This window comes from Pseudonaja textilis, chromosome 4 (genome assembly GCF_049901715.1).
Source record: "Pseudonaja textilis isolate UNSWEBS1 chromosome 4, rPseTex1.2, whole genome shotgun sequence".
Classification (NCBI taxonomy): Eukaryota; Metazoa; Chordata; class Lepidosauria; order Squamata; family Elapidae; genus Pseudonaja; species Pseudonaja textilis.
The window spans coordinates 7,110,460-7,226,015 of record NC_141993.1 but is presented as its reverse complement, the minus strand read 5'-3'; the positions used below and the strand labels follow the sequence as shown (position 1 = coordinate 7,226,015).

The following is a 115,556-nucleotide window of genomic DNA, read 5'->3' as shown; positions in this document are numbered from 1 at the left end:
AATGTACGTGGTGACCCAGAGCAGCTGGTTGCTAACAGCAATTTTTGTCCAGCCTTGGTACCGCTAAAGCAAGCGGAGGAACAATTTCCTTCTGCTGATTTACAAGACAAATACTAGCAAATACTATGTTCAGGAATCAAGGTGGTGCAGAAACTCAGCAAATCTGAGTTTTCAGGATCTTCACACCTTCAAAAAAAATAAAATAATCACACGTCACTTGAATCCGCAGGAAAATTAAACTTGAATTATTTTTTTTCCTCGCATTTCCTTAAGTGCTCATTCAGAAGCAAAATTCTGCAGTGATCAAATCTTCCTGGCTGAAGATTTTTTGAAGTCTTTCACAGATCTACAAAACTGCAGTTTTGTCCCTGAATGGAGCCAGGGTCTGCTTGGGCAGGGGGTTGGACTAGATGACCACCTACAAGGTCCCTTCCAACTCTGTTAACCTGTATCAACCAACTTCTCTTCAGTACCTTTCATCCAGCAGGTGAGGACAGCGAGTGATGTCATTGCTTATTTCAAATTCCAAGGTAAGTAACATAAAAGGAGAGATCTATCCGAGGACGGCAAATTTCCAACTCGTACAATTTGTTTAATTTAAAACATTGTAATCTCTCTGGTTAAATTTTGCACCTAATTGTTCAGGAATAAATATGAATTAGGAAACAAAACCTCTAGAAAAGAGCAATGATTATTTACATACGCATGGAAGTCTATCACTGAAAATGAACAAAAATGAGACAAAATTCACTTAGCAACTGCCTCCCTTAGCAACAGAAATTTGGGGCTCATTTGTGGTCATATGTTGAGAACTACCTGTGTATGTTCTTCTTGAAAGCCAAATAGCTTCCCATCGAATGAGACATTACTGATTTATAGTGAAACATTTTAATAAGTAGATACTGGAATACTTTAGGCCAATAGTGATTTAAAATTTAAGCAATATCTGTACTCATATTTTAGCCATTTTTATGTGTACTTTTATATGCTGATTTAGTCATTTCTTTCTTTTTCTTAAACTGCATTTTATCTTTTGTATGGAGCTGCACATCACGCTGAACAGCGGCTACAATAAAGGATTTGTTTATAATATTCTTATGCCTATATCCCCAACATTTGGAATCTACCAAGATATTGTGTGTTGTTGCTTTTTTCCCAGGTATAAGAATTGGTTAATAATGTTTATACAATACTGAAAGGAAATGAATACAGGATTTACAGCAATGAAATCATGGCATATTATTTGTAGAAAATGAATGAATTCGAATGCTGACCGAAGGAAGGAAGGAAGAAAGCAGCAGAAATTTGTTGCAGCAGATGTTGCTCTGTGTATAATTTTCCCAAATCTTTCTTAGTTTCTATTGATCAGTTATTAATTTTTAGGTTACTTTTACCTTGTCATTGCCGCTGTATGCGTATCTGTGTCGGCGTACAATCTTCTAGTATGTCACTTCACGATAATTAATTTTAGAAAAGAATATTAAACGTTCACCCAGTAAAATGCGCCTTTCCCTCCATTTCGTTGTGGGGGGAAAATGTCTTTTTATTCACATATACAGCATCAGAATCCATGGTCCGTAAAACTTTTTACATTTTTGGGAGGGGGAAAAAAGAAAGCATACATATATTTGCTTCTGGATTCAGGCTTATGAAGGTTACCTCCTTACTTTTGACTCTTAAATAGACATTTGATTATAGCCTATTTACAGCATAAGCCTTACAAGTCCAACTTTCAGTGGCTGATCAAGTTGCATGTTCCATCCATCCATCCACCCACCTAACACCCTGTTTGAGAAGCACACACCAGTTTTTGCACACACACACACACACACACACACCATCCATAGCTGCTGCTACGATGGAAGGGAGATGTGGAAATCATGGTTATCAAAAATTAAAGGCCGCCTTGGAGGAACAGCTTCCTTATTAGCTTTGTGCAACAGTTTGAACAGTCCCGTTCCGATGTTCATTGGGATACCCATAATAATGCATTCAGAAACACCTGTAAGAGCATCAAGGAAAGGAAAGAAGAAAACGTGTCACATTTTCCCCAGCTTTTCTGCGTTACTTGTTTATCTATTGACCCGGCCGCCCAATTCACACAGGGTGACGTTAAAAAAAGAAATGGGATGAAACCCCGGCTGCTTTTTTCACTCTACCCGAGGACTTCAATTGATGATAAAGGACACAGCCGACTTGTAGGAATGCACCTCTAATGGCTGGGAGGCATCCTGACTGAACCGTAAATCATACTTACCGCACACCGAATCCTTCTGCCCAAAGTAGGCGGCGTCAAAGAGATGGTCTGCCGTCTTTTCGAAGGAAGCAAGCATCAAGACGCTCTCTTTCATTTTTGCAAGCCCAAATCGAGTGATTCCCAGAACTTCACCCTAATCCCATAAGGAGGGAGGGGGGAGAGAGAAAGCCATTGACATCCCTGGAGAGTTGCCGAAAGGGTAGACCAATGAAAATGGCAAGGCTTGCAATGCTCCACTCCGAATTTCATACCACAAGCGTGATAGAGAGAGACCGTGTGTGTGTGTGTGTGTGTGTATCTCTTTCTCTCTCTCTCTTTATCCATCCATATCTATCTATCTATCTATCCATCCATCCATATCCATCCATCCATATCCATCTCTATCTGCCTATCTATCTCTACATATTCATCCATCCATATCATATCTACCTATCTATATATCAATATTGATATCTATATCCATCCATCCATCTCTATCTATCCATCCATCCATCTCTATCTATCTCTACATATCTCTATATATCCATCCATCCATATCATATCTACCTACCTATCTATATATCAATATCTATATCCATCCATATCTATCTATCTATCTATCTATCTATCTATCTATCTATCCATCCATCCATCCATATCCATCCATCCATCTCTATCCATCCATCCATCTCTATCTGCCTATCTATCTCTACATATTCATCCATCCATATCATATCTACGTATCTATATCCATCCATCCATCCATCCATCCATCCATCTCTATCTATCCATCCATCTCTATCTATCTATCTCTACATATCTCTATATATCCATCCATCCATATCATATCTATCTACCTATCTATATATCGATATTTATATCCATCCATATCTATCTATCTATCTATCTATCTATCTATCTATCTATCTATCTATCTATCTATCTATCCATCCATCCATCCATCCATCCATCCATCCATCCATCCATCTATCCATCCATCCATAAAAATTGGGATGAAAACCAGGTAGAACCAACAGGGATTATTTGATTTCTCACTGGTTGAAAGAAGGATTATAAATACAATCGCATTCTCTGAAAAAAAAAAACTAAAAAAGCACCCCCCTACCACCAATTACAGGACGTGACTTGCTGTGAAATTAGCTACCAAAGTCTTCAGTAAAGCACATACAGAATACAACAAACAACGCAAGAGATGGGAGGATAAATATAAATAGAATAGCACATAATTCTTTATGGGTCGAGTGCGATTGGAATTTGCCTCTGGTGCATAAGCTCTCGGTGTACGTGCAAACAACTAAGTGACAGATCATAGATCATAGTTACCATCATTAATCATCAGATAGAACAAGGGACAAACCATAGATACCAATAGGCAAAGGTATTAGGAACAATGAGAAGATGAGAAAGATTATTATCAGTGCAGCTTATTACATGGGTAAATACCTTTAGGCCCAAGACAATGCTGTGGGGAGCAGAGTGATGGCAGAGCAGAAAACTGTCCTTGTATCTAGTGGTTTTGGTTGCCAATGCCCTATAGTGCCATCCCAGGGGGAAGGAGTTGAATTGGTTTATGTGCAGGATGTGAGGGGTCTGTAGATACTTTCTCAGCCCTCTTTCTGGCTCATGCAGTACACCAGTTGTCAATGGAAAGAAAGCCTTCTCCGATCTAAAGGAGAAGGGCCCCTGCCCAAATCTCACGCTGGTATTATTGCCAAGCCTTTCTTAGCATTTTTTCTTCCTTTATATATTTTTTCAGGATGAGAGCAGGGAAAGAATGAGTAATTGTATAAATAATGGAAAGAAAAAACCACCCCAAACCTTGTAGGTCATTAGGTCTGACAACAGCATGACATGCCTCCGATCAATGCTCATTCCGTGGTTTACCATAGTATATTGGATTTCACTGATAATAGTGGTTCGTGCAGCTTCAATGCCCAAGGTTTTCTCAACCTGGAAGATTAATTTATGTTGCCTTAATGAAATGGAAAAATCCTTATTCAATTTTCTCTGTTCTCCAACCCAATTATATTCACTTCTTTACACATTTCTATGGCATACCTGATAGATAGATTTGCTAGAGAAATATATAAATAATTCCCCCCCCTCTCTCTTTCTCCCCCTCACTATTTATATTCATCTACCTACCTACCTTCATCATTTATTCATTATCTATCTTCATCATCTATCTATCATCATCCATCATCTATCTATCTATCTATCTATCTATCTATCTATCTATCTATCTATCTATCTATCTATCTATCTATCTACCTATCTATCTATCTATCTATCTATCTATCTATCTATCTATCTATCTATCTATCTATCTATCTATCTATCCATTTCAATATCTGTCTGTCTGTCTGCCTGCATGCCTGCCTGCCTGCCTGCATGCCTGCCTGCCTGCCTGCCTGCCTATCTATCTATCTATCTATCTATCTATCTATCTATCTATCTATCTATCTATCTATCTATCTATCTATCTATCTATCTATCTATCTACCTACCTACCTACCTATCTATCTATCTCCATCCATGCATCCATCCATCCACCTAATAAGAGTGAAGTCTTTTTTCCCCATCACTATGTCCAGAATCATTCACAGTATGGACTTACTATCATCCTTACACTGACCCCACAAAACACATATTAGGCCTATATTGTGGACAAGGCCCCAAGCTTAAATAAAGGCCTCACTTTAGTACACCTGAGCCAGTTCATGGAAGAAGCAAGATCTAAACCAAGCAATACTGTTGCATGCTTAGGGTCTCTTTCTTAGCTGCTATGTTCCACCAATTTATCCCCTCTTTGTTTTGTGTTACCTCATAAGTGTTGTTCGATGTCGTTCTGGTTCCTTTTACCCCATGGGTGGCCATGACAGCTCTCAAGTTGTCACCTTCCACCAATAATTTGTACTTTTCCTTTCCGCTCTGTTCGTCAATATGAATGACAGCACGAGACACCTCCGGTATACCTTGTACCACAACCTAAGAGGTGAAAGGGAAACAACCAAAAGTAGAAACATTTGATTTTTTTCCTCATGTTGTGGCCCGCCAGAAGCCAGCGGAGCTGATGGCAGACTCGGACAGTGAGGAGGTTGAGGAGGAACCTGGGCCAGTCCTTGAGTCTGTGGAAGGCTCTGTCGAGGGCTCTGCCTCGGAGGCAGAGATGGGGCCAGGGCTGTCTCACAGTTATCAGCTGCCTTCAGAGTTGGACATCAGTGAGGCAGAAGAACCGCTGGAGCCTGTTCCCAGCGTGCACATGCACAGAGCTGCCAGAAGAAGGGGACAGCTAAGAAAGGGTTGACTCGGGAGGGCACAGGTGGATGGTGAATGGCCCCTCCCATAGGGAATAAAGAGGAGTGGGGTTTGCAAGAGACAATTTGTTCGTTTAATTAGTGTGAAGATTTGTTTGTGACTCTTGGGAGACTCCTTGCCAAGTACTTTCTGGTACAGCCTTGCGCTTGGAAGCTATCGGCCTGGCAACTCTCCAAGCCTGATAAGGTCAGTGGTTGCAATTCACTCTTGAAAGACTGTTTGCCGGGACTTTGCTGGATGTGAATGAAAGGAATTCAAATTAGTCTAATAAAAAAGGGTTTTGTCAGGACAAGGAGTCTGCTTTGTGATTTGATGAAGCCTGGGTCAGGACACCTCAGGAAAAACAGGATTAGTAGTATAAAAATATAACTACAAGCTTCCTTCACAGTTTTTACTAAGACTTGGGAGTTAAGATGTTCTCCCAGAAGAAAAATGGGTAAATATGAACAAACAAGAATCTCAGAGAATTCCTCAACTCTTTGGCGGATTAAGCAGCTAGAAGAAAATCATTTCATTACCATTTATTATTGCTTATGATTATTTAAATATGATAATTCTGGATTCTGTACATCATCGGCAGTCCCTGGGGTAAAATGCTTCATAAATTTTGCAAATAAATGCTTTCTGCCTGATCAAAATTTGCTTTTTCATCAGGTCAGAGTGTATGAGATCCCACTGAGGCTTGAATAATCCATGATTTGATAAACCCCAGTCTGGATGACTATCAAGTTGGAGATGTCTTGGAGAAAGATCAAGGAGATGGTATCAATAGTCATAGGCACTTTGGGTGCAATTCCCCAAACAACTGGAGCACCACTTGAACAGCACCATTGGAATTGACAAAATCACCTTCAGTCAATTCCAAAAGGCAGCTTTGGTTGGAATGGCCGAAATCCTATGAAGATACCATCAAACATAGAACAATTAACCAGTGGAACAACTTGCCTCCAGAAGTTGTAAATGCTCCAATACGGGAAGTTTTTAAGAAGATACTGGACAGCCATTTGTCTGAAATGGTGTAGGGTTTCCTACCTCTATTCTATTTTATTCATTGCTATTCTATTCTATTCTATTCTATTCTATTCTATTCTATTCTATTCTATTCTATTCTATTCTATTCTATTCTATTCTATTCTATTCTATCCTATCCTATCCTATCTTATCCACACCTGCCTCTTCCAGATCTTTTGGGCAGGACTCCATGCAAATCCAACTTAAAACATCTGGCTGAACGTCCAAAAAGCCGTAAGAAAAGTTGCAGCAATATTATGAATTATTTTTTTCTGTTTGGAAGACTCCGAAGGCAATCCTTTTCTAGAAAAAAACCAACAAAAAACTTGGAACAATTTCACTTGCTCATCAACGACAATAAAATGAAGAATACTCACTTTTGGCAGCTCCTCTTTCAGAGCCTGCAAGACGTAATACATGGAGCTCTTGCTATTCTCACGCGGAGTAACGCAGACTACCGCTTCCCCGTGGACCACCACATCCCCGGGCTTCACTCTGAGCTTCGAGACGCAAATGGAATATCTCACAGTCTCCGCATTAACCTGTGCGGGGGCCATGGAAAATGTCATTTCATTACCTGCATCGGTTTTTGGCTTCTGGTCTGCTCCCACAAGCATAGAATCACTACCGGACAAGACCTTCAAAAGATTACCGTATTTTTCGCTCCATAAGACGCACTCGGCACCCACCCCACCCCCAAAAAGGTGGGTGAAAATGTCTGTGCGTCTTATAGAGCGGATATTGCCAAATATTGTGTCCCGTTTTCTGCTTCTTGCAGGCCCCATTTTCAGCCTCCTTGGCCCCATTTCTGGCCACTGTCCGCCCCATTTTTTGCCTCTGTGCGTCTCGTTTTCAGCTTCCCTGCACCGTTTTCGGCCTCCGCAGGCCTCATTTTCAGCCTCCCTGTGACCCATTTTCGGCTTCTGTGTGTCCTGATTTCGGCCTCTTTGTGTCCCATTTTCTACCTTCCTGCACATCCTGTTTTCGGCCTCCCCAAGTCCCGTTTTCGGCCAAAAACGTGCGTGCGTCTTATGGAGCTAAAAATATGGTACTTTAAACCAAACACTTATGATGGGAACTTATCCTGAGTTCTAAGTTTTAACCTTTACCTCCTTCCTGAAATACAACCACCTCCGAAACTTACACCTGTATTAAGTTACTCCCGTTGTTTGTACTTACTTCCAGCCTCAGCAGCCTAATCCGCTCCAGAGAAAGCTTGACAAGAATGAAACAGTCGTCAGGAAGGAAGACTTCTTCGATGTACTCCGATATCTGCAGGTCCAAAGAAAAACTTCTCAAGAGCCAGATTTGTTTCCGGCTACTCGCTGGATTAACAACACAGCAGAGCCCAACAACATTTGTGTGGTTGAGCGAGACAGGCGTGAAGTGAGTTTGGCCCCGTTTCAAAACCTTTCTCGCTACCATCGTTAAAGTGAATCACTGCAGTTGTTGAGTTAGTCAGACGGTTGTTAAGTGAATCCGGTTTCCTCATTGACTTTCTTCGTCAGAAGGTCATCAAAGGGGACCCTGGGACACTGCGACCGTCATAAATACGAGTCAGTTGGCAATTTTGATCACATGACCACGGGGATGGTGCAATGGTCGTAGGTGTGAAAAACGGCCGTAAGTCACCTTTTTCAGGGCCGTTGTAACTTGGAACGGTCACTAAGCAAGCAGCCATACATCAAGGACTACCCGTACATACAACTAGCTATTTAGTCAGTAAGAAGCACACCATACCTCTCCCAGAAGTGTTTTTTCTATTCTTCCTTTGACCAAACGGGCAAAATCAGGATCATCATCTATGTCGAGATGGGCAGTGATAATTGGCGTGCTACATATAAGCAAGGAAAGCATAAATGTGAAAAGGGTTTTAAAATATATGTATGTATGTATGTCTATGTAGGTAGGTGGGTGGGTAAATAGATAGATAGGTAGATAGAAAGAAAGATAGGTAGATAGAAAGGTAGATAGGTAGATAGATAGGTAGGTAGAAAGATAGGTAGATAGATCGAAATATAGATAGATAGATAGATAGATAGATAGATAGATAGATAGATAGATAGATAGATAGATAGAAAGAAAGAAAAATAGATAGATAGATAGATAGATAGATAGATAGATAGAGAGACAAGTAGATAGATGGAGATAGGTAGATAGGTAGGTAGAAAGAAAGATAGGTAGATTGAAAGATAGGTAGATAGATAGATAGAAAGAAAGAAAGAAAGAAAGAAAGAAAGAAAGAAAGAAAGAAAGAAAGAAAGAAAGAAAGAAAGACAAGTAGATAGATGGAGATAGGTAGATAGGTAGGTAGATAGAAAGATAGGTAGATAGATAGGTAGATACAAAGAATAGAATAGAATAGAATAGAATAGAATAGAACAGAATAGTATAAGTGGATGTTTTATAATTCACACAACAAAAAGTGCAAAACCAGCGCATAGCAATATATGCTCTCCCCATTCTTAATGTTCTTTATGTTTTATACTGTACATAAATTACATCCACGTTACTGTAAATAGATGCTTTGCTATCTCCTAGCGTGGTACATAGAGCAAGCATCCTCGAAGACCGGCCCATCGCTGAATTTTAAAAATTAGTGATTCTTTTCGCCCTCATTGGAAATTGAAAAGAACTAGCATGAAAAAAATGGATTAGGGAAGGACTAGAACTCACAGTCCCCTCGTGTTTGACCCAAAGTCACCCAATCGGCTTTTGTGCTGAAATTAGAACTCACAGCCTCCAGGTGACTGGCCCCATATCATCCAGCTGGCTTTCATGGCTAAGGTGGGACTTGAACTCAAAGTTTCTGCTTTCTAACCCAGTGCCCTAACCACTAGACCAAACTGGCTCCCTAACTTTTTCTTACTAACTTCCCATGATACAAAAGACCTCTTTTAAAAAATATTTGAAGCTCAGGAGTTTTTTAAATACCGAACCGAATTCACAGTTCTTGCACCCCATTTTTACCCAGAAATTTGAAACGTGTGTGTATATCCCTTCTTACTTAAAAAAAAACCAAAAAACCCAATGTGCTCTCCATGATGTTCTGCTCCAATAACTGTAAATGTTGCTCTTTTTTTTTTTTAAAGAAAAGGCAAAGATTTTTAACCGAGACACCTTATTACAATCCTTCGGACCACTTCTGTACAGCAGTGGAGCTCAGCTGGTTTGGACCAGTTTGGCTGAATCGGATGTTAAATTTGCATCTGGTTCGCTGAACTGGAAGTTGAATCGACCGTCTGGTCCCGCCCGCCCCTCCCCTCCCCTGAATCTCCATGCAGCCCATTTTGGATGCAGGTAAGTGCAGGGTCCATGCAGAGACTCTGGGAGGGCGAAAAACAGGCCTCCCGGAAGTCCAGGAACGGGTCTTTTCCTGGTTTCCGGAGCCCGGGGAGACCTCTTTCACCCTCCCAGAGGCCCGAGGGAAGACTCCAGACTCTGGGGAAGGCCAAAAATGGCCCTTCCAGAAGTTCCGGTAGGCCACACCCACCACGTCCACGTCCACCCAGCAACTGGGCAAGGAACCGGTTGTTGGGATTTTGGAATTGTTAGGAATATAAGTCACCTAACAGCTATTTGGGTTGGAAATATATAAGCCAGGATAGACATTTTAATACTGTCTCTTTAAGAGAATCCTAAAAGTATAATTGGGTGTGGTTTCTCAAACGGCCATAAGATGGAGCCAGAAACCTGGGTTGTTTTAGTCTTAGTCTCAGAAGAGAGTGTGAGTGTATCTCTGTTTCTTTCTGTTGGAGAGTACTGCCGTTCTTCCTAAATTGACTGATATTCTTGGATTTGATGTAAGTCTGATACTGAACTATTTTTGACACTGGACTTTGTTATTGGATTATCCCTGGATGAAAACTGACTGATCTTACCTGTGAATGACTTAGGACTGTGTTTGAACTTTGCTTAAAACCTTTATTGGAAGTAAAAACCAACATTTACTGTAGAGTGTATCTATGTGCTGTGTGTGTATTATTCAAACACTTCTCTCAAATACATCTCCCTGTATGCGTTCATTCTCCTAATGAGGAATTACCTCAACAGGAATCCCACCCCTGCTTCTGTAGCCCACGTACCTGATGGCTTTGGAGGCGTTGATGATCTCTTTGATCCTGGGCACCCCTAAGGTGATGTTCATGGAGGCCACACCAGCAAAATGGAAAGTCTTGAGGGTCATCTGCGTGCCGGGCTCCCCGATGCTTTGTGCACAGAGCGCTCCCACTGCAGAGCCTGGCTCCATCTGTGCCCTAAGAGACCGGATTCAAAGAGACATGGATTTTCGTTCATTCCATAGCTACCCATTCCCTTGATGCTTTGTGGCCGCGTTGAAAATACCGATCAACTCAAGGGGGGAAGGGGGGGAACAGGGTCATAGGTGAACAGTAAATTATGTAGAGCAGAGCTGACTGCACTTGGGAAAAGGGCTGGCATGTTGCTCCTAATAAATAATTGGATTTCTTTTGAAACTTGGCTCGAGGCTCATGAATTAATTAGGGCATCCGTCGGAACCCTGACAATACCACTTTATAATAGCAATAGCACTTAAGACTTATATACCACTTTACACTGCTTTACAGCCCTCTCTAAGCAGTTTACAGAGTCAGCATATTACCCCCAACAATTTGGGTCCTCATTTTACCCACCTCGGAAGGATGGAAGGCTGAGTCAACCTTGAGCCTGGTGAGATTGGAACTGCCAAATTGTAGGCAGCTGGCTGCAGAAGTAGCTTGCGGTACTGCACTCTAACCACTGTGTCACAGAGGCTCCTCATAATGCCTTAGTAAGGCCACACTTGAAATATTGCATCCAGCTTTGGTCACAACAATGTAAAAAAGGTGTTGAGAGTCTAGAGTAGAAACAGTGCGGAGAAGAGCAACCAAGATGATTGGGGGGCTGGAGGCTAAAACGTATAAAGGATGGTTGCTGGAATTGGATATGTCTACTTTAATGAAATGAAGGACCAGGGAAGACATGAGAGCAGTCTTCCAATATCTCAGGGGCTGCCCCAAAGGAGGAGGAGTCAAGCTATTCTCCAAAGCACCTGAAGGCAGGACAAGAAGCAACGGATGGAAACTAATCAAAGAGAGAAACAACCTAGAACTAAGGAGGAATTTCCTGACAGTCAGAACAATTAGCCAGTGGAACACCTTGCCTCCAGAAGTTGTGAATGCTCCAATACTTTTTAAAGAAGAGATTGTCTGAAACAATCTGAACCATTTGTCTGAAATGGTATAAGATGCAGGGGGTTGGACTAGAAGACCTCCAAGGGTCCTTCCAATTCTGCGATTCTCTTCTGTTCAAACGCAGCCAAGTTCTCGAAAGATCAAGAGTTACGTTCTCCAGATTTAAAATGGATTTACATTAAACCGAGTGACTCCACCATTCAGTCAGAATTGAAGACGCTTCTTGGGTGAGAAGCGAAACCTCTTCAAGGGAAAACAAAGTCCAGTTGCCTTTTGAAAAAAAAGCACCTTTGGGACAAGTAAAATATTTTTAAAAATGACTGAGAATCTCCAAAGTCATTTTTAAAAATATTTTACTTCCTTGTTTAAATAAGTCAACAGCACACACCCTTGTTGATGTGTATAACAAGGAGAAAAAGGCTCAAAGCTTCTATCTACCAAGGAGCCCGGGTCGGGTTTAAGGCAAATTTCTCAAACATATACAATACCCATCACCAAGACAGGCTAACTGGCTATTTATCGATTACTTTTAGCAAAATCAGAGAAGCAACTTAGAACTTGGGAGAAATTTCCTGAGTACAATCAACCAGCGCATCGAAAAGAAAGCCAATCCGTGGACACGAATCTGCTGAATTGCAGCTGGCAATTGTGCAAATCTCCTTCCGCCTAGACTGGCCATAGATACCCACTTCCTGCAACGGTTCCTTGTGTGTTTTGACCTGGAGACCAAAACATGTCAGAAAGATTGCAGGACCAGGGGAGACATCATAGCATCATCCAATATTTGAGGGGCTGCCACAGAGAGGAGGAGGAGGAGGAGGGGGTCAAGCTATTTTCTAAAGCACCTGAAGGCCAGACAAGGCCCAGAAACTGACCAAGGAGAGATTCAACCAAGAGATCTTACCTCATATACTTCTCTCTGCAGATCTCCAGAAACTTTTCCAGCTGGGTTGGAGTGATTCGGTCCAACTGGTATAAAACGTAGGGCTAAAGGGACGAAGACCCAGAATGATTACCAACATATTCAATATGTGTAGTCAATCCTATATTCAATATATTGTCATTACGAGTATATTAACAAGTACGATTGCAAGTCTATTCAATATATTAGTCAGTAGCTCCAAGGGTCACCGAATGTCTTGCACTTCCCCAACTCTTTGAATTCCCTCAAGGTGCTTTGAACAGGGAGCCAACCTATTTTCCAAAACATCTGAAGTCCGGGCAAGAAGTAACAGGTCAAAACTAACCAAAGAGGGAACCAACCTCCTCTAAGGAGAAATTTCCTGACAGCTAGAACAATTAACCGGTGGAAGGGCTTGCATCGAGAAGTGGTGGGTGCTTCATCACTGGAGGTTTTTAAGAAAAGTCTGGACAGCCATTTGCCTGAAATGGTATAGGGCTTGGACTAGACTTCCAATGTCCTTCCAACCATTCTCTATTCTGTAAACATTTATCTCCTTGCTTGGCTTCTACTAATCTTAAATATGATGGTGTCTAACAAGGACTTGGGAAAAACTAACGTTTCCTGCTATGGGAACGAACTACAGTGAATTTTAATCACAGTCTTTCCCACTCCTGGGATTTTATAGCTGAAGAAACAGCTTTAAACATGAAGGCAAGTAGGTTTTGTTGTAAAAGAAGTACAGGCTTTCTCGCCTCTGAAGTTGGATATACTATAGATCCAGACGAGCCTTTCTGAATCCCGATGTGCTGAATAAGGACTATAGCAGGGGTCTTCAAACTTGGCTAGTTTAAGACTTGTGGACTTCAACTCCCAGAATTCCTCCTCCAGTCATGATAGCTCAGGAATTCTGGGAGTTGAAGACCACAAGTCTTAAACTGGCCAAGTTTGAAGATCCTTGGAATAGATAGATATAGATGGATGGATGGATGGATAGATAGATAGATAGATATAGATTAGATAGATAGATAGATAGATAGATAGATAGATAGATAGATAGATAGACAGACAGACAGACAGACAGATAGATAGATAGATAGATAGATAGATAGATAGATAGATAGATGGTAGAGATGGAGATAAAAGATAGATACTGTAGATCAGGGGTCTTCAACCTTGACAGCTTTAAGACTTGTGTACTTCAACTCCCAGAATTCCTCCTCCAGTCATGTTAGCTCAGGAATTCTGGGAGTTGAAGTCCACAAAGTCTTAAACCTGCCAAGTTTGAAGACCCTTGGATTATAGGAATAGACGTTCCACATAGGCAGAGGTCAGAAAATTGGGGAAGTCCGTTCTGAAAATATTCTGACCAAGTTATCTATCTTTATTAGATAGCATTCTGAGTAACGCATCTGCCCAAAGCAGAACTCTGAGGCAGGCAGATTCCTCAAAGAACATGTTTATGGGGTACACCATATCGGCACAGCCAGTGAAAACCAACTCTAAAAGTTCCCATGGTTTTAGCCTAATTAAAAGAGCAAATATTTCCCACCCCAGATGTCACCAGTCGCGTTATTTGGCAGGCTGCTCGGTCACTCCTCTACCTTTTTCAACTGCCACCTGTTGGGATGACCTTGGTTCCTCCCCAAAAAACTTTTTGTTTTGACTGTTAGCCTGTCTATCTACTTTCCACCACCCCGTTTCAGAGTTTGTGGCAACTATGAGGCAGTAAAAGATGGCTTCAGCCAGGTTCGCTTCAGAGTTGATAGTATTGCTATTAACATTACATTTCCCTTAATTTTCAAGACACAATTCCCTATTTTACGGCACTCGCAATTCTTGGAAATAAACGATTCGACCTAATTTTCTTCTGCAAAAAATCACCATTTAGCTTTGACCTTTTAGGAAAGTGTTTAGGAATGGCCTCTGGAAAATATCTGAATTGTTATACATGCACCAGAAGTGTTTCATTTCCTCTAGTTCTCTTCATGTTGAACCACATACATTGGGCACATTCAGAGAATTCAAAACGAGGAGAGAAACTCAGGATCACAGCACCTGAATTTATTCAAGCCATAAGATCCTCCTTCCCATCGCCCAAACTATATATATCCCAAATCCACAGAAAGCGCCCGTTATGCAGGTTACCTCTGTTGTGCCATTGTCATTAATCCCATACTTGTCCCTGGTTTTCTTGATCTTTTCAGACATGCTTTTGATGAATTTTTTAATTTCCTGCAATAAAGAATAGCGTGTATTTAGCTTTGTGTCACGTTTCTGCCGATTAATGACAAAAAGTCACCAGGAGCCTCCATATTTAACAGTACTTTATATACTAGGAGAGAGAGGGGAAAGTGGTTAGTAGGAGAAAAAATAAAAAAAAGTAAAGGTTCCTTCAAGTCAAACTCAACCCCTGCTGACTTTCTAGGCACTGCAAGTTTTCTTGCCAACAATACAGAAGCGGCTTGCTATTGCTTCCGACTCTGTATATAGCATTTCTTTTCTGCTTCCCAATTATGTCTCCATCCTGGTGAGATGGTAGTCTCCCATCCAAGTACGACCAAGCCTGACCCTGCTTAGCTTCTTAGTCCTGAGTGAAGTCAGTGAAGTGCTGCCATCTACTGAGCCCTACATTAAAAAAAAAAAGAATTAGAAAGTTGACGGGGAAGAAGACTGAATTTCCGGCCACCACAGCCATTTTTTTTCCATTGGTTTTGGGAAGCCTCTAAAACGTCACAATCAAAAAAACTACTTCTCTCTGAATCTAGAGCAACACGACAAACACAGAAGGGAACAAACAGAACGCCGTTGTCAGCTTCAGTGGATTTTTAACAGGATTTTCATTTGAAAAAGCATGCACAGGGTAAGATTTCCACGGCAAAACCATCGGACACATTTTAAAGGTTTAACAAAAAGGAAACACACGTTCCAAGCGGTTAAGGCTTGAAATTTTTAGCTGGAAAAACAATATTTAAGAGAGGTATATTGTTGGGAGCATCCAGCTCTTGCAAAACGTCAGAGGAGCCCAGCTGCATTTCTATCTCTGCTAGCAAGCTAAGCTCCGGAATGAATACACTGGGGAGGTTCCAATCCATTGATTGATTTGATTAGGTTTCTGTGCTGCTCCAATAGTCCACTGACTTTAACGCACCTCGGCATAATGTGTGCAGACCCCACCAGACTGCCCCACACTGCACGCACACACACACACCCATGCGTCAATTACCTTATAATAGGTCACATAGCCGCTTTCAGTTAACACCTTCAAGAATGAATAGGAAAAACAAAGTGTGTTCTGCTGTTGTTAAAGTAACCCTTCTCTTCTTTTACAGCAAGCAAACATGTTTTGGGAACTTAGTTTAGCTTTCTTTCTTTCTTTTTCTCTTTCTCTTTTCCTTCCTTCCTTCTTTCTCTTTTTCTTTCTTTTCCTTTCCCTCCCTTTCTTTCCTCTTTCCTTCCTTCACTCCCTGCCTCGTTCTTTCTTTCCTCTTTCCTTTCTTCCTTCCTTCCTTCTTTTTTCCTTTCTTTCCTTCCCTCCCTCTCTGCCTTTCTTTTCTTTCTTGCTCTTTCTTTCTCACTTTCTTTTTTCCTTCCTTCCTTTTCTTTCTTTCCTTCCTTCCCTCCCTTCCTCTCTCCTTCCTTCCTTCCTTCCTTCCTTCCTTCCTTCCTTCCTTCCTTCCTTCCTTCCTTCCTTCCTTCCTCCCTCCCTCCCTCCCTCCCTCCCTCCCTCCCTTCTTTTTGGAAAGAAACCTTTGGTTTTAGATATCAAGACCGCATCCAGGCGAAGAGCTCTGAAATAAAACCCTCTCGTCTTAAAAAGATAACACGCGGACAAGGAAGAGGCTAACGCAGATTAAATGGAAGTCCGTTTATTGAATGATCAAGAGAGGAATAGAAGGGCATTCGTTCCGAGTTTGAAAGAAGGAAAAATGACCCTGGCATGGAAAAGGGAGGTAGAAACAAAACAATACCTGCAGGAAGCTGTCCTGGCAACAAAGGAATTCGTTTTTCTTCATGATGGACTCGGCGGTTAGCACCAGTTCGTTTTTACTAAGCGCAGGCTCGCTTCGGCTGGGATACACGGCCTAAAGGCACAGAACAGCAGGGAGATCAATTGTAGGGCTGTTTTATGCTTGGGCGCCTTGGAAAATCCGACAGGCATTCGGAAGGAAAGGCCGCTCGGCGCTCTCGTACAAATACAACCCTCCGACCCAGGTCCTTCCAAAACTCCGACCCAGGTCCTTCCAAAACTCCGACCCAGGTCCTTCCAAAACCTTTACTGCACTCTAAGTAGCTTCTCAAAATAACATGGAGAAAACCTTGCAAGATGGAAGAAGTCTCGCAGGGCATTTCCGCTGCAGAAATTGAAACTATGATGGGACCAAGCGGTATTTTATTTTACGTCCAAGGCCTTCGTGGTTTGGTGGATAGAAACCGTGGTGGCACGGTGGTTAGAATGCAATGCTGCAGGCTACTTCTGTTGACTGCCAGCCGCCAGAAGTTCGAATCTCACCAGGCTCAAGGTTGGCTTAGCCTTCCATCCTTGTGAGGTGGGTAAAATGAGGACACAGATTGTTGGGGAGGTAGTGGCTGACTCTGTACGCCACTTAGAGAGGGCTGTGAAGCGGTATATAAGTCTAAGGGCTATTGCTGTCTAGGAGGTTCTTCTACTTCTTTTAAAAAAGGATGCCCTGTGCTAATACTTACTCTGACGTTGTTCAGAACGCGCTGGAACTCCAAAGGTTCGTCTTTTCCTTCCATGGCCGCAGGATCTAAGCCATCCCCACCATAAATGAACTGTATAATGTCCCCCGTAGAACTCCTGACGGTCAAGTCATACTGAGAACAAAGATCTTCGAGGGATTTCACCAACCGTCTCTGGGGGGGAAGATGGAGAAATAGCTTCTTCAGTAAACAAGTCACAGGCACGAAATGTCATTCAAGATGGAGACCGTAGCCGGATCCTACTAACTACCATAAATAGGAATTGAGGTCTTTTTGAATATCCAGAATGTTTATACAGCTGAATAGCAAATATAATTATCAATCAATCCATCCATCCATCCCTCAACCCTACCTCCACCCTTGCCTCTATCTATCTATCTATCTATCTATCTATCTATCTATCTATCTATCTATATCTGTCTGTCTGTCTGTCTGTCTATCTATCTATCTATCTATCTATCTATCTATCTATCTATCTATCTATCTATATCTGTCTCTGTCCGTCTATCTATCTATCTATCTATCTATCTATCTATCTATCTATCTATCTATCTATCTATCTATCTATCTATCTATCTATCTATCTATCTATCTATCTATCTATCTATTTCTCCCTCATCCCTACTTCCATCCTTGTCTGTCTGTCATCTAATTATCTACCCATCCATCCATCTAATCTATCCATCCATCTTCTATCTCTCCTTCCCTCATCCCTACATTCATCCATCCATTATGCATTTGTGATTTATAACAAGAGGTCTCTGTAATTCTAAAGTTAACCTTCTATCCAAGTTCCTTAAAGGACCAAAGATATTAAATAACGCCCAGGGTTTTGTTAATTGGCTTGGCTATATCCACAATCAACTGTTGTTGTTTTTTTAAAATCAAGGTCTCAGAAAACTTTAATTAGCACCCCATCTCCTACGTAAAAGCATTTACTGAGCCCTAGGAACTTCCAGGAGAAATTAACTTGAGCGTCGCCATTAAATAAAATAAAATTGAAAGCTAACTAAGTACAGGTAGTACTTAGACATAATCATCCCTGAACAAGTTATGGTGGTTGTTTCTTAGATGAAAACCAGGTGAGATGGGACGACACATACAACTTATACAATACTTTCAATCATGTCGTCAGAATCCTTCCACTGACAATATCAAGGAAGGATGAAAGGAGAAACCAAAGCAAACTTTACATTTAATTTGGCCCCATTTTACGACCTTTCTTGCCACAGTCATTAAGTGAATCATCAGAGTTGTTAGGTTAATAACCCGGTTGTTAAGTGAATCTGGCTTCCCCATTGACTTTCCTGGTCAGAAGGTCGCAAAAGGGGATCGCGTGACTCCGGGACGCTGCAATTGTCATAAATGTGAGCCGGTTGCCATGTGGAGGATGCTGCAATGGTCGTAAATGTGGAAAAACTCCCCATCATAAGTCACTTTTTCAGTGACAGTCACTCAACGAACTTAAGTTGAGAACTACCTGTAATCTCAAGCAATGAGCCGTGGTGGCATAGTGGTCAGAGTGCAGTACTGCAGGCTACTTCTGCTGACTGCCGGCTACCTGCAATTCAGAAGTTTGACTCTCACCAGGCTCAAAGTTGACTCAGCCTTTTGTCCTTCTGAAGTGGGTAAAAGGAGGACCCAGATTGTTGGGAGGCAAGAGGCTGACTTTGTAAACTGCTTAGAGGGCTGCAAAGCACTGTGAAGTAGCATATAAGTCTAAGTGCTATTGCTAACTAGGAAGGAAGGAAGGAAGGAAGGAAGGACAGACTATAGTAGTGTAGTGGTGAGACTGTGGTATCCAAGGCCAGTTCTGCCGGCTGTCAGGAGTTCGATCCTAACCGGATCGAGGCTGACTCAGCCTTCCATCCTTCTGAGGTGGGTAAAATGAGGACCCAGATTGTTGGGGGCAAGAGGCTGACTCTGCAAACTCCTTAGAGATGGCTGGAAAAGCACTTGTGAAGTGGTATATAAGTCTAAGTGCTATGGCTAATTTGTATATTGGATTTTTTTCTCAAGTGAGATTCTTTCTATATGAAGTCAAGATCGAAGCCTATGGCCGCTACTTAAAAAATCAACTTGGTCTAAATAACTAGACAAGGTGTTTGTTTGTTTTTTAAACTTTTAAAACAGAATTTATTCTCCTCCTGGCTGTCTCCCTATCCATATAAATTTGTGTTTGTGTGTGTACCTTTTATACTTGTCTGTCTGTCTATTAAATTTATATTGTCGCCTATTCACCCATGGTGACTTGAGGCGGCTTACAGAATGTCAAACTATATTTAAAACAAAAAAAAATAAAAATTAACAAAAAGAATCAAATAAATAAATAAAATAGAACAAAATCTGAAAATAAATAAATAAAAAATCACCTCCCAACTCCCACTCCTATCTCTGCTCATCCTAGCAGAGTTTTAGTTTTAGTTTAATTTAATTTAGTTTATTGTCACTGCACCTTGTACAACGAAATTAAATGCCATCTTCAGTGTACATTGTAACTATAAAAATAAAAACACAAAAAGACAACTGAGTTGAGAATCGCTGATATTGCATTAATATTGCACTATATGGTAGAATTCAACAGAGTTCCTGCCCTGGGATAGAAGCTGTTTTTCAGCCTATTTGTCCTTGTTTTTATTATTATCCTGTACCGTCTGCCAGATGGTAATAGTTTAAACAAAAAAAAAAAGGGTGCCCAGGATGAGATGGTTCTTTGAGAATGTTTTCAACTTTCTTAAGGCAGCGGGAGCTATAAAGCTCTTCCAAAGAGAGGAGAGGGCAACCCATGATCCTCTGGGCAATGACGTTAACCCTCCTATTTTGGTAGTTCTTTTATTTTCTTTATTCTCAGAACTAAAAGCAGATGGAAGAAGAGACTAGCTGGCAGGGAAATCACTCTTGACCTAAAGGAGAATAAATACTTATAGATGGCTATACGGAGGGTCCACATTTTCCTGTAGAAAATGTGCAATTACCTGCATGTATCCTGTTTCAGCTGTTTTTACAGCTGTATCGACAAGACCTTCCCGACCAGCCATGGTGTGGAAGAAAAATTCGGTGGGTGTCAACCCAGAATAGAAGCTGTTGGCCACAAAACCTTTAGCGGCTGGAAGCTGGAAAAAAAAAGGGCAGGGGGAGAATTCTTTAGAAATAATATCACTGTAGAATTTACTTCCAACAGTCAGCACCGTTAACACGTTAGAATAGCACCAGCGGGCACAGATTCAAATTGCCACTGGGTAATTAATTAAAGCACATCAATCTAATTGGCTCCCTGGGAAGGTCAAATCGGAAGATATCTGGTCGCGAATTCCTTGGAGGAAGGTAAAATATCATTCAAAGGACACGCAGGCTTGTGATCAGAATCGGTAAGTTAATCTAACATCTTTGTGCATCTTTTATTCCACTCCAAGAGCATCTCCTATTTCCTGGTGGGACCTGCAGGATTCCACTTCCTCGGCAGAACCCCAAATCCCAAAATTCTCTCCGTTTCCCAAATGAAGAGAACTGGAGAAGTTGCCCGACAGAATTGCCTTGTATTTATAGAATTAAGATCCACATTCTGTCCTGTGTCTAAAACATAGCGTTCTGGTTCTTGATCCAAAACAGCAGCAATCGGCATTTTCTGATCATGGCTTTTAACTGTTCAAAATGATTTACGTCCTATTATTCTTGTAGGAACTTCATAGCATCGGTCAGGGCTCTTCAAACTTGGCAGCTTTAAGTCTGGTGGACTTCAACTCCCAGAATTCCTCCTCCTCCAGTCATGTGAGCTCAGGAATTCTGGGAGTTGACGTCCATAAGCCTTAAACTTGCCAAGTTTGAAGACCCCTTGACATAGGTCAACAGTGCTTAAATAAGCTGAACACTTCCATCGACAGGCAGAGCGGAAAGATTTGAATGACTCTTAGCTATCATTTTGGGAGACCGGACTGGCATAGTAGCCAAAGATGCTTGGCAAGGAACGAGCAAAGTTCTAGGTCTCCCTTGGCATGGTTCTAGGCATGGAAGGCAACTGGATGTCTTTGGGTCCACTACTTTCTCTCAGCCTTAGTCTGGGAAGATGAAAGATGTCCCAGAAGAAGACACTGGTGAACCATTTCTGAAAATCCAGGGACAACCATGACCTGGAGGACTTGAGAATCTCTACAGACTTTTAGCTATGCAATTTAGGATGAACACCCTTGGAATGGCATGGGAGTAGAAACGGATTTCCAGAGGAAAAAATTGCAGACTGCAGGAACCAGGAGACCCTGAGAGCACAGATAAACCTTCAAGTGGCCTCAACGACACTCTAAAATAGGGGCGTCAAACTTGCCGCGTGACATTTCTCCCTTTCGCAGAGCTGGGTGGGCGTGGCCTGCGTGTGACTCATCTGGCCTGCCAGTTTGACACCCCTGCTCCAGGTAAAGGTTCCCCTTGCACATACGTGCTAGTCATTTCCGGCTCTAAGGGGCGGTGCTCATCTCCATTACAAAGCCAAAGAAGAGCCAGCACTGAGTGAAGACGTCTCCGTGGTCATGTGGCTGGCATGACTTAACGCCAAAGGCTCACAGAACGCTGTTACCTTTCCACCAAAAGGGTCCCTATTTTTCTACCTCCATTTTGACGTGCTTTCGAACTGCTAGGTTGGCAGAAGGTGGGACAAGTAACGGGACCTTACTCCGTTACGCGGCGCTAGGGATTTGAACCGCTGAAGTGCCGATCTTCCTGATCGGCAAGCTCAGCGTCTTAGCCCTGAGCCACCCCTGCTCTCAAAGGATGCAGATGTCCAGCTGTCTTCAAGAAGTGCAAATCCTTCCATTCATCACTATCCTGCCAGAGCTGAAGAAGCTTCTTGGAGGAGAAGCGAAACGTCTTCAAGAAGAAAAAAAAAAAAAGCAAGAAAGTCGGGTTGCCTCCTGAAAAAAACACTTTGGGGACCATTTCTGAAAATGTTGCCAAGAAAAATTGGAAAGGAATTGTGGTCTCCAGGTATGAAGAGAAGGATCATAACAATTATCACCTGGATCGAAAGTTCACCTTCATCTTATCTTCTATTTTCACCAGGCTGCTTCGTTTGATAATATTGCCGAGGTCCTATCTAACTTCCGGGCTTCTTACCTTGGAATGCTTCTCAAAATGAGGCAAGGATCGGTTTTCAAAGCCGTCAGGAACACGGGACCCACTGATGGCTTGCTGGCCTACACAAGCAATCATCTGGGATATATTAATAAAGGATCCTATTAGGAGGGGAAAAAATGACAACAACCAAGGTCAGCAACACCTTGGTCTCAGGACTGAAAGCAACATGTTATCATGCTGTTTCCCAACTCCACCCCCATTCTGCTACGATCGGTAAAATATCAAAAGTCAATATATTAAGCTTGTTCCGCTACCCTATAACATTGCATTTATGGTGAATAAGTTCTTCTTGTGATGGCTTTACTCTTTGACTGATTGTGAATCAATCTCTACCCCAGCAGCTGAGCTTAAACAGAGACACACAGAGAGAGACAGAGACACACAGAGAGAGAGAGAGGCAGAGAGAGACAGAGACAGAGAGAGAGAGAGAGGGAGAGAGAGAGAGAGAGAGAGAGAGAGGCAGAGAGACAGACAGACTCACACACACACACACACACACACACAGAGGCAGAGAGAGAGAGAGAGAGAGACAGACAGACAGACACACACACAGACACACAGAGAGAGAGGCAGAGAGGCAGAGAGAGAGAGAGAGACAGAGTGAGAGAGAGACACACAGAGAAAGGCAGAGAGAGAGAAACAGACACACAGGGAGAGACAGAGAGAGAGACACAGAGAGAGAGAGAGAGAGAGAGAGACAGAGAGAGGCAGAGAGAGAGAGACAGTGAGAGAGACACACACACACACACACAGACACACACATAGAGAAAGGCAGAGAGAGAGATACAGAGATACACAGACACACAGAGAGAAACCGAGAGAGAGGCAGAGAGAGAGAGACAGAGAAAGGCAGAGAGACAGAGACAGAGAGAGAAAGGCAGAGAGAGAGAAAGAGACACACACAGAGGGAGAGAGAGAGACAGAGAGGCAGAGAGAGAGATACAGAGTGAGAGAGAGACACACACAGAGAGAGAGACAGAGACACACAGAGAGAGAAAGGCAGAGAGAGAGAGAGAGACAGACAGACAGACACACACACACAGAGGGGGAGGGACACACAGATAGACAGAGAATGACAGAGACAGACAGACAGACAGACAGACAGAGACGGAGGGAGATTGAACCGTCTGTCAGCCCTCAGATGGAGACTTCTTAGCCTGCGAGATAACTTTTTTGTCGGGGCTGCCTAATAAAAGGAATCTTCTGAGTTCACATCAGAGGGTTTGTCGTGTTTGGGAAGCTGGGTCAGAACACTGAGGCAGAGGAATAGCATCCATATGATAATGCTCCGATAAAGCTGATATCTTAGCAGAAATCTATCTATGGATCCCAGAGGTGGGTGCTAATTTGGAGGGTCAATCCTACCTTTGGAACCACAAACGGCCATCGTGAGGGGGCTGTTACTTTTGTCTAGCTCTCTAAGGCAGGCACTGCCAGCGTGGTCTCGGATAACGGACAGTTCCTTCAGAATCAGAGCCTAGGAAAAAAAGAATCAATTAAGCAAGCGATGCTTGCAAGAATTTGCCTGTTTTCATCTCATTATAACCGAGTGTAATTAGAAGTTGACATCATTCTTAAGGTAGCAATCCAACACATATTGTTTGGAATAGAATAAAGTACCCCAAAATAACAAACAAAAGATTAATTGCTCCGAATTTTGCCAGTGGGTAAGCTACAATTAAAGGTAAAGGTTCCCCTCGGACATAGGTGTTAGTCATTCCCGACTCTAGGGGGCAGTGCTCATCTCCGTTACAAAGCCAAAGAGCCCAAACTGTCTGAAGACGTCTCCGTGGTCATGTAGCCAGCAGGACTAAACACCGAAGGCGCCTTGGAACGCTGTTCCCTTCCCAGCAAAGGGGTCCCTATTTTTCTATTTGCATTTTTTACATGCTTTCGAACTGCCAGGTTGGCAGAAGCTGGGACAAGTGACAGGAGCTCACTCCGTTACGTGGCGCTAGGGATTTGAACCGCTGAACCGCTGAACTTTCTGACTGACAAGCTCAGCGTCTTAGCCACTGAGCCACTGTGTCCCTTAGACTACAATTAGTGGTTACTAATTGTAAGAATTTGTCCCGCCGTGTTCCTTTCAGAACTAAAGAGAAAGTAGCTTCTTTGGCAAGAGAAATCAAGAGGAAGCGTCTCCGTCTTCAATTTCAAATCATAATATACCAGGAGTTTGAATTTTAACAGCTATGCCGCCGCCACTGCACACTTTACAATACTGTTAAAGATAAAACAGTAAGAGAAATTACAGGGTACGAAACTGAATTTAAGCCAGAAGCCTTTTTACTGGGGATGATTAAAAGAAACCTGAAGAAACATGTCAAATACATCGTACAACCTATATTAACAGGGGCAAGAATTGCTTATGCCGAAAGCTGGAAAATAGATGATGTACCTTCAGAAAACATGGTACTAAATAAAATACTTGATTGTGACGATGGACAGACTGATGAGAAAACTAAAAGGTAAAGAGGAGTCTGAGTATTATGAGGTTTGGGAAATGTTTTATATATATGGTTAGATAAGAGAAATATGGTTTGATATGGAGATGAATTGTAAATATTGTACCTAAGTATACAAGTAACGCTTCACACAGAACTGTTAAAATGTAAATTTTATATGCATTTTGAAAATAAATAAAATTTAAAAAAAAGATAAAACAGTCATGTGCTGGATCCAATTTCTGAACTTGACCTGCACATAGAACAGAATAACAGAGTTGGAAGGGACTTTGGAGGTCTTCTAGTCCAACCCCGTTTAGGCAGGAAACCCTATCCCATTCCGGACAAATGGCTGACCAATCTCTTCTTAAAAACTTCCAGGGTTGGAGCATTCACAACTTCTGAAGAGAAGTCACTCCACTGATTAATTGTTCTATCAGGAAAACTGTCATATTATTCATTCGTTTATACACTGCTTCTTTCCTTAGCAGTCTTTGTTAACTGCAATGTTAACATTCATCGTTTTAATATTTTAATGTTTGGGACTGTTGGTTTCATCTTTGCTGGAAGCCACTTACGAGTTGCCGTCAAGGCTAAATCACATTTTCGCCTACATTCCACTTTACCTGCAGCTTGACCATGAAAGGGAAGCGGGGTTAGAATGGAATTTATGGGTGGGAGGAACGGCATGCAAGCATCCATCAGTTCCTGTGAGACATTGCCTCCACTTCAAGGACACACTGATGTTCCAGCATGGCTGGTAGGTTCCCAAAACAATATCAGCAGAAGTGATTGGTGGACGTAATGGACCGTGGGTGGCCCGTAGGGAAAAGGGGAGAATTAAGTATGCTTGCTTTTGCGTGAGAAACCCAGAACTGGTTTTGTTTCTTCTGTTCCAATGTGGTGGTTTTTTTTCCAGTCAAGTTTTTACTCTTGGTAAAATAATGTCTTTTTCTGGATTTGCCAACTGGACAGCTGACAAGTCACTTGAGGGCGAGATAGGCGGCATATAAATTTAGTACACAAATTAAAACTTGAAAACGGGGTATAACTAACCTCTAGGGTTTCCTCCGCTGTGCAGCCAGGTTGCTGCTGTAGCTTTCCAGTCTTCAAGGCTTCAATATATTCGTCACATTTCTTGTAGCCGGCATTCAGAAGTTCGTATTTTGCCTTCAGCAAGCCTTGGCCAGGGGTGACATCGCCAATTCCAATGGAAAAGCCACGGTTAGCTATGCAAGGGCCAAGAAAGACTACATCAGCACACTTGCAGAAAAGGTGTTTCGACCCAGCTTCCCAAATACGACAAACCCTCTGAAGTTAACTCAAAAGATTCCTTTATTAGAAGCGCCAAACAGCCCCCGCAAACAGTTTCTCTCACAGGCTAACAAATTTGTCCGGCAGGGAGACAAATAATTGTCTGCCACCTCTATTCATCTCCGCCCCGCTGCCTTTTATCCCCAGAGCTAGGGTGTGGCTTTGCTAGCAGCGGTGGCTCTTTTGTCCCGAGAACCAGCCCATAGACCTCCACTGCTCTCCTCTCCTCTGCCTTCTGCACATCCATGCGCCAGGCACCGGACCCAGCTGTTCCTCTTCTGCCTCATCAGCCAACTCCAGTCCTTTACACACACACACACACACACACACACACACACACACACCAAAGCACCGGAGGGCAGGACAAGAAAAAAATGGTTGGAAACTAATCAAAGAGAGAAGCAACCTAGAATTAAGGAGAAACTTCCTCACAGTGAGGACAATTAACCAGTGGAACAGTTTGCCACCAGTCATTGTGGGTGCTCCATCACTGGAGATTTTTTTGAGAAGGCTGGACAGTCACTTGTCTGAAAGGGTATAGGTTCTCCTGCTTGAGTAGGGGGCTCGACTAGAAGACCTCCAAGGTCCCTTCCAGCTGTATTCTACTCCAATTCACGGTTCAAGATACTTACAGAGGTAGACAGGAGCCAGTCTGGCTAACCTTGACATGGCATCAGCGGCCTCCACTTGGCCCCAATCTCTCAGTAAAATGTAGAATATATTATTCTTCGATCCGGATCCCAACGTCCCTTTGTCCATGCTGCCAGACATCAACTCGCTGTTGTGGATTGCAACATCTGAAACACAAATGCAATGTAGCCGGCCAAAGGAACATTCTGGAAGAGGCAGCTTTGATCCTTCCTTGCTCGGCTGTGCAAAATGCTTGATGTTAATTCCAAAACACCAACAAAAGACTTAAGAATCTGCAACTCTTTAAATGCAGCTGCATTTTTATGGTATTCTGCGGCAGCTGCCATGAGCCTGGGAGAAGACACGGCTACTTTAAAAGGTTCCTTGTTTTCATATAGCATAGTGTGCCTGAAATTTCTCACCTGATGTGCTCCAAAGTACCTTCGGTTATAGATTCCATAGCTGTTCTGATCTAGGCTTCCCAAAATCACAAAGCAGACTTGTCATCCCGACAAAACACTTTTTTTTATTAGGTTAATGTGAATTCCTATCATTCACATCCAGCAAAGTCCTGGCAAACAAGAGTGAATTACTACCACAGACTTTATCGGGCCTGGAGAGTTGCCAGGCCGATAGCTTCCAAGCGCAACACTGTCCAAGGAAATACTTGGCAAGGAGTCTCGATGAGTCACGAACAAATCTTCACACTAATTAAATGAACCAATTGTCTCCTGCAAACCCCTCTCCCCTTTCGCTCTTTATTCCCAATGGGAGGGGCCATTCACCGTCTACCTATGCCTTTACTCCCAAATTGACCCTTGTTCCTTAACTGTTCCCTTCTCCTGGCAGCTCTGTGCATGTGCACACACTGGGAACAGGCTCCAGCTGTTCTTCTGCCCCACTGATCTCCGACTCTGAAGGCAGCTGATAACTGTCGGGCGGTCCTGGCCCGTCTCTGCCTCCGATGCAGAGCCCTCATCAGAGCCTTCCCTAGATTCCAGGACTGGCCCAGGTTCCTCCCCAACCTCCTCACTGTCCAAGTCTGCCGCCAGCTCCGCCGGCGACTGAGGGGCCACAACAGTAGCACACACACTTGGAATCAAATAAAAAAGGGCTGTTCTTCTTTCGTATGCTTATTTTATGCAACGGTGACTTAAGCGTGTTGATCTACCTGGACCTCCACTTATCACATGAGGTCTTACAGAATGGGTCACTCTCCCTGAAAAACCATCACTTTGGAAAAGAGCTCAGTACAGAACAAGAGCAGGTTAATTTTTATGCAAGTTCTTTCCGAAGGGAGGAAGTTCTGAACCACCAATAGTCTGATATGATACATTGTGGATACAGTTCAACACTAAAAACTAGGTGCAAGTAACTACAAGAACATAGTTTTAAGAACTTTGAAAATAATAGCAATAGCACTTAGACTTATATACTGCTTTACGGCACTCACTAAGCAGTTTACAGAGTCACCATATTGCCCCAACCAATTAGAATAGAATAGGGAATAGAATAGGGAATAGAATAGAATAGAATAGAATAGAGTAGAATAGAATAAGTGTAGTGTAGAATAGAGTAGAGTAGGATAGGATGGGATAGAATAGGAAAGAATATGGAATAGGAATACAATAGAATGGGGAATAGAATAGGAAACAGAGTAGAATAGAATAGGAATACCATGTTTCTCATATAATAAGACCGGGTCTTATTTTTTTTTTGAGCCCCGAAAAAATGGCTAGGCCGTTTTTTCGGGGGTAACTTAATTCCCCCCCCCCTTGCATCTTTGGGCGGGTGGGCAGTGACGGCTTGGATGTTGACCTCGGCGTTGGTGGGGCACTTCGTATCGGGGTCAATGCAGGCAGCACCATATCAGGGTGGGCAACAAAAGTACTTCCTAACAGCAAGCCCCCCCACCCCCATTTCGCATGTTTTAATATAGTCCTTAATTTGGGGGGGAGGGGCTTAATTTCATTTCATGCCTATAAAACATGCTGGGACTTCCTATTGGGGGAGGCCGTATTGTTGGAGAAACAGGGTAGAATAGAATAGAATAGAATAGGGAATAGAAGAGAAGAGAAGAGAAGAGAATAAGAGTAATAGAGTAGAATAGAATAAGAGTAGCATAGAGTAGCATAGAGTAGAGTAGAGTAGAGTAGAGTAGAGTAGAATTCTTTATTGGCCAAGTGTGATTGGAAATACAAGGACTTTGTCTTTGGTTCATATGCTCTTGATGCACATAAAAGAAAAGATACATTCGTCAAGAGTCAAGAATCATAAGGTACAACACTTAATAATAATAGTCCTAGGGTAGAATAAGCAATCAAATCATACTAGGAAACAGTCAATATAAATTGTAAGGATACAAGCGACAAAATTACAGTCATACAGTCATGAGTGGGAGGAGATGGGGGATAGGAAAGATGAGAAGATTAATAGTAATAGTAACGCAGACTTAATAAGTTTGGGTCCTCACTTTGAAAATAATATTAAATAAAAGGTAGCTACCTAGCAAAAATTGGAGAAGCCGCACTACTTACAGGAGTCATTACTGCACAAATCTTCTCCTTTGCCGCAGTATTGCTTGCCTTTGGTTCTGAGATTGGCCTTGACGGGACAACTGTCTCCAGGCTTCAGAATGACACTGAAGACCTGCTTTCCTGTCCACAGGGTGACTGGCTAAGAAAAAAAAGAGGCCAAGAAGAAAGGATTATAGATACAGATGGGGAAGAATGTTCTCCAGATGGTAGTTTGGAGGGGGATGTGCTGGCAACTGAGGGTTACGAGCCAGGAATGGAGGTGTTGAGCGCAGGGGAGCAACCAGACGAGCAGACTAAACTCAAGAATATTCATTCTCATTCTCTGTCTTGCTCTGTCCCTCCATCTTCCTCTTTTTCCCTCTGTACTTCTTTCTCTCCCTCTTTCTCTCCCTCTCACACCTTCCCACCCTCCATGTCTCTTTCTCCCTCTGTCCTTCCCTCCATGTCTCTCTCCCTCCCTCCTCCCTTTCTCTTCCCCACATTCTCTCATCCCTCTTTCTCCCTCCGTCCCTTCCTCTCTCTCCCCCTCCCTCCCTCTCTCTCCCTCCCTTTCTCTCCCCCCATCCTCTCTCTCTCTCTCCCTCCCTCCAGTCGCTCTCACACTTTCTTTCTGCCACACCTTAAGAATTGCTGGAGGTGGGAGGCGAACTTTCACTTTTTCATCCTTGCCCACCAGAATAGAGGCGATCAACTGACACGCTTTCGCTCGATCAAAGAAAGTGTCCTTTAGCGTGAGGAGATAAGCACCTAAAATTAAAAAAAAAATCCAGAAAGAAACAAAAAGCATTCAGCTAGATGCATTTTATCGGTTCTCAGGGTTTTTATAGCATGACATCGTGATGCAAAACAACTCCAAAATAATGTATTTATTTAAAGATCATTTACACGGTATGAAGATAAAAGAGCAAAAAAAAAGTGATTAAAAAGAAGAAAAATATTTTATCTCCTGGCACTTTCCTTCTTGATATAGATAGGCATATTTTCTTTCACCTTTATAAAGCTGTAAATACTATGTCAAAAAAACCCAGAAACTTTTAGGGGAAAACTTTCAGAAAAAGTGGTCCAAGGTTCATACATTTGCAGTTTATACATAACTATTTCAGACGTATTTCAAAAGATACCAACAGAAAAAAAATCTGTGACATTGTATTAATTTCTTAATTTAGGAGGAAACATTATTTCAATCAGGATCAAAAGACTCCCAATATTCTTCCAACAATAAGTTCCCTAAAGGCTCAGGTGAAAAAAAAAAGAAAAGAAAAAAGCATATTAGTTTCTATTTTTCACCTCCCGTCATTTTTTGGGGGGGTTTTGTTTTGTTTTCCAAAACACTGGGAAAATGAAGCATTTGGAAAGACTAAAATAAAACATCCTTGTTATGCCCTGTTATTTTACAAAGACGTACCTAGAGACCGATGTCAAATACACACCTGTTATTTTACAAAGACGTATCTAGAGACCGATGTCAAATACACACCTGTCAGAAAATCCTGAATTGCAGCGATCAGCGGTTCTCCATTCCTTGGGGTTACCAAGTTGGCTTTGGTCTGAGAAAAAGAAAGTATTTTATTTTTTAGTTTCCCTCCGAGAAAAGAAATGGATTAGATCAGGTCATGTTGCATATACTTCACACTTGAAGCCAATTACTTCACTTTCCTGGTTCAAGTGTAGACTGTTAAGGTACATTTGAGATACAGAGAGAAGTATAAAATACATGGTTGGCAGAGAAATGGCTAGGTAAGTGTATATTTGGGTTTCAAAGAACAAAACAAAGCAGAAAGGAGGAAAAATAATGACAAAAACCATCACCTGAAGGAATAACAGACAGGGGGGAAAAAGAAGAGGTGCTTTTTTGGGTCAGAACCTGATTAATAGCAAATAGACACCAATAAATAGTTTTTTTTTTCCCCAATGGGCTAGCAAAATAGCTTCACCCAGAACTGGCGTTAGAACTTGGTGAACTTCAATTGCTTCAAATTTAGTTGGAGTTGATCCGATCTGTTTCAGGGCACGTAATAAAAAGCATTATTAATAAAGGAGAATATTTGTGGCTCAGGGTTGAAATGAGGGCTCCTTCTCACAGAGCTACCCAAAGATACGGCAAACAGTATCTCTAAGCAAGGAAAAAACACAATTAAAATCATGGCGTAAAATGAAATAGCAGAGCTGAACTGTGACGTACTCAGGACAGAATTGGGGAATTAGTTCATTTCATATAAATTTTATTGAATTTACAATTAAAAAAATAACATAACAACATTACATAAGAAACAGAGAGAGAAAAAGAAGAAAGAAAGAAGAGAAAGAGAGAGGAAAAAGAAAAAAAACGCTCGGTCTTGCGACCGAAAAAGGAGAAGAAGAAGTATAAAAGAGAGAAAAAAAAAACAAAAAAACAAAGAGACGGAAGAAAAAAGAAAATACGTTAAAACCAGACAAATATTCTTTTTGACAGTCTACAAGATCCAATTCTCCTACCTTACTTTAAATATACACATCTTATCGCTATTTATGGATATTTATGCTTATTTATGCTCATTGAACAGTTTATCTCTGATATAACCAATTATACCATGCATTCCAATTATTATCAAATGCTGAAGACTCTTTATTTTTAAGAGCTATGGTTAAATTGTCCATTTCTGCGCAGTCACATATTTTCTGAATGACCAATTGATCTGTAGGTAAACGGGATGATTTCCAGCACTGGGCAAATGCTAATCTGGCCGCAGTTAGAATATGAATTATTATGTATTTCGTCTTTTTAGGAAAATGTTTATCAGAGATCCCTAGTAGGAAGAACTCTGGTTTGTATTCAATTTGATCTTTGGTTATCTCCTCCAGCCATTTTCTAATTTTTTGCCAGTATTTCTGGGCTTCTTTACAGGTCCACCACATATGAAAGTAGGTTCCCTCTATGTTTTTACATTTCCAACATTTTGGACTAGAGTTTGGGTTCATTTTCGCTAACCTCGAAGGGGGTAAGTGCCATCTATATAACATTTTATACATATTTTCTTTGTACGCCGCAGATTTCGTAATCTTGCTTCTCTCCTTGACGAGTTTCCATCCGTTGTTTCTCACCTGCCCACAGGTGCTTTGGAAAATAGGTTGACTCCCTCTTCTCTGTGGCAGCCCTTCAAATATTGCAAGTCTGCTATCCTTCCCTCCTAGTCCTTCTCTTCACTAGACTAGACATTCCCAATTCCTGTAACCATTCTTAGAATAGAATATGGAATAAGGATAGAATAGGGAATAAGAATAGAATAGAATAGGGAATGGAAAATAGAAATAGAATAGGGAATGGAATGGAATTGAAAATAGAATAGAATAGAATAGCAGAGTTGGAAGGGAGCTTAGAGGTCTTCTAGTCCAACCCCCTGCTCAGACAAGAAACCCTACCCCATTTCAGACAAATGCCTGTCTAATCTCTTAAAAACTTCCAGTGTTGGAGAATTCACAACTTCTGAAGGCAAGTTAATTGTTTTAACTGCCAGGAATTTTCTTCTTAGTTCTAAGTTGCTTCTCTCCTTGACTAGTTTCCACCCATTGCTTCTTGTCCTGCCTTCAGGTGCTTTGGAGAATAGCTTGACTCCCTCTTCTTTGGGGCAGCCCCTGAGATATCGGAACACTGCTATCCTGTCTCCCCTGGTCCGTCTCTTCACTAGACTAGCCATGCCCAGTCCCTGCAACTGTTCGTCATACTTTTAGCTTCAAGTCCCCTAATCATCTTTGTTGCTCTTCTCTGCACTCTTTCTAGAATCTCAACTCCTTTTTTGTATTGTGTGATCAAACTTTGATGCCATACTCCAAGCGTGGCCCTACCAAGGCCTTATAAAGTACTATCAATACTTCACGTGATCTTGATTTCTATCCTTCTGTTTATGCAGCCTAGGACTGTGTTGGCTTTTTTGGCAGCTGCTGGCTCATATTTAAGTGATTGTCCACTAGGACTCCAAGATCCCTCTCACTATTGAGCAATAAACTTTGAGCGATCGTCATACATTCCAACTTCTAGTCCCCTAATCATCTTGGTTGCTCTTCTCTGCATTTTTCTCCCTCACATAAGGTCTCAACATCTTTTCTTTTCTTTTTGGATCACAGTGACCAAAACTGAATCGACCGGCTTCATTTGAACAGGAGGAGGATGCAATGGTGCAGATCGATCAGCACCACTGAAAACTCTTCGACTCTTGAAAGCTGTCACTAACCAGGAGAATTCAACAGCGGCCTCTCTCAACAAGAGGTCTGCTTACCCCCATCAGGACAAGTGCTTCGGCTTTGGCTTCTTCGGTTTGAGGAAGATGAAGGTTCATCTCGTCGCCGTCAAAATCGGCGTTGTATGGCGTGCAAACACATTCGTTGAACCGGAAAGTCCGGTGCGGCTTTACCTTAGCCTGAAACACAAGGTCAAACCAAGGTAAGAAAGAGAACAAATGCTCAAGGGATTTTAAATAGGCCCACTGGTAATAATGGGAAGCGCCTGTCCTTTGGCTTTGAATAGGGCGGTTTTGGTTCTGACCCAGGCTTAGCAGAACCAAGAAACAGACTCCTTGTCCAGAAAACCCGCTCTTTATTTGGCTACTGTGAATTCATGGCATTCACACACAAAAAAGTCCAGGCAATAATCCTTCCAAGGGTTAATTGCAAGAACAGACCTTATCAGTTCCTTGGATAATTGCCAGACCGAGAGCTTCCAGTCACGAACCACAATAAGCAAATCTTCATAATAATAAGTGAACTATTAGTCTCCTGCAACCACCACTCCCCTTTTGCTTCTATTTATTCCCAAAGGAGGGGCCATTTAGTGTCCAAGTGCCTTTCCTTCCAAATTGGCCCATTTCTTAATTGTTCTCCTCTCCTGACAGCTCTGTGCATACACAGATCTGGAAGAGGCCCCAGCTGTTCTTCTTCCCCACTTATCTCCAACTCTGAAGACAGCTGGGAAATGTCCGACAGCCCTGGCCCCATCTCTGCTTCCAAAGCAGAGCCTTCCTTCCCCAGACTCCAGGTCTGGCCTAAGTTCCTCCCCAACCTACTCATCGTCTGAGTCTGCCGCCAGCTCTGCTGGCAGCTGGCAGGCCACAACAGTTTTAACAAGAAAAAGAGAATGAAATATTTGATCTTGAATACAGTAACACACGACGGTTCAATCTGGCTTCCCCCTTGACTTTGCTTGTCAGAAGGTCGCAAAAGGAGATCACATGACCCCAGAACCCTGCAACAGTCGTAAGTACATGCCAGTTGCAAAGCAGCCAAATTCTGATCACATGACCAAGTAGATAGAAAACGTCTATGGAGATTCTTTGTCATCCAGGTCATGGTTGTTCCAAAGGTGGTTTTTCAAGAGGCAACTGGACTTTCTTGGTTTTTTCCTTGAAGGCATTTTGCTTCAGTTTTGAGAACTTCAGAGCTGAAGAGGCTTCTTGGAAGAGAAACAAAGTGTCTTCAAAGAAAAAACCAGAAAGTCCAGTTGCCTCTTGAAAAAGCACCTTTGGTTTTTCCTTGGCAACTTAGGTTTGGTTCTACTTTCTACAGAAATGATGGAATAGTTAGCTATTTGTAACAGAATAATGGAGTTGGAAGGAGCCTTGGAGGTCTTCTAGTCCAACCCTTTCCTCAGGCAGAAACCCTTTACCATTTCAGACAATTGGTTGTCCAAACTCTTGTTAAAAAAAAACCTCTAGTGTTGGAGCATTCACAACTTCTGGATGCAAGTTGTTCCACTGATTAATCCCTTTAACTGTCAGGAAATTTCTCCATCTGCAAATTTAGTACAATAAGCAACTTCGTCCCTAGATGAATCATGAAGCCAAATGCCCAGATTGCGTTTGAAGTTTGACACAGACAACATCTTCCGCACCAGCCTTCTCCTTCTCTTACTGCAACCCTACTCCTAAAGACCAGGAAACAATGAGAAACCTAAAATAGATTTTGTGCTTACGATGTGAGCCATGATGCTGAGCTTGTGCAAAGAGGGCTGGCGGTTAAACAAGACTATGTCTCCATCGATCAGGTGCCTCTCTACAATGTCTCCATACTTCAGCTCCTGCGCCATCCTCTCCCGGTTTCCATATTTCAAAAACCTAAGCAGGGGCAGGAAGAGAGAAAGAAAATACACAAATTGATTCAAACTTGCACTTAATATATTTTGAAGTACCGTCTACTTGGCCCAAAGGGGCTTTTTTTTTTTTCAAGAGGCAACCGGACTTTCTGGTTTTTCTTTGAAGACGTTTCCCTTCTCATCCAAGAAGCTTCTTCAGCTCTGACTGGATGGTGGGGAATGGAAGGATTTATACTCCTTGCAGACAGCTGGTCATTTGCATCCTTTTTAGAGGGTCATTGAGGCCACCTGGAGGTTTGTCTGTGTCCTCAGGGTCACTTGAACAGTGCAAATGGGTGTGGAGCCTTCTTGTCTTTCTCAGCAGTACCAAAAAGGCTCCACACCTATTTGTACTACTGTCATGACCCTGAAGACACAGACAAACCTCCAAGTGGCCTCAACAACTCTCTAAAAGAATACAAATGACCAGCTGTCTGCAAGGAGTATAAACCTTCCATTCCCCACCATCCAGTCAGAGCTGGATGAAATCATTGGATGAAATGATTACCTTTTCTAAACCCCACCATAAAAAAACCCCCATCCCCTTATACCTTGGAAATGCCTTCTTTAGTAATAAAAATGATTTCCCCTAAAACTAGTTATTCATCTAACAGTCAAAAGTTGCAGCGCATACTATAATAAAATATAGTATAGATTAAACCTTTGTATTGAGGGTTTTGTAAGATGGATAAACGAACTGTATTATTGTTTTGTGACTATTATTGTTTACTATTATGACTTATGTTAACATTGTATTTCTACCTAAAACTAATTACGTCCAGACAACACGCTTTTCAGATTGATATGGAATTTTTTATGCGATATAAAAGGAAAATGTATTAATAAAACATTTTTTTTAAAAAAAAAAACGTTGCAGTGCAGGCATTACACTCAATTGTTCAGGAAGAGAACACGCTTTGTCGTCCAAACATGCTGATCAACAAATACAACCATTTTTAATTGTACAGTTAATGGGATTAAAATTAAAACTGTACGTGCTTCTATCAGCTGGGAATCCAAGCTTCTAAGGTTTTCTTTTTTACAACTAAGGCACATTGCTGCTTCTGTGGAAAAGTATGTTTGTAGGGGTTAATTTCACCCACACTTAAAAACAGAAGGGCCTTAGCAAAAGAAATGAAATGTAAATTGACAGGAAGAAACCACAAAGATTGTGTTGAATTACATCCAAGTCCTATAGATAAAGGTAAAGGTTCCCCTCGCACAGGCGTGCTAGTCGTTTCCGGTTCTAGAGGGTGGTGTTCATCTCTGTTACAAAGCTGAAGAGCCAGTGCTGTCCGAAGACGTCTCCATGGTCATGTGGCCGGCATGACTAAATTCCTTTCAAGGCGCATGGAACGCTGTGACCTTCCCACCAAAGTGGTCCCTATTTTTCTACTTGCAGTTTTTTTACTTGCTTTCAAACTGCTAGGCTGGCAGAAGCTGGGACAAGTAACAGGAGCTCACTCCGTTACGCGGCGCTAGGGATTCGAACCGCCCAATTGCAGACCTTTCTGATCGACAAGTTCAGCAGCTTAGCCACCGCATCCCTAGGCCAAGACCTATAGAGTTATGCATGACTGAAGCCAAGAACTGAAACAGGGGACAGAGAAGTAGAAAAATGCTACTTATGACTAAAAAACAAACAAACCCCGCACCGTTTCATTTGTGTATGCCTCTGCTGGATGAAGTTGGCACCGGGATGGACTTCTGGACCATTACGTACAAGTTTCCTCATGAAGGCGATGTTGGCCTTGTTTACCTGCACCAGGTAGAAAGGAAATGCACCTTTAGAGGTCTAGAGCGTAATGGAAAAACAAACCTTTACGATGACCTCAAGAACTGGATATATGGAAGATGTCACAAGAGTTGATACAGTAAGACAAAAGTGTCAATATTACGTCAAATTTAGTAAATATGTCCAGGTTAATATATCAACATTGTCATCACCACTACCACCCACACACCTAGGACAGGGGCTACCTGTTATTCCAAATAATACAATTCTGACTTACTTTAGTCTTGCAGTTAACAGAATCACAGAGTTGGAAGGGGTCTTGGAGGCCTTCTAGTCCAACCCCTTGCTCAAGCAGGAAACCTTAGATCAATTCAGACAAACGGCTATCCGATCTCTTCTTAAAAACCTCCAGTGATGAAGCACCCACAACTTCTGGAGCAAGGGCGTTCAAACTTGGCAAGTTTGTGGACTTCAATTCCCAGAATCCCTGAGCTAACAAGACTGGAAGAGGAATTCTGGGAGTTGACGTCCACAAGTCTTAAAGCTGTCAAGTTTGAAGACCCCTGTTCTGGAGGAAAGCTATTCCACTGATTAATTGTTGTTACTGTCAGGAAATTTTTCTTTAGTTCCAGCTTGGTTCTCTCCTTGATTAGTTTCCATCTTTTGCTCCTTGTCCTGCCTTCTGGTGTTTTGGAAAATAAGTTGACGCCCCTCTTCTTTGTAGGAGCACCTTAGATACTGGAACACTGCTATCATGTCACCCCCAGTCCTTCTTTTCATTAGACTAGACATACCCAATTCCAGCAATTTATATGTTTTAGCCTCCAGTCCCCTAATCACCATTGTTGCTCTTCTCTGCGCTCTTTCTAGAGTTTCAACATCATTTTTATAACATGGCGACCAAAACTGGATGCAGTATTCCAAGTGTGGCCTTACCAAAGCATTATAAAATGGTATTAACACTTAATGTGATCTTAATTCTATCCCTCTGTGAATGCAACCTAAGACTCAATTCGATTCAAACTACCGTTTCCCTAAAAATACAACCTACCCTAAAAGTAAGTCCTAGCTTGATTTTTTTTACACATGCACCCAATATAAGACCTACCCCCAAAATAAACCCTAGGCTTTTTCATGAAGGCCTCTGTAGCTGATAACAAAGCTCTGGATCAATCCTGAGTTCTATTATCAGCTGCAGAGGCCTTCAGGAAAGCCTTGCTGGCCACAGAAGAAGAAGTTCCTGAAAGCCTCAGACAGCGAAAAGGAGGCCGGGGGCAACGTGCGCAAGTGAGGTTAGTCAGTGGATGACATCCCCTGAAAATAAAAGCTGGTGCCTTTTTTGGTGGGGGAAAAAAAAAAGACAAGATCTTATTTTTGGGGAAACGCCGTAAGTGTGAAATCTTTAATCGAGGGCATCTCGTCGAGGGCTTCTATACCAAGGGGCCACACCACAGAGAATCAGAGTGGAATTCGTCTTCGCTACCTTCTCCGGAAAGGTGAGAATCTTGGCCACGTGAACAGGTACAGCCACTTCGTCAATTCTCAGGTTCGGGTCGGGAGAGATCACTGTTCTACCTGAGAAATCGACTCGTTTTCCAGACAAGTTTCCCCTAAAACGACCTAAGCAAAAAAAAAAAAAAAAAAGCAAAGCAAAACAAAAAACAAAACAAAAAAAAGGAAAGAGGGAAAATGAGGTGAACTTAAGTGAAATAAAACCCGATTGATGTTTCGGTGAGAAACAACCACACACACACAAGCTTGCAAATCTGTTACCGGTGTATATTGGTGCCTCGCCGTGGGGCCCACAAACTATGGAGGTAACTGAAATAGGGGAACACCAACCTTGCTTCCCTTTGAGCCGTTGCACAAAGCCTCTGGTCCATTTCTTGGGCGCCATGTTGAGGGGAATGCCGGAAAGTTCGCTGTTAATATACAGGGCACATTGTAGCTGCAGGAAATCCCAATCTTCCATTATCATCTGAGTTTTGGCTCCGGATATTCTATGCTGGACAGACAGAAGCCAACCCAAAAGGCCAAAACAAATAAACAAACAAACAAAAAGGCAGATTAAAAACTATTGGTTGTAACACTGGGAAGTTCACATGTTTTTTCTGAAGAACAGGGATCACGGAGAACTTAAGTAAAAGCAATAGCCCCTTAGACTTATGTACTGCTTCATGGTGCTTTCCAGTCCTCTCTAAGCGGTTTACAGAGTCAGCCTCTTTCCCCCAAACAATCTGGCTCCTCCTTTGACCCACCTTAAAAGGATGGAAGGCTGAGTCAACCTTGAGCCTGTCAGAATTGAACTGCTGGCACTCAGCAGAATTAGCCTGCAATACCACTGTGCCACCGCGACTCTTTTGAGAATGTATTGTGTTGCTAAACATCATAGTGAAGCTATAGACCGGCGTGGTGGCCTAGTGGTGAAGACTCTCACCTCCCACTTGGAAGGTTGAGAGTTCAATCCTAGCTAGTGTCATATGTTTCTCTCTCCTAGGGTGCAAAGAGAAAAAAAAAAGCTGCTGTGAAGTTTGCATAGGGCATTCGGCCAGTAAACGCTCAGCTCTATCCAGTTGCTCCCATTCTACTTCGGATTAAGGGATTATAATGCAGTGGCACAGTGGTTAGAGTGCAGTACTGCAGGCTACTTCAGCTGACTGCTGGCTGCCTCTGCAATTTGGCAGTTTGAATCTCACCAGGCTCAGGGTTGATTCAGCCTTCCGTCCTTCCGAGGTTGGTAAAATAAGGACCCAGATTGTTGGGGGCAAGAGGCTGACTCTGTAAACTACTTAGAGAGGGTTGAAGAAGCACTCTGAAACAGTGTATAAGTTTAAGGGCAATTGCTATTGCTATGATTAACTGTGGTTTGTTAATCAAAAGTCTGCTCATTTCAAACACAGTGCTTTCAAATATATCTAAAATGTCTCAGGGCTGTATCCAAATTAAGTCATTTTGAAATCAGTGGAAGAAATTATCATTAGGAATATCATGGCTTTCAATGTGAAGACAATTGAATGACCTTAGCCTATGTGGGGGTCAAATAAAAAGCCCATTATCCATAAAGAGACAGCTCGTGTACAAGGAAACCAAAATAATAATTTACCATATATATCAGGATGGTGTAAATATCATGGTAACCCTGATATAGTGGAAATTTAGCAAGGACTAAAATAGGGTGTGTGTGTGTGTGTGTTTTGTGTGTGTGTGTGTGTTTTGTGTGTGTGTGTGTTTAAAGCCAAGAATATCACCAGAGCCAGAAGATAGGTTTAATGAACAGCCAGAAACACGATTAGCATCAGAATTGAGCAAAACCTGTTAATTAAAATAGCTGGGAAAAATAGCCTGAAGGAAAAATCAATAAGGTAGCCAGGCCAAGACATAATAGGTCTCGGCCAGAATTCATGATGATTAAAGAACCACCTTGAGATGTTCAATATTTGAAACAGTAAGTTGAGGCAACATTTTACAATGAACAGGAGACAAGATTTTTGCAACCGCCTTTTGACAACAAACTGAGAAAAGTTTCTTTCAGGAAATACTTACACAAGACAGGGAGAAGAGGAGAGGGAGAAGAGGAGAGGAGAAGGGAAGGGAAGGGAGGAGAAGGGAAGGGAAGAGGAAAGAGAAGAGAAGAGAAGAGAAGAGAAGAGAAGAGAAGATCTTGAGACATCTTCTGCAAATATGCAAATATTATACTGTCTTTCATGCTAATTTGGGGCTCCTTGTCCAAGCTATGTTAAACATGGTCGATTGGGAATATAAGGAATGCTACATGTCAGTCAGTTCATTTTGTTCATGTAGCTCTTTCTATTCTTTATATTTAACAACAGAAATTGGTAAAACAAAACATATAAAATAAAAATAAACAATAATATATTGATGGCCTTTTGTTTGGATTGCTCAGTATTTTGCCCCATGTAAATTCAATAATTTAGCTTCACCTGAAACAGTAAAATAGATGAGGTTAAACTGCCTATAACCAGTTTCACTCTACAGTGGCCACATTTATGTACAGCAAGTGGAAGGACCTGATATTCACTGTAAACAGCCTTAAATAAAAGGCTTCCTATTCCAGTTTTTACAAATTATATTCTAAAGCGAGAGGGGAGGGTAAGAACATGTATTGTAATATATGACCAATTTTCTTTATCATTAAAAAAAAGAAACAACATGGAGTTGATTTCACTTTTTCCAAATTGAAAAGGGGGAACAAAGGTACCATAAATAAAAACAACAAAAAAAATGAAGGGAAAAACTTTTCACTTCTTCCCTCTCTCTCTCTCTCTCTCTTCCTTTTCTTCCTTCCTTCCTTCCTTCTTTTCCTTCCTTCCTTCATTTCTTTCTTTCTTTCCTCCCTTCTTCCCTTCATTCCTTCCTTCCTCTGTAGCTGCAAGAAACAAAACAAGAAGCTACCTTTTTGATCACATCGTTAAGGAAAATGATTTCTGTCAACTTCATTGTTAGATCATCCTCGTTGGTGCCGGATTTCAAGTCGCTGATCACAGAAGGCCGAATGCAGAGTGGTGGAACCAAAAGGCGGGTCAGGATCAAGTCTGAAGGCTTCCCCGATTCTGGGTTCATCAGAAGAAGAGGGATGTCTTCTGCAGGAATTCTCTTCAAGATGTTCAACACCATTAAGGGGTTCAGGTTCTCCTGTAAGAGCCAAAACGACAGTCACCTTTTTACCAAATCGCCCTACATGGGGACTACAAAAACTCGCCACGGCCAACTCACCGCGGCTAATTCACCATGGCCAACTCTCCAGGGCTAACTTTGTGCAGCCAACTTGCCACCGGCAATTTACTACGGCCAACTTACCATGGCCAATTCACCATGGCCAACTCACCGCGGCCAACTCGCTGCAGGACAAGAATTACCCTAATACTGAGCAAATAGTGGAATGGAATCATTTCCAGGTCAATCGTGGTTGTAACTTGAGGACTACTTATCTTCTGCTAATCCTACAACAACGTTTAAGCTAATTTGCTCTCCCTGTGATGCTATAATACAAGTCCGGGCACAGATACACAAACATCCATAGTAGTTCCACTCCAACAGAAACCTGGATTATTGCCAAAAAACAAACAAACCCCAGGCTAACGTATGGTTTAACCTATGGACACAGTGGCTCAGTGGCTAAGACGCTGAGCTTGTCGATCAGAAAGGTCAGCAGTTCGTCGGTTCGAATCCCTAGCGCCACATAACAGAATGAGCTGCCGTTCCTTGTCCCAGTTTCTGCCAACCTAGCCGTTTGAAAGCACATTAAAAAAATGAGAATAGAAAAATAGGGACCCCTTTGCTAGGAAGGGAACCGTGTTCTGTGCACCTTCGAAGGCGTTTAGTCATGCCGGCCACATGACCATGGAGACGTCTTCGGACAGCGCTGGCTCTTCGGCTTTGTAACGGAGATGAGCACCACTCCCTAGAACCAGAAATGAGTAACACGAATATGCAAGGGAACCTTTACCTTGAACCTATGGTTTGATACTTTTTAAACTCACCTGGGCTTTTCCCAGTAAAGACTCGATCTCTTTGTTGTGTTCTATTGCAGTGTCGAAGGACTGAATGAAATCAGACACCAGGGGGTCCACAATCTTTTTGGTGGTCTTATACTTCTCATGGATGATCTTTAGCAACCCACACTTCTTTACGGTGCCTACAAGGTAACAAGGTTCCAAACAAAGGTTACGTATTAATCCGCTCTTTAACCGAGTTTGCCACTTAGCACAAAAAGCAATGAAAGAGTCTTCTGCCGTAAGATCACTCTACTAAACAACTAATTCTCATAACACTGTCAATTTACTAAAAGTGTATTACTATTCTTCTTCTCATCCTTCCTATTACCTACCTCTTCCCACTTATGACTATAACCATGTTGCCTGTCTCTTTACAATTTATTTTGTTTTATACGTTTCCTGGTATGATTTGATTGCTTATTAGTAACCTATGACTATCACTGAGTATTGTATTCTTGATGGATGTATTTTTTCTTTATGTACACCAAGAGTTTATGCACCAAATTTCTTGTGTGACTAATCACACTTAGCCAATAAAGAATATTCTGTTCTATTCTATTCTATTCTATTCTATTCTATTCTATTCTATTCTAATTCTAATCCTAATCTTAATTCTAATTCTAATTCTAAGAATACCACCCAAAATGTATAATGATGATGCAAATAATTATGATTTCCAAACTGTGAAGGATGAGTGCATTTAGTTCCAGTTGATTTTTATTAGGGACGCTAATATTCAAGACGACTGTTACTGTGATAGACAGCCTATCTGGTAATGTGGCTAAAGACCCTGGCTAGAAACTGGGGAAGCCAACCAGGTGACTAGGGGGCCAGTCATTTTCTCTCTGCCTTAGGAAGAAGACAACGGCAAACCACTTCTGACAACTTTCCCCGGAAAAAGGTTAAAGAACCGTGATGATGCAGTGGTTAGAATGCACTACTGCAGGCTGACTCTGCCGACTGCCAGCAGTTCAATTCTCAGCAGCTGAAGTTGATTCAGCCTTCTGTTCTTCCGAGGTGGGTAAAATGAGGACTCAAGATTGTTGGGGACAATAGGCTGACTCTGTACACCGCTTAGGGCTGTAGCCCTTATATACCGATTCACAGGGCTTTACAGCCCTCTCTAAGTAGTTTACAGAGCCAGTCTGCTGCCCCCATTAAACTGGGTCCTCATTTTACTCACCTCGGAAGGTTGGAAGGCTGAGTCAACCTTGAGCCTGGTGAGATTCAAACTGCCAAATTGCTGGTCAGCAGAAGTAGCCTGCAGTACTGAACTATAACCACTGTGCCACCATATATATGTCAAAGTGCTATTGCTATTCTTATTGACTCAGCCTTCCATACTTCTGAGGTCAGTAAAATGAGGACCCAGATGGTTGGGGGCAAGAGACTGACTGTAAAACCGCTTGGAGAGGTCAGTAAAGCTGAATGTAAGTCTACATACAGCTATTACTACTGAAGTAGAAACAAAGCAATGTCCATTAGTTTCCGATTATTTTCCTATTTAGGCACAGCAGTGGTGCAGTAGTTAGAATGCTGGCTAATTCTGCTGCCTGCCAGCAGTTCGATCCTGATTGGCTCAAGGTTGACTCAGCCTTCCATCCTTCCCAGGTGGGTAAAACGAGGACCCAGATTGTTGGGGGCAAGAGGCTGACTCTTTGAACCGCTTAGAGAGGGCTGTAGAGCACCGTGAAGTGTAAGGGGCTATTACTATCTGCTGAACTCCACATGTGAATTCCAACCGACTTGTCAAGATGCAGAAGAGGGTTGAGAACCAAACACTTACCATTGAAAGCACCACAATGGGGGCAAGTGTTCTTCTTCCTACATTTTTCGGAGACCTTTTTCTTCAAGCCTCTTTTCTGGAGATAGGTCAAACCAGGTCTCTTCAGATAATCCAAAAATTGTTTCTGTTCCTCGGTGTTTAGTAAGATACGGCAACACGTCTTGCAAATCATCTAAAGGAGGAGGAAAAAAAAATCTTCAAATTTGGCTTTCCTACAGCAAAAGAAACAATTAACCTCTTGTCCCACAATAAAAACACACCTAAAACTTTGTTCAAAAGATCCTTTGCCATTCATTTTCTCAGAAAACAGCAAAAGTTCTAAAAAAAAACCCGCACCTTATTTCTAAATCCTACACATATTTGGAGAAGACTCTAGGCTTCCTGAAGATTTAATTAATCTTAGTGAGTATTCACAATTTGCAAAATAATTTTATTTAATGTAAAACTTTCACCGACATGATGCAGTTGGGTGGACGGATGGGCAGGCAGGCAAGAAACACAGACAGACAGACTGGACAGGCAGACAATAGACAGAGATGGCTAGATGGATGAATGGATAGATGGATGGATGGATGGATGGATGGATGGATGGATGGATGGATAGATAGATAGATAGATGATAGGTAGATGATATAGATAGGTAGGTAGGTTGGTAGATATAGATTGATTAGATACATATATATAGAACAGAGACTGATAGATAAATGTGGTAGATATATGATAAATTAGATATAGATATATACAGATAGATAGATAGAGATAGGTAGGTAGATAGGTGTAGATTGATTAGATAGATACATATAGATATATAGAGACAGAGACTGATAGATAGGTGATAGATATATGATAAATTAGATAGATATAGATACATAGATAAGATAGACAGGAAGACAAGAGTGATAGAGATGGATGGATGGACGGCCAGACATCACATTTCTGCACCATTTTTCTGAGCAGGATCATTTCTCCTCTAATTAAAACCATATATTACAGCTGGATCACAGTTCGGATATACTCGGCAAATACAAGAGTGTAAACGCACCCTAAACACCCCTCATTAAAGTTACTGAATCACTTTTCAGAAGTGTAGAGTTCTAGGAAGTCGTTTCTGCTCTAACTATGCAATTGCGGAATGGATGCAGCTGCTTTAATGAGGCAGATAGACACCTGCCTTCCTGCACAAGATGATATACCTTTTTCCCAAACTGAATGCAAGCTCCTGTGCAGCTTGACAGCAGTTCCAACAAAAGCTGCTTCTGCTACAGCTTTTGACTTGATTTTACCTGGAGAATGCCTATCACAGCTTTGAAGTATCCCACGTGAAAACAAGGTAACTCCAGGTCAATGTAGCCATAATGCCCCAAGCATTCTGCCAGATTTTTTCCACAGGTTTTGCAGGGACGATCCTTTTCACTTGTACCCTTGAATAAAAAAATAAAAAGATGAACATTTGTCAAGGTACTATTTGATGAATCAGTCTTTTTCACTCCAATTAACCAAAAAATTTCAGAAACAGAAATAAGATACATGACCGCTCTGCAATCTTTGCATGGCCTGAGGTGGAGATATCTAAAAAAAAACAAAACAAAAAAACAACAGTACCGTGTTTCCCCGAAAATAAGACTGGATCTTATATTAATTTTTGCTCCAAAAGATGCATTAGGGCTTATTTTCTGGCTAGGTCTTATTTTCAGGGAAATACAGTACTAAATGCACCCATCTGGCTGACAATCCTAGCTGGGGCTTATTTTGCGGGGTAGGGCTTATATTACAAGTATCCTGAAAAATCATGCTAGGACTTATTTTCCAGTTAGGTGATTTTTGGGGGGAAACACAGTATTTCTAGAATACCTCAAGTTACTCACAGCACAAAGAATTTATTTCCGACAAGTGCTTAAACTATTCTCCTGAAAACCTGGGTCTGGAGGAAAACATTTCATTTTGCTCCAGAACAGCCCATTTCCAGATTCGCAAATCTTGCACAAATCCAAACTGAAGGATGTTTTAAGGATGGCGATAATCCCAGAAGGCAGTGCAATTGTTATAGGAATAGCAATATAATAGAACAGAATAAGGAATGGAATATGAATATAATAGAACAGGATACAATTCTTTATTAGCCAAGTGTGACTGGACACACAAGGAATTTGTCTCCAGTACAGAAGCTCTCACTGTACATATAAGGAACAAGTTATAAAGCATAATCATGAAATACAGTCATCATAAATCATGACATACAACACTGAACGATAATCATAGGATACTAAATAAGCAAACAACATAAATCATAACAGGATACTAAATAAAGGCAATCAACATAAATCATAATATACAAACAACCAAGTTATAAGAAACTAAAGAAATAGGTAACAGGAAAGATGAAAAGGTGAGAAGGATATTAGGTAATAGAGCCCTACTACTGTGTTTCCACAAAATAAGACCAGGTCCTATATTAATTTTTGCTCCAAGACACATTGGGGCTTATTTTCAGGGAAATACAGTACTAAATGCGTCCTTCTGGCTGTCAATCTTAACTGAGGCTTATTTTGAGGGTAGGACTTATATTACAGGCATCCCGAACAATCATGCTAGAGCTTCTTTTCTAGTTGGGTCTTATTTTCGGAAAAACACAGTAGGTTGTTTGACATCCCAGGGCATAAGACAATGTTGTGGGAATTAGTTGTTTAGCAGAGTGATGGCATGCGGGGGAAAAACTGTCCATGTGTCTAGTTGTTTTGGCGTGCAATGCCTTACAGCGTCATCTTGAGAGAAGAAGTTGAAACAATTTATGTCCAGGATGTGAGGGGTCTGTAGATATACATGATGTGAGCTTGCACAGGAACAACCAATAAAGAAACTAAACTTAATATTATATCATTCGTGAAATGAAGCATCAAATACTGATTGGCTCAGCATGGCCAGGAAATACTTTAATCTCAAGAGGAATATATGAGACAAATCATATCCTTTCTCTTAGAGCTGCCACCATGAGCTATATTGATTTCTCAGTTCCAATCAGCTGAATAATTCCTAGGTTTTAGTTTACAATTGTTTATTCTGAAACTCTTCAGATATTTACTCCTTCAACATCACTGCTGACATGCCTAAATCAGACTGAGCATCTAGAAGGCTTACCTTTGAATATGTTTTTATTGGGCTATAAAGTATTATAAAATACAAAATACAAAAGCAAGTAAGAGGATAGGGAGAGGGAAGGGGAAAAGGCAAAGAAAAGTGAGGAAGGGTAGGGAAAGAAAAAAGAGGCATTGACACCTAGAAGGCTTACCATGCGATGGTCCAATACGCCATATTGAAGAGGAGAGTGGTTATCTTGGCTGTATAAATTTTTACTAACCACCTGGAGGTGAGCCTGTTGCCTCATTTCTTCAGGAGATTTCATCCCAAAGCAGATGTGGCTTCTAGAACAGAAAGACAACACAGAATATCATAAAGTAGAGATACAGAATAACAGAGTTAAAAGGGACCTTGGAGGTCTTCTATTCCAAACCTCTGCTCAATCCGGAGACCCTACATCATTTCAGACAAGTGGCTGTCAAATCTCTTCTTAAAAGCTCCAGTGATGGAACACCCACAACTTTTGGAGGCAAGTAATTCCATTGTTTTATTGTTCTCACTGTCAGGAAATTTCTCCTTAGTTCTAGGTTACTTTTCTCCTTGGTTATTTCGATCTGTTGCTTCTTGTGCTGCCTTCAGTTGCTTTGAAAAATAGCTTGACTCCCTCTTCTTTGTGGCAACCCTTGAGATATTAGAAGACTCCTATCATGTTACCCCTAGTCCTTCCTTTCATTAAACTAGATATAATCAGTTCCTGCAACCGTTCTTCATATGTTTTAGCCTCTAGACTCCTTATCATCTTGGTTGCTCTTCCCCGCATTCTTTCTAGAATCTCAATATCTTTTTTACATTGCGGCGGCCAAAACTGGTCCTTGGCAATTATTTTCAACTCTTAAGCTAGTGTGGAACAGGATGCTTGCTTCCTCCACAGGCCAAAAAATATTCCACAAACACAGTGTGCAAACTTTCTAAGAGCAACTAAGATGATCAAAGACCTGGAGACTAAAACATATGAAGAACGGCTGCAGGATTTGGGTTTGGCTAGTCTAGAAAAAAGAAGAACTAGGCTGGACAGGATAGCAGTCTTCCAATAGTTGAGGTGCTGCCCCAAAGAAGAATGGGACAACCTATTCTCCAAAGGACTTGAAGGCAGGACAAGAAGCAATGGATGGAAACTCATCAAGGAGACCTAGAAATAAGCAGAGACTTCCTAACGGTGAGGACAATTAACCAATTAACCAATCTCCTTCAAAGAGGGAGTACCAATCTGAACCAGTAGATTGCTGAATCTGCTCTGTGCATTTTGCACAAAGTACATTTATGCACCCCTCTAAATCTGACAAATGTCTTTAAAAAAAAAGAAATGACTAAAAAATGCTCTAGCAATGCAGCTTGCAGCATTTGAAGAACACTAGAAATCCAGGCATACACATCTGACACTTCCATTTTGTGCCATCGAAGCTGTTTTGGTTCCTAGCAACCCTATTGATAGATTCTATTGATTTATTACACCAATTTATTTTATTTATTATGCATTAAGCAATCCAGCAGGAAACACAGGTAGTCCTCGACTTACGATGGCAACGGAGCCCAACATTTCTGCTGCAAAGCGAGACATTTGCTCAGTGTCTTTTGCCCCATTTCACGACCTGTCTTGCCCCAGTTGTTAAGTGAATCCCTGCAGCCGTTAAGTTAGTAAGGTGGTTAAGTGAATCTGTCTTTAGAAGGTCACTAAAGTCGCACGGCTCTGGGACACTGCAATGGTCATAAATACGAGTCAGTTTGCCAAGCACCTGATTTTTTGATCACATGACCCTGCAATGGTCGTAAGTCTGGAAAACACTCAGTGGTCAATTTTTTTCAGTGCCGTTTCTAACTTCAGTCACTAAACGACCTGTTGTAAATTGAGGACTGCAGTGCCTGTACAGCTTTGTCTACACCTGGGCATTGGTGAACTTGCATCAGACCTACCCAGAGCACAACTGTGCCCCTGTGGTGATGTTTTTGGGGTGTGGACTTCAAAAAGGGGAGCTGACTTAGAAACGCAAGGAGAGAAGAAGCGGCTCTTCCAGGGAAGGCCAAATCCTGGAGAGCCTTTGAGTCACTTGGGATTGTGGCTCTCAGCCTGGAAGGGTCAGTCTCCCCCTAATTACACACACCCATACAGACACAAACACACCCGCAAATGCATGGACACACAAACACTCACAGAAACAGAAGAGGAACACCAACACACACACACACCCCAACACAGGCAAACAAACACACATAAGAAACACCAACACACACACAAATGCACACACCAACGCTCACAGAAACAGAACAGACACGCACACACATCAACACACAAAAAGACACATACAGGACACACACAAGCACATGCACAAAACCCCCACCCACTCAGACACAGCCACAGCCACAACTACAGCCACCCTCCCCCCCGCAGCCCTCTCCCGGCCTCCTCACATCTTCTTGGCCACGTCCGTCTCGCGAAACTGCTGCTTCCCCATAGCTCCTCCGGCCGGCCGGCCCGCCGCGATCAAGGCGACGGGAGGAAGAAGACGACACCACGCCGGCGGAGCAACCTTCCGCAGTGACGTCACCGGAGGAGCGACGCCGGTCGCCTCCCCCGTGACGCTAGGGGCGCCCCACGTGGGCAGCCCGGGGAAACCCCGGAAATGAGGGAGGGAGGGAGGGAGGAAGGAAGGAAGGAGTCTTTTGATTGGCAGACAGGGTGTGGGGGTGAATAGGGAAAGAGAAACATGAATGGGAGTCTCTTCACTTGATTAATTGAGTGACAGATAATCAGAGAGAGTTAGGAAATGTCTGAATGGATGGGATAGATAGACAGATGATGGATGAGAGAGAGAGAGAGAGACATAGATACATAGATATGATGATGAAATAAATAAATAGATATGATGATGAAGAAGAAGATATAGATTTGATAGAGATATTGACAGATAGATAAAATAGACAGATAAGAGGCAGAAAATAGATATATAGATACATAGATATGATGAAAAAATAGATAAATAGATATAAATAGATAATTAGATAGATGATAGATAGGAGATAGATATACAGATGGATATATACAGAAAATAGATGGACAATATACATAGATATGATGATGAAGAAATAGATAAATATGAAGAAGAGAAAGATATGATGAATATATAGATAGATTTGATAGAGATAGATGATAGATAAGAGACAGATAAGACAGGCAGACAATAGACATAAAAATATAGATATGGTGAAATAGATATGATGAAGATTAGATAGAGATAGATAGATAGAGATTGATATAGTTATATAAATGGAGATCGATAGATATGAAGAGATATATAAATGATTGAGATAGATAGATGGATAGAGGGGTTTCTTGCCTAATCGATTAATTGATGGAGGATGGATAGATAGATATAGATCGGTAGATGGTGAATAGGTGTATGATAGTTAAAAAGTATTAGATAGAAATGTAATAGATAAAAAGACTCTTGACTGATAGAAATCTATAGAGATAGAAAATTTCTTGATAGAATGATGGTTGGATAATCAATAGTTGAATAGATCATCAGATATAGAGAGATGGAGGAGTCTCTTGATAGATTATAACTACAAACAGTATAACCACGCAACAATGTGATGATAGGGTAACTGTATAGAATTGGGTAGTGTAGATAAACTATGTAGGGATAGAAGTCTGTGAACAAAATAGCCAGGAAGGTGGTGGCAAACCATTACTCTCTGCAAGTGGCAGCTCCTAGTCACCTTAAGAAATTAAGTTGGAGGATGGACCTGGTTAGAACTTGGATGGGAAAGCACCAAGCTTTGATTATTGCCACAACTGAGCCCAGAATTTCTTGTTGCTGAGCAAGACAGTAGTTGAGTGAATTTTGCCCGATTTTGTGACCTCTCTTGCTGCAGTGACTCACTTAAAAATTGCAGTGATTTCATTAGCAACTGTGGTGAGAGAGGTCACAAAACAGGGCAAAATCTATTCAACTATTGTCTCACTCAACAACAAGAAATGCTGGGCTCCGTTGTGGCCATACGTCAAAGACTACATGTACTGATAACTTTTAAAAGTGTGGGGGGCGGGTGTTTTGAATTCAAGTTGCAACCACAGCTCCACCATTAAGACCATGATCCAGTTGCTATCCAGTTGCTGGTCATTATCCACTGAATTTGCAAACTGCGACCATCAACCCTGAAAATGTAGAACTTGCTGCACAGATATTTCATGGATTACAGGTAGATTTGGTTGGTTGGGTTTTGCCTCAAATTGCATTTGCCTATGCGTCTCATTAATGTCCGATGTCCTATTTCCGTCTTTTTCCATACAAAATACGAATAAGAATTTAAATCAGAGGTCCCCAAACTTGGCAACTTTAAGATAGTTTAACTTTAAACATAGCTGGCTGGAGAATTCTGGGAGTTGAAGTCCACAAGTCTTAAAGTTGCCAAGTTTGGGGACTCCTGGTTTAAATAATTCATACGTCTTGACATTCAACCTGATAGAATGAGGAGAACTAATAAGTGGTCTCTCTTTCCCTTTCCACTCGCTGGTTTCCCGGAAGACCTTTTCCCTCGGCTGGCGGAAATCCCGCCTTTTTCCCGTGACGGCTCTTCCTTTTCCTTCCCGCTGCGGCATATGATTGGCTACCGAACGTCCCTTCCTTCTTTTCACTCTCTCTGAGGCTGCGAGGGAGGCCGCCAAGATGGTGAGCGCTGGCGCTGGGGATTCTCGGGACCGAGGGGCTCCTTCAATCCGTCCTGCCCAGGCGCCATCCTTGGCCCTGCGGACTCCGGGCCGCCCGCTTTCCCTTCTGCGGGGGCTGCGGAGTCTTTTAGGGGGGTTATGGGGTGGAGGAAAGGGGGCGAAGATGCCAACGCCGTGGGTCCCCGGTTCTCTGCGTTGGATCAGCCTCTCTCCCTCCGCCTGTTTTATTTATCTCAGCTGCACGAAATGGTGGGAGCTTCAACACTGGAAGCTTTGAAGAAGAGACTGGGCTGGCACCAGTCAGAAGTGGTGTAGGGGGTTGGGCTAGATGACCTACAAGGTCCCTTCCAACTCTTGTTAATCTGTTAATAAATAGTGCAGGGTCTCCTGCTTGGGTGGGAGTGGATTAGATCGCCTTCAGGGTTCCTTCCAACTCCTGTTAATCTGTTAATAAATGGTGTAGGGTCTCCTGCTTGGGTAGGGGTGGACTAGATGGCCTACAAGATCCCTTCCTTGTTAATCTGTTAATAAATGGTGTAGGGTCTCCTGCTTGGGCGGGGAGGGGGTTGGATTAGATGACCTATAAGGTCCCTGCCAACTGTTAATAAATGGTGTAGGGTCTCCTGCGGAGGTGGGGGGGTTGGACTAGATGACCTACAAGGGCCTTTCCAACTCTGTTATTTTGTTCTGTTATTCAGAAGTTGTGGGAGCTTCATCACTGGAAGCTTTCAAGAAGAGACTGGACTGCCATCTGTCAGGAATGGTGTACGGTCTCCTGTTTGGGCAGGGAGGGGGTTGGATTAGATGACCTCCAGGGTCCCTTTCAACCAGATTATTCTATTATTCTGCTCTCCAGCATTGAGGGGCACCAGGTTGGGGGAACATGTTGCTCTAACATGGCTCTCTAAATTGACCCCCAACTTTGCAACACATCCAGAGGTTGGTAACTCTGCACATTCACCTGGAGGTTTTTTGAGGTGGTTGGTATTTGGAAAAGAGGGATTCTTTGGATTAGTTATGTGAGCACATGAAATGCCTCGTTGAATGTTTGTTTTGCTTTATTATAGAACGATACGGTCACCATCCGAACGAGGAAGTTCATGACGAACCGGCTGCTTCAGCGGAAGCAAATGGTGAGACACCTTTTTTTGGGGGGGTTGTGAGTCTCGAGATGGAAAAACTTCACAGGCCTGAGATTATTTCATTTGCATGCCTTTTAATTAATAACCTAACCTCTGTATAATAATAACCTCTGTATGGTTTGCCAATTGCACAAGGGCAGATAGGAAAGCGCTCCAAGAGGGTTAAATGTCATTGCCCAGAGGGATCATTACTTGCCCTCTCCCCTCTTGGGAAGATCTTTATAGCTCCCACTGCCTTAAGTAAGTTCAAAACATTCTCAAAGATCCATCTCATCCTGGGAACCCTTTTTTTTTGGAGGGGGGGGAACTATTACCATCTGGCAGACAGTACAGAATAATAAAAACAGGGACAAATAGGCTGAAAAACAACTTCTATCCCAGGGCAGTAGCTCCATTGCATTCTTCTGTATAGTGCAGTGTTGTGGTGCGGTGTTGGGGGTTTTTGGTTCAATGTGTGGAGGGTGAAGGGTGTGTTTGTGTTTATTGTCATGGTCATGGTCATGCTGTGCACTGAAGATGGTGTTTGATTTCCTTGTATGAGGTGCAGTGACAATAAAGTAAACTAATCACGCTGGCCAACAGTAATAGTTAAAAACGCCCGCAGTAAATATAGCTAGTCATATAATCTGGCTTTTGGAATGCTTTGATCTAAAAAGTGACATGCAAGGCTAGAGGTTCAGAAAGATTTACAACGATTTGGATGTAATGGGTTGCAATGATGGATCCTTCCCGCCAACGAGTATGTTTCAATAATAAGAGAATTGGCAGACCTGTGTGTGGATTGAAGCAAAAGTTGCCGTATAAATGCACAAAAGAGGAAAGTGTGTTGCTTGCAAATTCGCTTGTTCTCATCCTTACTGGCTGTCATAAACTCATCTAAATGTCCAGGGAACTGTCAGTTTTCGATGCAAGATGGTGGTGGGTAGAATGACTGCAAAATTCCAACTTTTCAAATGGTTATTTGGCAGACAGATTCAGTAATATATTTAGTATGAAGACTGTATTAATATTCTTCTCACCTATATTCTACTGATGATTAGAACTTTGTTGCTTATAGCTTTACAATTTGTATTGTAGTTTCGTGGTACGCTTCATGTTGGTTCGATCACTAGATGTTGGATCTTATGACTCACGATGAATGCATTTTTATGACAACTGATCATGATTTATCACTTTTATAGCTGTTATGTACATTGAGAGCTGCAATGAAGACAAATTCCTTGTATGTCCAATCACACTCGGCCAAAAAAGAATTCTATCTGGGATGTACAGTATTCCCAAAGTAAAACAACGGATATAGTCCTTAAATAGGGCATTATTATTTTTCTGTATAGGTAGTCCTTGACTTAAGCGTCACAGTTGAGCCCAGTTGTTGAGTGAGATATTTGTTAAGTGAATTTTTACATTCTTTCTTGACTTGGTTGTTAAATGAATCTTCTCCAGTTAAGTTAGTCACTCGGTTGTTAAGTGAATCCGGCATCCCCACTGACTTTGCTTGTCAAAAGGTCGCAAAAGGGGATCATGTGACCCTGGGACACTGCAACTGTCATAAATATGAGTCAGTTGCCAAGCAGCTGGATTTTGATCATGTGTGGCAATGGTCATAAGTGTGAAAAACGGTCATAAGTCACTTTTTTCAGGGCTGTTGCAAGTTTGAACAGTCCTTAAATGAACTGTTGGTAAGTCAAGGACTACCTGTATTAAGAGCATTGTGCATGGTGTACCAGACTGTATCTTTTGCACAGACAAGTATACAAGCAAATTCCGACACACATTCTGTGTGCTGAAGTCTAGAATCAAAATGCCTAAAATAGATATGATAGATAGAATTCTTTATTGCCAAGTGTGATTGGAAACACAAGGAATTTGTCTTTGTGCAAATGCTCTTGGTGTACATAAAAGAAAAAATACATTTGTCAAGAGTCAAGAATCATAAGGTCCAACACTTAATAATAGTCACAGGGTACAGTAAGCAATCAAACCATACTAGGAAACAGTCAATATAAATCCTAAGGATACAAGTGACAAAGTTACAGTCATAGAGTCACAAGTGGGAGGGGATGGGCGATAAGGAGTGATGAGAAGATTAATAGCAATAGTAGTGCAGACTTTGTAAATAGTTGGACAGTGTTGAGGGAATTATTAGTTTAGCAGAGTGATGGCGTTCAGGAAAAAAATGTCCTTGTGTCTAACTGTTCGGGTGTGCAGTGCTCTATAGCGTCATTTTGAGGGAAGGAGATGAAACAGTTTATGTCCGGGATGTGAGGGGTCTGTAGATATTTTCACAGCCCTCTTTGATTCGTGCTCTATACAGGTCCTCCATGGAAGGCAGGTTGGTAGCCATTGTTTTTTCTGCAGTTCTAATTACTTTCTGAAGTCTATGTCTGTCCTGTTGGGTTGCAGAACCAAACCAGGCAGTTATAGAGGTGCAGATGATAAACTCAATAATTCCTTCCAGACAAGCTTTTTAATCATAGAATTAATTACCTGTTTCATTTTTTGGATATTTTTGCCTACGTTTCTGCACAAGCAGCCCCTGTTGCTGCTGTCTTTTTTCACCACCACTCCCCCTACAAAAATCTCAGGTTTAAATCTGAAAACACTCTTCTGTATCGGGGCGACCTATAAGCATAAAGATTGAGGCATTGCATATTTCTGGCCTGCCATTTTCAAGTTCGATGCCGAATTTTTAACCCGCTTGTGAGCCATCTCCACCACTAAAATACTTCCTTCAGAGGCATAAAGGAGCTTTGAATTTATCTTTAATTTTTTTTCCCCCACTTCTGCACTTCTAGGTAATTGATGTCCTACATCCTGGAAAAGCCACTGTACCCAAAACAGAAATCCGCGAGAAGTTGGCGAAAATGTATAAGACAACACCAGATGTCATTTTTGTCTTCGGCTTCCGGACCCATTTTGGTGGTGGGAAAACCACCGGCTTTGGCATGATCTACGATTCTCTAGACTACGCAAAGAAAAATGAACCAAAGCATAGACTGGCCAGGGTAGGTTGTTTTTAATCTTTTTTTTTTTTCTTGGAATATGGACTGTGTTAGGTTGGAAGGCTAAATACCTATTCTGGTTACGTAGCAGTTGATTTGGAGTTTCTCTCAGAGTTCCGTTTTCAGTGGTTAATTAAATGTCAATTAAAATGTCAATTTCTGAATGTCTATGGAGATTCTCGGTCATCCAGGTCGTGGTTGTCCCAAAGGTGATTTTTTTAAAAGAAGCAATTGCACTTTCTGGGTTTTTTTTTTTCCCTGCTTAGTTTCTTATCCAGCTCTGACTGGATGGTGAAGAATGGAAGGAAGAAAAGAAAAGAAAAAAAAAAGGCATCAGATAAATAGGTCAAAGCCACATGTACTATTTTTATTTATTGAGCCGTGGTGGTGCAATGGTTAAAATGCAGTATTGCAGGCTGACTCTGCCTACTGCCAGCAGTTCGATCCTGACCAGCTCAAGGTTGATTCGGCCTTCCATCCTTCTGAGATGGGTAAAATGAGGACCCAGGTTGTTGGGGGCAACAGGCTGAATCTGTAAACCACTTAGGGCCGTAAAGCACTGTGAAGTGGTATATAAGTCTATTGCTATCTATCATGCATCAGTGATCCATTATCCATCCATCCATCCATATCTGTCTCTATCTATCTATATCTATCTACCTACCTACCTACCTATCTATCTATGGTGGCACAGTGGTTAGAAGGTGATATTGCAAGCTAATTCTGCTGACTGCCAGCAGTTCTATCCTGACCGGCTCAAGGTTGACCCTTCCGTCCTTCCGAGGTCGGTAAAATGAGGACCCAGATTGTTGGGGGCAAGAGGCTGACTCTGTAAACCGCTTAGAGAGGGCTCTAAAGTACTATGAAGCTCTATATAATTCTACGTGCTGGTAATGCCATTTATAGAATTTATAAGGTAACTCTCAGCTTCTTACAGTTACGTCTAAGTTAATACATAAAAAAAGTTAAAATCGTATGTTAAAACCCAAGGACCCCATGGAGAGGACGGGGGCGGAGTGGGGAGGGAGGTGGCATCTGTTATTAGTCAGTCAACTCCTTCCATTGCGCTGATCCCCCACTGGGGCTCCAACTGATCCCCCACTGGGGCAGAGCCACAACTTTAGACCCTTATGGAAAGATAGGAGGATTGGGGGCCAACCTCACATAGGTTCTAGAGGGCAGGGGCCACAGCAGAGAATCTCCCTCCTTCTGGACCTCGTCAGCCGGGATAATCAGACGGACGGGACCCATAGCGTGCCACCTCCGCTGGCGTGAATCGGACGGATCGGTGGGGCGAGAAGGTCTCAGGCCGTAAAGGGCTTTCAAGGGGATCAGAAACCCCTTGAATTGCACCCTTGAAGCGGGCTGGTAACCAGTTTAGCTGGCGGAGCAGTGGTGTCCAATGGGCCAATCTTAGAGCCCCCCCCTTCAAAAAACTTACCGACGATGCCACACTCTGCAGCAGCCGTAGCTCCCGAAGGCTCTCCAAGGGTAGCCCCAGATAGAACGCATAAGGGTAGCCCGCCCGTGAGGTGACCAGGCACCGAACCTCCTGGAAATGTTGGCGTGAGGTTCATTCTCATTGTCTTCCCCAGCATGGCTTGTACGAAAAGAAAAAGACGTCCAGGAAACAACGGAAAGAGCGTAAGAACAGGATGAAGAAAGTCCGAGGAACGGCGAAAGCCAACGTGGGCGCCGGCAAGAAGGTAAGGGCGTCGCCCTGAAAAGTTAGAAATGCCGATCGGACGCCACAATTGTTGCCGCTTTACTTGTTTCATTGACAAAAGGACTCTCTTTTTTTTCCCCCCCTCCCATACCAATTTCCATCTTTCACCAATGGCTCACAGAAGGTAATTCCGAGCTCATTCGCTTTGTTTTGGGTTTTTGTAGCTAACAAAGTGAAACGGGCAAAAGGACGTGACATTTAGAATTTCCTTAGAAACCTAGAAGTTTTAGAGCATGTCTCTCTCTTTCTCTCTCTTTCCCCCCCATTTTTCCTCGCATCGCATCTAGCGTCCTCTTTAGCTTACCTTGTCAAAATCCTGCTTTGATTTCAGATTATTATTATTATTATTATTTTTAGAATTGAGAAATAATTCCTTCTGACCGGTGGTTGGCAGGTGTCAAACCTGAAATGCTCATTAACTGTCATTTAACGAGATTGGAAATTGCAAGTTGGGCTTCCGAAGAGAAAAGAGTTACAGGCTTTTAACAGACTTTAAAACTGGCTCTTAAGGAGAGATATACAAATTGCATATCATTTTATCAACGACGTAATGTTTAGATTCCGGCATAGCCTATTTAGCATTCGAACACCCCGGGCCAGTTATTTTTTGTGTGTGGAACTCCTTTCAGAGGCTGTGGTTTTTCAAGCTTTTCATTCAGCCAGGTTGTGATGCTTTAAATGAATCCTTCCCAGTTAATAACTGTTTGCTTTCACTTCTCTTTTCTACTTCCTTGGATTTCTTCTTAATCAGAAATGAGGTGTTTGGTAGGTATAGAGAAATAAGCATGGTTGTGGTTGCATGAGCTGAGTTTTCCTCACATGCCTTTCTGATGCTTTCTTCTTGGGTTTTTGTTTTGAAGCCGAGTTTCTGTGTTTTGTGCATATTTATTAATTTAGTGCACATTTTGTTTATTAACTTAGTATGCTGCCCATCTCACTCTGCAAAGCATCTCTGATATAGAATAGGATAGGGAACAGAAAATAGAATAGAATAGAATAGAATAGAATAGAATAGAATAGAATAGAATAGAATAGAATAGAATAGAATAGAATAGAATAGAATAGATATTGGAATGAAGAGTAAAGGAGAATAGAATTCTTTATTGGCCAAGTGTGATTGGACACACAAGGAATTTGTCTTGGTTTAAATGCTCTCAGTGTACATAAAAGAAAAGATACATTCATCAAGATTCATCAGGTACAACACTTAATGATAGTCATAGGGTACAATAAGCACTCAAATCATACTAAGAAACAGTCAATATAAATCGTAAGGATACAACAAAGTTACAGTCATACAGTCACAAGTGGGAGGGGATGGGTGTTAAGGAGTGATGAGAAGATTAATAGTAATAATAATGCAGACTTTGTAAATAGTTGGAAAGTGTTGAGGAAATTATTTGTTTAGCAGAGTGGAAAAAACTGTTCCCAAATATAGTTCCAGGTACACCTGCTACACATAAGTTGTTCTTATAGCTTGTTCGTATGTTCATATTTGTTTCATAGTTAGGTTGAACTATATTATTAAGGTTCTGTAGAAAATATCCAGAAGATCCCTTTTGAGCTAGTTAATTATAATTAAAAGGGTTGGGAAAACTCTATAGATTTCTCTCCTTCTCATAGAATGGAAAGAAAATTCCCACCTTTTTGCTTGTAAGTTACAGGTAAAGATCAGTAAAGGTAACTTTGGGGGAGCACATTGTATCAGTAAAAGGGATGTTTGGTGAGCTTCCCGCTTTTATTCCCTCAGTGTTTAATTCCAAGAACAGCAGCTTCTCTTGCTATCTATATAAACTAGAAGACAAGAACACATTGTGGATATATTGTGCTATGCAGGCCTTGTATCTCCCTACCTTAATTTGGCTTACTTGCCTGAAATTGGAGGAGTTTATAGATTGGATTTGTTACGGCCATTCAGTATGCATCAAATTGTGGCTGCCTCTATTAGTCACTTGAAGCAAATCTGTTGCAAATTGCCTATCACATGTTCTATGTCTAATTTCTGTTCCTTAACATACCACAAAACCCTTGATTGATTTACTGGACTCCAGTTTAGTGGCCGGGATCCATTCACAGCTTTACACACGCATAATGCCATTTTTGCATGTATAACATTCATTTTCGGTTTAGCAAGTATCCCTCTAGCAGTCAATTGAAACCAAGGTTTTATTCCGCTAGAGTGCTAATCCAGGTTTAGCAGAGCTCTCTGACATCTCACCTGTTACAGTTGACTTATACAGTAAAAAAATACTATATTTCTTTCCCCCTCCCTTGTGTTGTAAAAATAACTTAGCTGCGGGAATTTGTTTCTCAAACATTTAACTCCAAAAGCAATCATTGTCAATGAATAAATTACATGCTTTTTTTTAACCTTCAAAATTCCGTTGCATCTTTGCTTTTTTTCCTATCTACTTCTATTTTGCCACATTCCCGTGGTCCTCTGTGCCCCAAACAGAATCTAACATGATCCTTAGAAATTGAACGATGTTTCAGCTGAATCTTTAACCTCCTGAGACAGCTAAGGACTTTAGCAAAGCTGTTTCCTTTGGAAATGGTTAGTAACCCGTGATAAAACAGCCATACTGGTTGGATTATTTGAAGCAAGTTTTATATCTTGTATGTTTAAAGATGTACTGACAAGTTTTATTTCTTTTCTTTTGCAGTGAGCCAATCAGGGAAGCAAAGAGGTACAGTAGTTTGAATTATGTTATTCAATAACCTGCACACCCACAGTCTGTTTCCTACCTGCATGGGGAGAGATTTTCTTTTACAGTCTAATACAGGCGTAGGCAAACTTTTTGGCTCGGGGGCCTCATTGACTTTTAAAATTTGACAGGCGGGCCACCACCTGGTGTCGAAATGCCTGTCATTACAAGTCAAAATCAAATGAATGCAATCATTCACATCAAACCTTAATTCTGTACCAATCTTCGGCGGGCCGGATTCAAAAGACCAATGGGCCGGAAGTGGCCCCTTGGCCATAGTTTGCCCATCCCCTGGTCTAACACCTTGCATTCTTTTAATTTAAGCTGCTTCTTCTTCCAACATTTTTGGATGTAGTAAATGTTATATATAGTTAAGGATTAGCTGAGACCAGACTTGTGGAATTTAGCTAATCCAGACTTATGAGCAAGGAGCTCCCCCAAACAAAACTTGAAAGTTCTGCAGAATCTCTCTTCACACCTTGGTTACAAATAATTAGGGACTCCTTAACAATAACATTTTGGATGCTTTATAAGCTCTGGGGCTGGTATTATTTTGAGCCATTGCAAGCAGAAGAGGTTTGGGAATCTTAGAGATTTTCGCGTGCTTTCAGTTAGCTGCTCTCGTTTTAGCACTGTTGCAATTAGAAGCTCACTACTCAAGTTGGTCAGTCAGTACATTTAAATAAATGCAGCCTGAGTCCCAATTCTGGGTTGTAATTGGTGGGAGGAACTGCATGCATCTTACTCAGATTTATAATTTACTGCCTAATGTTAAAACCTGACTTTATTTTCCTTTTTTGCCTATAGGAAAACTAAAATAGCCCGTGCCTATGGAGGTTATACTGAAGTCAGTTCTATAAATAAATTTCTATGAAAATCAAAACTGCTTAATGGGTGTTCCTGTCCTGAGGAATTGGGACTGCTCAGATTTGCACACAGTATCAAAAAGAGAAAAGAAACAAACTTGATTCGCTCAGGTGTGAGAAGATGAAGTATAATTTAAAATAGCACTGTTTAAAATTAAGTGTTTTTGTAAAAGAGAAGCCATGATCAACTCAAATTAGAATGTGAAAATCAATCCTTACCTTGGCAAACAAGATCCTGAGGCACTGAGCATTAATTCCAGGAGCCGCAATCTGGGAGGGGAGAAGAGAAGACCAGAATGCAGAATAGAGTAGAATAGAATAGAGAAATAGAATAGAACAGAATAGGGGAATGGAATGGAATGCAGAATAGAATAGAATGCAGAATAAAATGGAATATTGTCGTTTTAAATATACACTAATCAGCATACATTAAAATGAAATTTTGTTGCATTCAACTATCAAAAGATAACCATTATGCACACACACACTCACACACACACCCCAATGGGAATTATAGTTGAACAGTTTTGTCAGTGTCTCCTTTGTATGTTTCCTTTTGGCCTTGGTGGGACCTCTGATGCAGAGGCAGCAAAGGTAGAATTCCTCCGTTGGAGTCTAGCTCTTGCTCCCAAGTATTCCTGGATCTCCAAAGAGATATTCCTCCAGTTCTGCGTTGTCTTATCGTCCCAAGTCGTGCTGTGCTGTGTGCACTAATACCACATCCTTCGTAGTTGCTTTCTGACAGTCCCACCCTTATCTGTCAGGAGTAATGCTCTCTTGGCTAGTTTGGACTCTCAAAAGTCTGAAAGCAGCGTTTGCCATGTTGCAGTCTCATGAAAACCCAACTGGAAGGCAGAACCAGGTGTCCAAGGAAATTCTGCAAGAATTAACCTTTCAGTTTCTTCTCAATTTTGTCAGAGTTTGCAGCACACCTGACCAGCACACAAGTAAATACTTCAGCAGGATTCATTTTACATAAGAAACTTCTTTATGTACAATATTGTACAGCAGCAACCGGCATACAGAATCATAGAAGTAATATTCACAGAAGTAAGTCATTTCAGAGGAGAGAGGCATTTCATAGAGAATTTCAGAGGAGGCACACTAACTCCTATATACAGTCCAGTAAACCTAAGCCACGCCCAGGCTCCAAACTGTCACTTAAGGCCCCATACATCAAATATGTTTCGGTTTCCCAACAGTCCCCATTGGCTGATTTAACTATAATCCAAACAGTCCTCATTGGCTGACCTGTTACCATGTGTCAGGGTTCCAATGGATGCCCTAATTCATGAGCCTCGAGCCAAGTTTCAAATCCAATTTATTAGGAGCAACATGTCTGCCTCGCTCTGCCCTACGTAATTTACTGCCCATCTATGACCCTTGTTTCCTCCCTCCTCCCAGGATGTGTCATAAATCACATTCTCCAACGAAGCATGACTCTCCGGCTAGCTCTGGTAACCCGGGACACAATCTGGAGAAAAAAATATGAGTGGAATGTGCTTCTGGTCATAGCAACTGAATTCGATCAGATCTTCCTACCTTATGGCTATTCGAGAGCAAGCCAAGAATGCTTTACGAGTTGACACCATGTCTCATCCAAACAGTCCCCATTGGCTGACCTGTTACCATGTCTTTTCCAGATCGTAATTACTTACATACGGACACATTTGTCTCAGGGTTTCCAAGAATTCCCCATGAATGGTGGCTTTCAAGCAGTTTGAGAAAGCCTGATATTCCTCAGTGAAGGTAGAGACACCTTGAAGAATTAATTCAGGCACTTCTGAACTTCCTTCCACACGAAGAGTGAACAGTGTCCTGCGTTATGCAAGGTACCAGGAACCATCCGGTGCTAACATGAATTATGGGAAATAGTGTCACCCTTCCCTCCTCCCCTAATTCTGCAATTTGGTTTCTTGGGGATTCTTGGTGACTCATTGATTATAGATTTTTGGGTCCTTAAAAAAAAACAAAATTTCTAAAACTTGGGAGCATGCAAGAATTCTTTATTCTTGAAATAAAAACATCGATGGTGACTTGAAACTTTCCAGTCGGTCTTTTTTTTTTTTTTTTTTTCCATTAACTGCCAGAGTCCTCACTTCTAGCAACTTTGAAAATTGCTTTTTGGGTTGATTTCAATTCTGACCCGGTAATGATGCCTCTGGGGCCTAATTAACAGGGAAATCGCTTTGCAATGCGTTGTCTCTGAAACTCTGGGTTAACAAATTAACTTTTTGCATTGGGGTAGCGTTCTTGCTGTTGAGAGAAGGATGGAGGGGGAGGGGGAAAAAAAGCTAAATTGGTACTTTTTAAAAAGAAAAAAAAACATTTCCTGTTTGCCCTATTGGTCTCTCTGCTTGTATATTAAATTTTGAGAAAGCTGACAAACCATTTTTGGAGGCAGACTGATAGAAAGGGAGACATTTAGCTCCTGATAAAAACAATAAAATAGATCAAACTAAAAAAAAAACCCTACTTTTGTGTCCTTGTTTCATTATTCTGCTATGACCTAGGCCAAAGTAAGAAAATATCTACCTCTCCCCCGCATTCTCTACAGCAGGGGTCCCCCAACCTTATGTCTGCAGCCCTGTTTGGAACTAGGCTGCAAATGTGGGCGGCGAAAGCGTGGGTGTGCAAAGATGCATTTGTGAAAGCGGCGCGCATGCGCACAGAAAAGCATCTCCTGCCACCACTGGTCCGCTGAGCCAGAAAGTTCTAGAGTGATTTTGATCCACCATACTTTTGTAACAAGTGAGAAGCAGCTTTGTCTAGTGGTTAAGTCTCCCAGCTAGGAACCAGGAAACTTGAGTTCTGGTCTTTAGGTGTGAAACTGTTCTGACCTCAGCTTCCCCCAAAATCATTAAGCATACTTTTTGTCCTGGCAAAACCCCTTTTATTAAACAAAGGTGAATTTCTTGCATTCACCTTCAGCCAAAGGCCTGGCAAACAGTCTTTCAAGGGTGTAATGAGGAGCACAGATCTTACCTAGCCTGGAGAGCTGCCAAGTAACTATTCCCAAACGCAGTGCTGACAAGGAAGGGCTCAGCACGGAGTCTCTGAGATGCACAGAACAGATCTTCACATTGCTGTAACCAGCGGGCCCTCCTCTTTTGCTCCTCTTTTAATCCCTATGGGAGGGGCCATTCACTGTCCACCTGTGACCTTACTCCCACGTCGACCCTTAGTTTGTAATTGTTCTTTTCTTTTGGCAGCTCTGTGCATGCGCAGGCTGGGAACTGGCTCCAGCTGCTCCCCTGCCTCACTGCTGTCCGACTCTGACGGCAGCTGATAACTGCCAGCCTGCCCTGGCCCCATCTCTGCCTCCGAGGCAGAGCCCTCGTCCTAGCCTTCCTTAGCTTCTAGGACTGGCCCAGGTTCCTCCCCAACCTCACTGTCCAACTCTGCCGCCAGCTCCGCTAACCGCCGTTGGGCCACAACAGAAACCCGGCTCTCTGCCCATAACAGGCTCAGACGAAAAGCCGCTGGAAGAATTCCTATTGCAATACACTCCAACGTGTGAACCTTGGGCCTCTAGGAAAAACATAGGAAGAAAAGACTTGTAAAGCATCATAAAGCTTTTGGCTATTTCCAGTAACTGGAACGTTGAATAACAGTTGGAAGGGACCTTGGAGGTCTTCTAGTCCAGCCCTCTGCTTCAACAGGAGACCCTAGGCCATCTCACCACTGAACTGCAGCTTTGTTTATATTAAAACAAAATCAGATACCAGCTCGATAAATGCCCTCAGTTTACAGTTCTTTAGAAATACTGAGGCAATACTCTTTTTTAAAAAAAAAAAGCTCTCATAAGCACCAGCCTTTTATAACCTGCTTTTTGTTCTTTTAAAAAAATAACACTGTGTTTTGCAAGCTATATGCCACGAGGGTATGATGGGGAGGCCCTTTTCCTATGAGAGCTGAAGCAATTGCATTGATGAAGACTTTTAATGTTATGCTTACAGCATCCTGAAGACACCTTCCCATCTGCTGACCTTGTTCCATCCATCATCAAGACAGGTTGCAAGCGTAATTATGCTTCTTTCTGCTTTCTTTCCAAGGCCTGGCCTCCGGATGACAATATATGGTTGTCCTTTTGTGTTTCGCTATTTTTTTTTAATTCGATCGTCTTTGTTTAAACTATTGCTATTAGAGGAGGTATACGAAGAAGAAAAATCCAGGTTCCAAGCCGGGAATAAAATGGAGGTTGATTGGAAAGAAAGATTCTGTTTATTGATGAGCAGAACTAACACACACACACACAGAGCATGCGGTTCTGGGACAGCTGACAAAATGGAGTTGAGAGTGGGTGGGGGTTTTTAAAATCCCTTTTTGATTCTTATGGGGTCATGTAGGGGTCATGGCTGGCTCTATAGGCAAAAGGGGAAATGCAAATCCTAGCTGTTCGTCTGAGCTAATCTTGTCAACCTTTGGTTTGCCTAATTGTGTTGCTTATCTGGAGTCTCTGTCTGACCCAGTCTTTCTGAATGGATTACCAAATCTGCATTTCTAAAAGCTGGCCTCCTCAGTTTCTGCTTGGGGCAGGGAAACTGGTGGTAGTTTCTGCCTCCTTTAAATTTTTCCCCCATTTCTTCTTTAGGGGAAATATTCTACCCTGCCTTTTGAATATCCCCCAAAATATTTCATTCTCTAGGAAGGTGGGTGGATGCTGATTTTCTACAGAGGTGCCCTCCCTCGTAAACAAAGGCTGTTGGTATTCCTCTGGTTGATCTGCAGCAAGCTTCGTTGCTGGTTTTTGTATTTTCACACATGGGTTGTTTCTTTCCCCCTGGTCTGCTAGAAATTACACCGTTTTTTCAAACCAGCATGTTGTAGAAGTGTTTGCCGAGATGTTTCAAGGAGGGGAAAAAAAAAAAAAAAGACATCACCAACCTGTGTTCCAGTTCAACTTCTTGTGTGTGTGTGTCTGTGTGTGTGTGTGTTTTGATCAACCTGAAACCACGACAAATCTACTGAGCTCGTTCTGATGCCAACAAGCTAACCGTAGAAGAAACAGCATGTCTCTGGGAAGCACAAACGATGGTTCTGTTTTGCTCAGCTGTTCCTGACTTCTTAAAAGCGGCACAGTTCCTAGCTCAGCAGTATTTCTGACACAGATCATGTAAGGGGATCTCAGCTCTGTTTTTCTCCCTTTGCCCGAAAGACAACACAGCTTCCATTCTGAAGCCAGAATTTTTCCTTTTGGGAAAATGTAACGGAAAAAGAACTGGAGAAAAAAAAATTGGAACCTTGTCACTATACACGTTGAAAGCAGCAAGTGTATTGTATGCACAAAAATGGAAAGACACTGTGATACCTACCATGGCAGAATGGATGCAGAAGTTGATGGAATTGGCTGAAAGGGCAAAACTCTGATTAAAGGAAAAAAGAACATAAGTACTTTTGTTTCCACATGGAAACCACTTGTGAATTTCGTGCTCGATGTGGAAAAGAATGTAACCTTGACTTTGTCAAGGATAGTGATTTAAGAGCTGACCAGCTGATGCAATGATGTAACAACGGACATGAATCAGCAAGGTTTTTGGCTGTTATTCCTTTAAGAACTCTTCAAACTGATAGGAAATTTTTTTTGAAACCTACCACTTACTGGAACACTGGGCTGTATCTAACAAAATGAAATTCAACCTAGAGAAAAGTAAAGTCCTACACTTAGGCAAGAAAAACCAAAAGTACACATATAGACTGGGTGAAACCAGTCTCAATAGCAGGAACTGTGAGAGGGATCTTGGAGTCTTACTGGACAACCAGCTAAATAGGAGCCAGCAGTGTGCATCGGCAGCCAAAAAAGCCAATGCAATCCTAAATTGCATTAACAGAGGGATACAATCAAGATCAAGGGAGGTACCACTCTCTAAAGCCTTAGTAAGACCACACCTAGAATACTGCATCCAGTTTTGGTCACCACACTATAAAAAAGATGCTGAGACTCTAGAAAAAGTACAGAGAAGGGCAACCAGGATAAAACATATGATGAACGGTTGGAGGAACTGGGCATGGCTAGACTAGTGAAGAGAAGGACCAGGGGAGACAGGATAGCATATTCCAATATTTGAGGGGCTGCCACAGAGAGAAGGAAGGGGTCAAGCTATTTTCCAAGGCACTTAAAGGCCAGACAAGGAATAATGGAAGGAAACTGAACAAGGAGAGATTCAATCTAGAAATAAGGAGATTTTTTTTTTTGACAGAGAGCAATCAACCGATGGAACAGAAGTTGCCTTCAGAAGTTGTGGGAGTTTCATCACTGGAAGCTTTCAAGAAGAGACTGGACTGCCATCTGTCAAAAATGATATATGGTTTGCTTGGGCAGGGGGTTGGACTAGGTGACCTACAAGATCCCTTTCAAATCTGTTAATATGTATCTGTATCAGGTTGCAAAATGGGAGAAAACCCACTGAACAAATGTTTCATTTAATAACAGAAATCTTGGGCTCCATTGTGGTTGTAAGTCGGCCTTTATACCTTGGGCCCTAATCATTTTAACGAGCATCTCAAGTTTTGATTTCAAAGAGCGTAAACCAAACGTTTCTCCAGCAGAGGGCGATGCAATCCCACAACTGAAGCTCCGAAACTCCCAGCAGGAAGACAAATGTTTATTTGGAACATTTTGCTGGAAGGATATACAAAAGGGTAACAGAATCCACTAATCCAGGATGAAATATTGCTAGTCTTCCCGCCTCCACCCCCCCAGTTGTCTGTTTTGTTCCTGAATGCATGCAACACACACACACACATCCTGCTGAAGATTGCCGGGAATTTGCTTTGCATTCTGGTTTACGTTTGGTCAAGAGGACTTTATACACAAAGTACTGTACTTGGAAGCCGTTTAGAGAGAAGGGAGTGCTATTGAAAAAAGACGATGCTACCCTTCAAGGATAACCTCCTTCATTTGTGAATATATCTTCGAAAACCAGTGCTAATACTTGCTATTGGGTTTTTAAAGGCACAATGAAACAACCATACAGGGGATTCTGCTGGTTCGGACCAATTCGGGCAAACTCTTAGCTCCGAAGATCAGCTGGGAGCGATGTTCATGTGGGCATCTCAGTTGATCACTGTGGAAGAGCAGATTGCTGCTCCTCAGCTGTGTTACTCCCCCGAAGTAACATAGCAGGTAAGGATTTTTGCATTGCTGTTCACACACACGAAGCGCACAATTCACTGAAGCAGTTATTATACCATCAGCTTCCCACCCTTGTATACATTGCTTTTTTCAGTTGAGATTTAAATAAATACAGGTTTAAACACAGGGAATCAGAACAAAACAGAATAACAGAGTTGGAAAGGACCTTGGAGGCCATCTAGTCCAACCCCTTGCCCAAGCATTATGATTGCAATTGAGGCCAACATGTTGGCTGCTAAGTGAAACGTTTGTTAAGTGAGCTCTTGTCCCATTTATATGACTTTTTTTTTTTTTTGCCACGGTTGCTAAATGAATCTTTGCAGTTGTTGAAGTGAGTGTGATGACCTGGGGTGTGGCACAAAAGCAACAAAGTCACAAAAGTAGGTAAAGTAATTCCTTCAACTTGGCCTCCAATGTCCAGTTATCATCGGCTGAAGAAAAAACTCTCCCAAGAACAGTTTTTTAAAGGAAAGAATTTCAGTCCAAACCCAAAGTACATCTAAATTATAAGTAAAAACCAACACAAACCACAGCTGCAGCAATTAACAAGACAGGGCAGGAGAAGGAATTGCAGACTTCCGAAAGATAATGAAGCACACACAGTTGGGAGGACGCCAGAACCCAGATAAGACGTGACAAACCAAGATAATGCACGCTTTGCTTCCAGCAAGGTTCTGTGAGCAAACATCCTCTTTATCCTGTTTCCCCAGCTGCAGCTAATGAAGGGAATCAGGGCTTTTTTCTCCCCCGTAAGCCATGTTACTCCCTTATCCGTTCCTCCCTGCGTGTCCTAGGATGCAGAGAGGGTGGTCCCAAGTCTTCCTCTGAATGCCCAGCTGGGCTGTGCCCTTCCCCAGTTTCCTCCCCAGACACTGGAGCCACACTCCTACTCCCTGTCAGCTGTTCGACCTCCCCCTCGGAATCAGATTCCAACAGGGGCATGATAGAGTAACCTGGTTGCGAAGCGAATCTGGCTTCCCCATTGACGGTCGCAGAAAGTGAGTACGTGGCCACAGGATATACGTCATAAACATGAGTCAGTTTCCAAGCATCTGAATTTGATCGCGTGAAGCAGGGAGATGGTCCTAATTGTGAGAAACGGACATAAGTCGCTTTTTTCCCCAATTCCCGTTGTAAATTCGAACCATCAATAAATGAACTCTTGTAAGTCGAGGGACTGCCTGTATTCACATTTATAAATGTTTGCTTCAGACTGGTGGGCTTGTCAAATGCTTTCTTCCTCCTTCTCCCCCCCTCACTGTTCTTTGATGTCCCTCTTTGACCTTGTCTTCCAGATGTGTTGATAAAGACATCTGGAAGGCATAGATTCCCTGTGGCTGATAAAGAAAATTAAGCTCTTGGAATCTGGATTTTATTTTATTTTATTTTTTTTAAAAAAAGAAAGAAAGAAAGACTGCTTTCTTATGAAAACTTGAGTTCTTAAAATTCAGTCGACAGAAGAAATGCAATTAATGAGAGGTTTGCATGAGCTCACTTTTACCTTTAGTTGGGTTTGATTTGAGAGGAGGACAGAGAAGATTTTTTGACAGAATAGAATAGAATAGAACAGAACAGAACAGAACTGGGAATAAATATGGAATAAGAATAGAATAGAATAGAATGCATAATGGAATAGAATCAGAGTACAGTAGAGTAGAATAGGAATAGGAATAGAATAGAATAGAAATGGAATAGAATAGAATAAAATAGAATTAGATTAGAATGGAATGGAATGGGATGGGATGGAATAGGATAGGATAGGATAGGATAGAATAGAATAGGATAGGATAGAATAGAACAGAATGCATAATGGAATGGAATCAGAGTAGAGTAGAGTAGAATAGGAATAGGAATGGAATAGAAATAGAACAGAACAGAATGGAATGGAATAGAATAGAATATAATGCATAATGGAATGGAATAGTAGAGTAGTACAATAGACTACTCTACCGGTACAGTAGAGTAGAATAGGGTTAGAAATAGGTATAGGAATAGAACAGAATAGAATAGAAATGGAATAGAATAGAATGGAATGGAATGGAATGGAATGGAATAGAATAGAATAGAATAGAATAGAACAGAATAGAATAGAACAGAACAGAACAGAACAGAACAGAACAGAACAGAATAGAATAGAATAGAATAGAATAGAATAGAATAGAATAGAATGCATAATAGAATGGAATCAGAGTAGAGTAGAATAGGAATAGGAATAGAAATGGAATAGAATAGAATAGAATAGAATAGAATAGAATAGAATAGAATAGAATAGAATAGAATAGAATAGAATAGAATGCATAATGGAATGGAATCAGAGTAGAGTAGAAATGGAATGGAATGGAATAGGACGGACAAGGAAACCAGAGAAATCTTATACCCTGGGTTGGAAACTCCTGAATGGTTCAGGTGGACATCCAAATGTCTTTATAAGGCTTCTATTTTGAAGGCAGATTGATGGATGCCTAGCAGAGGAAGAACTTGGACGCTAAGTGTCTCGTCCCTGGGTGAAGCCACCAACTTTGCCAACTTGAATGCATTGTCCATCGTGGGAAGGTTGATCTTGATAATACTGGGATCAGATTTATGGTGGTGACGGGCCCTGGCCAGCAGCTTCATTGGGCTGACTCCCAGGCTGCTCTCACATGAACAGCTGTTTTATAAAGGCAGTGAAAGCTTATGGAGAACAAAGAAGCAAGAACTTGAATAGCTTGATAACATCCTGTCTGTAGACATTCCCCAGCAGAATAGAATAGCATCTAACGGCGTCTTAATTCGGGTGATGCCAATTGCCCATCCTCCTGACTGTGCCCATATATAAAACTGGCAATTATGTTATTACCAGTTTAAGCAATTTAAAAACTGCCACCATTCCCTATATTAAGAGATTCAGAGAATTCCATCCATTGAACTGAATTGAATTTTATTGGCCAAGTGTGATTTGATACACAAGGAATTTGTCTCTGGTGCAGAAGCTCTCAGTGTACATGCAAAGCAATGGAATCATAATCATTATCATAATAATAACAACAGCAATGGCACTTAGACTTATATACCACTTCACAGTGCTTTACAGCCCTCTCTAAGCAGTTTACAGATTCAACATCTTGTCCCCAACCCTCTGGATCCTCATTTTAACAACTTTGAAGGATGGAAGGCTGAGTCAATCTTGAGCTGGTCAGGATCAAACTGCTGGCGATCGGCAGAGTTTGTCTGCAATACTGTATACTAACCACTGCCAACAAATAATATGAAATAGGAATACATTGATTTGATTGCTTGATCATTTGATTGACCATGTTGTTCATTTAATGACTGCCATGTTCACTTAATAACTATGGCATTTGCAAACAAGGACTGTAAAAAAAAACCCTCCTAAAATCAGATCCGGTCACATGGCTGTCTCGATTTGTGACCATCATGCCTCATGGTGAAAATTCCGGAAGGTGGCTTAGCAAAGGTAAAATCTTTAAATATGTTGGAGGGAAAATCCATCTGGTTCAATTCCAAGGTTGGGGAAAGATGCTGGAAATAATATGGAGGCTGATTGGAAAGAGAGGTCCATTTATTGATGAAGCAGAACCACCAAAATGGAGTTGAGAGTGGGTTGTTTTTTTATACCTTCTGGATTCCTATGGGGGTCATGTAAGGGTCATAGCTGGCTCTATAGGCAAAAGAGGAAATGCAAATCCTAGGTGTTTGTCTGAGCTAATCTTGTCAGCCTTTGGCTTGCCTAATCGTGTTGCTTGTCTAGAGTCTCTGTCTGACCCAGCCTTTCTGAACAGATTACCAAATCTGCATTTCTATAAGCTGGCCTCCTCAGTTTCTGCTTGGGGCAAGGAAACTGGGGGTGGTTTCTGCCTCCTTTAATTTTTTTCCCCCCATTTCTTCTTTAGGGGAAATATTCTATCCTGCCTTTTTAATATTCCCCAAAATATTTCATTCTTTTGGAAAGCATTTCCGACAAGTGGTTACCTGGAGAAAATTTGTTTTAAATTCTGCTCCCCTCCCTCCCAGAACTGGTAAAAGTATGTTGAAAGAAGCAGAGGGGTTTTTCAAAATTGATTTTTCACGTCTTCTATGGATATGACATTCCTCTAATGTCTCTTTCAAAGCTGGAAGGGCCTTTGCTGCAGACCACAAAATACTATCAACAGAAAGGCTGATGGTGCAAATTACATTATTGATTTTCATATCTAATATCAGCAGGTGAGCAAACATAGTCAAGTCGAAGAAAGCAGCAATCAGGAAGAAATCTAATTTATCGGAGTGGCTAATAATTATAAATAATTGGCTTATTCAGGAAGTAAAATGATTGTTTCATAATATTGCTGCAATTTCATTGTACTTAATACTTCATCTACTGTACCCTCTAAACTGACCAAAAGATCTTGTCTTAAACAATCTTGCTTAGTTCAAAAGGGGAAAAAAAATATCCCCTTTTCCTGAAGATGACATTGTTTCATCTATCGTAATAAAAAAAATATTTCTTGGGTGGGAATAATGGAGAAACTCTGTGCTTTATTTCACTGCTTCTTTATTTTCCTCATCCACCCCAAATTGTGGCCATGAAAAAGAATATAAAAAGGCCTTGTGATATCCTTGGTGTTCTCTGAGCTTTGTTATTTTCTTGGAGGGGTCTCATTACCCAACTTGATAGCATTATCAGTGCTAGAAGGGAGTGGGATTTATGGAGGAGAAGGAGGACTTTGGGGTCCTTGGCGTCTTCTGAGCTTGGTTGTTTTCTTGCAGACATTTCATTCAGAAGGGTGTCGGGTTTCATCTCTGTTTACAATCTTAACTATCTCTCATCACCTTTGGTCTCTTTTAAAAATACTTTCAAAAATTGCAAGATGAACTTCTGGGAGGTGAGAAGATTTATTTAGGTGGTAACCACCGGCAACAGTTCTTAGCTAATTTTTGTTGGCGACACTGAGAATTGTCCTTCCCAGACCTTGGCTAGAAAGATAACAGGAGTGCGATGTTGTTGGGCTTCTTATTTCTAAACTGGTCCAGTCCCTTTCCCCCCAAAGTCCCATTTGCCTCCCTCCCTGAAGCGAAGGGCCTTCTGGAGACAAAGAGGCCATTGGTGCCTTTCCCACAATCATGGTCCAAGGATCTTGTGTCTCTGTGCCTGGTGGGACAAGAGAGAAGGCTTGAAAACAAGCCTCTGCCCGCCAGAGCGAAAGCAATTGGCCAGCCTTCCTGATTTATTACTTCATTCATTAATCCATATATAAAATGCAATTTGGGATAAAGCTCAGAAATCCTTGCTGTGACACCTTCTCTGCGGCGTTGATAAATGATTCCTCTGGCAGAGGTTTGAAGGGCGTCTGCAGTCAGTTCTGCTGAGATCTATTTTTCCAAAATGTGTTTGCGCTTTCCCATCAAATTAGAGTCCATCCCTCAGATGAGAGAGAGGAAGCGGGGGATGAGATTTCGGGGTCTCCTCTCTGAAGTCAGGGAGAGCACGCGGCCTTCCTGTCATAAAAATGTCCCAATAAAGAGGAACACAGACAGATGACAAACAACGCTTTTTACTTTTAAGATTCAGAGGTATATTTCATGGAACATGAACAGCCATCATAATGCAACTTACGGTAATAACCAGGGGTGGGCTGCTGGGGACTTGCAGGGGTTCGGAAGAGCCTCTAACTAAGATTCTGTGCAGTTTGGAGAACCCCCCAAATCCCGCTCCTGGCTGGCCTCGCCCTGTCCACCCCACCCCTCCCAGGACTCCCCATGCAACCCATTTTAGATGCAGGTAAGTGCAGGTGCACATGGAGGCTCAGGGAGGGTGAAAAATGGGCCTCCCAGAACTTCGGGAAGGTTGGAAACAAGCCCATTTCTGGCTTCCAGAGAGCCTCTGGAAGCTGGAGAGGCCATTTTTGCCCTCTGGGAGGCTTGAGGAAACTCTCCGGAGCCTGGGGAGGGCAAAAATGCCCCCCCCCCGTGGTGCAGGAGGCTGGCTAGGCCATGCCCACCATGGCCACACCCACCCAGCAACCGGGCAGAGAACCCTTTGCTAAAATGTTTGAAGCCCACTCCTGATAATAACCCATTGCCACGAGTGTCAACTCATAAAACATATTGTATACATGTTTTATAGCTGTTAACAGAAAGGAGGGGGGAGTTTCAAAGAGCAGGCGGCAGTGTGGTATTGAAAGTACATTCCATTCATATTTTCTTCAAAGACTGATTAGATGACTGAAGCTTCTGCCGAGAAAAAATCTAATTGGAGAGCATGATTGATGACTCTTGGCTATGGATGTGTTTCCTTGGATGATACACCCAAAGGCGTGGAGGGGAAAAACAGGATCAAGGGTGACTGTGAATTGCATATCTCAGAGTTGTCTATGCCCAGGCAAATGCCGGCATGTTAACTTCTAATAAAAGAAAAATTTTGGGAGCGTGGCTTGTGGCTCATGATTTAATTGGAGTAACTGCTGGAATCCTGACAATGAGGTCCAGAGACAATAGCTAAGTCCAGCAAGGAATAGCTATGGCCAATGGCCATGATCTGAGACCTATCCCCTTCTTTTATACCTTGCTTCTGACAGTCCTCCAGTAAAATGGAATTTTACCAGAGTTACTTCCTTGTTTCCTCATACTGACCTTTCCTTATTTCTCGTGGTTTCTTCCTTCTACGTCCAAATCTATTTATAAAGCTACATACTTTGCAAAATCATGTCTCACAATTAGCAATGGCTCAGCAGGGTTACAAATAGTTCTGGCACATTTTGAAACCATCCTATCTAAAACTTTGGTTCATGTCTGCTACCATCCAAAGGCCTTATTGAGTCTGATAGATCAGTAGCCTATATTTTTGTTTCTCACATTCCCCATTTTTTTTTTAAGAAAACCAACCAAACCTATTTGCTTTCTTCTCCTATCAAGACAGGCTGGAGGGATTTATTTATTTAGTGTGGGGCAAAAATGCTTAAAAAGCCCATCGCCCTTATATTTTCAACAAGCAAATGTGAACTACAGGTAGTTCATCACTGAAAACGGACCACCACTGAGCCCAACAATTTTGTTGCTAAGCGAGACATTTCTTCAGCGAGCTTTGCCTCATTTTATAACCTTTCTTGCCACTGTTGTTAAGTGAATCACCGAAGTTGATAAGTTAGTAACCTGGTTGTTAAGTGAATCTGTCTTCCCTGTTGACTTGGCTTCTCACAAGGTCACAAAAAGGGATTGTGTGATCCCCAGAACACTGTAACCATCATAAATATGAGTCAGTTGTTGAGCGTCTGAATTTTGATCCAGTGACCATAGGAATGCTGCAATGGTTGTAAGTGTGAAAAATGGTCATAAGTCACTTTTTTAAAGTGCCTCTCCCTTCTGGCATTGATAATGTTACCTAACTGGGTCATGAAACGAAGGAAACAACCGAGCTCAGAGAGCACCAAGGACCTCACTGTCCTTTTCCTCCTCTCCTTTTCCCTCCCCTTCTCCTTCTCCACAAATGTCACACCCTTCTGGTACTGATGATGTTACCTAGTTGGGTCATGAAACGTCTGTGAGAAGACAGTCAAGCTCAGAGAGCACCAAAGACCGCACTGTTTAACTCTGAGCTGCAAATACTCTCTTCTATCGATAAGAAGACTTACTTACAGCACAGCCATCGGTCAATACAGTTTGACTTTCCTTGCATGAATGGGTAGGATAAGAAGGGAACCACAGAGGAACCAGTAATCAAGTCTTACATTGGCCCTAGTCTGAACCAAACACCACCTTGATCCTTTTGCTAAAATCTGGACTGAAATTTCTAAAATCTTTGAGAAAAGCAAAACAAAAGATAAGCAGTTCGGGCTGTCAGACAGAAATTCCTTTAGCAATTACTCCAGTATATGGAATTTATTAAAACATAAAGGATCACTTGTCCATGGGCAACGGCTGGAAACAATTATTATACATTTGTAACTGTTGGCATGTTATTTATCCATTTTTGAACGAGGATGTTGCATGGTTTTGTTTTTTCGATGGAAGGGCCATAAGGATGCTTTTCAATTAATCCATTTAAGTCCTCAGGCTCCATTTTTTAAAATGATAAATTTAAAGCACATTGTTCTCCATTCTGCTGCATCTACTTTTACACAGAGAGGAACATCAATGTTTAGAAAGAATTTGCTCTTTCAAAGGAGACGAGTTGTTTGGGACAGCAAAACTTAGCCCAGTATTATTTCTTTGTAAGATCTTTGAAAGAAAGCTGGTGCCATGGCTTAAAATATAAATATAACAGAAAAGCCCCAATTTTGCTCCAGGGATTTAGTCGTAGAGGGCTTTGTGGAGTTACAATTGAATTAAGCTGCCCTGAGTTTCAGGAAACGTTAATTATAAACTCGGTAAAAGGAAATGAAAACTCCATCCATTTAGAGTTCATTTCTTTAGTCCCAGACAAATAACATTAAGATAATGTTAAGAGTTCAGACTATATCATTTAAAGAGCGTCACATGATGGGATGCAGGAGAAATTTCTTCCCTATCATGATGCCAGCTGTCTGGAGTAATATCTAAAAAAAAAACGTGTAAAACTTGGCTGTTCTTCCAGACTTGGGACAAGAACGGTTGATGATTGAATCTCTCTGGGATGTTCAATTTGTGAGACTCAAGACATCCCAGAGGATTGTTGAGTCAGATATACGTAGAATAGAATAACAGAGTTGGAAGGGACTTTAGAGGTCTTCTAGTCCAACGCCCTGCCTAGGCAGGAAACCCTACACCACTTCAAACAAATTGTAATCCAACATCTTTTTAAAAACTTCCAGTGATGGAGCATCCACGATTTCTGAAGGCAAGCCATTGCCCTGATTAACTGTTCTCACTGTCAGGAAATTTCTCCTTATTTCTAGGTTGAATCTCTCCTTAATTCATTTCCATCCCTTGTTTCTTGTCCTACCCTTGGGTGCTTCGGAGAACAGCTTGATCCCTTTTTCTCTGTGGCAGCCCCTCAAATCTTGGAAGACTCCTATCCTGTCTCCCCTGGTCCTTCTCTTCACTAGACTAAACAGGCCCAGTTCCTGCAATCGTTCTTCGTATGTTTCAGCCTTCAATCCCCTAACCATCTTGGTTGCTCTTCTCTCACTCTTTCTAGAGTCTCAACTTCTTTTTTACATCGTGGTAACCAAAACTGAATATATCTGTGACCAGTTTTGGCCACCACATTTCTAAAAAAGATGTTGAGACTTTGGAAAAAGTGCAAAGAAAAATAACAGAAATGGTTAAAGGCTTGGAGATGAAAACATACGAAGAATGCTTGCAGGATTTGAGTTTGGCCAGTCTACAGAAAAGAAGGACCAGGGGAGACATGACAGCAGTCTTCCAATATTCGAGGGGTTGGCCACAAAGAGGAGGGGGTAAACTTATTTTCCAAAGCACCAGAAGGCAAGACAAGAAACAGTGGATGGAAACTAATCAAGGAGAGAAGCAACCTTCTCTCCAGAACTGTTTTGTATTGTGGTGACCAAAACGGGACACATTATACCAAGCGTGGTTTTACCAAAGGAGAAGAAAGTGGTACTATCACTTCTGGTTGCCTTGATGCTATCCTTCTGATCCTGCAACCTAGGACTGCATTGGTCTTTCTGGCAGCTGCAGCGCACCCCGGGCTCATATTTCATGAAGCTGCCTTTTAAGTTTTGTTATTAATATCTTGGTTAAATCAGTGGTGGGTTTCAAATTATTTTTACCACTGGTTCTGTGGGCATGGCTTGGTGGGTGTGGTGTGGCTTGGAGGGCGTGGCAGGGGAAGGATACTGCAAAATCCCCATTCCCTCCCCACCCCACTAACCTGCTTTCCAGCTCTGTTCTCCTGTGCGGGGCACCCAAAGGAGACCCAGCCAATCAGCTGGGACTCGGGAGGCAGAGAATAGATGGAGGAGGGACCAGTCCGAGGTGGTATTTGCTGGTTCTCCAAACTACTCAAAATTTCCACTACTGGTTCTCCAAAACTGGTCAGAACTGGCTGAATACCACCTCTGGATTAAATCTATCCTCTATTGATTTGTTTAATTGAAGATGGCAACCTACATCTCACATGCATAATTGTTGATCCAGGTATATGCCTCAAGACAAACCAAATCGGGGGGCATAACATATTTTTGTGTTCGTCTTCCTTTCTCTGAACTCTGGGATTCGTGGAATACAGTATGTACTACACAATGTTGTAATTCCTATATATTTTGAATTCCCACCTTGACATGTTTGCGAATCAGCCTCCTCCTAGCTTATCCTGGAGGTTCAGGTGTTGATAGAATAATTTCTGATCTCCAGCACTCCCAATCAACAAGCCATTCAGGTAAATTCATGTGGTGGTTTAGAGCCAATTAAAATTCATAAGCCACAAGAAGTGAGTGAAATTCTGAGGATTTATTTACTCACTGGAGTATTAATCCACGTAATGCGCCAGGTTATCCCTGAGTAATCTGCACTATACAGAGATGGGAAGATACATTTCCTTGCATGTTTTACTGTAAATGTAGTAATTGGTCCCATTGGGCTGGTGGGCTTGAACAGCTACAGCAGGTGCTACTGGCATAGCCTCAGTGTGAATTCTGGGAAAGAGAAAGAAGAAAGAAGAAAGAGGAAAGAAAGAAAGAAAGAAAGAAAGAAAGAAAGAAAGAAAGAAAGAAAGAAAGGGGAAAAAAAACCAGCAAGAGGAGAGGAAAATAAGTCGAATCAACAACATGAAACAGATCCATGTTTTGGATGGGGTTATTATTCTGCCTCAATTCCCTACTGTGAGTGCAAGATTAGGTGAGAGAAAGCTTAGAAATGCTACGATGATTAGAAAGAATCCGTTCCCTTCTGCTGTTTAGGTTCACCCCACCCCCGTTACTCCTTGCTTCCTTTAGGCAAAGAGAAGTGTTAAAACAGAGCTACAGCATGGTTGTAACAATTGGAAATTGTTATTGTTCAGGACTTCCTAATCCACATCCTCGAGGATGGATTACTATTCCAATTGGCAACGAAGCTGGAGGCAAATCCTTAGCTATCAGGCCAGCTAATGAGTTTAGAGAAAAGAAGGACTAGGGGTGACATGATAGCAGTCTTCTAGTATTTGAGGGGCTCCTGCAAAGAATTGGGGATCAAGCTATTCTCCAAAGCACCTGAAGCAACGGGTGGAAGCTAATCAAGGAGAGATTCAACCTAGAACTAAGGAGAAACTTCCTGATGTTTTGAACAATTAAGCAGTGGAACAACTTGCCTCCAGAAGCTGTGAATGCTCCAACACTGGAAGTTTTTAAGGAAAGATTGGTCAGCCATTTGTCTGAAATGGAATAGAATTGGGCTGTTGGTTTGAGCTCCGAGTTCAGCAATTTGGTTGCAAACATTTCATCACCGTTCGAGGAGACCTTGTCAGTGCATTTTGAATTGGGCTTGTCTGTCAGAAGGACGGAAAGATGGAAGGTTGAGCCCGGTGAGATTCGAACTGTCAAATGGCTGGCAGCCGGCAGTCAGCAGAAGTAGCCTGCAGTCCTGCACTCTAACCACTGTGCCACCATGGCTCTCTCTGCTATGAGATCTCTCTTCAGTACTTCTTCAGTATTTCTTTGATAGGTTAAACATACCTAGTCCCTCAACCATTCATCCTTCAATTTATCTTCTAGACCTCTTATCATCTTTGCTACTCTTCTCGGAAATCTTTCTAGGATCTCTGCCTCTCTTTTGTATTGTTGTATCCAAAATTGGATGCAGTATTCCAAGTGTGACCTCACTAGAGCAGTGTAGAACAGAAACATCAAACATCAACCTCACACACATTGGGATGACCCAGGGCATGGCACAAAGGCAATACAGTTAAATAAGCAAGAAGAGTTCCTTTAATTATCTCCAACTTTGCCCCCAATGTCCAGGTTATCTTCAGCTGGAGAAAAACTCTTTCAGGAACAGCCTTTAAGTGGAGGAAGTTCAGTCCAAAAAGAAAGTACAGACAAACTAACTAAAAATTCAAACAAACCACGCTGCAGTAATTAACTTGACAGGGCAGGAGAAGGAATTGCAGCCTTGAAAGCACAGCCAAACCCATACAGTTGAGAAGACGCCAGGAACCCAGATAAGGCTTGACAATACCAGATAATTCACAATTTGCTCCCAACAGCTGCAGCTAATGAAGGGAATCAGGGCCCTTTTCTCCCCCATAAGCCATGCAACTCACATTGCTCCATTCCTCCCTGTGTGCCTTAGGATGAAGAAGGGGTGGTCCTGGGTCTTCCTCTGAACCCCTTCTCCCTTGTTCTACCTCTCCCCTGCTCTGCCCAGCCAGACTTTGCCCTTCCCCAGTTTCTTCCACAGCCAATGGAGCCCCTCTCCCGCTCTCTGTCAGCTGTTCAGCCTCCCCCTCCGAATCAGATTCTGACACGGGCATGACACACATCCACATGAAACATTCACTGGGTTTTTGGGAAAACAACGGTGCTCAGATTACTCTCATTTTCTTGAGCAAACCCTTGGGGGAAAAAAGTATATCTGCCCTGTTCAAATTCTCATTTACTTCTTTAGCTTTCCCTGTCCTTCCTTTAACATTTCCTCTGAAGTCCATTGCTTCATCCTGGTGAAAAAAATATATATATCTAGAGTAGTATAGAATAACAGAGTTGGAAGGGACCTGAGAGGTCTTCTAGTCCAACCCCCTGCTTAGGCAGGAAACTCTGTAGCAGGGGTCTCAAACTCACATCGTCACCCCGCCATCATGTGACGTATTGGGACTTCCCCCCCTTTGCTAAACTGGACGTGGGCGTGACCAGTGCATGACACATCCGACCTGTGGGCTGGGAGTTTGACAGTCCTGCCCTTATAGCATTTCAGACAAATGGTTGTCCAATCTCTTCTTAAAAACTTCCAAAGTTGGAGCATTCATAACTTCTGGAGGCAAGCTGTTCCACTGGTTAATTGTTCTCACTGTCAGGAAATTTCTACTTAGTTCTCGGCTGCTTCTCTCCTTGATTAGTTTCCATCTGTTGCTTCTTGTCCCGTCCTCAGGTGCTTTGGAGAATAGCTTGACTGTCTTCTTTGGGGTAGCCTATGAGATATTGGAACATTGCTATCATGTCTCCCCTAGTCCTCCTTTTCATCAGACTGGACATACCCAGTTCCTGCAACTGTTCTTTATATGTTTTAGCCTTCAATCCCCTAATCATCTTGGTTGCTTTTCTCTGCATTCTTTCTAGAGTCTCAACTTCCTTTTTACATTGTGGTGATCAAAACTGGATGCAGTATTCCAAATGTGGCCTTAACAAAGCATTATAAAGTGGTATTTCCACCCCTCTGTTAATGCAGTTTAGAACTTTGTTGGCTGTTTTGGCAATTGCAGCACACTGCTGGCTCATTTTGAAGTTATTGTCCACTAGGACTCCAAGATCCCTCTGACAGTTACTACTCTTGAGCCTGGTACCACCTATACTGTACTTAAGCAAATGTATTTGAATATATTGAGGCTTTTGGACACGTGGAATGAAGTTGTGGACGATCAACGCAGGTCAAGGAACCAACCAAGTTGAATAATAGAGCAACTTTCCTAGAATACTGCTATAGAAGTTGGGTGCCCTCCATTTTACCATTAAAATAATATTTTGTCATCCACATGAGCGAGAATGTTAATCTGACTTTTGCTTCTTTGTTAAAATCTATTGGGGGTCAAAGGGTTCCTGGGTTATATTCTTGCTTTATTGCTGCTATTTATCATGTCCCTTAAGAGGCCGATGTGTTCTCTAGAGGGCAAAAGCCTTTTTTCCCCTGTTATCTTGATGACACAAGCATTAGCCTCATGGTCACCTTTCCTTATAGAGTTGCAGTCAATTCAGAGATAGAGTTTCCCTTTATGGCTTTAATACTATGGCCTAGCATATAAATGCAAATAAGGAGAGCAAGAGGAATGTCCCAACTCTTAATATTTAGCAGGGAATGGCAGATGAATATTCAAAGATGTTACACTTTTTGCAAATGCATGGACATCCCACGCAGAAGCCTCATCTGAGAGATAAGTGGATTTTCTACAGTTGAATCCTACCATTTTGCCTAACAAGCGGGAAGGGACACATCTCACACAGTTAAGGCTTTATTGTTTCACTCTTGCATGTTTTATAGCGTCTTTGTAGGAGATGAGCAGGCTGCTCCCGAAGGAGGAGTCAAGCATGCTATCAGTCTAGAGTCCTTTCCTTCCCACAAGAGATCTCCCTGAATTCCGTTGACTCTTATCTACCACCTATTTGCTTTGATTGTCAGTAGTTCAGATTCTTATAGAAAATCTTAGCATGCATTAAAACTATTCATTTGAACGCGCTCGGCTCTTGATTTCTTGCACCTGATAGTTTCACAGTTCGGTGTTCCCATAGTTCCATTTTGTCAGTTTATAAGTAATTATGAGCTGGAATCAGTGGTGGTATTCTACCGGTTCTGCCCGGTTCTGCCGAGCCGGTAGCGCCGATGAGCAGCCCAGACCAAACCGGTTCTCTCTACCGCTCTGCTGTTAGGCCCATCCGCCTGCCGGGGCTCCCATGCTCACCTTTATTCGCTGCTTTGGAAGTGCAGCTGCTTTGCGTGGCCCAGCAAAGTGCTGCGCGGCAGCTGTTGAAGTGACCAGGAGACCGCAGGCTTGCAGGAGGTGAGAGGGAATGCCTCTGTGCCTGCGCAAAGTGCACATTTGGCGCACCCGTGCACACTAAGTGTGTCCATGCACAAAAAGCACTCCCACTAAGCCACGCCCACCGAACCATTGGTAGACAATTCTGAAAGACACCATTGGCTGGAATAGACATGGCAACAGGTCAGCCAATGGGGACTATTTGGAAATTGAACATAATATTCGTTGTATGAAGCCATAAGTGACAGTTTGGAGTCTGGGCATGGCTTAGATTTCCTGGACTGTATATAAGAGTTAGTTTGTGCCTCCTCTAAAATTCCACCTCTGTAACTCCTCTCTCCTATGTAATGACTCTCCTCTGTAATGACTTGCTTCAGTGTATATTGCTTCTGTGTTCCTAATTTTGTATGTTGGCTTCTGCTGTATACTATAAGGAAAGCAAGAGGAATGTCCCAACTCTTAATATTTAGCAGGGAATGGCTTCTGTGGTATTGTATATAAAAGAAGTTTCTTATGTAGATGAATCCTGCAGAATTATTTATTATGTGTGGGTCGGATGTGCCGCAAAAACTCTGACACGTTTTTAATCCTCTCTATCAGTAGACAAGAAAGGCCTCGTGTTAACAGACAGCAAAATTAGTAAAAATTGACCAAATATACCCTAGGACACGTGTCCAGCGTTTTTAACAATAAAGTGGGCTAGACATTTTGTAAAGTGATGGTTTCAGAGTTTCTAAGCTTTGTTAGAGAAAAGGACAGTAGCAGAACAAACAGCTATCGGTGGGTGTCGGCAAAGACATTCAGACAAGGCAAGAATGCAAATGGTTTCAAGTCAAGAAAATTAAGGATAATCAGAGAGCTGACAAACTGGCAGACAAACTTCTTCAGCTCTAACTTGCAGCTCATCATGGCTTTATTCCCCAAAGTACTTTAAAACCAAGATGATCAGATAATAAGAGGTTGAGTAGGACGCATAACATCAAACTGATTAAATTTGTTTACTTGTAATTCTTTCAAGGGTTCCAGGAATATGGTATAATTTTCAGGGTTTATTTCCAACTGATTTTGCGTAATTTATTATTGACAACATCCTTGTGACAATGTCATTCAGGATAATTATTTCACAACAGATTTTACAGAGCTCCCGAGTCCTGTTGGGACTTGCTTTTACATAAATTATGGGGTGGAATATTTAATCAGAGCTGGGTTAGGACCCAGGAATAGATGTCTTTTTAGGAGAGGAAGGGGACAAAAAAAAGGGGGTAGTGGTGGTTGAGCAATTTTAACTCAAATCTATATCACTCTTTTGCTCTGTTTTCTAAAGTACAGGAGACAAAATGCTACCCTCTAGCATCTTTGCTTAACCAAATTAAAAAATAAGAATCACAGGCATTAATCTTCAAGTGATGGTTCTGTTAAATATTCATGTAAACAGATCACAACATGCAAAAGGATTTTAAAAAGCATTTTCAACCACATTTTGTTTTTTTTAAAAAGACCAGTTCTACAAACATTAGTCTCCTTTCTCTAAAAATAAGAGAATATTGAAACTAGCAATGAAAACTCTTTTAAATACATTTTATCCAGAGAAATGCTGAGAAGCGTAATAGTTGGGAGTCCATGGCTCGAGAGATCTCAGGTTGTGTTATAACATTGAACACAGAATGACAGAGTTGGAAAGGACTTTGGTGGTCTTCTAGTCCAACCTATTGCTTGAGCAGGAGACCCTACGCCATTGTCATGCCCCTGGTAGAGACTGACTCTGAGGGAGAGGAGGAACAACTGAGAGGGAGTGGAAGTGTGGCTCTGGAGGTTGTGGAGGAGGCTGGGGAAGGGCAGAGGCCGGCTGAGAAGTCAGAGGAGGACCCAGGCCCATCCCCTCTCCATCCTAGGGCATGCAGGGAGGAGAGGAGAAGGGAAAGACATGGTCTCCTTGGGAGGAGAGAGGGCCTTGATCCTCTTCATGGGCTGCAGGTGTGACAACTGAATAAGAGTTTGGACCTGCATACTGGCAAACGCTGGAAACGAAGCGTGTTTTATTTTGGTCTGAAGTCTGGGCTTACCTGGCCTTTATTTCCTGCTTTGCGCGACAAAGCTGCAGTTGAAAAAGCAGGAAAAAAGTGCTTTTTCAATGGCTGTGCACTTGCACACAGCGCTGCTCAGCTGCCTGGGAAGCTCAGCAGGTCGTAAATTGCACTCGTAGGAACTTGGAGGCCTTCTACTCCAACCTCCTACTCAAGCCCAGACCTCACTTTTGGAGAAAATTAGGGAGAAAGGGGATAATCTAGGCATGAGGAAGCAAAGAAACTCCTCACATCGCCCACCCTTCTAGCCTGTCAAGCTTGCAAATACGTATTAGCGTATAACCCTCTCGATCTTTTGAAATCTGTGTAAGGACTTTCTAGCAAGCAATGGAAATTTACTGTCTCCAGTAAGATGAAGATACACATGTGTTTGACCTTGTTGGGTGATTTCATCGAGGCCTGGGTAAATAAAATACCTTTCCTCTGTCATAACTCTCTATGAAACCGAGCAACGACAGTCTAATCAACCAACCGCAGTTAACGCCGAGGCCTTGAGGTGAACAAATTCTGCAGTAGAAGTCAATGGCAGTTAGGCTGCCTCATTCAGTTCCAGCCAAGATCGACTGCAGATTTGGCTTGCTTAGCTCCCAGGTTTCCACCTCGTCTTTAGCAGAATAATAGACTAACAGAGTTGGAAGGGACTTTGGAGGTCTTCTAGTTTTTTTTAGTTTAACCCCCTACATCACTTCAGACAAATGGTTGTCCAATCTCTTCTTCAAAACTTTCAGTGTTGGGAGCACCCACAACTTCTGAACTTGAAGGCAAATAATTCCACTGGTTTACTGTTCCCACCGTCAGGAAATTTCTTAGTTCTAGGTTAAGAGGTGGTATTCAGCAGGTCTAGACTGGTTCTGGAAAGCCAGTAGTGGAAATTTTGAGTAGTTCGGTGCACTGGCTAGTACCATCTCTGACTGGTCCCGCCAACCCCATCTATTCTTTGCCTCCCATTGAGTCCTAGTTGATCGGCTGGGTCTTCTTTGGTTGCCCTGCACAGGAGAACGGAGCTGGAAAGCAGGTTAGTGGGGTGGGGAGGGAGTGGAGATTTTACAGCATCCTTCCCCTGCCATGCCCACCAAGCCATGCCACGGCCACCAAGTCACGCCCACAGAACTGGTAATATTGTTTTTTTAATCCCACCACTGTTTAGGTTGCTTCTTTCTTTGATTAGTTTCCACCCATTGCTTCTTGTCCTGCCTTCAGGTGCTTTGGATAATAGCTTGACTCCCTCTTCTTTGGGGCAGCCCCTGAGATATTGGAACATTGCTATGATGTCCCTCCTAGTGATTCTTCTTCATTAAACCAGACATTCCCAGTTCCTGCAACCATTCTTTGTATGTTTTAGTCTCCAGTCTCCTAATCCTCTTTGTTGCTCTTCTCTGCTCTCTTTCTAGAGTCTCAACTTCCTTTTTTATATCATGGTGACCAAAACTGGATGCAGTATTCCAAGTGTGTTCTTACCAATGGTAAGAAGCTCACCTGGGTCTGTTGTTAGATGGTGTCTGGTGAGAATTGACTTCCAATACCAGAAATGCAATAATTACAACTGCCTCAGATCGTACTTGTGGTGTGCACAAGTTGCAACCATCTTCATGAAGTACAAGTAAATGTATTCTCCATAGACCCCAAATATGATAGTTACGACCAAGAAAAACGACTGCATCTCTCCATGCTTTGATAAGCTCATGACCTTCAGAAGTGCTTAGAGAAAAGCTAAAGCTCATTCTGCCATGCATAGACAGTAAAATCTGTCTGTCTGTCTGTCTGTCTCTGTCTCTCTCTGTCTCTTTTTCTCTCTCTATGTATGTTCTAGCATAACTCTGGAACACCTCAAGCTATTTCAACCAAACATGGTTGAAGATGACTTACCTTCTGGAAACAAATACTGTGGGGTAAGACGCCCCTAACACCCCTTGAGGGTATGTGTGCCTTAAAATGGCTTCTACTGTACAGCACAGAGGACTTGCCATGATAATGGCTTCACAGTACTCCAGTATTCCACAAGGGGGCTCCCTCTCAGTCCTCCAAGGAAACATCGGGTGATTGGCCAAGTGCAATAAAAAAATGAAACACCAGCATTGACAAGAAACTCCCGAGGAGAGGAATAGAAGACTTGTGATGCTGCGACAGAAACAGAAGAACAGCGTGAGTCCTGACTACAGGATTTTCCTGTCTAGTACAGGATTGGGATAAATAAATACCTGGGCAACGCCAGGTTATTGGCTAGTATAATATTTTTTTTAATCATTTTTTTCTTCTTCTTTTCCTTTCTGTGCGTTGTGTATGTGTTTGTTTGACATTTTAGTTGTATAATCAATAAAGTTTGTTTTTAAAAAAATCTAAGCTTATGTCCTGACACAATGGTTTTTCATGATAGATAGATAGATAGATAGATAGATAGATAGATAGATAGATAGATAGATAGATAGACAGACAGACAGACCGACCCGGAAGAGAGACAGAAAGCAAGCAATTTTGCTTTGAATAATCCAGAAAGAAAATGTCAGATTTTTTTAAAAAATATAACAGCATTCACATTCACAATCACATGCCTAACATTATTTACTTAGTTCAAAGGCATATTCACATGATGTACACATCATAAACTAATCCCATGAGCAGCATTTACAATATATGCTTAGTTGACCATGGTGTGAGTTTGCGTGAATACATCCAGTAATGAAATCTCCCAGGCCTTCACAAGTACAGAAAAAATGACATCAGGCCAGTTAAGAGAAGCCATTTCTCAGTGGAATTTGGAAGCAAGTAACCTTTAATTAACATAGGGGAATATCTTGTATGTTACATAGAGGTCTTGACTTTGGGAAAAAATCGGCATGAGGGCTAAAACCTGCTATATTAGTTTGCCAGATAGAAAAACACACCCATGGATCTTTAAGGGATTAAATCCTTCCATTCCCCACCATCCAGTCAGAGCTGAAGAAGCTTCTTGGATGAGAGGTGAAATGTCTTCAAAGAAAAACCAGAAAGTCCGGTTGCCTCTTGAAGAAAAGCAACTTGGGGGTAAAAAAGAGAGAATGAAAAAAAGACAGAGAAAGAAAGAGAGAGAAGAAAAAAGAAAGAAAGAAAAAAAAGAAAGAAAGAAAGAAAGAAAAAGATGAACAGAGAGAGAAAAAGAGAAAGAGAGAGAGAAAGAATCGAAGTCAATCCTGACGGATAGTTCTAGAAAATGAACTTCTTTTAGGCACGAGGAATGCTCCCTCGGGGTTTTTGGTTCTCTCTCCATACCTCCTTTTTCATTTTTCCTTCCAGACTCAATCCTCCAATCCTCATCAGTTCCTTTCATTTGTTCTGAAGGAGAGCATTCAAAATCCCTCACCCTCCCGCACCCTTTGCAATGGGTCAGGTATGATAAAAAATAAAGGTTCCCCTCACATATCCGTGCTAGTCTTTTCTGCCTCTAGGGGGCAATGCTCATCTCTGTTACAAAGCGGGAGAGCCAGCACTGTCCGAAGACGTCTCCATGGTCATGTGGCTGGCATGATTAAACACCGAAGACGCATGGAACGCTGTTACCTTCTGACCAAAAGGATCCTTATTTTTCTACTTGCTTTCATGCTTTCAAACTGTTATGTTGGCAGAAGCTGGAACAAGGAATAGGAGCTCACTCCACTATGCGGCGGTAGGGATTCGAACCGCCAAACTGCCAACCTTTCTGATCAACAAGCTCAGCGTCTTAGCCACTGAGCCACCGTATCCTTTAGGGAATGGGTCAAAAGACAGCCAATTCCTTGGTTTTCCAGCAGCTTCTTGCCACGCAGGGTGAATTAAAAAAGAAAGAGGCCAGAGAGGCTTATCTTTCCTTTTTTAATAGCTACCGCCAGGCCAACCTTGCTTGGCTGCTATCAAAAGATTCATGGTGGGAGAGGAAGAGAGGCAGACCTGCGTGGAAGATAGGAGGCAAAAATAATTTGTCATGTTGCAGAGAAAAATAACAGATGGTAGTTTGTGTTTGTTTCACTTCAGGGGCTTTTCTAACCACATGAAAGGTCTGAGAAAGTTTAAATAACCATTTTTTTATTTTTTTAAAAAAAGTCAGTATATGCACCCGTACAGTTTAAGAGACTCTACCCATCGCTTTTAAAAATGACTTTAAAACCAGCGAATGAATTTAACTCTGATCACAGTTTTCCTGAGATAGCAATAGCAACAGACTTATATATTGCTTCACAGTGTTTTACGGCCCTCTCTGAATGGTTTAGAGCAGGGGTGTCCAAATTTTCACCTTCCCTGGGCCACATTAGAAGATTAAAATTTGGTTTGGGCCGCACATAAAATAAAATAACATTAACGATACCTGATCATCCAAAAAACCCATAGAAAACATAGTTAACATATTAAATGTATTTGGAAATGAAGTTAGTGAGATGTTTTTATTATTTATTATTAATTATTTATTAAAAAATATTTATTTTTTATCACGGTTTTTTTATCATGGTTTTTTTATCACGGTTTATTTTCCGGCCAAATTTTGCAGGGGGTGGGGGGGAGAAAGCTCACCCGCCTCGCGCCTACCTCTCCTCCTGCAAATGGCCCAGCTGGATGAGGCAGGACTGGAAGGTAGAAGCAGCAGCGGCGGCGGGGGCAGTGGAGGCTGGGGCAGCGGTGGTGGGGGCAGAAGCAGCAGCAGCGGCGGGGGCAGAAGCGGTGGCGGGGGCAGCGGCGGCAGGGGCAGAAGCAGCAGCAGTGGCGGGGGCAGAAGCGGCGGTGGCGGGGGCAGAAGCAGCAGCAGTGGCGGGGGAAGAAGCGGCAGCGGCGGCGGCGAGGGCAGAAGCAGCGGTGGTGGCGGGGGGAAGAAGTGGCGGTGGGGGCAGAAGCAGCAGCGGTGGCAGGGGAAGAAGCGGCGGCGGCGGGGGCAGAAGCAGTGGTGGTGGCGGGGGCAGAAGCGGCAGTGGCGGAGGGGGCAGAAGCGGCGGAATGAATGTAATTCACAGCCATGGAAATAAAAGAGGTTTGGTTGGAATTAAGATTGTGTTTTATGCTTTCTAAGGAAGCCTAGGTCAGAACACAGAGTCAGCCTCTTGCCTCAACAATCTGGGTCCTCATTTGATTGACCTCAGAAGGATGGAAGGCTGAGTGAACCTTGAGATGCTTGGAGAATAAGTTTGTTTTCTAAAGCAAGCTTTAATTATTATTTTTTTCTGCCATTCATCCACCAATTTAATGATCTTTTGTTACAAAAACAACTCAGCTTGCCACGGGTAATGGAACCCAGACATGACTTTGAGATATTCTTTCGTGCTGCCAGCTTCTATAAACCTGTTTCTTTATGGAAAAAACAAAAATCTACCCAGAATCCAACTTTCATTCGGCTTCTGCAGAACTGCCTGGTGTGAAAAACAAAATCAATTTATCTGCCAGGGTAAAAGGTTAGAAAGGTGTTAGATTGCATAATTTTGAATAATAAGGTGCAATGCTGAGACGAGCAATGTAATAGGAATGCAAAAGATCAAATCTGCATTCTGTATTTTGTAGGTGTTAGCCTCGTGAGCATTAAGCCCTCAAGCTAAAATCACAACAATATTATCAGTAGCAAAAAATACCCCCAAAAACAGACAGTCTGTAATTCAGAGTGCAGCGGTAGACATACTCGATGATAACATGGGGAAAGTTGTTTAAATTGTATGTCGTAATTAGAGAAACTTTCTATTCTGTAATTTGTCCTTTATTTATGTCAGATCCTGCATATTCTCTACAGTGATGGAACATGAAATATTTTTTATTTATACAATGCAAAGGGGGAGGAGGAAAAGAAAGAGGAGGAAGAGGAGGAGGAGAAGGAGGAGGAGGAAGAGGAGAGAAGAAGAGGAGGAAGAAGAAGAGGAGGAGGAGAGGGAGAAGAGGAGGAGGAGGAAGAGGAGAAGAAGAAGAGGAGGAAGAAGAAGAGGAGGAGGAGGAGAGGGAGAAGAGGAGGAGGAAGAGGAGGAGGAAGAGGAAGAGGAAGAGGAGGAGGAGAGGGAGCAGAAGAAGGAAGAAGGAGGAGAAGAAAAAGAAGAAGAAAAGGAAGAAGAGGAGGAGGAGAGGGTGAAGAAGAAGAAGAAATAATGAGTTTTTCCTTTTAGATTTGCAAGTAACAGAGGTTTTGAATATCAGTTTATGACCACTGATGTCTACATAATCAAGTTCTTAAGAAGTATGGGATATGCACATTGTTTATTTTTACAAATGTGAGCTCTTTTCAGACACCAGTATAGTGTTCCATCTCTTTGCCATTTTGATGAGCCTAAGACCGTATGTCTTTCACACCATATTTTCTCTAGCAAATAGCATGAAGCTTTTCATAACATGGTCTGTTTTAACCAGGGCAGGAGAGAAAGTCCTGTAGAGGTCACTTTGTATATGACTCTGAGCTGGTTGATGGTTTTCTGAGAGTTTCTATCCTTTTAATGTACTTGTTTTGGGCATACATTGATTTGATCTTCTAAATTGGTGGAAGTCTTTTTTTAGTGTGGGAAGGAAGGGAGGGAGGGAGGAAGGAAAAAGGAAGGGGAAGGGTAGAATAGGATAGGAAAGGGTAGGGTAGGGAAGAGAAGAGAAGGGTAGGCTAGGGTAGGGAAGGGAAAGGTAGAGTAGGAAAGGGGAAAGGAAGGGTAGGAAAGAAAAGGGAAGAGTAGGGAAAGTAGGGAAGGGAAGAGAAGGAAGATTTATAACATTTTTGATGACAGATAGAATAGAATAGAATTCTTTATTGGCCAAGTGTGATTGGACACACAAGGAATTTGTCTTGGTGCAAATGCTCTCAGTGTACATAAAAAGAAAAGATGCATTGGTCAAGAGTCAAGAATCATAAGGTACAACATTTAATAATAGTCACAGGGTACAATAAGCAATCAAATCATACTAGGAAACAGTCAATAAAAATGATAAGGAGACAAGCGACAAAGTTACAGCCATACAGTCACAAGTGGGAGGGGATGGGTGATAAGGAGTGATGAGAAGATTAATAGTAATAGTAGTGAAGACTTTGTAAATAGTTGGACAGTATTGAGGGAATTATTTGTTTAGCAGAGTGATGGCGTTCTGGAAAAAACTCTCCTTGTGTCTAGTTGTTCTGGTGTGCAGTGCTCTATAGCATCGCTTTGAGGGTAGGAGTTGAAACGGTTTATGTCCAGGATGAGAGGGGTCTGTAGATATTTTCACAGCCCTCTTTTTGACTCATGCAGGATACAGGTCCTCCACGGAAGGCAGGTTGGTAGCCATTGTTTTTTTTTCTGCCATCCTAATTACTCTCTGAAGTCTGTGTCTGTCCTGTTGGGTTGCAGAACCAAACCAGACAGTTATAGAGGTGCAGATGACAGACTCAATCATTCCTCTGTAGAACTGGATCAGCAGCTCCTTGGGCAGTTTGAGCTTTCTGAGTTGGCGCAGGAAGAACATTCTTTGTTGTGGTTTTTTGATGACATTTTTGATGACATACTTTTTCAGCAGTAAATTCCCTGAAGACCTTGGGGATGAATCGTAAGAATATACCTGTCTTTTTCAAGAGTTCTGTAGGTTGAACGTGGAAGACAAAACGGCTTCATCAGGAGGAACACATTTCTTCTGAGCATTGCAGCTGGGTTAAAAGGAGAGACCAAATGTATTTCCTTTGATTTTCTTCTGCTTCTACTTCAGGTCATTTCTAAGAAAAAGAAAGATGAGGTTTACACAAATTCAGGAGTGGGAGTGAAGTAACGCCCCAACGGAAACAACATTCCTGACTAGGAGAACACTTCAACGCTTCCAAGCAATGTATTTCCTAAGACAGAAATCAAGAGTTTTGTAGATTCATAAAAAGAGATCAAACAAACAAACAAAAATAAACATGATCTCAGGTTCGTCATAAGAGAAGAGGAATAATGTTAAAGTGGGATGTGAGCTCCTTCCCCCTCAAATTTGTTTATCTCATTTTCACGGCCACTGGAGACATCTGGGGAAAGATAACCAGATGTTCAAGCATCTTTGTCTTTTCCAAAATTGCATTCAAAGGACCAGTATCTTAGCAACGACCAACCGGACGATGTTTAGAAAATCCTTTGTTAGCTTCAATAAAGGCAGAACATTTATAGGCATAAACAAATTCAAAACCCTCGTAGAAGTGCCTCTGGTTTATGAGTGATGCTGAAGTGTGGTGCACCAAGTGCCCTTTCCTGTTGGTTCAATCTTTCTTTCTTTTTTCTGTGTGCAAAAAAGAGTTTTTACTAAAGCGTTTTTCGATGACACAAGGCGGCATCTGAATTATGCAAATGAGAAATCGGTGCCAAACTTAGGAAAGAGCTCCTTTAAATGAGATTTGAGAGTTGAGGGTAAATATTTCCCTCCCTCTCCCCCTGTGCTTTGTCAAAACAAGGCAACCACAGTTGTCTTGACGGTTTTTTTAAAGCCTCGTAAACCAACTCTCTGAGGATTTTTCTTCCTGGAGAACAGAATCTCTAGCAAAAAAAGGAAGAGCAAAAACTACATTTTAGGAAAAAGCCCTGATTTTGCTTAATGAAAATGGCAGCGTTCAATGTAAACCCGTTGGCTTCTTGCAGAGGATGGCTTCCTGTTAAAAGGATGGCAACGGATGGGATGACTAAGTAGGATGATTCCTGGTATAGCTCAAGCAAGGGCATTTACAACCACAAATCATAGCTCCCTGTGGCAGAGCACCTCCACGAACACCAACTATCAGTCAGAAGGCATGATGAAAACTCTTGAATTTCACAACGTATAGACAGATGTAACCATAGTTTCAACTGGGAAAATGTGACCATCCTAGACCAGGCCAAGTCCAGAAAATGCCAGGGGGATTTCTAGAAGCCAGACACTCTGACAAATCAGCCATCGATGGCCAGCTAGACATTAACAACATCTATAGACCATGAAAAAGAGACAATCAATCAACCAAAACAAAGGAAAGACTCCAGCATCTTTCCACCAGCAATTGACACCCAGACCAGCATGCGTTAACTCCAAGGTGAACTTCAGGCCAACAATCGAGTCAACAATACCCCAATCAAGAAACTGCCAAAGAAGCCAACAGTAAACAGTCCAACCAAAGAATCTCTAAGACCACCCCCATCAGGGGTGGGATTCAGCTAGTTTGGGCTGGTTCAGAAGAACTGGATGTTAATTTTACATTCATTCGCCAAACTGGTAGTTCCGAAGACCAGCTGGCCCCGCCTGTATAGGGAGAAACAGAACAGCCCTTTTTGCTCATTGTGGCAAGTATAGGGGATGTAACTGAACTATCTGAGCAGCTGTTGGGAATTGACTCTCATAAATGGTTTAGGTGCCCAGAGAAGTAGAAACATTTACCCACAATGTTTGCTGTCTAATGATTCGTCACAAGAAATATTCCCACTATGTCTTCAAAGTTAGCTATCCACATAATTGCTAAAACACCCTGTGAAAGTTATATATACTCACAACTCCATGCCTAATACTTCTAGAAGTATTTTCAAACAGAGTTACAGGTCTGATTAGGACCTAAGATCGCCTTAGGTGGGTCTGTTCAATAACCATCTAGTTTTAGTAGGACAACCAGCCAACATCATCTGTCCTGGCTTCTTCCTTACTGAATGCCATTCAGGAGTTAGCTTACTAAGTGTCAGGACCACACATTACATTCCAGTTAAGCTGATTTATTGCTTTTGTCTATACACAAAAATCCAGTGTCGGAAGCCCTCACTCTCCCACCAGAGAATGAAATATTTTGGGGAATATTAAGAGGCAGGATGTTATATTTCCCCAAAGGAGAAACGGAGAAGCATGCTCTTAAAGGCAGAAAGCAGCCCCAGTCTTCCTGCTATAGGAAACAGCTTCCAGCAGATGCCTGAAGTCTGTAGGGATGGATATTTTGTGCCCATTAAGAAAACTGGGCCAGCCTATTCACAAACAAAATGCCTTCAGCCAGATGGGATTAAGAATTTACACAAAGCTCACTATATTGCACAACCCCCTGGAGCATCTCAATCACCAAATCCCAGAACCAGATAAAAACCCATCCACTCACTCAGTCATTTTGTCAGCTATCCCAGAAACATGCTACTGTCACTGAAGTTTCTGGCAGCCAAATAAACAGAGACCTTGTTTCCAACCAGCCACCCTCCATTTTATTTCCAGCGTTTTTCTCCCGGCTTGGAACTGGACCGGATTTTTCTTCCAACACCAGTCAACTAATGCACTAAATTGGTGCTAGATAAGAGTTAGTGGAATTCAAGGGGGATTGGATCTATGCTGCTAGTGGGAACATAATGATTCTAGGCTGATTGCTCTCTTGACTGTGCTCCAAGCCTACCCTAAGATCTTTCAGAGAACTTTTAAGTATAAAATGGTCTAGATCAGGGGTCGCCAACCTTTTGGACCTCAGGGACCACCAAACTCATAATTTTAGATCCCCAGGGACCAGTAACTGGTTCTGTGGGCATGGCCTAATTTGAAGGTGTGGCTTAGTGGTCATGTGACTGGCTGGGCATGGCTTGTATGTAAGTATTATAAATATTTATATAAATATTGATGTTTTATTTTTTTTAAAAGAGCAACTTTTAACCAAAATCAGGCAAAGCAGGCAGGCATATTGAGTTGCTCACAGAATCACAGATTCATTCAGAAAACTATCTATCTGCCATTGGCTAGCTCAGTCTGTCACATAAAATTTGCTTGCAATCAAACTCACAAAATTAACTCACAACACACCATGTATGTAAATATTGAATTTTTTTTATAAAAAAGCAATTTTTACCCCAAATCAGGCAAAGCGGGCAGATTGAGTTGCTCACAGAATCATTCAGTGATCTATCTATCTGCCATCGGCTAGCTCAGTCTCTCAAATTTGCTTGCCGTGAGTCTGCACTGGATTTGCTTGCAAGCAAACCTTCAGTCCTAAGGGAGGATCGGCTGTGCTGAGCCAAAGATCTAAAGACTAGCTAGAAAGCAAGAAATCCAACCATTTCCTGATTCCTAGCTAATCTAAATCTCCTGGCAGAGCAGAAAAGATGAGGGTTGGAAAAGGGAAAAATAGAAATTTTAGCAGGCAAGTTTGCTGAGTGGGCAGGGAAGGTTCCTGCGGGCCATGTGGGCTGAGCAGCCTTGTGTTTCTGTGCAGCCTGGATTAATTGCTTTGGGGGGATGCTCTGGGGGTGAGATTTCTCTGTGGCCCACCAAAGTTTTCTCAAGGCCCACCAGTGGGCTGTGGCCCACCGGTTGGCGACCGTTGGTCTAGATCAGAGTCGCCAACCTTTCAAACCCCGAGGACCACCAAACTCATAATTTTAAATCCTGCAGACCAGAGACCCTGGGAAAATCTCCCAAAAGTCTGAAGGAAAATCCCCCATCCCCTTTTCCTACTGATCAATCATTCTTTATTTGGGATAACAGGATACTGTCTCCAGCTCCATTCTCAGGGGATGAGAGAGAGAGAGAGAGAGAGAGAGAGAGAGAGAGAGAGAGACTTTTGGCTTCATGCAAGGAAAGCAGCAGAAGCAGCAGAAATCTTTCTTTCTCTCCCCCAAACTCCACCAGAAATGAGCCTTTGTGAGACTTGTCATGCTAGTATAGCCTCTTGGAGCAGGATGCCTTGCCGTGTCCCCAAGACTCATTTCTGGCAGTTTGGGGGAGAGAAAGAAAGACTTTTGCTGCTTTCCTTGCATGCAGCCAAAAGCAGAAGAAAGAAGTAGCCCTGTGGCCAGGGCAGGCATGTGGGGTGCATGAGGCAAGTTCCCCCCTCTGTCCTTTCCCCCCTTCCCCTCACTACCTTGTGGCAATGCAAGCGACGCAAGCCTTGTGTTTCCGTGCAGCCTGGATTAATTGCTTTGGGGGTGACATTTTTCTGCAGACCACCAAAATTTTCTTGTGGACCACCAGTGGTCCCCGGCCTGCCAGTTGGCGACCCCTGGTCTATATCAGGGGTGTCAAACTTGCATCATCAAGGCATCATTACATGATGTATCAGGACTTCCCCCCCCTTCACTAAACTGGGTGTGGGCGTGGCCAGCGTGTGATGCATCTGGCGCACAGGCCATGAATTTGACAGCCCTGGTCTAGGTGCGCTTTTAACTGTTGCTTGCTTGCTTTTTTTTTCAGATGAATTTTTATTATATTCTAATAACTGTGTTTCTACTACCACCATCTCTCCTCACAGACATCTGCTTTAGGCTTTGCAATAAATAATAGCAACCCATTTAATGCCTCTGTTATTTAAGTGAAGGAGTCGTGTTGATGTTTGAGCAGATGGGTCCCGGAGATTCCACATGGCAGTAAAGGAACGATGCTGGAACGATGCTCGCCTGAGTAGTCCTACTATCAGAGTAGCGGAATGCAAATCATAGCTTCAGAAAGAAAATGGATTTTGCAGAAACTCCTGTCCCTGTGTGTGACCCTGCTCTTGTTCATAAGGATTTGACAATTGTGTGAAATTTAATGCCAGGAGCATTAGCTACACATGTCTTGGAGGGTCAAGGAATATCAAGAGGTCTTTCTGATGTCATGCTTCCCAGAGCAGCTAAGAAATGCAGCCCACTTGTTTCTGATAAAGTCCTAGCAATCATACTGTCAGTCCACTTGCTTTTTTGGGGGTGGGGGTGGGGGTGTAAAAGGATACTGGGGTTTCAGATAAATTCTTCTGCTATGATCCCTATGGAATCTTAAGTCTGAAACACACTGTAGGTTTCAGCTGGAATTTATTATCTGCTCTACCAATGTGGTTCTCATTTCACGGCTTCCCCAATTTCAAACAGCATTATTTCCTACTCCACCTCCTTTCACAAAATCTGGAAGTTGCCATGAATATGTGGAAGGTGGGATTGCATCACCTCTGTTCTTTGAAACCCTCATCTCTAGATTGTTCTTGTGTAAAAAAGCTTTACGTATGAAGCTTTACATATGAAGAAGTGCAGAAAGAAAGAAAGAAAGAAAGAAAGAAAGAAAGAAAGAAAGAAAGAAAGAAAGAAAGAAAGAAAGAAAAGAAGGAGGAGGAAAGAAAAAGAGGTGGAGGAGAAGGAGGAGGAGAAGAAAATGATGAAGAAGTAGTAGTAGTAGTAGTAGTAGTAGTAGAAGGGAAAGAAAGGAAGAAAGGAGGATGAGGAAAGAAAGAAGTGGAGGAAGAGAAGGAGAAGGAGAAGGAGAAGGAGAAGGAGAAATAGAAGAAGAAGAAGAAGAAGAAGAAGAAGAAGAAGAAGAAGAAGAAGAAGAAGAAGAAGAAGAAGAAGAAGAAGAAGAAGAAGAAGAAGAAGAAGAAGAAGAAGAAGAAGAAGAAGAAGAAGAAGAAGAAGAAGAAGAAGAAGAAGAAGAAGAAGAAGAACAACTGGTAGTGGAAATTTTGAGTAGTTCGGAGAACTGGCAAATCCCACCTGTGACTGGAGATTTTACAGTATCCTTCCCCCGCCATGATCACCAAGCCATGCCCACAGAACTGGTAGTACATTTTTTTTGAATCCCACCACTGATAGGGCAGGTGCAGGAGGGTGGGGTCAACTGATCGCCATTCATAACTAGTTCGCTAGAACCAGTCCAAACTGACATCAGCCTACTACTGATCCCCAGGCAACTATAGGTCAATTACCTGTCTACCAACCACTTTCAAATTGCTAACAGGTGTGGTCGCTGATACAGTCCACCAGCATCTACCTGAAAACAAATAAGCAGCAACAAAACTGACCAAGCACCAGCGGAATGAAAGACAAAACAACATTTGGAAAAACTATGTCCTACCAGTCAATGACTACTTCAGCTTCAACCACAACAATACAAGAGCACACAACAGATACAAACTCAATGTAAACTGCTCCGAACTTGATTGCAGAAAGTATGACTTCAGCAACAAAGTGGTCAATGCCTGGAATGCACTACCTGACCCTATTACATCCTCAAAACCCCACTCCTTTAACCTTAAACTATCCACTGTTGACCTCACCCCATTCCTGAAAGGTCTGTAAGGGGTGTGCATAAGTGCACCATCGTGCCTACCGTCCCTGTCCTATTGTCCCCATTTATTCGTACCTCTTTCCTGTATTCTTACTCATGTTTATACTTATCTTATATGTAAGCAATTGACAAATCAAATAAATAAATATAAACAAACTGCAAAGGGCTAACTTTGACTACAGTGGACTAAGCTTTAAGAAGAAATGCATAGAAAGCAAGAATTGAGAAAACAGCAACAGACGGCAAAAGAATCTAAAGAAACAGTGGACCAGCAAATTAGTTTATTTATTTATTTATTTGTTTGTCGAGCATGTATTAGACAACAAATTTAAGTATAAGCATGATTATTAATACACGAAATGGATTCGAATAAAAGGGAACATTAGGACAGGGACAGTAGGCACATTGGTGCGCTTATGAACACTGCAAGAAGCTCACACACTCTGACTGCAAAAAAGAGCACGACAAACTCACAACAGTGGCGCATTGGGATATCGGCAGGGAATGTCATTTGCTGCAAGCAAGGGCTGGTGGGACCACGAAACAGACAAAAGTCCTGAAGAATAACAACGAAGAAGCCAAGGTGTCCTGGGACTTTGGAGTTCAAACAAATAAGCACCTGTCACATAACACTTCAGACTTAGCAGCACTTCAGTAAGAAAGACAAAAAATAAATAAATCTGAATAGTCAATGTAGGAGTGTCTAGAGACAGCAGAAGAGAAGAGAAAAAAAAAAACTGGAGAAAATCACGAAGGATAAAGACCTGTCAATAGAAGAAGAACAAATGCGCCAAAAGAAAGGAAAGACTGTGCCAAGAGTAACAGAATCGCAGAGTTGGAAGGGGCCTTGGAGGTCTTCTAGTCCAGCAGTCGCCAACCGGTAGGCCACGGCCCATTGGTAGGTCTTGAGAAAATTTTGGTGGGCGGCAGAGAAATCTCACCCCCAGAGCATCTCCCCAAAGCAATTAATCCAGGCTGCACAGAAACACAAGGCTGCTCAGCCCATATGACCTGCAGGATCCCTCCCCGCCCTCTCACTCCTTACCTGGCCAACTTGCCTGCTAAAATTTCTATTTTTCCTTTTTCCGACCATCGTCTGTTCTGCTGTGCCAGGAGATTTAGATTAGCTAGGAATCAGGAAATGGTTGGATTTCTTGCTTTCTAGCTAGTCTTTAGATCTTCGGCTCAGCACAGCCGAACCTCCGTTAAGACTGAAGGTTTGCTTGCAAGCAAATCCAGCGCAGACTCACGGCAAGCAAATTTGAGAGACTGAGCTAGCCGGTGGCAGATAGATAGATCACTGAATGATTCTGTGAGCAACTCAATCTGCCTGCTTTGCCTGATTTTGGGTAAAAGTTGCTCTTTTTTAAAAATAAAAAAAACAATATTTATATAAATATTTATAATATTTACATACAAGCCATGCCCAGGCAGTCACATGACCACCAAGCCACACCCACAAATTAGGCCACGCCCACAGAACCAGTTAGTGGTCCCTGGGATCTAAAATTATGAGTTTGGTGGTCCCTGAGGTCCAAAAGGTTGGCGACCTCTGTTCTACTCCAACCCGCTGTTCAACCAGGAAACAGATGGCTGTCCAATCTCTTCTTAAAAACCTCCAGTGATGGAACACCCACAACTTCTGGAGGTGAGTTGTTCCACTGACCGTGGAGATGCTCCAATGGTCATAAGTGTGAAAAATGGCAGTCATAACTTCAGATGGTCACTAAGCAAACTGTTGTATGTTGAGGACTACCTGCAAAGAAAAATGCAGACGTGGTAGCCATCTTGAGTCATCTGCCATTGCTTGCTGTGATAATGAACTGTGGTCCCCTGTAGTATTTAAAACTTTCCAGCCCGACAGACAGGCAAGACAACCAGAATATAATCTAATAGCAAGGCTCACTCCTTACTAGCATTGATGATGTTACCTAGTTGGGTAATGAAATGTCTGCAAGAAAATAAACAAAGAAAGAAAGCATCAAGGACCCCCACAATCCTCCTCCTCCTTCTGCTTTTCCTTTTCCTCCTCCTCCTCTTCCTCCTCCTCCTCCTCCTCCTCCTCCTCCTCCTTTCTACAAACGTCACTCATCTCTAGCAGTGATGATGTTACCTAGTTGGGTAATGAAATGTCTGCAAGAAAACAAGCAAACTCAGAGAGCACCAAGGACCCCCACAATCCCCTCCTCCTCCTCCTCCTCCTCCTCCTCCTCCTCCTCCTCCTCCTCCTCCTCCTCCTCCTCCTCCTCCTCCTCCTTTCTACAAATCTCACTCACTTCTAGCACTGATGTTGTTACCTCGTTTGGATCATGAAACGCCTGCAAGAAAACAAGCAAGCTCAGGGAGCACCAAGGATCCCCCCCACCCATGTCAACCCCTGAGCTGCAAATATTCTCCTTTATTCGTATTTTCAAGCCCCTTTAAACATGGCTGCCCATTTGGGAAGCTGACCAGTTCCCTCTTCAGTTCACACGGCTGGTGTATAACCGGCTTTTTAAAGAGTTTCCAGTCACTGACAATAATAGGGAGTGACCCCTTTAGCTCTAAAGAAGAAAGCAGAATCCTGGTGTTGAATGACACACACATTCACGACTGAAGTCTTTCCTTGGTCTTTTTTTTCCCCCACATTACCACCATCTTGGCTCTTTCTTCTGTATTATACTGGACGGTGCTTCAGCCAGTCGCTAAGCGCCCATGGAGATACATTGGCACGGACAGAAAAAAATGACATGTCGCAGTGAAATAGCATCTCTCGGTCAGGCAGCATCTCACATCTGGCCTTCATTCCAGGTTATTTACATCCAAACTCTGGCAGGAATCTCTTCACTGCAGCAGCCAATGGGTTCATGTGACCGGCATTCTTAGCAGATAGATCCTAGGAGAATGGCAGGCTGGATGCGACTAGCATATCAAAACAGCCCGATGCAGCGAGTGCTGTTTCTAAGACAGACACTCATCCTTGAGCAGGCGAAGCTGTTCGATCCTGGGTGTTCTTTAACATCGCAGTACAATCAAACTTGTCAAAGGCTTGGTCGGCTGGAAGGCATCTCGGCTGCTTGGCTAGGAAGACAAAGTGCCGGGCACCGAGGATGACAAAAACAGGGAGCGCTGTGTGAAATCCACACCTTGGGAAAGCTGGAAGGCTTTTCAGTGTTGCGTTTCAGGAACAAATTAGAGCTGAGGTGCAACCAGGTGACTTGATCTCACTAAAAGTCACTGTGTGGTGAGATGGACAGCCCATAAATTTGACAGACAGACAGACAACCTGGCCTTTACATAAACCTGGCCTTGTAGGTGTTCAGAAATCACTCTCTTGTTTGGGCAAGAGGCTGACTCTGTAAACCGCTGAGAGGAGAGTTGTGAAAGCACCGTGAAGCATTCTACAAGTCTAAGTCAGTGGTGGGATTCAAAAAGTTTTACTGCTGGTTCTGTGGGTGTGGCTTTGTGGGCGTGGCTTTGGAGAATAGCTTGACTCCCTCTTCTTTGTGGCAGCCCCCAAGATATCCGAACATTGCTATCATGTAACCCCATAGTCCTTTTTTCATTAAACTAGACACACCTGTCATGCCCCTGGTGGAGACTGACTCTGAGGGAGAGGAGGAACAGCCAACAGGGAGTGGAAGTGTGGCTCCGGAGGTTGTGGAGGAGGCTGGAGAACGGCAGAGGCCGGCTGAGCAGTCAGAGGAGGACCCAGGCCCATCCCCTCTCCATCCTAGGGCACGCAGGGAGGAGAGGAGAAGGGAGGAGATGGCCTTGATCCTCTTCATGGGTTGCAGGTGTGACAACTGAGTAAGAGTATGGACCTGCGTATGACCCTGGAAACAAAGTGTGGAAATATCTCTAGTTTGTAGTTCCTCTCTGAGTTTGGTGTCCTTCCCAGTGTGTGTTATCTGTGGACATCCTCCAGCTCTTATCTTGCCTGGTTTGTGTTGCTTTTTACTCTTTATAATTTAAACGGCATTTCCTCCTTCTTGTAACTGTTTGTGGGGGAGTTTTTTGTCTCCAGTCAAGGATATTTGGATCTTGGAAGCAAAGTGAAGGAATAAAAGGGGCTTCACCTGTTTTCTGTGACTGTGTTTGTTTTGTATCCCACCCTGGGTCATCACAATAACCAATCCCAGCAACCATTCTTCACATGTTTTAGCCTCCAATCTCTTATTCATCTTTGTTGCTCTTTCCACAAACAAATTCTTAGGATAATATTCTGAACCCTGAGACAAAAGCCATTGTAAAAACAGAAAGACAATTGAAGCTAATTAATCTTGGTTTGGTGTAGAGGTGGTATTCAGACAATTCTGACCAGTTCTGGAGAATCAGTAGCAGAAATGTTGAGTAGTTCGGAGAATCGGCAAATCCCACCTCTGACTGGCCCCACCAGCCCCCATCTATTCTCTGCCTCCCATTGAGTCCCAGATGATTGGCTGGGTCTTCTTTGGTTGCCCTACACAGGAGAACGGAGCTGGAAAGCAGGTTAGTGGGGTGGGGAGGGAATGGGATTTTGCAGTATCCTCCCCCTGCCACGCCTACCAAGCCACACCACGTCCACCAAGCCATGCCCACATAACAGGTAGTAAAAAATTTTGAATCCCACCACTGGTCTGGTGTCCTGATTTGTGCCTTATTTACACATTGTAAAGTTTGGGCTGACACTGACACTGCCTCATTCTTGGATTAATATTTCTCATGTTTACTTTGTCACTATTATTGAAATGTCCATTATGGCCGCTTAGATTTCAGATACAAATTGAAAAGTTGTTTTAAAAAAAAATCATAAAAAGAAAGACACGTGGACAAACTTCAGTGTAATAAACTATTCTGAATTTTCAGTCAATTTCGGAAAAGTATTGGTATTATAAGATAAAAGTACCCCCTGATGCAAAGTCAAGGCATGGTGTCAATCAAAGGCAAGAAGGAATCACAACAACTAGGAAACTCACAGCAAGGAAATGAACATGTAGTTTCCAGCAATCACCTCCATCTGTCTGCTGTGCTAAATAGCCAGCTTCTGGCACAGCTCATCAACAAGGACAACATTGCCTCCTCATGAGTAATCTGGCTGACATTCGCTGCACCTGCCTTTTCTCTGCCCTAGCTGTGAGTTTCCTAGTTGTTGTGATTCCTTTCTTGCCTTTGATTGACACCATGCCTTGACTTTGAAATCGTGCCTCATGAACCGTCTTGTGTTGTGGGTTTCATTTTGCCTGGTGGCTTTATCCTGTTTAGGAAACTTTCAAGCGCCTTGTGGACTCACTGGCCCTTAATGTGTGCACTGCCGTTGGTCTGCTTTTGCCTGGACTTAATTGGGACAATTTTGGCTTTTTGGTGAAGGGAGTTGCTGTGGGGGAATATTAATAAACTCTTGTGTGTGTGTGTGTGTGAGTAGGATGGCACAGTTCATGTGTGGGTATGTGTGTGGTCATTGTTCTGTTAGTTTCTAAACCTTACTTCCTCCAGCTATGCCTTTAATCAATCTGAGCTGAGCTAAGGTCCCCAAATACCATCAGTGTCTTATCCTGTTAAGCTGTGATTCTTTTTCTGGTACCAGGTCAGAAATTAAGATGGCTCACACGCTGCTTGTGAGTCCCTCATCTGCCTATTAAGGGTAGAACTGGAGTTTGTCTGGCTGTAAGGCTTATGTCAGGCTGCCATCATTACTTTAATTTATTGTGGGGCCGATGACGGATATAATGAGAACAACATACCGCGCATGTTACACTGACAATACGGTGCCTATTTATTAAAAACCCACCTGCAGTGTTAAGTGGCAACGTATCTGGAGCACATCATTCCTTGGGGGATTGCTAAAGGATGAACCTGCATTTGTTATCCGCTGGCGATCCAAATTTCTCGTTTTAATTTTCCAAGCCTGCCTCCTTTCCTTCCCATTCTTTACAGTATCAGCAATCTTCGACGCTCTCCCCCTTCTTCCCCAATTAAAAGGAGACGAAAGGAATTGAGACAGAGATAATGTGGGGATTTCTTTTCATTAGGAGGACTAAGGGTGACATGATAGCCGGGTTCTGATATTTGAGGGCTACACCACCGAGAACAATAGGTCAAGCTATTTTCCCATAGCCCCTGAGGGCAGGACAAGAAGCAACGGATGGGAACTTATCAAGGAGAGAAGCAACTTAGAACTAAGGAGAAATTTCCGGACAATTAACCAGTGGAAATAACTACCAGTTCAGCAAACCAGATGTAAAATTAACATCTGGTTCGCAAACAGGCCTCCTGGAGGCTCCGGAAGGCTGGAAAAGGGGCCGTTTCTGGCCTCCAGAGGGCCTCCGGAGCCCGAGGGACAGCGGTGGGATTCAAATTTTTTTACTACCAGTTCTGTGGGCCTGGCTTGGTGGGCGTGGCAGGGGAAGGTTACTGCCAAATCCCCCTTTCCTCCCCACCCCACTAACCTGCTTTCCAGCTCCGTTCTCCTGTGCAGGGCAAGCAAAGGAGACCCAGCTGATCAGCTAGGACTCAATGGGAGGCAGAGAAGAGATGGGATTGGCAGGGCCAGTCAGAGGTGGGATTGGCCAGTTCTCTGAACTACTCAAAATCTCTATTCCCGGTTCTCCAGAACTGGTCAGAACCTGCTGAATACCCACCTCTGCCGGGGGAGGCCATTTTCACCTCCCTGGAGGCTTGTGGAAAGCCTCTGGAGCCCAGAGAGGGTGAAAAACAATCCTTCCAGAAGTTCAAGGACACAGAACCCATTGCTAAAACTTTTGAAACCCACCCTTGCCTTTAAGTAAATAACACTAGTAAAAGCAGAACATGTCTATTCTGCACCATTAAACAAACAATTTGATAAATAGGGATGGTTAGAATTATTCTGTTCATTTTTAAAAAAATTATTCCGAAAGTTAAAAGACAAACTCCAGGGGAAAAAAAAGAACATAGAATAATAGAATTGGAAGGGACCTTGGAGGTCTTCTAGTCCAACCCCTTTCTCAAGCAGGAGACTCTATCCCATTTCAGATGATGGGTTGTCCAGTCTCTCTTTGAAAGCCTCCAGTGATGGAGCACCCAAAACTACTGAAGAAAATTATTCCATGGGTTGATTGTTCTAACCATTAGGAATTTTCTTCTTGGTTCTAGGTTGCTTCTCTCCTCGGTTAGTTTCCATCCATTGGTTTTTGTTTTTGTTTGTCTTGCCTTTTGGTGTTTTGGAAAAGAGCTTGATCCCTTCATCTTTGTAGGAGCCCTTCAAGTATTGGAAGACTGCTTTCATATCCCCCGTACTCCTTCTTTCCACTAGACCAGACAAACCCAGTTCCTGTAACCATTCTTAGTAAGTGTGATATGCATCAACTATTCAGGTATTCATACAATTGAAACAGAGGTGGGATTCTACCAGTTCGGACAGATTCTATAGAATCGGTTGTTATGATTTTGTGCAGTTTGGAGAACCGGCAAATTGTGCCCCTGGCTAGCCCCACCCCTCTCTGCCTGCCCCTCCCCTTCCCACCCCTTCAGTCCTTATCGTGCATGAGTGACCTCTCTGTGTTTTGTATTTTTTCCCCTCCCAATGATCAGCTGTTTCGATGATCAGCTGTGCTGGGTTCCCTTCGCTGTCTTACTGTTTCACCCCTTTTTGCCACCTGGGCCTCAAGGAAGCCTCCGGGGGGTGTGTGTTTTTGCTCCCAGGAAGCTTCCCTGAGGCCCAGGAGACAAAAAAAAAAATGGGGGAGAGGGGTTGCTGCAAAAAAGAAAAAAGAAGAAGAAGCAGTGATGCCCACCCAGTCACATGGCCATGCCCACCTAGCCACGCCTACAGAACAAGTTATTAAAAAGTGTGAATCCCATCCCTGAACTGAATACTGGAGACATGTGAACTTTAATAAAGAGCTTTATTATGAAGCTTTCGCAAAAGGAAATTCTGCCCGTGGGCAGAAAACATCGTTTCCAGGAGGGCTGGGGTTTATATACAGGTTCAGATATACAGTCTCTGCCCCTTTCCTGGGTTCACAATCTATCCAAGCTATGTATCCCCCTATGCAACACCCCCGTTAATGTAGCATAACATCTGTTTCCTTGTCCTGTTTACCTGTCCCCATTTCCAGTAATCTCCATCATTAACATAACACTGGTCAGTGTAACCTGCCAAATATATAACCTTCATACAAAAGATTAGAGACTTTTTCCATAACATTATAGTAAATTATCTTAGGTTAACACAGAGGTTAAAAATGGCATTACCATTGCTTTATATTTTCACAGGTATAATTCTACATATCACAGTATGTTATAGCCTCCAGACTCCTAATCATTCTTGCTGTTCTTCTCTGCACTCTTTCCAGAGTCTCAATGTCTTTTTAATTTTTTTTCCAATTTCTTTTAAAACAAAACGCTTTAGACCAAAATATGTAAAGGAAAAGAACTGCATTAAAAACACAACAACCCCCACCCCAACATATATGTATATTATCTCTCCTAGCTGAATACTGATAAATATATGAGAAGAACAAAAGTTTCGTCCCCTTGAAAATCAGGCCCCACATTATTATTTATGATCGGTCCAGGATCAAATATAATTATTTCATGATTCAGATTATTCAACAGTTAAAACACCTAGGAACTGAGCTAGGGACTTGAAATAAGGGTACACACTGCTTATTTTCATAAATTGAGCGATCGTCATTTTAAATTAACTGTTCTCCTTCCAGTTTTATGCCACATTGTTAAGAAATGAAATAAGTTCTGGCTGCCTGCGTTTTCCTCCAATTGTATAAATCTTTCTTTAAATCAAATCCAGAACTGAAGGCCCAGCCACTGATTAGGCTGGGCTGAATTGAAGCAGGCGATTTTTCGATGCATAACGTTAGACCCTTGAGGTGAATTGTGTACGGAATGGCCTGTTTTATGAGAAAGTTTAATTCTCCCGGGCAATTTTCAAAGCCCCGTTAAGTTGCACATTCATAACGGGCCAACTCCCACCCACAGACGAGTACATGTGATTTATTCAATCCCACATATTTAGGAAATAAATTTTATGTGGCTGCTTGTAGCAAACAAGGTCATTTCCGGGCTGCCCCTTTGGACCACAGGATGCTGAAAAACACACGGCGAGGGTGGGGTGTTATAAATCTACAAAAAAAAAAAAAAAAAAAAAACAAACCCAAAACATAATTAACATTCCCTTTTATAAAAAGTGATTTTTTGCTTCCGCCTTTTTATTTTCTTAGAGAGCATTCAGAGGTCTGTCAAGTCCATTGTGATCCGTAATCGCATTTCGAGAACCAGTTTGGGATAGTGGTTCATATTGCAACTCAGAGAGAACAAATATATCGTGTAGCTTCCCCTAGTCAATTTCTTTTTATTTTTTTAAAAAATGGCTCCAGTTTGTAGTAAGAGCAGAAGTGAAATTGAACATGGATGAGTAGCTTTGGTTTACCTGTTTACTTGATGCTGAGAGCACATTGTCAATAGCCCTGAGAAATAATTAAAGAGCGGCTTTCCCTTTTGGAACATGTGTTTGCCTTCCATTCATCACGGAATAGTTAAGCTCCTAAAAACTGACATTTTGTTTGCAGATTCTTCAGGAAAAGAAACCAAACAAATGAAATTAATCAGATCAACAGAATTGCAGTCAACCATTTTCCTTTACTCTTTTACATACCAAAGAGACATTGATGCATCTGGCATAGAATGTTACGTATTTGCACGTTTACACAGTGCGTATCTGATAGTAACACAGTTGAGAAAGTCCAGAAATATTTCACAAGAAGAGTTCTCCGCTCCTCTATTCATTGCAAAATACCTTATGCCACCAGACTTGAAATTCTAGACCTAGAAAACCTAGAACTACGCCGCCTTCGATCCGATCTAAGTATAGAATATAAAATCATAGATTGCAATGTCCTACCTGTCAACGAATACTTCAGCTTCAACCATAACAATACAAGAGCAAACAGTAGATACAAACTCAAGGTTAATTGCACCAAACTTGGTTGCAGGAAATACGACTTCAGCAACAGAGTGGTCAATGTCTGAAATACTCTACCTGACTCTGTGGTTTTTTTCTCCAAACCCCAAAAACTTTAACCTTAGACTGTCTACTATTGACCTCACCCCTTTCCTAAGAGGCCTGTAGGGGGCATGCATAAGCGCACCAACATGCGTACCGTCCCTGTCCTATTGTTTCTTTTATATATTTTTCTTTTTCTTATATGTATCCATGTATTCATAGCTATGTTTTTACTTATACCTATTATCTTGTAAGCAATTGACATCAATCAATCAATCAATAAAATGTCTTCAAGGGAGCTGAAGAAGGAGGTACCAGCATTTTCTAGGCTAAAGAGAACTGTTACGTCAACCCAGATCCGTGGCCTCTTGAGGCTATCATGAGAAGATAAAGTATCTGTTGAACTTGCCAAGGCTGGAGCAAACTCCCACTCACTCCAGAAGCCAGGAACCTATTTGAGGGCTTTGATTTCTGTGTATTGCAAAAGACAGCTCTGCCCAAATATGGCTTCATTCTTGTTTTCAGTTTTTTTTTTTTAAAGAGTCTTTGGTAGCCAAGTCATGTCTACCAAAGAAGGCAATTCTGTACAAAGGTGTAAGTGTCTGGAGAACAGAGATCCTATACACACATTTAAAAATACACAGCAATTCACTGATGACATTTCAGTGGTAACGTGCAAGTGGTAATTGTTATGAGGGGCCACAATGGTTTTGGGGAGCAGGCTCATTCTCCACTTATAGGTGGGACCACAATCAGATTTTAGAGTCGTTTTCAGTCATCACAGGGTGATATATTTTTAAATTCTTATTTGAACCCCTAATCCTGCCGCTCTAAACTCATAAAAGCACAAAAGAAAAGAGGCGAATATTTTGTGCTCACAGAGTTGGGCGCTCTAGAACAATGGTTGCCAACTGGTGGGCCGGGGACCACTGGTGGTCTACATGAAAATTTTGGTGTCCGCAGAGAAATTCTACCCCCAAAGCAATTAATCCAGGCTGCGTGGGAACACAAGGCTGTGCTGCCCATATGGCCCACGGGAACACAAGTCTTGTGTCGCTTGCATTGTGAACAACACGAGGCAGTGAGAGGAGCGGGGGAAGTTGCCCCATGCACCCCACACACCTGGCCTGGCCACCGGGCTGCTTCTTTCCACTTCTTTCTTCCTCTGCTTTTGCCTGCATGCAAGGAAAGCAACAAAAGTCTTTCTTTCTCTCCCCCAAACTCCACCAGAAATGAATCTTTGGGACCGTGCAAGGCATCCTGCTGCAAGAGGCTGTGCCATTCTGGTGGAGTTTGGGGGAGAGAAAGAAAGACTTCTGCTGCTTCTGCTGCTTTCCTTGCATGAAGCCAAAAGTCTCTCTTTCTCTCTCTCTCTCTCTCTCTCTCTCTCTGTGTCTCTCCCCCTGAGAACAGAGCTGTTTCTCGTGGGAACCAAGGACATTCCTGCAGGTGCTCGGAAGGAGGGGACTGGAGTCATCGAGCAACTGGACAGCATCCTGATTGGATCATGTGACTGGTGATCATATGACACATCCAATAAGCCTATTCTTTGAGGAGTCTGCCTGTCTCAGAGTCTTGTTCACTATGGGGCTGTTACTTGGAGCCCTGACATTGACTTGCTCTTTTACAAGCAATCTCTTTTTCCCCAAGAGTGGGGTGTCCAGGCCTGTTTGACCTCTGTCGATCTCTTAAAATCATGTAAAAGGCAGCCAACCTACTATTATGAACATGATTAAGGCAGGGTGCTTTAAAAAAAAAAGTTTCAAATTTAGAGGAGAGAATGAGCAATGGAAATGTGAACGCCATGCCTAATTTTGGAACTGTTTCCGTGTTGCTGCTTGTCTCATTCTTGGAGCAGTGACTACATAAATTTATCTCCCCTCCTATTACCAAGACAAATTCTGCAGCTCGATTGCTTTGCAACCAATGAACTGGATGGGGGTGGGTTAAATTGTATTATTGTATTATTTACCCATTCAGTTTGGTCAGCATCTCAGTATCTGTTCATTGATCATCTTTCGGTGTGTTCATTTCGCTCTGTGGCTTAATGACGAAGCTTTGCGACGTGCGTCCTAGGATAATGAGTGTTGGCTGCCGAGCTAACATCAGTAAAGAAAGTGATCTCTGAATAGAGAATTATTCCAGTGAAAATGGCACACATAAATGCATCGTTTTTTTTTTGTATTGGATTTCAGACTGCATCCCAAGCAAATTTGAGGAAGGGGGAAAAAAGCAATACCTGATATGATACTTTAGTTTCCGGTGGTGTGAGGCTCACTGCACGTGTGTGTGTGTGTGTGTGTATTTTTGTATCATTCTCTTAGTATTCTAATCTATTGGCTTACTTACACAAGGTGTCTAGTGATATAAAACAGAAAACAGCCTGGAGCAAACACAGAACATATATTGGAAGCATAGAACAAGCACAGGAAGCGTTCAAAACCCAAAGCCTGATGGGAAATCTTCCAACAGCAAGAGAAACTGCAGACTGTTCATAGCCAAATGCTAAAATATTTGAGTTTCAGGGCTGTTTTCAGAGAATTCCAGTAGGTTGGGTCCACCAGTGGAAAAATGAAATCTTGGAGTTTTAACAGAATAACAGAGTTTGAAGGGGCCTTGGCGGTCTTCTAGTCTAACCCCCTGTTTATGCAAGAGGCCCTATCCCACTCCAGACAAATGGCTCTCCAGTCTCTTCTTAAAAGCTTCCACTGATGGAGCACCCACAACATTTGAAGGCAAGTAATTCCTCCGGTTAATTGTTCTCTCCTCCTGAGTAGCCTCACAGCCCTTCCCTGGGCTTGCCTACGCTCCACTCTCCACACTCCATGACCCTGGACTGAGTGGAGGAGGCAGATGTTCCTCATCTGGAGATTGGCTGCCTACCAGCGCTACTGCTGGTCAGCTGGTCGACCACCTCCCACAATGCCTGAGGGATTTGTGACAGCATCGTCTTCATCCCCTGTTGGATGGTCTGTGATGACACGGGACGAAAGCAACACGGCCACAGAACAGGTCTAATTCCTTTTTATTGCTCCAACTTTGTCTCCACAAAACTCTCCAGAAGCTTCTGGCTGCAAGTAGTCCAGTAAACCAGGTTAGTCCAAACATTAACCAGAGTCAGAAATTCAGTGAAGCAGGCAAACTGGCAAGCGCCACAAGACAGAGTACAGCAATATCCAGGCATTGGCAAATGCACACGAGGCTCCACAGATCCAATGCTTGTTCCCGACAAATGACCCCCCCACCGGCACCTTCTTACATCTCAGTCCCCAGGTGTGCCTTGTGAAAGGGGACGGGGCATTCTTCTCCCTTTTAGCTGGCTCAATCTGCGTTGTTCTCGCCTTCTCTCTTCTCTCCGTGTTCTTGGATCAGGAGGGGGTGGTCCTTCCTCTTCTCCTGCTCCTCCCTGTCTGTAGGCCTTACTACTTCAGAAAAGCCTTGCGTGGACGGACTCTGCCCTTCTCCAGTTTCCTCCAAGGCCAACAGAGCTTCCCTCTCGATCTCTGTTGGCTCTTGTTCCAGCTCATCTTCCCCCACAGACTCAAACTCCAACGGGGACCCGACATGGTCCTAGTTCCAACTTTTCCTTTGAACTCAGAGGGAGCCATGGCAGAAAGAATGGAGGATACAGAAAAACCCATTACCGATTTCTTCCCCTTCCCCCTGGATGTAGTGATTACTGATAGGCCATAGATGAGTATGAATGTGGCCGTACCATGTTTACAGCCCACAAAACACCTGGCAATCAGAACAGTTGCCTTAGCCAGGTTTCTGAGCCTCAAACTGACAGCAGCTAGGATTATTGTAATGAAGAGGATTCTAAAGGATATTAAGTTGAAGCATGTGGTGAAATATGCTTAAGTATTAGCGATCCATCTTAAGTGTTGCAAATATTCTTTTGGCACAAGGCAAGGTCAATGTATACAGAAAAAAAAAAATGCCAGCGAAAGAATGATTTGTTTAGACATGCTGAATGCTATTTTCCATATGGCTGCAATAAATATTGGAAACATGGACAATATGTGGAAGCATATGAAACATTTTTCCCTCTTGCCAATTACAAACTGAGTGCCTAAGAAGCCACTCCTATCAGTGATTAGAATATAGAATAACAGAGTTGGAAGGGACCTTGGAGGTCTTCTAGTCCAGCCCCCTTCTCAAGCAGGAAACCCTAAACCATTCCAGACAAATGGCTGTCTGGTCTCTTCTCGAAAGCCTCCTATGATGGAGCACCCAGAACTTCTGGTGGCAAGTTGTTCCACTGGTCAATTGTCCTCACCGTTAGGAAGTTTCTCCTTAATTCCAGGTTGCTTCTTTCCTTGATTAGTTTCCAGGCATTGTTTCTTATCTTGCCTTCTGATGCTTTGGAGAATAGTTTGACTCCCTCTTCTTTATGGCAGCCCCTCAAATCTTGGAAAACTGCTATCATGTCACCCCAAGGTCCACAAGGTCTGACTGTTGTGGGAATTAAAAGTGTTTTCAGTCATGTTGCTGGCTGACATATGCTCACCTGAAATATATTTGCAAGATTCCATGTGCTGCTTTCCAGTTATGAGCAAGCACACAATCATAAAATCAGATTTATATACGGAGGGTATTTTTCGTCAATAAAAGAAGCAAATTTCCGGAGACCAGTTTGACTGAGCTCTCCGCATTCATAATGCTTCTTGAAGCTTTCTTTCCTTTTCCTTTTTTCAAAACCACCAACCAGGTTTTAATCAAGGGTTTGTAACAGTCGAAACGCTCCCTCTTACATCTCATTGCACACTTCGCATTACACGATTCAATTGGAGGGTAGGAAGGTAGCTCTCCTCTACAGACCGTGTGGGAAGCCCTGTAATCTTCCATTCACTGACATTTGTAATAGCTACAACAACACAATTTATCACCTGTTCCAAACAACAACAACAAAACAAAACACGTCCCAGTCCTTGCTTCAAGAGTTTCAAGAGTTTCCTATTTTGGAAGAACAACCGTTACAACTGCGTTTGCTTTCCGTGCTAAACTGTAAAGCTGAGGTAATTTGAACAAAGCTTTGATTCATTCTACAGCTGAGCTGTCAGCTACGGAATTTATTTTCCATCCTCGTGTTCACCTCTAGGATAAAGCTCGAGGGAATCTCGGTTTTGAGTTAAAACGGCAAATTTCAATTTTCAAAGGCAGCGTAAGTTTTTTTTCTTCTTCTTTTGACTAGCTGGCATGATAGAGATAACCTTTCCAATAAACCCACCCCAAAAATAACAAGCTCAAGGCACACTCAGAAATCATAACCAGAGTACCCTTTCCTTGCTTCATTGTCTTCTTAAAAATCTTTTTTTTTTAAAGCTACAGTAGCTGGCAGGACACATTGCAAAGAAGAGCAGTAACTTCTTTTTCAGTTTAAAAAGAAAACAAAGGAAGGAAGGAAGGAAGGAAGGAAGGAAGGAAGGAAGGAAGGAAGGAAGGAAGGAAGGAAGGAGTTGAGTGGATACGTGGAAGGAAGAATAAAGGAAGGAAGAACAAAGGAAGAAAGAAAGAAAGGATTTGCGTGGATATGGAAGGAAGGAAGGAAGGAAGGAAAGAAAGAAGAAAGGAGAGGTGAATATGTGGAAGGAAGGAAGGAGTTGGATGGATAAGAGTAAGGAAGGAAGATGGGAAGGAAGGAAGGAAGGAAGGAGGGGAGGATAAGCGGAAGGAAGGAAGAAGTTGGGTAGATAAGAGGAAGGAAGAAAGAAGGAAAGAAGGGAAGGAAAGAAAGAAGGAAAGAAGGAAAACGGAAGGAAGGAGGGGTGGATAAGTGGAAGGAAGGAGTTTGGTGGATAAGTGGAAGGAAGGAATTAGGTAGATAAGAGGAAGGAAGAAAGGAAAGAAAGAAGGGTTTGACTCTTCTCTCAAATCTCAGCCTACTTGGGACATCCAGACAGGGCTTTAGGATCTGGGATCGACACTAAAAGGGGATCACATGGCCCTGGGACACTGCAACTTTCATAACTACGAGTCAGTTGCCAAACACCTGAATTTCGATCACGTGACCATGGAGATGTTGCAACAGTCGTAAGTGTGAAAAATAGTCACAAAT

General features: G+C 42.4%; 2 protein-coding genes across 3 annotated transcripts; one reads left to right on the top strand and one right to left on the bottom strand.

The window, feature by feature from the left end:
• Positions 1-1,492: 1,492 nt before the first annotated feature.
• POLR3A (RNA polymerase III subunit A) lies at positions 1,493-50,345 on the bottom strand. Of its 2 annotated transcripts, XM_087933802.1 has the most exons (32): positions 50,132-50,283; positions 47,877-48,009; positions 45,874-46,011; positions 44,591-44,762; positions 42,790-42,944; positions 41,702-41,941; positions 39,131-39,293; positions 38,772-38,908; positions 37,209-37,312; positions 35,395-35,536; positions 33,707-33,847; positions 30,931-31,000; positions 30,073-30,200; positions 29,454-29,592; positions 26,919-27,083; positions 26,029-26,201; positions 23,894-24,005; positions 22,508-22,626; positions 20,380-20,517; positions 17,387-17,557; positions 16,651-16,764; positions 15,906-15,941; positions 14,828-14,914; positions 12,683-12,765; positions 10,672-10,842; positions 8,327-8,420; positions 7,766-7,858; positions 6,964-7,128; positions 5,081-5,245; positions 4,076-4,207; positions 2,258-2,390; positions 1,493-2,002 (listed from the first exon to the last, which is right to left on the bottom strand). In XM_087933802.1, the coding sequence occupies exons 1-32, from the start codon at positions 50,173-50,175 to the stop codon at positions 1,854-1,856; spliced, it is 4,206 nt and encodes a 1,401-aa protein (XP_087789928.1). In that variant the 5' UTR covers positions 50,176-50,283; the 3' UTR covers positions 1,493-1,853. The 2 variants fall into 2 exon arrangements, with proteins under 2 accessions (XP_087789928.1, XP_087789929.1); XM_087933803.1 differs by lacking the exon at positions 15,906-15,941 and having other exon boundaries at positions 50,132-50,345.
• Positions 50,346-52,303: 1,958 nt separating this feature from the next.
• RPS24 (ribosomal protein S24) lies at positions 52,304-61,852 on the top strand (the record flags this gene model as incomplete). The annotated part of the gene is given in 7 exon segments (XM_026710950.2): positions 52,304-52,360; positions 52,363-52,395; positions 53,462-53,527; positions 56,332-56,541; positions 58,134-58,244; positions 60,928-60,951; positions 61,777-61,852. Coding segments are annotated over 6 exon segments (480 nt in total), but the record flags the coding sequence as incomplete, so codon positions are not given.
• Positions 61,853-115,556: the final 53,704 nt, after the last annotated feature.

What these genes read in the sequence shown, in the direction of transcription:
- POLR3A (XM_087933802.1), bottom strand. Translation starts at nt 50,175, where the DNA reads ATGGGGAAGCAGCAGTTTCGCGAGACGGACGTGGCCAAGAAGAT. An exon ending in AAGCACTTGTCCTGATGGGG is followed by an intron (nt 31,001 to 33,706) that starts GTAAGCAGACCT and finishes TCTTTTTCTCAG; the next exon opens with ACCAAAGCCAACTTGGTAAC. An exon ending in CATCGAACAACACTTATGAG is followed by an intron (nt 4,208 to 5,080) that starts GTAACACAAAAC and finishes TTAATCTTCCAG; the next exon opens with GTTGAGAAAACCTTGGGCAT.